The sequence below is a fragment of the Aedes albopictus genome, chromosome 1, assembly GCF_035046485.1.
Source record: "Aedes albopictus strain Foshan chromosome 1, AalbF5, whole genome shotgun sequence".
In the NCBI taxonomy this organism is placed as follows: domain Eukaryota; kingdom Metazoa; phylum Arthropoda; class Insecta; order Diptera; family Culicidae; genus Aedes; species Aedes albopictus.
In genome coordinates, this window is record NC_085136.1 from 144,037,774 (window position 1) to 144,153,011 (window position 115,238).

The 115,238-nt window shown below is 39.0% G+C and overlaps 1 protein-coding gene across 5 annotated transcripts; it reads left to right on the top strand.

Moving 5' to 3' along the window:
- The first annotated feature begins 21,724 nt into the window (after positions 1 to 21,724).
- On the top strand, positions 21,725 to 84,220 carry LOC115260624 (RING finger protein unkempt). 5 transcript variants are annotated; one of them, XM_062845531.1, is made up of 12 exons: positions 21,725 to 21,882; positions 21,978 to 22,187; positions 59,214 to 59,633; positions 59,700 to 59,902; positions 66,507 to 66,667; positions 66,755 to 67,051; positions 67,385 to 67,499; positions 71,858 to 71,992; positions 72,063 to 72,330; positions 72,392 to 72,749; positions 82,217 to 82,372; positions 82,461 to 84,220. In XM_062845531.1, the coding sequence occupies exons 1-12, from the start codon at positions 21,818 to 21,820 to the stop codon at positions 82,653 to 82,655; spliced, it is 2,583 nt and encodes an 860-aa protein (XP_062701515.1). In that variant the 5' UTR covers positions 21,725 to 21,817; the 3' UTR covers positions 82,656 to 84,220. The 5 variants fall into 5 exon arrangements, with proteins under 5 accessions (XP_062701515.1, XP_062701513.1, XP_062701514.1 ...); XM_062845529.1 differs by having other exon boundaries at positions 66,507 to 67,051; XM_062845530.1 differs by having other exon boundaries at positions 66,507 to 67,051; positions 71,909 to 71,992.
- The last annotated feature ends 31,018 nt before the right edge of the window (positions 84,221 to 115,238 follow it).

Sequence of the window (115,238 nt, forward strand, 5' to 3'; positions counted from 1 at the left end):
AAAGTACGTTGGAGTCATTCTTGATTTCAAGCTTTCCTCACAGAGAACAGACATCCAAGTCCAGTTCCGAAACTGTGTAAGGAATTTAACGGCCATTTGAAATCGGCAACACAAGTGGCAATACCGTGGCGCTGCAATCGGTTAATTTCTCATACTAATTAAATTCACCACTTGAAATGTTTCAATTCACCACTGACTGTGGCAATATGGTGTTTGGCGGCGTTAGTGTTGTCATCGTATATTGGTTTGCAACCTTACTCAAGTGAAGATTCAAATCCTTACACAACTTTCTGATTGAAATTTGTTCTAGCCTGGATGTCTGTTCTCTGTGCTTTCCTTTCCCTTTTACCTCATATTGAGTTCAGAATCAAGAAAGCTTATATGGCCTACGGGCAATGCCGGTGTACCTTTGGTATAACTTGGGGTCTAAAACCCAAGTATATAAAATGGATTTACACAACTGTTGTTCGGCCAATATTGGCCTATGCATGTCTTTTATGGTGGCAAAAAGGCGAAATGAGAATTCAGTCAAAGTTAGGCCATCTCCAAAGGATGTGCTTAATGGTGATGTCTGGAGCGTTCTCTTCAACTCCCACAGCAGCGCTCGAAGTTCTCTTTGACGTTGCCCCACTTCACATTCATCTCAAACAAGATGCACTTTCTTGCACTTACCGGTTACGGGTATTCGGTCTACTAGAGGAAACTCCTGGTGAACCGCATATCAACACATACACCTCGTTGTTTCCACTTTTGGTGAATTGGGACAAAATTGTCCTTGCTCCGTGATCTTACAATTGCTTTAATTTTTCATATAGGACATTTTCAACGAAATTCCCTTCCCAGGAAGAGTGGACAACTGGATATATGGAAAGAAGTACATATTGCAGACGGCATCGTATGTTACACTGATGGTTCCCTTCTCGTCGAGCAGGTGTTGGTGTTTATTCTCATGAGCTAAGGCTGCATCAGTCTTATTCACTTGGTAGACACTGCACCGTTTTTCAGGTCGAAATCTTTGCTCTTATGTGCGGAGTGCAATCGACACTTCAGCAGCACGTAATGGGCAAAGTAATATACTTCAATTCAGATAGTCAGGCTACTATTAAAGCACGTGCTTCGGCCAGCTCTAGGTCGAAGATAGTTATCGCTTGTCGAACTCAAACTGAGGAGCTGAATTCATCAAACGCTGTTCACATTATATGGGTACCTGGCCATTCTTCCATCGCTAATGGAAATGAAATGGCTGATGAGTTAGCTCGTACTGGAGCATCACATGTTTCATTGATCCTGAGCCAGCTATTCCGATATCGAAGTGTTGGGTGAAGCTTCAGATTCACGCCTGGGGCTGCCACTCAACACAGACAATACTGTAATAGCTTGGAGTCATGCCGTCAAACCAAATTGTATTGTACTGAGTCATCTCCAAGCATTGACTGGCCACTTCCGACTCAGCTATCACATGGCGAATATTCAGCAAGCTGATTCATTTGTATGTGATAGCTGTGAATCCGATTATAGAACTTCGTATCATTTGATATGTAACTGTCCGGTTTTTGCGCAACTGCGTTCCCGAGTATTCGGTGAACACTTCAGGCCGAACATTTATATAGGTCCTAAGTGCAGATGAGAGGCTCTCTTTAAGTATCCTCTCTTCCGATTACAATGTGCTTGTATTTAAAAACTTTTGATTTACTTCTTGCGTCGGAAGGTAGATTAAAATGTCCACTGTGCCATCGTAAAAGTTTAAAGAGAATCGGAACAAAGAGAGCCTCTTTTTTACAGATTGGACCTTTAGATAATGTTTGTCCCCACTTATTATTATGTTTCCAGTTCAAAACCGAATTAGCGACATTTTTTCTTTGACTTCCGCTGCTTTTGCCTTGCGTTAAACACAATGTCGGAAGTGGGGCGCTGTATTGTACACCTGGTGCTCTATACAGCGCCCCACTTCCGACATTGTGTTTAACGCAAGGCAAAAGCAGCGGAAGTCAAAGAAAAAATGTCGCTAATTCGGTTTTGAACTGGAAACATAATAATTGAAACGTGAAACCACAGAGAACAGACATCCAGGCTAGAACAAATTTCAATCAGAAAGTTGTGTAAGGATTTGAATCTTCACTTGAGTAAGGTTGCAAACCAATATACGATGACAACACTAACGCCGCCAAACACCATATTGCCACAGTCAGTGGTGAATTGAAACATTTCAAGTGGTGAATTTAATTAGTATGAGAAATTAACCGATTGCAGCGCCACGGTATTGCCACTTGTGTTGCCGATTTCAAATGGCCGTTAAATTCCTTACACAGTTTCGGAACTGGACTTGGATGTCTGTTCTCTGTGGTGAAACTGACTTAAGAAACCTGAATCTTCAGGATATTCTGTTGTTCTTAACCCGCTGTGGTAAAGAGCTATAGGCTCTCTTTCGCTTTATTACAGTGCCCTTTTCAGGGCGCTGCTTGAACCCATCGTGGTACGATTTTGCGTTAGTAGGGTAAAAATATAATTTGGACATGTATATAAATTGGACATACACGGCGATGTATGTCTTGTTCACACCACAGAGAACAGACATCCAGGCTAGAACAAATTTCATTCGGAAAGTTGTGTAAGGATTTGAATCTTTACTTGAGTAAGGTTGCAAACCAATACACGATGACAACACTAACGCCACCAAACACCATATTGCCACAGTCAGTGGTGAATTGAAACATTTCAAGTGGTGAATTCAATTAGTATGGGAAATTAACCGATTGCAGCGCCACGCTATTGCCACTTGTGTTGCCGATTTCAAATGGCCGTTAAATTCCTTACACAGCTTCAAAACTGGACTTGGATGTCTGTTCTCTGTGTTCACACTAAGATCAGCTCGGTATTTTCCCCATCTTTTTACTGAGTTCTCAACAGCAGATTTAACTCGGTACGCTCGGTTATTTATTTTGCGGATATTCTGCAAATGAGTTACCGAGCTCAGCTCACAAACTGTCAAAAGTTACTGAAACACAGTAAATATCGTTACTGGTGAACGGTAAATACGATTACCGAGTGTACCGAAATAAATCTGCTGTTGAAAACTCAGTAAAAAGATGGAAAAAATACTGAACTCAGTGAAAAAATTACTGAGCTGGAACATCTGAATCTTAGAGTGTTCCGGAGAGCTAGTAAAAGTAGATACTTCTCAATATCGATCATTGGATCAAATAGACCCTATTCTGATGACTTACGTTGAAAATACGCTTAGCAATTACGAATTTACTTCAAAATTATCGAAAATGTAAATTATTTCCCTAAAACCCCTCAAATGCACAGGTATGCAAGACGACATACACTTCACAGTCACATACAATATTCACCCCAAAATCGTTGAAATAATAATTGTAAGAAATTTAAATGCCTTATTGCAATGACAAATGTTCAATAAAGAAGCATTAGGCACCCAATTTCCTAACATTCATCTAGAACGTATAAAATAGGAGGTGTCCAAAATACATTGCATGTTTTCTACTGTATATATATTTTGGTCATCTGACGAACTATAGGGGGTGCTGTGCGATTGCATACTTGGAGGCGTATTCTGTTGGTCTGGCGATATTTCCTCGATTTTAACAAAAAATTGTAATAGTTATCAAAATAGATGGCTGTTAAGCGGCAAAATTTGATTATTTGCAAGAACATATTTGTTAATATTTATGCTACTTCCATTATTCAGCAGTATTCATGGCTAAACATTGAGATAATTGCCCTGTCCAAATTATACAGGGTGTTTGGTTCCGGGTTTTGGATATTTTCAGCGCTGATAGGTCTTGATGAGAGATGAAAAAGTTCCCATGGAACATAGGGTCGGAAATCACTGCTAAGTGAGTTAATCACATTTTAAGTTTTTAATTTTTGGTTATCTTTGAAGTCCTATATCTACTAAACTATCAATCGTACAAACTTTATCAGCGCACGAATTGAAAGCTAATTACTTCTACTTTCTTAGTCTCTTGGACGTAAACTTTGTAAAAATAGTTTAAAAGGCCTTAAATTGAAAAATAGTGCAAAATTGGTCGAAAAAATCGACTCTTTTTTGGACATTTTTGATGATTTAAATATGAAAATAAAGCTTTTGTTAAAAAAGTTCTTCTACAAAACATGCACGAACTTGTTCCCTAAAAATGTTTCTTTGACACCAAAACTCTATCTTTTGTAGTTAAGCCAAAAAATGTTTTTGAAAATAACGTTCCAAATTGCATTAACTTCATGCCAAAACAATGGTCATCACCCTATCCGTCGTGCGTTCGTGTGCTGTTGCTCCATGGCATGAGGACGACTACTGCTGCTGGCTTGGCTGCTGGTGATGTCATTGTATACAAAAAACGAGCTCGCTCTTTGTCGCGTCACATCTCCGCCTGTGGAATCATTCGAGGCGGAGTTTGGATTTGCGCATACTAAGTGTGACGTGCAGTTAACTTGTTTTTCGACGGAGCGAAAGGAAAGCGCCGACGAAAGTGAAAGAGCAACCATTTAAATCCTTCGCACTCGTAGCTCTGCTGCGGTGCTGTTCAGATGGGGGGTCTGTGCGTGCGGCAATTTAGAGCATGCACTTATTTGATGCATTTCATTTTTTTTTGTATGATGTGCAAGGATAATGATTCTTCTTATTTCTTGCATAACATTCCCACTGGGACAGAGCCTGTTTCTCAGCTCAGTTGTAAAACATACAGCAATAAATTCCTTTGGAACCAATCATGGGGGATCCTTGGGAAATGATACCTTTGAGGAATCTAATCAATAAGTTGGACATTTTAGGAGATATTGGGGATTTTTAAGGAACATTGGGGATTTTTAGGAGATATAGGGGCGGGTAAAGGGAACTTAGGAATCATGGGTGTCTTTGGAAAATGATACCTTTGGGGAATCTAATCAACAAGTTGGACATTTTAGGAGATATTGGGGATTTTTAAGGAACATTGGGGATTTTTAGGAGATATAGGGGCGGGTAAAGGGAACTTAGGAATCATGGGTGTCCTTGGGAAATGATACCTTTGGGGAATCTAATCAACAAGTTGGACATTTTAGGAGATATTGGGGATCTTTAAGGAACATTGGGGATTTTTAGGAGATATTGGGAAGGGAAAAAGGGAACTTAGGAATCATGGCGGTCCTTGAGAAATGATACCTTTGGGGAATCTAATCAACAAGTTGGACATTTTAGGAGATATAGGGGATTTTTAAGGAACATTGGGGATTTTTAGGAGATATAGGGGCGGGTAAAAGGAACTTAGGAATCATGGCGGTCCTTGAGAAATGATACCTTTGGGGAATCTAATCAACAAGTTGGACATTTTAGGAGATATTGGGGATTTTTAAAGGACATTGGGGATTTTTAGGAGATATTGGGGAGGGTAAAGGGAACTTAGAAACCATGGGGGTCCTTGAGAAATGATACCTTTGGGGAATCTAATCAACAAGTTGGACATTTTAGGAGATATTGGGGATTTTTAAGGAACATTGGGGATTTTTAGGAGATATTGGGAAGGGGAAAAGGGAACTTAGGAATCATGGCGGTCCTTGAGAAATGATACCATTGGGGAATCTAATCAACAAGTTGGACATTTTAGGAGATATTGGGGATTTTTAAGGAACATTGGGGATTTTTAGGAGATATTGGGAAGGGGAAAAGGGAACTTAGGAATCATGGCGGTCCTTGAGAAATGATACCATTGGGGAATCTAATCAACAAGTTGGACATTTTAGGAGATATTGGGGATTTTTAAGGAACATTGGGGATTTTTAGGAGATATTGGGAAGGGGAAAAGGGAACTTAGGAATCATGGCGGTCCTTGAGAAATGATACCATTGGGGAATCTAATCAACAAGTTGGACATTTTAGGAGATATTGGGGATTTTTAAGGAACATTGGGGATTTTTAGGAGATATTGGGAAGGGGAAAAGGGAACTTAGGAATCATGGGTGTCCTTGGGAAATGATACCTTTGGGGAATCTAATCAACAAGTTGGACATTTTAGGAGATATTGGGGATTTTTAAGGAACATTGGGGATTTTAAGGAGATATTGGGAAGGGGAAAAGGGAACTTAGGAATCATGGGTGTCCTTGGGAAATGATACCTTTGGGGAATCTAATCAACAAGTTGGACATTTTAGGAGATATTGGGGATTTTTAAGGAACATTGGGGATTTTTAGGAGATATTGGGAAGGGGAAAAGGGAACTTAGGAATCATGGCGGTCCTTGAGAAATGATACCTTTGGGGAATCTAATCAACAAGTTGGACATTTTAGGAGATATTGGGGATTTTTAAGGAACATTGGGGATTTTTAGGAGATATTGGGAAGGGGAAAAGGGAACTTAGGAATCATGGCGGTCCTTGAGAAATGATACCTTTGGGGAATCTAATCAACAAGTTGGACATTTTAGGAGATATTGGGGATTTTTAAGGAACATTGGGGATTTTTAGGAGATATAGGGGCGGGTAAAGGGAACTTAGGAATCATGGGTGTCCTTGGGAAATGATACCTTTGGGGAATCTAATCAACAAGTTGGACATTTTAGGAGATATTGGGGATTTTTAAGGAACATTGGGGATTTTTAGGAGATATAGGGGCGGGTAAAGGGAACTTAGGAATCATGGCGGTCCTTGAGAAATGATACCTTTGGGGAATCTAATCAACAAGTTGGACATTTTAGGAGATATTGGGGATTTTTAAGGGACATTGGGGATTTTTAGGAGATATTGGGAAGGGGAAAAGGGAACTTAGGAATCATGGCGGTCCTTGAGAAATGATACCTTTGGGGAATCTAATCAACAAGTTGGACATTTTAGGAGATATAGGGGATTTTTAAGGAACATTGGGGATTTTTAGGAGATATTGGGAAGGGAAAAAGGGAACTTAGGAATCATGGCGGTCCTTGAGAAATGATACCTTTGGGGAATCTAATCAACAAGTTGGACATTTTAGGAGATATAGGGGATTTTTAAGGAACATTGGGGATTTTTAGGAGATATAGGGGCGGGTAAAGGGAACTTAGGAATCATGGCGGTCCTTGAGAAATGATACCTTTGGGGAATCTAATCAACAAGTTGGACATTTTAGGAGATATTGGGGATTTTTAAGGAACATTGGGGATTTTTAGGAGATATTGGGAAGGGGAAAAGGGAACTTAGGAATCATGGCGGTCCTTGAGAAATGATACCTTTGGGGAATCTAATCAACAAGTTGGACATTTTAGGAGATATTGGGGATTTTTAAGGAACATTGGGGATTTTTAGGAGATATAGGGGCGGGTAAAGGGAACTTAGGAATCATGGGTGTCCTTGGGAAATGATACCTTTGGGGAATCTAATCAACAAGTTGGACATTTTAGGAGATATTGGGGATTTTTAAGGAACATTGGGGATTTTAAGGAGATATTGGGAAGGGGAAAAGGGAACTTAGGAATCATGGCGGTCCTTGAGAAATGATACCTTTGGGGAATCTAATCAACAAGTTGGACATTTTAGGAGATATTGGGGATTTTTAAGGAACATTGGGGATTTTTAGGAGATATTGGGAAGGGGAAAAGGGAACTTAGGAATCATGGCGGTCCTTGAGAAATGATACCTTTGGGGAATCTAATCAACAAGTTGGACATTTTAGGAGATATTGGGGATTTTTAGGAGATATAGGGGCGGGTAAAGGGAACTTAGGAATCATGGGTGTCCTTGGGAAATGATACCTTTGGGGAATCTAATCAACAAGTTGGACATTTTAGGAGATATTGGGGATTTTTAAGGAACATTGGGGATTTTAAGGAGATATTGGGAAGGGGAAAAGGGAACTTAGGAATCATAGCGGTCCTTGAGAAATGATACCATTGGGGAATCTAATCAACAAGTTGGACATTTTAGGAGATATTGGGGATTTTTAGGAGATATAGGGGCGGGTAAAGGGAACTTAGGAATCATGGCGGTCCTTGAGAAATGATACCATTGGGGAATCTAATCAACAAGTTGGACTATTTAGGAGATATTGGGGATTTTTAAGGAACATTGGGGATTTTTAGGAGATATTGGGAAGGGGAAAAGGGAACTTAGGAATCATGGCGGTCCTTGAGAAATGATACCATTGGGGAATCTAATCAACAAGTTGGACATTTTAGGAGATATTGGGGATTTTTAAGGAACATTGGGGATTTTTAGGAGATATTGGGAAGGGGAAAAGGGAACTTAGGAATCATGGGTGTCCTTGGGAAATGATACCTTTGGGGAATCTAATCAACAAGTTGGACATTTTAGGAGATATTGGGGATTTTTAAGGAACATTGGGGATTTTAAGGAGATATTGGGAAGGGGAAAAGGGAACTTAGGAATCATGGGTGTCCTTGGGAAATGATACCTTTGGGGAATCTAATCAACAAGTTGGACATTTTAGGAGATATTGGGGATTTTTAAGGAACATTGGGGATTTTTAGGAGATATTGGGAAGGGAAAAAGGGAACTTAGGAATCATGGCGGTCCTTGAGAAATGATACCTTTGGGGAATCTAATCAACAAGTTGGACATTTTAGGAGATATTGGGGATTTTTAAGGAACATTGGGGATTTTTAGGAGATATTGGGAAGGGGAAAAGGGAACTTAGGAATCATGGCGGTCCTTGAGAAATGATACCTTTGGGGAATCTAATCAACAAGTTGGACATTTTAGGAGATATTGGGGATTTTTAAGGAACATTGGGGATTTTTAGGAGATATAGGGGCGGGTAAAGGGAACTTAGGAATCATGGGTGTCCTTGGGAAATGATACCTTTGGGGAATCTAATCAACAAGTTGGACATTTTAGGAGATATTGGGGATTTTTAAGGAACATTGGGGATTTTTAGGAGATTTAGGGGCGGGTAAAGGGAACTTAGGAATCATGGCGGTCCTTGAGAAATGATACCTTTGGGGAATCTAATCAACAAGTTGGACATTTTAGGAGATATTGGGGATTTTTAAGGGACATTGGGGATTTTTAGGAGATATTGGGAAGGGGAAAAGGGAACTTAGGAATCATGGCGGTCCTTGAGAAATGATACCTTTGGGGAATCTAATCAACAAGTTGGACATTTTAGGAGATATAGGGGATTTTTAAGGAACATTGGGGATTTTTAGGAGATATTGGGAAGGGAAAAAGGGAACTTAGGAATCATGGCGGTCCTTGAGAAATGATACCTTTGGGGAATCTAATCAACAAGTTGGACATTTTAGGAGATATAGGGGATTTTTAAGGAACATTGGGGATTTTTAGGAGATATAGGGGCGGGTAAAGGGAACTTAGGAATCATGGCGGTCCTTGAGAAATGATACCTTTGGGGAATCTAATCAACAAGTTGGACATTTTAGGAGATATTGGGGATTTTTAAGGAACATTGGGGATTTTTAGGAGATATTGGGAAGGGGAAAAGGGAACTTAGGAATCATGGCGGTCCTTGAGAAATGATACCTTTGGGGAATCTAATCAACAAGTTGGACATTTTAGGAGATATTGGGGATTTTTAAGGAACATTGGGGATTTTTAGGAGATATAGGGGCGGGTAAAGGGAACTTAGGAATCATGGGTGTCCTTGGGAAATGATACCTTTGGGGAATCTAATCAACAAGTTGGACATTTTAGGAGATATTGGGGATTTTTAAGGAACATTGGGGATTTTAAGGAGATATTGGGAAGGGGAAAAGGGAACTTAGGAATCATGGCGGTCCTTGAGAAATGATACCTTTGGGGAATCTAATCAACAAGTTGGACATTTTAGGAGATATTGGGGATTTTTAAGGAACATTGGGGATTTTTAGGAGATATTGGGAAGGGGAAAAGGGAACTTAGGAATCATGGCGGTCCTTGAGAAATGATACCTTTGGGGAATCTAATCAACAAGTTGGACATTTTAGGAGATATTGGGGATTTTTAGGAGATATAGGGGCGGGTAAAGGGAACTTAGGAATCATGGGTGTCCTTGGGAAATGATACCTTTGGGGAATCTAATCAACAAGTTGGACATTTTAGGAGATATTGGGGATTTTTAAGGAACATTGGGGATTTTAAGGAGATATTGGGAAGGGGAAAAGGGAACTTAGGAATCATAGCGGTCCTTGAGAAATGATACCTTTGGGGAATCTAATCAACAAGTTGGACATTTTAGGAGATATTGGGGATTTTTAAGGAACATTGGGGATTTTAAGGAGATATTGGGAAGGGGAAAAGGGAACTTAGGAATCATGGCGGTCCTTGAGAAATGATACCATTGGGGAATCTAATCAACAAGTTGGACATTTTAGGAGATATTGGGGATTTTTAAGGAACATTGGGGATTTTTAGGAGATATTGGGAAGGGGAAAAGGGAACTTAGGAATCATGGCGGTCCTTGAGAAATGATACCTTTGGGGAATCTAATCAACAAGTTGGACATTTTAGGAGATATTGGGGATTTTTAAGGAACATTGGGGATTTTAAGGAGATATTGGGAAGGGGAAAAGGGAACTTGGGAATCATGGCGGTCCTTGAGAAATGATACCTTTGGGGAATCTAATCAACAAGTTGGACATTTTAGGAGATATTGGGGATTTTTAAGGAACATTGGGGATTTTTAGGAGATATAGGGGCGGGTAAAGGGAACTTAGGAATCATGGGGGTCCTTGGGAAATGATACCTTTGGGGAATCTAATCAACAAGTTGGATATTTTAGGTGAAGTTCTGGATTCTTAAGGAACATTGGGGATTTTTAAGGAACATTGGGGATTTTTAGGAGATATTGGGAAGGGGAAAAGGGAACTTAGGAATCATGGCGGTCCTTGAGAAATGATATCTTTGGGGAATCTAATCAACAAGTTGGATATTTTAGGAGATATTGGGGATTTTTAGGGAACATTGGGGATTTTTAGGAGATATTGGGGAGAGTAAAGGGAACTTAGGAATCATGGGGGTCCTTGAGAAATGATACCTTTGGGGAATCTAATCAACAAGTTGGACATTATAGGAGATATTGGGGATTCTTAAGGAACATTGGGGATTTTTAGGAGATATAGGGGCGGGTAAAGGGAACTTAGGTATCATGGCGGTCCTTGAGAAATGATATCTTTGGGGAATCTAATCAACAAGTTGGATATTTTAGGAGATATTGGGGATTTTTAAGGAACATTGGGGATTTTTAGGAGATATTGGGGAGAGTAAAGGGAACTTAGGAATCATGGGGGTCCTTGAGAAATGATACCTTTGGGGAATCTAATCAACAAGTTGGACATTTTAGGAGATATTGGGAATTTTTAAGGAACATTGGGGATTTTTAGGAGATATAGGGGCGGGTAAAGGGAACTTAGGAATCATGGGGGTCCTTGGGAAATGATACCTTTGGGGAATCTAATCAACAAGTTGGATATTTTAGGAGAAGTTGGTGATTCTTAAGGAACATTGAGGATTTTTAGGAAATATTGGGCATTTTTAAGGAACCTTGGGGATTTTTAAGGAACATTGGGGATTTTTAGGAGATATAGGGGCGGGTAAAGGGAACTTAGGAATCATGGGGGTCCTTGGGAAATGATACCTTTGGGGAATCTAATCAACAAGTTGGACATTTTAGGAGATATTGGGGATTTTTAAGGAACATTGGGGATTTTTAAGGAACATTGAGGATTTTTAGGAGATATTGGGAAGGGGAAAAGGGAACTAAGGAATCATGGCGGTCCTTGAGAAATGATATCTTTGGGGAATCTAATCAACAAGTTGGATATTTTAGGAGAAATTGGGGATTCTTAAGGAACATTGGGGATTTTTAGGAGATATAGGGGCGGGTAAAGGGAACTTATGAATCATGGCGGTCCTTGAGAAATGATATCTTTGGGGAATCTAATCAACAAGTTGGATATTTTAGGAGATATTGGGGATTTTTAAGGAACATTGGGGATTTTTAGGAAATATTGGGCATTTTTAAGGAACCTTGGGGATTTTAAGGAACATTGGGGATTTTTAGGAGATATTGGGAAGGGGAAAAGGGAACTTAGGAATCATGGCTGTCCTTGAGAAATGATATCTTTGGGGAATCTAATCAACAAGTTTGATATTTTAGGAGATATTGGGGATTTTTAAGGATCATTATGGATTTTTAGGAGATATTGGGGAGAGTAAAGGGAACTTAGGAATTATGGGGGTCCTTGAGAAATGATACCTTTGGGGAATCTAATCAACAAGTTGGACATTTTAGGAGATATTGGGGATTCTTAAGGGACATTGGGGATGATGATTCCTATGTTTTCTTTACCCTCTCCAATATCTCCTGAAAATTACCAATGTTTCTTAAAAAATCCCCTACTTCTGCTAAACTGATCAACTTGTTGCTTGGGTTCCCCAAAGGTATCATTTCCCATGCAGACCCACATAATTCCTAAGTTCGCCTTACCCTCCCCAATATCTCCTTAAATCCCAATCGTTCCTTATAAAATCTCCAATATCTTCTCAAAAGCCCAAAAATTCCTTAAAAAATCCCCTATATCTTCTAAAAATCCCCAACATTCCTTAAAAATCTCCAATATCTCCTCAAAATTTCCAATGTTCTTGAAGCATCCCCAGCTTCTCCTAAAATGTCCAACTAAATCTAACGAATCCCAAAGGTATCATTTCCCAAGGACCCCCATGATTCCTAAGTTCCGATTACCCTCCCAAATATCTCCTACAATTCCCAACGCTCCTTATAAAGTTCCCAATATCTCCTAAAAATCCCCAACGTCATGAATAATCTCCAATATCTCCTGAAAATCCCCAAAGTTTCTTAAAAATCTCCAATATCTCCTAAAAATCCCCAATGTTCCTTTAAAATCCCCAATATCTCGTAAAAATCCCCAATGTTCCTTAAAAATCCCCAATATCTCCTAAAATGACCAACTTGTTGATTAGATTCCCCAAAGGTATCATTTCTCAAGGACCGCCATGATTCCTAAGTTCCCTTTTCCCCTTCTCAATATCTCCTAAAAATCCCCAATGTTCCTTAGAAATCGCCAAGGTTCCTTAAAAATGCCCAATATCTCCTAAAAATCCCCAATGTTCCTTAAGAATCCCCAACTTCTCCTAAAATGTCCAACTTGTTGATTAGATTCCCCAAAGGTATCATTTCCCAAGGACCCCCATGATTTCTAAGTTCCCTTTACCCTCCCCAATATCTCCCAAAAATCCCCAATGTCCCTTAAGAATCCCCAATTTCTCCTAAAATGTCCAACTTGTTGATTAGATTCCCCAAAGGTATTATTTCTCAAGGACCGCCATGATTCCTAAGTTCCCTTTTCCCCTTCCCAATATCTCCTAAAAATCCCCAATGTTCCTTAAAAATCCCCAAGGTTCCTTAAAAATGCCCAATATTTCCTAAAAATCCCCAATGTTCCTTAAGAATCCCCAACTTCTCCTAAAATATCCAACTTGTTGATTAGATTCCCTAAAGGTATCATTTCCCAAGGACCCCCATGATTCCTAAGTTCCCTTTACTCTCCCCAATATCGCCTAAAAATCCCCAATGTCCCTTAAGAATCCCCAACTTCTCCTAAAATATCCAAATTGTTGATTAGATTCCCCAAAGGTATCATTTCCCAAGGACCCCCATGATTTCTAAGTTCCCTTTACCCTCTCCAATATCTCCTAAAAATCCCCAATGTCCCTTAAGAATCCCCAACTTCTCCTAAAATGTCCAACTTGTTGATTAGATTCCCCAAAGGTATCATTTCTCAAGGACCGCCATGATTCCTAAGTTCCCTTTTCCCCTTCCCAATATCTCCTAAAAATCCCCAATGTTCCTTAAAAATCCCCAAGGTTCCTTAAAAATGCCCAATATTTCCTAAAAACCCCCAATGTTCCTTAAGAATCCCCAACTTCTGCTAAAATATCCAAATTGTTGATTAGATTCCCCAAAGGTATCATTTCCCAAGAACCCCATGATTTCTAAGTTCCCTTTACCCTCCCCAATATCTCCCAAAAATCCCCAATGTACCTTAAGAATCCCCAATTTCTCCTAAAATGTCCAACTTGTTGATTAGATTCTTCAAAGGTATCATTTCTCAAGGACCGCCATGATTCCTAAGTTCCCTTTTCCCCTTCCCAATATCTCCTAAAAATCCCCAATGTTCCTTAAAAATCCCCAATATCTCCCAAAATGTCCAACTTGTTGATTAGATTCCCCAAAGGTATCATTTTCCAAGGACCCCCATGATTCCTAAGTTCCCTTTACCCGCCCCTATATCTCCTAAAAATCCCCAATGTTCCTTAAAAATCCCCAATATCTCCTAAAATGTCCAACTTGTTGATTAGATTCCCCAAAGGTATCATTAATCAAGGACCGCCATGATTCCTAAGTTCCCTTTTCCCCTTCCCAATATCTCCTAAAAATCCCCAATGTTCCTTAAAAATCCCCAATATCTCCTAAAATGTCCAACTTGTTGATTAGATTCCCCAAAGGTATCATTTCCCAAGGACACCCATGATTCCTAAGTTCCCTTTACCCGCCCCTATATCTCCTAAAAATCCACAATGTTCCTTAAAAATCCCCAATATCTCCTAAAATGTCCAACTTGTTGATTAGATTCCCCAAAGGTATCATTTCCCAAGGACCCCCATGATTCCTAAGTTCCCTTTACCCGCCCCTATATCTCCTAAAAATCCCCAATGTTCCTTAAAAATCCCCAAGGTTCCTTAAAAATGCCCACTATTTCCTAAAAATCCTCAATGTTCCTTAAGAATCACCAACTTCTCCTAAAATATCCAACTTGTTGATTAGATTCCCCAAAGGTATCATTTCCCAAGGCCCCCATGATTCCTAAGTTCCCTTTACTCGCTCCTATATCTCCTAAAAATCCCCAATGTCCCTTAAGAATCCCCAACTTCTCCTTAAATGTCCAACTTGTTGATAAGATTCCCCAAAGGTATCATTTCTCAAGGACCGCCATGATTCCTAAGTTCCCTTTACCCGCCCCTATATCTCCTAAAAATCCCCAATGTTCCTTAAAAATCCCCAATATCTCCTAAAATGTCCAACTTGTTGATTAGATTCCCCAAAGGTATCATTTCCCAAGGACCCCCATGATTCCTAAGTTCCCTTTACCCGCCCCTATATCTCCTAAAAATCCCCAATGTTCCTTAAAAATCCCCAATATCTCCTAAAATGTCCAACTTGTTGATTAGATTCCCCAAAGGTATCATTTCTCAAGGACCGCCATGATTCCTAAGTTCCCTTTTCCCCTTCCCAATATCTCCTAAAAATCCCCAATGTTCCTTAAAAATCCCCAATATCTCCTAAAATGTCCAACTTGTTGATTAGATTCCCCAAAGGTATCATTTCCCAAGGACACCCATGATTCCTAAGTTCCCTTTACCCGCCCCTATATCTCCTAAAAATCCACAATGTTCCTTAAAAATCCCCAAGGTTCCTTAAAAATGCCCAATATTTCCTAAAAATCCCCAATGTTCCTTAAGAATCCCCAACTTCTCCTAAAATATCCAAATTGTTGATTAGATTCCCCAAAGGTATCATTTCCCAAGGCCCCCATGATTCCTAAGTTCCCTTTACTCGCCCCTATATCTCCTAAAAATCCCCAATGTCCCTTAAGAATCCCCAACTTCTCCTTAAATGTCCAACTTGTTGATAAGATTCCCCAAAGGTATCATTTCTCAAGGACCGCCATGATTCCTAAGTTCCCTTTTCCCCTTCCCAATATCTCCTAAAAATCCCCAATGTTCCTTAAAAATCCCCAAGGTTCTTTAAAAATGCCCAATATTTCCTAAAAATCCCCAATGTTCCTTAAGAATCCCCAACTTCTCCTAAAATGTCCAACTTGTTGATTAGATTCCCCAAAGGTATCATTTCTCAAGGACCGCCATGATTCCTAAGTTCCCTTTTTCCCTTCCCAATATCTCCTAAAAATCCCCAATGTTCCTTAAAAATCCCCAATATCTCCTAAAATGTCCAACTTGTTGATTAGATTCCCCAAAGGTATCATTTCCCAAGGACACCCATGATTCCTAAGTTCCCTTTACCCGCCCCTATATCTCCTAAAAATCCCCAATGTTCCTTAAAAATCCCCAATATCTCCTAAAATGTCCAACTTGTTGATTAAGTCTAGTATGCACCTGGTAAGAAAAGCACTCAAGAAAAAATCCCTCTAATTACCAAAGGAATTTTGACAACTGATTAGTATGGGAAAAAATGTCACTATTCCTTGAGGAATAATTGAACGGAATATTTTTCCGCAAGGAAAAGTGACAGCTCCATTTGATTTGCCCGGCAGGCGTTACGAGCGTTACACAATTTTCATTTCTTTTCAGCTGCGGACCGCTCAAGAAATTTTGACAACGAAATCATTTCTTGACCGTTTCTTGTCCTATCCTTTTCCACAGTACTTTTAAGGTGCGTACCACACTTTAGATTCCCCAAAGGTATCATTTCCCAAGGACACCCATGATTCCTAAGTTCCCTTTACCCGCCCCTATATCTCCTAAAAATCCCCAATGTTCCTTAAAAATCCCCAATATCTCCTAAAATGTCCAACTTGTTGATTAGATTCCCCAAAGGTATCATTTCTCAAGGACCGCCATGATTCCTAAGTTCCCTTTTTCCCTTCCCAATATCTCCTAAAAATCCCCAATGTTCCTTAAAAATCCCCAATATCTCCTAAAATGTCCAACTTGTTGATTAGATTCCCCAAAGGTATCATTTCCCAAGGACACCCATGATTCCTAAGTTCCCTTTACCCGCCCCTATATCTCCTAAAAATCCCCAATGTTCCTTAAAAATCCCCAATATCTCCTAAAATGTCCAACTTGTTGATTAGATTCCCCAAAGGTATCATTTCTCAAGGACCGCCATGATTCCTAAGTTCCCTTTTTCCCTTCCCAATATCTCCTAAAAATCCCCAATGTTCCTTAAAAATCCCCAATATCTCCTAAAATGTCCAACTTGTTGATTAGATTCCCCAAAGGTATCATTTCCCAAGGACACCCATGATTCCTAAGTTCCCTTTACCCGCCCCTATATCTCCTAAAAATCCCCAATGTTCCTTAAAAATCCCCAATATCTCCTAAAATGTCCAACTTGTTGATTAAGTCTAGTATGCACCTGGTAAGAAAAGCACTCAAGAAAAAATCCCTCTAATTACCAAAGGAATTTTGACAACTGATTAGTATGGGAAAAAATGTCACTATTCCTTGAGGAATAATTGAACGGAATATTTTTCCGCAAGGAAAAGTGACAGCTCCATTTGATTTGCCCGGCAGGCGTTACGAGCGTTACACAATTTTCATTTCTTTTCAGCTGCGGACCGCTCAAGAAATTTTGACAACGAAATCATTTCTTGACCGTTTCTTGTCCTATCCTTTTCCACAGTACTTTTAAGGTGCGTACCACACTTTAGATTCCCCAAAGGTATCATTTCCCAAGGACACCCATGATTCCTAAGTTCCCTTTACCCGCCCCTATATCTCCTAAAAATCCCCAATGTTCCTTAAAAATCCCCAATATCTCCTAAAATGTCCAACTTGTTGATTAGATTCCCCAAAGGTATCATTTCCCAAGGACACCCATGATTCCTAAGTTCCCTTTACCCGCCCCTATATCTCCTAAAAATCCACAATGTTCCTTAAAAATCCCCAAGGTTCCTTAAAAATGCCCAATATTTCCTAAAAATCCCCAATGTTCCTTAAGAATCCCCAACTTCTCCTAAAATATCCAAATTGTTGATTAGATTCCCCAAAGGTATCATTTCCCAAGGCCCCCATGATTCCTAAGTTCCCTTTACTCGCCCCTATATCTCCTAAAAATCCCCAATGTCCCTTAAGAATCCCCAACTTCTCCTTAAATGTCCAACTTGTTGATAAGATTCCCCAAAGGTATCATTTCTCAAGGACCGCCATGATTCCTAAGTTCCCTTTTCCCCTTCCCAATATCTCCTAAAAATCCCCAATGTTCCTTAAAAATCCCCAAGGTTCTTTAAAAATGCCCAATATTTCCTAAAAATCCCCAATGTTCCTTAAGAATCCCCAACTTCTCCTAAAATGTCCAACTTGTTGATTAGATTCCCCAAAGGTATCATTTCTCAAGGACCGCCATGATTCCTAAGTTCCCTTTTTCCCTTCCCAATATCTCCTAAAAATCCCCAATGTTCCTTAAAAATCCCCAATATCTCCTAAAATGTCCAACTTGTTGATTAGATTCCCCAAAGGTATCATTTCCCAAGGACACCCATGATTCCTAAGTTCCCTTTACCCGCCCCTATATCTCCTAAAAATCCCCAATGTTCCTTAAAAATCCCCAATATCTCCTAAAATGTCCAACTTGTTGATTAGATTCCCCAAAGGTATCATTTCTCAAGGACCGCCATGATTCCTAAGTTCCCTTTTTCCCTTCCCAATATCTCCTAAAAATCCCCAATGTTCCTTAAAAATCCCCAATATCTCCTAAAATGTCCAACTTGTTGATTAGATTCCCCAAAGGTATCATTTCCCAAGGACACCCATGATTCCTAAGTTCCCTTTACCCGCCCCTATATCTCCTAAAAATCCCCAATGTTCCTTAAAAATCCCCAATATCTCCTAAAATATCCAACTTGTTGATTAAGTCTAGTATGCACCTGGTAAGAAAAGCACTCAAGAAAAAATCCCTCTAATTACCAAAGGAATTTTGACAACTGATTAGTATGGGAAAAAATGTCACTATTCCTTGAGGAATAATTGAACGGAATATTTTTCCGCAAGGAAAAGTGACAGCTCCATTTGATTTGCCCGGCAGGCGTTACGAGCGTTACACAATTTTCATTTCTTTTCAGCTGCGGACCGCTCAAGAAATTTTGACAACGAAATCATTTCTTGACCGTTTCTTGTCCTATCCTTTTCCACAGTACTTTTAAGGTGCGTACCACACTTTAGATTCCCCAAAGGTATCATTTCCCAAGGACACCCATGATTCCTAAGTTCCCTTTACCCGCCCCTATATCTCCTAAAAATCCCCAATGTTCCTTAAAAATCCCCAATATCTCCTAAAATGTCCAACTTGTTGATTAGATTCCCCAAAGGTATCATTTCTCAAGGACCGCCATGATTCCTAAGTTCCCTTTTTCCCTTCCCAATATCTCCTAAAAATCCCCAATGTTCCTTAAAAATCCCCAATATCTCCTAAAATGTCCAACTTGTTGATTAGATTCCCCAAAGGTATCATTTCCCAAGGACACCCATGATTCCTAAGTTCCCTTTACCCGCCCCTATATCTCCTAAAAATCCCCAATGTTCCTTAAAAATCCCCAATATCTCCTAAAATGTCCAACTTATTGATTAGATTCCTCAAAGGTATCATTTCCCAAGGATCCCCCATGATTGGTTCCAAAGGAATTTATTGCTGTATGTTTTACAACTGAGCTGAGAAACAGGCTCTGTCCCAGTGGGAATGTTATGCAAGAAATAAGAAGAATCATTATCCTTGCACATCATACAAAAAAAAATGAAATGCATCAAATAAGTGCATGCTCTAAATTGCCGCACGCACAGACCCCCCATCTGAACAGCACCGCAGCAGAGCTACGAGTGCGAAGGATTTAAATGGTTGCTCTTTCACTTTCGTCGGCGCTTTCCTTTCGCTCCGTCGAAAAACAAGTTAACTGCACGTCACACTTAGTATGCGCAAATCCAAACTCCGCCTCGAATGATTCCACAGGCGGAGATGTGACGCGACAAAGAGCGAGCTCGTTTTTTGTATACAATGACATCACCAGCAGCCAAGCCAGCAGCAGTAGTCGTCCTCATGCCATGGAGCAACAGCACACGAACGCACGACGGATAGGGTGATGACCATTGTTTTGGCATGAAGTTAATGCAATTTGGAACGTTATTTTCAAAAACATTTTTTGGCTTAACTACAAAAGATAGAGTTTTGGTGTCAAAGAAACATTTTTAGGGAACAAGTTCGTGCATGTTTTGTAGAAGAACTTTTTTAACAAAAGCTTTATTTTCATATTTAAATCATCAAAAATGTCCAAAAAAGAGTCGATTTTTTCGACCAATTTTGCACTATTTTTCAATTTAAGGCCTTTTAAACTATTTTTACAAAGTTTACGTCCAAGAGACTAAGAAAGTAGAAGTAATTAGCTTTCAATTCGTGCGCTGATAAAGTTTGTACGATTGATAGTTTAGTAGATATAGGACTTCAAAGATAACCAAAAATTAAAAACTTAAAATGTGATTAACTCACTTAGCAGTGATTTCCGACCCTATGTTCCATGGGAACTTTTTCATCTCTCATCAAGACCTATCAGCCCTGAAAATATCCAAAACCCGGAACCAAACACCCTGTATATACCTAAGGGTGTCCAAAACATATATTCGGTGTCCAAAATGCAATTCTAACAGGCGATTGAAAAATGTGATTTTCTCAGCTTAAAATGCTTTCGTTAAGGTTTTTGTCACCAGGAACGCAAAATACAATCATATTATAAGCGTATTGGCAACTTTGCAAAATAATCAATTGCTTTCTAAGAAAGCAAGGGGACGATTTTTCCAACGTTGTCCTCAGCCTGTCCAAAATACATGAATTACCCTACCAGTGCTGAAAATTTCATTTCGTCATATCTAAATCACAGAGAACAGACATCCAGGCTAGAACAAATTTCAATCAGAAAGTTGTGTAAGGATTTGAATCTTCACTTGAGTAGGGTTGCAAACCAATATACGATGACAACACTAACGCCGCCAAACACCATATTGCCACAGTCAGTGGTGAATTGAAACATTTCAAGTGGTGAATTTAATTAGTATGAGAAATTAACCGATTGCAGCGCCACGGTATTGCCACTTGTGTTGCCGATTTCAAATGGCCGTTAAATTCCTTACACAGTTTCGGAACTGGACTTGGATGTCTGTTCTCTGTGTCTAAATTCAACCACCTACACCGCATTTTGGAAGCTGAACCTATGTATATCATGGTTTATGAAAAACTTGTGCGGCTAGACCAGTTTTGCAAGAAAGTCACGGTAAAACCGTTATTTTTCGAATATTTAATGTAAATGTCACGGACTACCTTTGAAAAATGCCAAATGATATTCACCGTGACATTTACATTAAATATTCGCGCTTTTTCCGTGACTTTTTTGCAGAACTGGTCTAGCCGCACAAGACGATGGCTGATGTTCCTAGAATAAAATTTATTCTTGGGGTTCATTCAAATATTACGTAACGCAAAATTTGACAGTTTAAGACCCCCTCCCTCCCCCACGTAACAAATTTTGTATGGGAAATTTTCAAAATTTGTATGAAGCGTAACACAGCGCTAGACCCCCTACCTCCCCCCTTAGCGTTACATAATATTTGAACAAGCCATGGCAACAAGTTGCATTTTGTTACTAAAATCGGGTTAGCACTATGTATTTTGAAACCATTGTCTGCAGATGAGTAGAATTTTTTAGTGTGGATTAAAAACATGCTGGTTTAACATTTAAAAAGAATCTATAGATAGTTATAACTCATTTTTGCAAATATATTCTTTGCTGTTGCTATATGGTTTATCACAATTCGCCTATGCGCTTTAACACCGTTTTTAGAAAGATTGATTTTTATCCTAATTTTCGCCAACAGTATCGATATGATATGCGTGGGGGTATCGATTATGCCAGCAAAAGAGACTTATAAAAATAGTCAGACCCTTTTGACATGTCGAACCCAAATGTGTCTCAGCTTCAGAAACCTCCTGTGACATAAGACGCTATCAGACGTTTGATTTGCGTCATTTGCACAACAACGCACCGAGGCGTCATCTTGCGGCTTTGCATCGAAGCTGAAATAAACAAACCATAAAATGGCGTCGTCAGACCCGAAAGCAGCTTTGTTGAATACCCAGACAGAAAAGCCAAATCATTACACGTAAGTAGCCGTTTTTGCAGTCAAATTGTGTTTCACCTTGTAGCGCAAATTGCGCCGCGTTCGCCGATATACAACAAGTGCACTTTTCGTTGCAGATACTTGAAAGAATTCCGAGTGGAACAGTGCCCATCGTTTCTGCAGCACAAATGCAATCAGCATCGACCATTCGTGTGCTTCAATTGGCACTTTATGAATCAGAGACGCCGTCGGCCAGTGCGTCGACGGGATGGTTCATTTAACTACAGTGCCGATAACTACTGCACCAAGTACGACGAAACTACCGGAATATGCCCAGATGGAGACGAGTAAGTGCCGTAAAATTGCAATTTTCCAACCCCCGAAATGGTGTAGCCATTGAAAAGTGACGAAGAAAAGGTTCTTTTTTCTTGACTTCGTACATCTCCCGCCTGGAGTAGCTCGAAACGGAGCCCCAAAATGCCATCACCGCTTTACTTTGTTTGCGTGGACCAGAGCGAGCCGAAGCAATCAAAATATTTTTATTTTTATATAGTGCGTGCTCGTTCTATCACCCTTGCATAATACCATGTGCAGCGCGTTGTGTTGTGTGGCTGGCTGATGGCGAAGACGGTAGTGGTTGTTGCGATGGTGTTCGAACTGGAGATAATCGGTTTTATATGAGTGGTGGTGGTACAAGTGTGGGAGATAGTGTCTAACTGTATTGGTGAACACAGTGGGTCTGCAAACAAACGTTCCGGTGGACAATATTTTGTTTTGATTGTGCAATATACGTGCATTGCAATTCTAATGATGCAATACGATCGGTGTTTTTGTTGTGAGGCCGGGTTGTGGCCACGAGCCGAAATGATTTGCAAAAAAAGTATGTTGGAGGTAATCAACATTAACAACCTGAGCACTGATTCGGTTATCCTTGATCTGAAACAATGTGAATAAAATGATCCACATTTTTATCATCAGTACACTAAGCTAAATAAAGTTTAACTTAAAATTTGCATAAGGCCCAACTTATGAAACGATCTTTAAATAATTCATAATGGTTCAAATGAATTTCGTAAGGTCGCTCTATGACGTAGAATCGTCCACTCAGCGATAAAAACTAACGAAATTCATCAAAATACCTTATGATTTTTTGATATAACTAAATCATATGGATGCCATGTGAGGTGCTTGAAAATTAATCGTGCTTGTTATGATAAATTTAATAAGATAGACTTATGAAAAGAGCAAAAAAAAAATCTTGAAGTGATGCTCTGCACACTCAGCGAAGTAAACTACTGAAATGCATCAAAATACCTTATGATAGTTAGCCATAACTGTAAAGTGTGGATGCCATAAGAATACCTTATGAAAATTGAACATGCTTATTATGACCTAATTACATCAGATAAAGTTATGAAAAAAGCAGAAAAATCACAAAATGATGCAGACTGGAATCGATCCATGAACGTCGAGATCACTGAGCTCGTGCTCAACCCACGCGGCTATCGACGCTTGAGAATATCGTGTTGCTAAATGTGTATAAAAGCCAAACTGTGAATCGATTATGCGTCATAGACAGACCTTATGAAAATCGTTCTAGCCGTTATGAATTGTTTAAAGGCCATTTCATAAGTGAAACCTTATGATAATCTTAGGTTTATTTGCCTGAGTGCAGACTGGATTCGATCCATGAACGTTGGGATCACTGAGCCGAGCTCGTGTTTTATCCACACGGCTACCGATGCTTAAGAATACCATGTTGTTAAACATATATAAAAGCCAATTTTTTCAACATATTTTAGTGGAGAAGTTCCGAATTTTCTAGAGATAAGGGAAATTACCTATTCTCGGCCGTTTTGTTCTCTTCGTCTTTGGGGTTTTTTTGAATCCTTTAGAACTCAGAGTTGGTCTCAAATCCTTCCCAACTAAGTTGAATTATATGGCCAAGTTTCAGACAATTTGGCTGACAAAAACCCCCCATGACGAAGAGAACAAACCTGCTGATAATACCCATTGTCACCCTATGTCAAACATGCTTTTTGCACAGCGTGTAATTTTTTCTGAAGCAAATTTTCTGCCATTTTTATTTCTTATTTTTTACCTCAATTTTTTTTGCCATTTAACCCTCTAATACCCAAATTTTTGATTTTGATCTAAATATCATTTTTTGTCATCTAAAATCGATTTAAACATGTTTTGGAAGATGATTCTTTTTAATTCTCCATTTCGTGAATTTCAGTTTCTGATTTTACTAAATTTTTTTTTTGATCATCCCCACACTTTTATATTTTTCCTGGAAGCCAATTTGGGGAACGGATTTTTTGAGATGAAAACATTTTGAGATTTTATGATCATTGTTAAAATATTATTATTTTAAATTTTTTTCACAGAAAATTTTATTTTCCGTGTAATTTTAAGGAAAATAATTTTTGAGTGTATTCGATTCCCTTAAATTATTAAACAAGGATAGAATGATTTGGGAAAAATTTAAAATATGTTAATAGGAAGCAATCAATGAAGTACTAGATTGAAAGTAGTGAGCTGGATTTTTGTATGGTGAGATGATCAATTCTCCGTTTCTGCAAAGAAATGCTGCAAACAGCTTGGGTTATATGATTTCTTGCCTAATTTGATGCTGGTTGAGCAAAACTTTGGGTAACTGTGTTGTTGAAGTTGCAAGAAATAAATAATACAACAACACAGTTACCCAAACTTTTGCTCAAACAGCATCAAATTAGGCAAGAAATCAAATAACCCAAGCTGTTTGCACAATTTCATTGCAGAAACGGAGAATTGATCATCTCACCATACAAAAATCCAGCTCACTACTTTCAATCTAGTACTTCACTGATTGCTTCCTATTGTAGCGATTCAATACAAAATAAACAATGACTTCTAAAAGGTGACTAAAACATCAATTTTTCAATGATTTGAAAAAAATGTAAATACGCTTTAAAATATACCAAAACCATTTTGAGATATACATAACAGTCCTAAACTGCCCCCACTCGCATAACAGTCCCATTTGCAAAAAGTAGGAATTGAGAAAACAGCATTTGAAGTTTGAAAACTTGTTTCCATATAAAACTTTGAAAACCGCCAAAATTCGAAGAATATTTCGATCATCTCGAGACTTTCACAGATTGCTTTGCACATGAATATATAACTGTAAAAAATATTACAATCACTACAAAGTTGTTCAGTTTTGTGTTACGTGACACAAAAATCCATGATGGGACTGTTATGCGGGTACTTTTGATATGGGACGCTCATGACATGGTATTTTTTTCACATATTGACATAAAAAATCATAATTTTTATTATTGTTTTTGGAAGTACATCGAAAATAATGACTATTCATAACCTTAACTCAAAAGTGATGAAAAGTCAAATGGGACAGTTATGCGAGTGGGGGCAGTAAATATCAGCCAAAAATATAAAAAAAAAATAATTTCCCACGAAACAAAAATTACAAAAATGCTCAAACTATACCCCGTCTAAAGGCGGGATTGGGTATTTGAGGGTTAATGCTAGCAAGAGATTCAAAATCCGTTAGGTATCCGCCCACATATGGCGAATGTCAGTTCCCCGAATGGGACTTTTCCTCGAATGTCCCATTTCCCCGAATTGCTTGATGCACTGATGCATTCTCCTTTATTTTATGGGGAGTTCTTTCAAGTTTTATTACTCCCTAGATCGTTGGCCAGTCATAAATGATCAAAATTTTATTGCATTTATTGCATTCGGTTCATTGAATCCGGGGATATAACAGCTCAAAGTTGGCTATCGAATAACTCTACCTTTTTCTAGAATCTTTCTAACTTCGTGTAGAATAGCCCGATCTTATTCAAAATCGGACCACTGATATACAATGAAGTTGATGAACTTATAGTAAAATTTTGAGAATATTAAATGCTCTTTTCGAAAAAAGTTACAGCTAGTTGAACATTTTTTGAAAAGTAAAAATTTTACCTGTCCCAGTTATTTTGAGTATCCCCTGTATATTGTCCCTACACTGAAAAGCGGCTTGCAGTAATGACAAGCATAAAAATGTTTTTAAATTTACCATGGCAAAATATGATCTCACATCAACCGGTTCGATAGCCGAGGGGTAGCGTGCGAGCCTGGTGATGTCAAAAGGTTCTTGGTTCGAATCCGGTTGCCAACAGAAACTTTTTTTAATTGAAAATCGAGTCCATGGTAAAATTGAAAACATAATTCTGTTGAATTGAAACGAAACTCAGTCTGCACAAATTTAGTGGCGTTGTGTATTTAAATTGACCCTCAGAATAGTAATTTTCACTGCAACCCACCGTTCAGTGTAATGACTTCCTAGCTTAAGGTCGGATAACTCTATGACTTGCTCTATGAACAACCTAGTTCCTAAAATCATGATCATTTGTGGTAAAGTATCAGTTCGAACAAGAATGTTATGTATGCTTTTCGGGGAAACGGGCTATTCGGGGTGTTGAGAATCATTGGATTGGCTCTCATGCTCTCGCCGATCTGCGTCCTCGCCGATAGCATTTCGTTATGCCTTCGGTCGATGCTCAATCGCAGAGATTATATTGAGCAGTAATGTAGCCTCCATGTAGGGGAGACTGGGGAGACTTGATCCCTTTTTCTTAATTTACCTAAAACTTCAAGAAAAGCACAAAACTAGATCCGATTTCCGTACAAAATGGCAGGTAAACATCTATTGCAAGTTAATACATAACAGAAGGCCTTTAAATTATTGTTAAAGTTTTCAAAACTGTGTTTTTATGAAGGCATGTCTTATGATGCATTTTTCAAAAATGGGTGACACTTGATCCCCCTTTGAACACATGGTTTATTTAAAGGGAAAATAATCCCAGAGTCTTCCTATGCATTTTCTTTTCGAGTTTTCTTGTATTTCCGATGAATATGGAGTGTTTGAAATTGTAAGATTTCTTTAAATTTTTAAGGATATACCGTATTTTCAAAATGGGGAGACTTGATCCCCCTTTTCTTGGTTTGTACTTAACTGTCTAGCACATTTTATCGTTGAATAGACTAGAATTCCAAGTAAATAGAGGCTTCCGAATAGAATTTTATTTTTCACTTGTATAATGTGTGTGTAATCGTCGAGGGATCAAGTCTCCCCATGTTACTGTTGTGTATACTGAGCTGAATCAATTAAAATGTGTTAACAACAGCCTTATTTGGATAAATAAGTTTGAAAGTATTTTATTCAAACTATGTACTGTGAAATTTTGACACGATTTGGTTCAATTTTCACAAAGTTATTGAGATTTTTCGGAATCGCCTAAAAGATTTCTGAAGGACTGAAAACAAACCATCTGCCGTTAAAAAATAATGCAATGTACAATCGAAATCACTTATAGCCAAAACATAGTCGTTTGTCCAGGAGTAGTTTTGTAAAAATTATGCTAGAAGAAAAATGTTTTTGATTCCGAGCAAATATGGGGGGAACAAGTCTCCCCAGGGATCAAGTCTCCTCAGTCTCCCCTAGTGTCCCGTGTCGTCTTTCCAATGTAATTTTAAATGTAAATAAAGTTATGTTTTTAATGCGTTATTTTGCTACACTTGAGAGTTTGAATAGACTGCCATGTCTCCCGGTCACCCTGAACTCTCGGCCGTAACAGTGGCGACGAGAAATCCGTGCGTGCAGTGGGGACCCGCGATACGTTAAGTTCCCACCGCATGGATTTAGCACAGACAAACAGACGTAACACTTCGAACATTTTTCGATTTAAATCATAGTCACGGAAACATATTCGCCCAATGTTAAAAGGCCCATGTTCGGCCGACCACTAACTAGGTGGCGGTAGTGAGCAAACGTCAAACTCGAACAAAAACAATGCGAGCGTCACGGTTGGGCAGTTGGTCAACTATCAAATTTTGAAAAAGACCGTTAAATCGGTGTACGATATGAATTATCGGAGTGTTACGTCTGTTTTTTTTGTTTTATTACCGACACTTTACACTAACATTGCATTCGTGTCAATGTTACGTCTGTTTGTCTGTGGATTTAGCATGTGGACGGCTTTCAGTATGCAGCGATGTCTTTGAATGGATGATAAACCAAGGTGGAATCAGGATCAAGCTCCAGTCTGCCGTACATCAATGTCTGTCAACTTGATCACCGGTAACGCTTCCATCACTGCACAATGGTCCGAATCCACGTTTTAGCAGAAAAAAAATCCGTATCTCTGTTTTAGTTAATTTTAGGCATTTGTTGTCTTCAGAGAAGTTGTTTGCATTTGTTTGCTGCATCTTTTCCAAAAAATTTTGATTAGGGTGGTCCTCGTCCTAACTCAAATCTGGAAAAGAATTTTTTAATTTTGAGTCATACGCGATCGAGTTCTTCAGAAAAGTTGTAGACAATGCTATTGCGAGCAACTTTGCTGAATACGCCGTTTATCTAGCTCTTAATTTGAACAAAGTAGGTCAATTCTAAGTTTTGACTTAGGGTGAGCCCCCCCAAAAACGGTTTTTTCGCAATAACTTTTTTATTTGATTTTTTTTCGAAGATGTGAGTTTCGGAGCATTTGAAGAGCAAGTAATGACGCATATTTGTTCTGAACATTGCATGTTGCTATGTCTTGTCATTCAAATGTTATGGGCAATTTTGACTTAAAAACAACGATGTCTTCAAATGCTTATATCTCATGGAGCTGGTAAAATAAAAAAAGTTCTTTAAGTGGCATTTAGAAGGTCACATATAAAGCCAAATGTGGAGCAAATATTACAAGAACGTTATTTTTTAAATTGGAATAAATCGACTCCAAAAATCCCCTTAAAAATCGAAAAACTACTTATAACTCATACAATTTCAAAGATAGAGTCAAACTGTCTTCGGAAAAAATGTGGGTTTTCACCATACCTAAAAGTTTCCCATACACGACTTTTTTGTAAAACGTGAAACAAAAGCTTGAAATTGATAATTTGTTTTTAAAGAATATAATCGTTCTGATTACCTAGAAAAACATAGCATGTACCCCTAAGAATCAAATTATCAATTTCAAGCTTTTGTTTCACGTTTTGCAAAAAAAACCGTGTATGGAAAACTTGTAGGCATGGTAAAAACCTACATTTTTTCCGAAGACAGTTTGACTCTATCTTTGAAATTGTATGAGTTATAAGTAGTTTTTTTCAATTTTTAAGGGGATTTTTGGAGTCGATTTATTCCAATTTAAAAAATAACGTTCTTGTAATATTTGCTCCAAATTTGGCTTTATATGTGACCTTCTAAATGCCGCTTAAAGAACTTTTTTTATTTTACCAGCTCCTAAAGATATAAGCATTTGAAGACATCGTTGATTTTAAGTCAAAATTGCCCATAACATTTGAATGACAAGACCTAGCAACGTGCAATATTCGGAACAAATATGCGTCATTACTTGCTCTTCAAATTCTCCGAAGCTCACATCTTCGAAAAAAATCAAATAAAAAAGTTATTGCGAAAAACCCGTTTTTAGGGGGCTCACCCTAAGTCAAAACTTAAAATTGAACTACTATGTTCAAATTAAGAGCTAGATAAACGGCGTATTCGGCAAAGTTGCTCAAAATAGCATTGCCTACAACTTTGCTGAAGAACTCGATCGCATATGACTTGAAATTTGAAAGTTCTATTTAAGATTTGAGTTAAGACGCGGACCACCGTAATCAAAAATTTTTGGAAAAGATGCAGCAAACAAATTCAAACAACTTCTCTGAAGACACCAAATGCCTAAAATTAACGAAAACAGAGATACGGATTTTTTTCCTGCTAAAACGTGGATTCGGACCATTGTGCACTGTCCACCATCATCGCTCTTCCTGCGCCAGAAGACCGCTGTAATGGTTTATCGCCAAACGAGGGGGAGATGTTGAGAACCACTGGATTGACTCTCATGCTCTTGCCGATCTGCGTGCTCGTCGATAGCATTTGATTATGCCTTCGGTCGATGCACAATCGCAGAGATTAATAAGTAACGTGTCGTCTTTGTAATGTAATTTTAAATGTAAATAAAGTTATGTTTTTAATGTGTTACTTCGCTACACCTGAGGGTTTGATCATTCATTTGCAATCATTTACATTCACTTGCTGTTAACTTGCATCAGAAACATCGCAGTCAAAATCAATGTATGGAACACTTTTTCATTTTTGTTTTACCTGAAACTTTGTAGAAGAATATATTAACGTAGAATCAATAGTTAAGTCAACAGAAGGCAGCAAACGCAACTCTTCACGGCGTGAATGTAATTTACATTCACCGCGTGGAGAATTGCCTTCACAGCTCGCTCACGACTTTGGTATACGTGTGCGACCCCAATGTTATTCGGCAAACTTACAGATAAAACTACAAGGTTAAATTCCATCCATACATTGTTTTTCAATAGCATGCTTCTGAACTGAGATAATAGCAAGTGAATGTAAGTCTTTGCAAATGAATGGTCCCATCCCTGATAACGACACACAGAACCTTACAAATGCACAAATTAGAGACATAACAAATGGACACAGCACAACAGATAACACAAATTTTCCCTGCTATCCAGATGGATAACACCTTCCGATCACAGGATGACGAAGTTTCATTTATTGGTTTGGGTCCATAAGTTATCCTGGAATCGTATTTTAATTTGTAGTTCGAATTTTAGTTCGCAGCATCTGTTACTGCTTTCATTGCTTATTTTTGTCTAGGAAAATTAATCCTAATCGGGCATCCCGATTCGGATTGCATCACTAGAGCTCTATAACTCGAGTCCGTGCCAGGGAAAGGTTTACATCTCTAGTACTTAATCGCGGCCCAAAATGGCCTGAATGTTGGCAATCGAAATAGGATTGCATTTCATGGGCCTCTATTTTGTCAGAACCCTATAAATGTGCATTAACCGTAGTGTGGCCAGCAAAAAAAACACCCGTAGAAGGCCGGCAGGGTACCCGGGTACCCACGAAATGGAAATGATCATATCTCAGCGATTTTTCCACCGATTTTAAAAGTTTTTGCCTCATTTAACTCAGAAGCTCATTATCTATCGAGATCGTATTTACACGGTGCCCCCACAGACCGTTATTATAAAATAAAAATGTCCATCAAAACTAAGTTCAGGGATCGAATCCTGGTACCATTCTGCAACTCTGGGCAAATTTTTAAAATAATCCCTAGGAGGAATCTCGAGAAATCTCGATTTGATGTTTTATACTAAGAAATTTCAAAGAAATCCATGTTCAGATTCAACAATATCACTTAAATACCTACAAAAAAAAGTGCCCAAAGTATTCAAAGTTTTTTCAAACCAGTATATATTTACCAACGCAACTTTTATTATACATATTTACTACTCACCCAACTCAATTAACTGACTAAACTGACATAAGTATGTTTTTCCAAGCCATGCATCGGTTTTAACGTAAGCATTAAGAAGCGATTTTTCCCTATCGTTTTATGAACATATTACACATCCCAGTGTTATACATTAAAATTTTCGCTAAATCTACAACATGTTTACTATATTACGAGGAACCAACCCTCCGAAGACCACAAAGGGATATGTGGAAAAAGTTATTGACTGAAAACCGAATAGCATGGAAACGCTGTTTAACATGTAAGGAATAACAATAAATAATCAAATCTCGTCATTTTATCGATCGGGTAAGACTTCATAACTTTTTTTCATGAACTTCGCATCGCTTTACGGTCTTCGGAGGTCTAATTCATCGTGAAGTTTGCTACAGAAATCATTCATCGAATTATTTTTAGGGACCAAGGGGAGACCCCAAGCGATTTTTCATTGAAGAAGTAAATTTTCTCATAAAATCGTCTGAAAAACTAAGAATAACGGGCGCAAAAAAATAGTTCTCCCGATCGACCTGATATTTTGCACAGTTTATATGGGACCAAAATGGAACTCAAAAAGTATACAAGAACTAGAGTTTTTGTGTTTTTTATATTTTCCCATATAAACCGTGTCCCATGTTATTACATATACGTCGAAGTTTCCTGTTCTTCCAAAATTGGTGTACTATTCGATCTTTATCTAAAACATATTTCTCAGTAATTTTCTAGTGTTCATGTGCAAGAATATGTAGCACTTTTCATTCAAAAAAAAAATGTACAAAATTCTAGGCAAATCAAATTAAAGATAATCGTACACACCGTAGTTGCTACTCCGCGATTGACCAGAGTTGCAGAGAGAACCAATAAAAGCAAGGCTTGGGACTAGCTAACCATTCTCAATGTGCACAATTCGAGAGTTCAACATTTGAAAGCCAATAACGGCGCTGGCCACGTCCTTACGGTCATCGGATCGATTATGTGTCATACTCGCCCTATATAGGAGCGATACATTTACAGCAAGGAACAATACAATTACTAAACATTGAACGCCCCTGTTCAAAACGCTAAGCAATATCGAAAAAAAAGTATAAATTTGTTTTCGACTATTGTGACTGAAAACGCCGAGTCCAATGGCCGAAACGTCGGAATTAAACAAGTAGCACTTGTCTTGATTTTACGCTAGACTGAAAAGCCACCCGAAAACAGTTCATTCTACAGTCGAACCTAATTCAAAAAGTTATTCATTTTAAGAAAACTGTCTTCAAAGACCTACTCCAGTTTTTCTAACCCTAACGTTGGTATGTAATCAAAAGCACACATGACAAGCAACGTTTTTTGCATCTTTTTTTTCTGATTTTTGTACACTGTCAAATGTTTGGAAAGTCAGTTTAATCAGTTAATTGATTTAGATGAGTAGTAAATATGTATAATTTAAGTAACGTTATTAAATAAATACGGGTTTGAAACAACTTTGAACACTTTAGGGAAAGTTTGTGTAGGTATTTAAGCGATATTGTCCAATTTGAACATGGATTTCTTTGAAATTTCTTAGTATAAAACATCAAATCGAGATTTCTCAAGATTCCTCCTAGGGATTATTTTTAAAATTTGCCCAGAGGTGCAGAATGGCACCAGGATTCGATCCCTGAACTTAGTTTTGATGGACATTGTTATTTTATAATAACGGTCTCTGGGGGCACCGTGTATTTGGTTGGACCGGTCCGATCACCATAGGTACTGGAAAATCCGGATTTCCGGATCCATGTTTTTATACAATACAATATACGGGATTTTCGGTAGGTTAATAGCCATTTCGGTACCAAGCATCGTATAATTGCTTTGGCATATTGTATCTGACCGGCCTGGAATCATAATACGTGTTGACTTTGAAACTGTGATTTCGGAACACGCTTCCCGTGGGGCCATGGTTGACCATAAACACTTTAAGGTATCCTAGCCTTAACAATGTGGGTTTCAATATGGTATAAGGACATGCTCCCAAAAATATGGATTTTCCGAAACCAACGGTGATTAGATCGGTCTAACCAAATATGTTCCCGATAGATGATGAGTTTCTGAGTTGAATGAGCTAAAAATTTCCAAAATCGATGAAAAATTGACGGAGATATGATCATTTCAATTTCGTGGGTACCCGGGTACCCTGCCGGCCTTCCACGTAATAAAAAAAATGCAGATGCCCCTCCCCCTGCACCTCCTCACTTTAAAATTCGGTCAACCCCATTAATAGATGTATATTCACGAGTTCTAAGATCTAACAGAGTTTCAACATCCTAGTCTCAATAACCATTAAAATATCGAGATTTGAAATTGAAAAAGGTACCCGGGTACCCTGCCGGCCACATAAGTGTTAATACTAGGGGAATATTTACAAGTTAAAATACAACATGTAATACAAAGAACGCACGAATATTAAACTTCAAACACATTAAACAACTGTTCTGTCTTATTAATGTAATAAATACTTATACCCGTAACAAACATTTGTGAAACTACCTAACTTTCAGTCGGAAGGGTTTTATCAAATGAAAAATAAATTCGAGTTTGCCGCTATTTTGCAAATATTTTTTTTTATAAATACATCATGTATGTGGCTATATTTTTCATATGTGTTTACGCGTAAGGTATAATCACAAAATTGATCATTGAAACGTTTTCTTCTGGCTGGTCTGAAATTTCTAGCTGCACTACTGTTTCTTCCATTGAGATAATTTATATTATAGATAAATGTTATTTGCTAAATCTAATATAAGCGGTCCTGTTTAGCAAAACGAACAATAGTCCTACGTTCATTAATTTTCATTCTATGCAACACATACAATATTTTGCCTCATTCAAAAATAAAACTTAAAAGAGCTGAACATGTGCTTCAAACCACTTGTAAATCTCTACGATGAAGCTACTTAATCGCAAATCGTCCGTTAGTTCAATACAGTGGGGACCCGATTTTGTCAGCCCCCGATTTTGTCTACCCCCGATTTTGTCTACCCCCGATTTTGTCAGCTTTTTGACCCGATTTTGTCAGCCTTTTTTGAAGTAAAAAAATAAAGTTGTATTTCATTTAGAATTTCTATTTTATAATCATTACGAAAAATTACGAAATATACAAAACTCGTGTAATTTTTGAAAACGGCCAAACTTGTTTTGCAAATCAACACATTGGGGCAATTTTAGCACCCAACCCTCGCCAATGCTTTAAACCAATATTGTTTTAAATTGCTAAAAGATTCCAGCTCTCTCTTTTCTTGGCGTAACGTTCCAACTGGGACACAGCCTGCTCCTCAGCTTAGTATTTTATGAGAACTTTTACAATTTTTAGCTGAGATCCCTCACAGCCAAAGTTTATTTTGCATTTGTACATATATCGTGTGGTAGTCATGAAGATATTTTATACACAAGGTAGTTAAGTAAATGTCGATTGTGGAATGGATTCTGAGCTAATCGGGAATAAAACTCCTCGCCCTCAGCATGGTTTTGGTGATTGCACGTGCGCTTACCACATCGGCTATGTGGGCATAAAGACTATTCTTCTGAATTTCTTCAGGAACAGAACAAACATTAAACGCTTGTGATTACAAGTCAATCCATTTACTTCTTTCCGGCATCTCTGGGATTCCTCTAGGTTCACTTGTTTGGATTGGTCCAGATAGACTAACATTTGGCGCAACTACATACATACATACATACATTTATTTGTTCCACATCATTAAGACAAGACATAATCAACAATAGTACGCCACAATACTCGGTTTGTGGCTGCCGCTCTCCATCCTCGGTCACGCCCAATGCTCGCCAAGTCACGCTCCACCTGGTCCGCCCATCGTGCTCTCTGCGCTCCACGCCTTCTTGTGCCAACCGGATCCGTTGCAAACACCAGCTTTGCAGGGTTGTTGTCCGGCATTCTTGCAACATGCCCTGCCCACCGTATCCTTCCGGCTTTGGCCACCTTCTGGATGCTGGGTTCGCCGTAGAGTGCAGCGAGCTCGTGGTTCATCCTTCTCCGCCACACACCGTTCTCCTGCACACCGCCGAAGATCGTTCTTAGCACGCGTCGCTCGAAAACTCCGAGTGCTTGTAGGTCCTCCTCGAGCATGGTCCATGTCTCGTGCCCGTAGAGGATTACCGGTCTTATTAACGTTTTGTACATGGTGCATTTGGTGCGTGGGTGAATCTTTTTCGACCGCAGTTTCTTCTGGAGCCCGTAGTAGGCCCGACTTCCGCTGATGATGCGCCTCCGAATTTCACGGCTCACGTTGTTGTCAGCCGTCAGTAAGGATCCGAGGTAGACGAATTCCTCCACCACCTCGAAAGTATCCCCGTCTATCGTAACATTACTACCCAGACGGATCCGGTCGTGTTCGGTTCCGCCTACCAGCATGTACTTTGTTTTTGAGGCATTCACCACCAGTCCGACCTTTGCTGCTTCGCGTTTCAGGCGGGTGTACAGTTCTGCCACCGTTCCAAATGTTCTAGCGATAATGTCCATGTCGTCCGCAAAGCACACAAATTGACCGGATTTTATGAAAATCGTTCCCCGGCTGTTGAGCCCGGCTCGTCGCATCACACCTTCCAGCGCGATGTTGAAGAGTAGACATGAGAGTCCGTCACCTTGTCGCAGTCCCCGGCGAGATACGAATGAACTGGATAGTTCACCCCAAACCCTTACGCAGTTTTGCACACCGTCCATTGTTGCTTTAATCAGTCTAGTCAGCTTCCCAGGAAAGCCGTTTTCGTCCATGATTCTCCATAGCTCTGCGCGGTCGATACTATCGTATGCCGCTTTGAAGTCGATGAACAGGTGGTGCGTTGGGACCTGGTATTCACGGCATTTCTGGAGGATTTGCCGTACGGTAAAGATCTGGTCCGTTGTCGACCGGCCGTCGATGAAGCCGGCTTGATAACTTCCCACGAACTCATTTGTTTTAGGTGACAGACGACGGAAGATGATCTGGGATAGCACTTTGTAGGCAGCATTCAAAATAGTGATCGCCCTGAAGTTCCCACATTCCAAATGGTCGCCTTTCTTGTGAATGGGGCAGATTACCCCTTCCTTCCACTCCTCCGGTAGCTGTTCGGTTTCCCAGATCCTGACTATCAGCCGATGCAGACAGGTGGCCAACTTTTCTGGGCCCATCTTGATGAGTTCAGCTGCGATACCATCCTTACCAGCTGCTTTGTTGGTTTTGAGCTGGTGAATGGCATCCTTAACTTCCCTCAGCGTGGGAGTTGGTTCATTTCCGTCCTCCGCTGCACTGGCGTCGTCGTTCCTTCCGTTGCCGTGGGCTCCCGTGCCTACGTTCTCCACGCCGTTCAGGTGCTGATCGAAGTGCTGCTTCCACCTTTCGATCACCTCACGTCCGTCCGTCAAGAGGCCTCCGTCTTTATCCCTGCATATTTCGGCTCGCGGCACGAAGCCGTTGCGGGATGCGTTGAGTTTCTGATAGAACTTCCGTGTTTCTTGGGAACGGCACAGCAGTTCCATTTCTTCACACTCCGCTTCTTCCAGGCGGCGCTTTTTCTCCCGAAAGAGGCGGGTCTGCTGTTTCCGCTTCTGTTTGTAACGTTCCACGTTCTGTCGAGTCCCTTGCTGCAGCATTACCGCCCTCGCTGCGTTATTCTCCTCTAAAACCGTTCTGCACTCTTCGTCGAACCATTCGTTTTGTCGATTCCGTTCCACGTACCCGATGGTGCTCTCGGCTGCGTCGTTGATGGCTGCTTTCACTGTACTCCATCAGTCCTCTAGAGGGGCCTCATCGAGCTCGCCCTCGTCTGGCAACGCGGCTTCGAGGTTCTGCGCGTATGCTGAGGCGGCATCCGGTTGCTTCAGTCGCTCTAGGTTGTACCGTGGCGGTCGCCGGTACCGTACATTGTTGATGACGGAGAGTTTTGGGCGCAGTTTGACCATCACCAGATAGTGGTCGGAGTCGATATTGGCGCCACGATAGGTCCTGACGTCGATAATGTCGGAGAAGTGCCGTCCGTCAATCAGAACGTGGTCGATTTGAGATTCCGTCTGCTGTGGTGATCTCCAGGTGTAACGATAAGGGAGGCTATGTTGGAAAAAGGTGCTACGTATGGCCATATTTTTGGAGGCGGCGAAATCAATGAGTCGTAGGCCGTTTTCGTTCGTTTGCTGGTGGGCGCTAAACTTACCAATCGTCAGTCTGAATTCCTCCTCCTGGCCTACCTGAGCGTTCAAATCTCCTATGATGATCTTGACGTCGTGGCTTGGGCAGCGGTCGTACTCGCGTTCGAGCTGCGCGTAAAATGCGTCCTTGTCATCATCAGTACTTCCGGAGTGTGGGCTGTGCACGTTTATTATGCTGAAGTTGAAGAATCGGTCCTTGATCCTCAACCTGCACATTCTTTCGTCGATCGGCCACCAACCGATCACGCGCCTCTGCATATCACCCATCACGATGAAAGCTGTTCCCAGCTCGCGTGTGTTGCCGCAGCTCTGGTAGATGGTATGACAGGGTGTCTACTACCTGGAAAAACCTGGAAAACCGGGAATCCTCAGGGAATTTTATTTATCAGGGAAAAACCTGGAATACTCAGGGAATTTCTTGAGTACTCAGGGAAATTTTACTCCGATAAAAAAAAAAACATTGGGTCGTATGAACTTAGTAGTAAAAATCCATATAGAAATTTCGCTACAAGGATTTTTTTTTCCAGAAATTCCGTCAGAATTTCTTTCTAGAACTTCTTTAAAAATACCTCCTGGGATGTCTCCCAGGATTTATTATTAAATTCCTTCCGCATTTTTGACGCTAATTTTCTTGGTATTCCTTTTTAATTTTTTCCGGAAAGGTATACTTCGGGATTCCTTCCAGGGTCCCTGAATTCCAACCGATTTCTCATGGAGTTTTTCACGGGGATACTATTTCTTCCCAAAGTTCCTCCAGTGTTTTGCTCAAAAAAATCTTCGTAGGATTTCTACCAGAGTTTATGCCGAATACTCTATAAGAATATCTGGCGGGATAAATCGTGGAATTTCTTTCGGCACTCCTCACGGAAATTTTACCCGATTCCTTCCGGTGTTCTTCTTGGGACTTCCCCAGAAGATCTTCACAGAATGTCTTTCAGAGTTGCTAAAGGAGTTATTCCTGGGGTTTCTACTAAAGTTCCTCCAAGGGTTTCTGAAAGAGTTTTCACGAATTTATTGCAAGAGTTCCTCAAGAGTTTTCTTTCATTTTTTTCCTGTGTTATTTTCAAACCATTGCTTTGAACTTTCTTCGAGATGTTCTTCCTGGTCTCCATCAGAAATTTGTTAAAAGTTTTCGCGAGGTTTATTTTGAAGTTTTACCTGAGATTTTTCTCTCAGATGATTCCTTTCGATGTTGGTCATGAGATGTCTCTCAGAGTTTTACTTAATTTACCCTGGATTTTCTCCTAAGATTTTTTTTCCAGGGTGCCTTCTGGGATTTCCACAGGAGTTATTGCTGATATTTCTCATTGAATTCTTCTCTTGCATTCTTTCAGAGCCATGCTGTTTCTCGTAATTGTACCGGATTTCTTGCAGTGATCCACCTGAGAGTTTTTACAGATATTCTGTGCATTATTCCCAAAATTCTTCCCGAAATCTTTACCAGAAATTGTCCCGAGATTCTGGATACTCCTTTAGGGATTTCTTCCAAAGTAATTGCAGGGATTCTTCTACGGGTTTTCCTCAGAATGTCTCCTGAGATAACTTACGAAATACCTTATAGGAAATTAATGGAGAAATATTCGAGGGAATTCAAATAAAATCTTGCGAGAAACTCCTCAAAGTGTTATTGAAGAAATCTTGACAGGAACTTCAGGAAAAACCTGAGAAAAAATGAGACATCTCGAAAAAAGTTCTAGGTAATAGTAATCCCGAAAAGAAAAAATATGGGAAAATTCAAGGAGGAATTCTAAAAACCTCATGGAATCCTGAAAGCAGCTGCGTACGAAGTTCCGCGAGGAAAACAAGAGGAATATCGGAAAACGGAAAACCACAGACAAACAGACGTAACACTCTGACATTTCCCATCGTACACCGAATTAACGGTCTATTTAAAGATTTGATAGTTGGCCAACTGCCCACCTGTGGTGCTCGCATCGTTTTTGTTCGAGTTTGACGTTTGCCCACTACCGCCACCTAGTTCATGGTCGGCCAAACTCAGTCCTTTTAGCATTGGGCGAACATGTTTTTGGGACTATGATTTGAATCGAAAAATGTTCGTAGTGTTACGTCTGTTTGTCTGTGGGAAAACTATCGGTAAAAATACAATAGTTTATTGATAGCTGTTCCGGAAAACCACTAAAAAAGACATGGACACTGCCTGTACCGATTGAACGAAACTTAACACGGAGTGGCTACGGATTCTCGTGAAAAAAAGCATCACTCGGAGCGGGAATCGAACTCTCATTCATCCGGACTCTAACCGCATGGCTACGAGGTTCAACCAATGACATTCTTGAAGAAACTTTGAATAGTTTTGGATGGATTTTCGGGAGGAATCCAGCGAGAATCTCTAGAAGTATATCGGAAAAGCTTTGCAAGAAATATCGGGACGTACTCAAACAGATATCACATGTGAAAGAATCCTGCGGAAAGCCAGGAAGAAACTTTGGAAGAAATTCCAGGATTTAGGCTCTGAAATCTTGAAAGATTTTTTTAAGAGTAGGGGAACTTACGTATTTTCGGCAGTTTTGTTCTCTTCGTCATGGGGAGTTTAATGAAACCTGTTGAACTCAGAGTTGGCATCAAATCCTTCCTAACCAAGCTGAATATGATCAAGTTTCAGGCAATTTAGCCGGCATAAATCCCTCATGACGAAGAGAACAAACCTGCCGATGATACCCCAAGTCACCCTTTATAATTAAAAAAAAAATGGGTTATTCTTTTAATTATAAATTTTCAAAATTTCATCTGGAAAAACCTGGAAAACTCAGGGAATTTATTTTTGAGTTATGAGTAGACACCCTGTATGATTACCTCTAAACGTTCGCACCATGGATCCTGTCCAACACACCTCCTGCAGCGCTACGATGCCGAACCCGCGGTCCTTCAGTAGATCGGCGAGTATGCGGGTGCTCCCAATGAAGTTGAGAGATCGGCAGTTCCACGTACCGAGTTTCCAATCGCAAGTCCTTTTTGTTCGCTGGGGTCGTTGCCGTTGGTCTCGGTTCGTATTATTCTGTTGCTGATTTTCCGTTACAATGGGTTTTTACGGCTGGCTCGTAGGGCCTGACACCAACCCCCTACTTTCCGAAGGACCATAGTGCACAGTTGAGCTTAGAGTCCTTCCCTGGCACTCGGACGTAGATCAGCCGCCCCTAACATAGGGATCAGACGCTGTTGTGAGCCGCTCCTCCTGGAGAACAGACGCTCAGGTTTGCCGAAGCAAACCCCCCCTTCCCTGTCAGCCTACGACCAAAGGTCCCACCGGGGTTGGTTACCCGATCTTCCCTAAGGTTGCTCATAGTTTCCGGCCGGTACCGCGTGGAGGTAGGGATAGGAGTTGCTGGGCAGAGGCTAGTGGATCACAATGGGATCTGAATTGCGCAGCATACCCAGCCTTTACCGTGCCGTGGCGCAACTACCATTTCGAATTTTTGCTTCTCCCTTCCTTCTGAGCACATGGCCCATTTTTCATGTAATTTCTGACCAGTAACAGATAGAGCAGACTCCCCTCTATCTGATAACGGGATAAGTTTGCATAAATAAATTGAAATACCCCTGGCCAAGTTCGCAGGGGTTGACGGTATTAAAGTGAAGGAGTTTCATTTTGATTATTGTAATGTAGTGTTCTTTAGTGAAACATATCACCTTTTTAACACTTTAATGCGCCTCCAACGGTTCATCACGAACCGGCTGCTGCAGATGGAGTATGGCTGATCATATGCATCAGACATGCTCGATAAACAGGAGGAACCGCCGGGGCTCAGTAGAGTCTATTCCCAAGCAATAGTTCCAAGTCGGTTTTGAGAAGGTTTTGATGATCGTTACAAATCCTAATAAAAGTTTTATAGGATTTGTGACTGGTTTTGGAACCTTTTACAGCCAGCTGACTTCGAAATGTTGTTTGGGCTCTATTTCCCACGTTTCTCGGTTGATTTTGATTAGTAATTTATTAATGTCATAGTCGCTTTTTAGAATTGTTATACTTTATTATATTTTATTTAAATAAAGCAATTGAAATCAACCAAAAAATTAATAGTGGGAAGGAGATTTGCAGCACTTAATTGTGCTGATAGATTCGAAGCTAACGTGCGAACACTTGACGTGACAGTTTGGACTGGACAAAAAACTGACTGCTTTTTATTAACTGAACAACGTTACTTTTGTATGTCTAGGCTGACATTTCTAGGCCACGCATGAGAAAATGACATGGTTTATCTTGATAGGACCGATATGACAGAACGAATTTGAATATTTTTCATAGTATTTGTAGGGGGATGAATACATAATAGTTGACAAGCAATTTTTGTTTATCTCTTAGATGATGTTATGACACCAACAGAAAAAATATTAGAAGTTCAGTTACATGTTTCTGTAGGTTTTGGACCGATAACATTTTAAGGACATAAGAGATGAACACAGCGAAGTAAATATCAAAAAAACAATTGGACACAGAATCGACTATATTTTAACATACGGGTTCGACTGATTCGATGAATCTGTCTAGAAGTAACTAGAAGACAATTGACGCTAAGATTGAAAAAAAGCTTGCAGTTGGGACTATACTACAATAATGGCCGATAGGAAACAATGCGCTAGACAGCATAATATTCATTTTTTAATATGTAGTATGTGCATGACGGAACAACTAGCAGGACACAGTTCCAGACGTCTCTTTTTAATAACGATATTCAGCATATTTCCAATAAAACTACACTTCAATAAAGCAAAGACTAAAGCTGCTATGATAGAACAGATCAGAATGACTTAATTGACTTATTGACTATTGGAGATCTACTTCGAATAACTGACAAATTGACAAGAACCTTACTAAATACGTGGACCATACTACAAAAAAACCAATTTACAAAAAGAAAAAAGGGGAAACTTTTATTAAAACTATTTTTGTTCAACGCAGGCCAAAACAGTGTCGACTTGGGCCACGCACGCCTACGTACTTCTGTGTGTTGAAACAAAAATAGAGGCTCCTAGAAGCAAATGTAGGGAAAGGGTGCGGTGTAGAACATAAGCACAGTGTTGCTACCGCCGTAATCACTTTGAAAAAAAAAAAAAAATTGAAATACACCTAGACGGAGTTGAAGAAGTTGAGACATGCAATGGTTGTTCCGCCCTTTTTTTACATGTTGGTCTAGATTTATTATGAGATTTGTATTTAGACTCCCTTCAAAAATTGCTGTCAGAATTGTATTCACTGGAAATTCTTAAGGAATTCGAGATGGGATTCCCCAAAAAATTCTTGCTGTGATTCCTTCAAGAACTTTTGCGTAGCTTCTTGTAACAATTTTTGCTGGTATTTCTCCAAGAATTCCGCCGGAAGTTTTTAAAGGAATTCTTCCGGGATTTTTTTTAACGATTCATTAAGGTGTGTCTCTTTAAGATTTTTTCAGGCACTCCTCCTGTGATTTCTCCAGAAGCTTTTCTTGAGACTTGTTCTGGAACTCCTGCTAAGATTCCTCCAAAAGTTTTGCTGATATTCTTACAGCATTTTTTTTCAAAAATTTTCTACATGAACTCCTCATACAGCTATGTATCTAGGGGTTTCTCCAAGGATTTCTCCAAGAATTCCTCCTACATTTGCTTCGTGGATTTATCCAGGGATTTTCCTAGCGATTCTTTCAAGACATCCTGCTGGCATTTCTTCATTCATATCTGTTTGGATAGTCCAGGAACTTCTGCTGGAGTTCCTCCAAGAAATTTTCTGGAAATATCTATAAGAACCTTTTCAGATATTTCCCTAAGAATTGTTCATGCATTCTTCTTATGATACCCCCAGGTTGACGAACTCCTGTTGAGATTCCTACAGAAATTCTTCACTAGTGATGTATTGTATTCAGAGTATTCTATAGATACTTCTGAAATAATTCGTATATGAATTACTGCGTGCATTAGTCCATGAATAAATCTACGGAAGGCACAAATTTTCCAAATGGAAGAGAACGTGCCCCTGGAGCCAACCTAGTGATGAATAAATCTAGCGAATTTCCTAAGTATTTTTTCAAGAATTCCTCTTAGGGTTCCTTCAGGGATCCTTCTAAGAATTTGGTAAAATGTTCCTTTCAGTTATTACTCTTACAAGAAATGCTCTAGAGTTTTCACTATGATTCCTCTATTAGATTTCCCAATTGGGTAATTGGCCCTCTATGGATTTCCCGGAGGTCCCGCTTGAGATTTTTCCTGGGTTACCTCTTAGTATTTCTTTACAAGAATCCCTTGGAATTGCTTCTGAAATTCCTTTTGAAAATTATGTTGGAAATTCTTCTGCAATTAATTTCTGATATGGTTTCTCCTTAAACTGCTCCTGATAATTCCCCAGTACTTTTTGACAGGAATTCCTCCATGGATTTCTCAAGGAGATTTCTTCAAAGATTGCAATGATTTTTCAGAAAATGCTAACGAAATACCTCTACAGATTTCTACGGAGATTGCAGTATGGATTCTTTCAGAAATTACTTAAGGGATTTATCCGGAGCTCCTGTAAAGGTTTTTGCAGAAACTACTGACGGAATCCCTTCCGGAATGTCTTGAGGGTTACGTTCCGTATATCCTCGGGTAGTTTCTCTAAAAATTTCCCCGAACATTTCTTCAAAGATTTCAAAAAGCCTAATCTTTGGAAATTAAAGTGGAAAGGCAGCGGAAACGTAGCCATTTCGGACAGTTTGAATGTCCATACTTGTCAATCAGATGTTGGTTCATTTTCATTCGTTGACAGCTAAAGTTAGATGTTATGATTTAAACTGCGCTAACCAGTGTCAACTGTCTTCTATAGACCACAATTGCTATAAGCTAGGAGAAGGCTGTGTTCCAGTAGGAATGTTATGACAAGAAGGAGAAGAAACTAAAGATTTAATAGTTCTGCTGTAGAAAAGCACTGAATGTTAACTTTGCCAAATACCATTTTTTCTGTGCTTTTAACAACCTTTCGATTTTTGTTTACCACAAAAGGTTTGTTCAAATATTATGTAACGCAAAGTTTGGCAATTTTAGACCCTATCCGCTATCCCTCCAACGCGTAACTATTTTTGGAAGAGAAATTTTAAAATTTAGTATGCAGCGTAACACAGTGCTGGAACCCCCCCCCCCTCATTGGCGTTACGTAATACTTGAACGAACCCAAAGCAGACCCTCCACACCTATCTCTGACGTGCTCAGAACAACTTTTCATGAATAAAAAAATGATTTTAAAAAATGTCCCGATTTTGTCAGGTACCCGATTTTGTCAGCCCAAAATGCTACCAGGGGCTGACAAAATCGGGTCCTTACTGTATTTACACGGTTGATATCTAATTAAACATTTCTATAATTAACGAAATCAAATATCTAATGTGACCTTAGTTTTTTCATGTCATGTTTTGTATTTTTCTCACTGTCGGAAGTAAGCGCAGACACCGACAATGCGTACTGGGTAGTCCAACGGGGGGAAAACAGTTTTATGTTTTTGTTTATGATTCTTTGTCTGAACGAACGAAGCTATTCTATCGGTGATGTGCGCAAGTGTGGCCTTTTTCTTGGAGTGTTTGTGCCATAGCATGTTTATGATACTGATAACCCCACAACGATGTTCGTGTGTATGATGCTGGCCACAAGCCGGACAAGCATACCCAAATTTGTTGTTTGTAAAGTAACTCTAGAATGGAAAGTGAGAGTGAGCGTAACTGTTTGATTCCATTCACTTTCGTAGATGTGTATGGCATCTACATGCCCTGATACAAGTGTATATCGCATAAAACATATACTCCAAGCATTGGATAGTGTGTGCAGTGCATCCAAGCCCTGGTCACATTTACGTATCCCGCTGACACGCTCCAGTTGTTTGCCTCTGTATGGGTAAATGCGTGAGTGTATAAAAGATTGTTTATGGGATTTATTGAGTCACGAAAAAAAAGCTTTTCGGCAGCTACGCAATAAGATGACAAAAACAAAGAAAAGCAGATAGCTTCCAAAAATATGTAGTGTTTTCTTTTTGCTTGTTGCTGTATTGCTTTTCTCTGCTCGAAATTGCGACTTATTTTCAGGTACCAACACGATAGAGTACCTACCTATAACTGACGTATGCGTGTGCAAAATTTGTTATTAGATTTCTTGCTCTTCCAAATATTGGACTTGTAGCAACTTTCTATCCCAACCCAGTTAAATTATTTTCTCTGCTTGAGCCCTAGGCACTATGTCATTTGAATAAATTAATTCTAATTAAAATATTAAGCACCTTAGCTAGTTCCTTTTAATATTACAATAATTAACCGAATAATATATTTTTTTCTTTAATTAAAAATCATACACACATATTGTTCGTCTCGTTCTCACGATAGTCAGTGGTGTGTGATGCAGTTTTGCAGCTGTGCTGAGATTATTTCTTCTGCCTGCACTTTATGTGTTTCATTGAGCGCATCGGTTGTGTTGAATGAATCGGTATTACGCATGTAGGCCGGCGTTATCAAATCGTGTATTTTCAAGTTCAAGTTCAAATCTAGAACGAGTTGTGAAAATGGCACAAACAAAATTGAAGGTTGAACAATACACACTTTAAAAATTAGAACTAAAATAAATGAACGAAATTAGAAAATCAAAATCATAATTTTCATGGAACAGTCTAGCTAGGGGTCTCCGAAAAACGACAATTGCGCAACCTTGATATACGACCTCCGCTGACTATTTCAACTTGCCCATTTTGAACTCCGAGACGCAAGACCTCCAAACAGCTTGGTCTTGTCAATGTGCTAAAATTCTTTATCATTGGAATGTACATGTAATGCAATGCAGAATCCCCATAGTAGTGATAACTGCCGATCAAAATTTCAGTTACCAATGACTCGTGCCTGGCTCGCCATATTAAAATTGGATTTTAGTTGACCGAATATATTGATTGGGGAAAATATACTGGGGTCTCCAGTTAGACTAGTGGTTAAGGCTATGAATCGCCAATCCGGAGACGGTGGGTTCGATTCCCGTTCTGGTCGGGAAAATTTTCTCGACTCCCTGGGTATAATGTATCATTGTGCTTGCCTCACAATATACTAATTCATACAATGGCAGGCAAAGAAAGCCCTCCAATTAATAACTGTGGAAGTGCTCAAAGAACACTAAATTGGAGAGAGGCAGGCCAAGTTCCAGTGGGAACGTAGAGCCATACAGAAAAAGAAGAAGATGCTGTGGGTTGGAATCAGCGTAGTGTAGACCGTTTCTGGGAACTTCGATACGGCGACGACTTCCCACACTAGAGTGCCGAAGCCTATATCTGACAAAAACATTTGCAGTTTCAACGACAATTGATTTCTTCATGGTGAAAGTAGAAGGAATAGCCTATGATTAAAAGAAAGAAAATATACCTAGCAGATATATTGGCAGCTAGAATGTCTCCCAGAGTATGTCCTCCTCTGAACTCATTTGATCATAATTCGGCCAAACGACCCTTTCGGCCAGATGGCATTCGCGCAAATGGCGTTCGGCCAAATAGGCGGACGCCGACGCGCAGTCTACGGAAGAACTACAAGCAATATTCTTGCTAACAGGGTGGCCACTCAACCGGGAATTCCGGGAAAACCGGGAATTACCCGGGAATCGCAAACAACCGGGAAAAACCGGGAATTTGCTTAGAACATAAACTGCCGTGAATCGCATATCAGTCCCATCTTTGCTGGATTTCCTATGCAAATGGATAATAATTTCTATTGCATCTACATAAGAATCATATTTTTTCCTAAACATGATCTATATTTTTGTAATCTAAAGATACTATATCGCAGATACTAGATTTAGAGTTCAAAACTTAATCATAAGATTTATTTTAGATTTTTCTTAAATTTTGATTTAAATCCTGGACTTTTTTAATAGAACTGTTGTAGAGAATTACAATTGTTTTTGTAAAAGCTAAGGTATAAATGGAAAACTTTAAATAATTTGTCTTGGGTAGGACAGTCAGTGTATTGTATCATTACAGAAAAAAATATTGCCATATTAAAAAAAAATACCTTATTTTACCGCAGTGTTCCTTTACAATTACAAATGTGTATGATTTTAGAAATTCTGTTAAATCGATCGTCTTCAAGAATTTCATAACATTTTTTCCAGTATTCCATGTTGGACATGTTCTTTAGATAGTATACAATCGATTCTTCCAGGTTGGCTAACATTTCTCTTGATGATAAACCAAGAGTTTCTTCGCAGATTCTCCTAGAGATTTCTCCAAACATTCATTAAGAGATTTAACAAGATATTTTCCCAGGGATTTCTTGAAACGTCTTACAAGTAACTTTTCCAAAACAATTCAACCATATCAAGCAGTTTTGCCAATAATTTCATTTTTTTCAAGAAAATTATTGATAAAATTATAAATAATTTCTAAAGACGTTCTTAAAGATTTTACATGCTTTTTGTCAAATACTTTTGGAGTAATTTATTTGAGAATTCCAACTATATTTTACCTATTTGAATCCTCCCATGGATTTCTTCAGGAGTTCCTCTTTCATTAGTATACTGTCAAGCATCTCAACAGTGAACATTAGCAAGGAATCCTTTAATAATTATTCCAGAGATTGAGCATGAGCATAGCATGAGCATAGATGACCGTACTATTCGTAGTTGCTACTCCGTGATTGACCAGAACAATCGAAGTTGCACAAGGAACCAACAGACGGAGCTTGGGAGTAGCTTACCGTCCTCAATGTGCATCTTCGAGAATTCCAAACTTTATTAGGTCAATAACGGCGCCGGCCACGTCCTTACGGTCATCGAGGAAGGAAAGGAATGTTATTATGACGTGCGTTGCTTACTAAAGACCGAGATCACCTCTGCGTCTCCACGTCTGTCATGGGAAGGACTTTTTGTTAGTGGGGAGGGGAAAAGGGCGCATGATCTGAGTTCACTTTGGTAAGTGGAGTGAATCATGCAACCCTATTAATATCAAACCACTTATTTTCATTTGGACTAAAACAAAACACATGCCGACATCGAAGATGACGAACCATTCAGATAGTTTTCCAAGTGCGAAAATTAACGAAAGAGAAAATAAAGTGATTTGAACCAACGTGGCTTTGGAACTTGGGCCGACACTTGACGTGACGAACATTTCAATGTCTGTTGACTAAAATCGCAAAAAATGTTGTTTGTTGCATTTATCATATCAAAATTGGGTCCAAATAAGAGCGAGAGCAGCACGAGCGAGCCCCCCCCCCCCCCTACCGACTCTCTCCTCCTAAACCAAAGCGACAATTCAAACCAAAAAAACTACGAACACACGTGCGCGCGGCCCAACTATCGCCCTCTCCGGCTTCCCATCCACCACACACTATTGAATGCTAGGCCTCTGTTCGGCACAGCAAATCTAAGCCGAAAATTCAAACTAAAAAATTACGAACACACGTGCGCGCGGCCCAACTATCGCCCTCTCCGGCTTCCCATCCACCACACACTATTGAATGCTAGGCCTCTGCTCGACACAGCAAATCTAAGCCGAAAATTCAAACCAAAAAAACTACGAACACACGTGCGCGCGGCCCAACTATCGCCCTCTCCGGCTTCCCATCCACCACACACTATTGAATGCTAGGCTTCTGTTCGGCACAGCAAATCTAAGCCGAAAATTCAAACCAAAAAAAAATACGAACACACGTGCGCGCGGCCCAACTATCGCCCTCTCCGGCTTCCCCTCCACCACACACTATTGAATGCTAGGCCTCTGCTCGACACAGCAAATCTAAGCCGAAAATTCAAACCAAAAAAACTACGAACACACGTGCGCGCGGCCCAACTATCGCCCTCTCCGGCTTCCCATCCACCACACACTATTGAATGCTAGGCCTCTGTTCGGCACAGCAAATCTAAGCCGAAAATTCAAACCAAAAAAACTACGAACACACGTGCGCGCGGCCCAACTATCGCCCTCTCCGGCTTCCCATCCACCACACACTATTGAATGCTAGGCCTCTGCTCGACACAGCAAATCTAAGCCGAAAATTCAAACCAAAAAAACTACGAACACACGTGCGCGCGGCCCAACTATCGCCCTCTCCGGCTTCCCATCCACCATACACTATTGAATGCTAGGCCTCTGTTCGGCACAGCAAATCTAAGCCGAAAATTCAAACTAAAAAATTACGAACACACGTGCGCGCTGCCCAACTATCGCCCTCTCCGGCTTCCCATCCACCACACACTATTGAATGCTAGGCCTCTGCTCAACACAGCAAATCTAAGCCGAAAATTCAAACTAAAAAATTACGAACACACGTGCGCGCTGCCCAACTATCGCCCTCTCCGGCTTCCCCTCCACCACACACTATTGAATGCTAGGCCTCTGTTCGGCACAGCAAATCTAAGCCGAAAATTCAAACTAAAAAATTACGAACACACGTGCGCGCTGCCCAACTATCGCCCTCTCCGGCTTCCCATCCACCACACACTATTGAATGCTAGGCCTCTGCTCGACACAGCAAATCTAAGCCGAAAATTCAAACCAAAAAAACTACGAACACACGTGCGCGCGGCCCAACTATCGCCCTCTCCGGCTTCCCATCCACCACACACTATTGAATGCTAGGCCTCTGTTCGGCACAGCAAATCTAAGCCGAAAATTCAAACTAAAAAATTACGAACACACGTGCGCGCTGCCCAACTATCGCCCTCTCCGGCTTCCCATCCACCACACACTATTGAATGCTAGGCCTCTGTTCGGCACAGCAAATCTAAGCCGAAAATTCAAACTAAAAAATTACGAACACACGTGCGCGCTGCCCAACTATCGCCCTCTCCGGCTTCCCATCCACCACACACTATTGAATGCTAGGCCTCTGCTCGACACAGCAAATCTAAGCCGAAAATTCAAACCAAAAAAACTACGAACACACGTGCGCGCGGCCCAACTATCGCCCTCTCCGGCTTCCCATCCACCACACACTATTGAATGCTAGGCCTCTGCTCGACACAGCAAATCTAAGCCAAAAATTCAAACCAAAAAAACTACGAACACACGTGCGCGCGGCCCAACTATCGCCCTCTCCGGCTTCCCCTCCACCATACACTATTGAATGCTAGGCCTCTGTTCGGCACAGCAAATCTAAGCCGAAAATTCAAACTAAAAAATTACGAACACACGTGCGCGCTGCCCAACTATCGCCCTCTCCGGCTTCCCCTCCACCACACACTATTGAATGCTAGGCCTCTGTTCGGCACAGCAAATCTAAGCCGAAAATTCAAACTAAAAAATTACGAACACACGTGCGCGCTGCCCAACTATCGCCCTCTCCGGCTTCCCCTCCACCATACACTATTGAATGCTAGGCCTCTGTTCGGCACAGCAAATCTAAGCCGAAAATTCAAACTAAAAAATTACGAACACACGTGCGCGCTGCCCAACTATCGCCCTCTCCGGCTTCCCCTCCACCACACACTATTGAATGCTAGGCCTCTGTTCGGCACAGCAAATCTAAGCCGAAAATTCAAACTAAAAAATTACGAACACACGTGCGCGCTGCCCAACTATCGCCCTCTCCGGCTTCCCATCCACCACACACTTTAATAATTATTCCAGAGATTCCACAAATAGTTTTTACATTCCAGATTACCTTTACAAGTTTCTTCAAGAGATTTTTCGAATAATCTCCCAGGGATTGCTCCAGTAGATTCTCGAGAAATTGATTTGAGTTTTTTTTTTCAAAAATTTCATTTGGCATTTCTATTAGAAATCTCTACCCTAACTTTGAATAGAGCATATCTAATATGTATAAAATTCCGAAAATACTTTCTTGAGAAATATTTTAAGTTTTTAGGACTAGAGAAAATATGGGCTTTTTACTAAATGTGGCCTATATTGGATTTTGTTTTTCCACCAAAGATACTCTAATAGCAGGGCTCATTCGCTTCTAACTGTTAGGCATGATTTAGTTTTCGCTTTGTTCGAGATTTTACTAACGTTTTCTGAATTTTGAATGTTGATAACTTGCACATAACAAAAATCGCATTCAAGTATTTTTATGTCATTTTGAGCATTAAACAGTTCAAGCCATAAGCATAAAATTGAACAGTTATGGTGTTATATTGTTGGGGAATTCAAAAAATATATAAATGTAAAATTTATTAAAGCCGCCATAAATTGTCAACCTCCTAGAACGCGGTCAATTGAGCCAAAAGTCTACTTCACTTGGGCTGTTTATGATGAATGATATTTTTTGACATTGTTAGACCTTTGACAATGGTGCGCTTCCAGTAAAGTTAACTGTTTACAAAATCAGAAAAGTGAGAAAATAGAAAATAGCAATATCAGTGTTCCGATTTAACCATATAAATCAATTACTAGAAAACCGGGAAAAAATTTTTAGGTACCGGGAAAAACCGGGAATTTATTTTACCGAGTTGAGTGGCCACCCTGTGCTAAGTTCAAGAAACTAGTGAAGGCAAAGAAACATGATTATTGGGGACATTTCATGCAGAGTCTGTGGACTGTCGAAAGGATAATGTGCATTGTGGTAGGGTGCGGGCACCGGTTTTGGCCAGTCTAAGAGAAATCATTTTTATAAAAATAACCAATAACACTAGTTTACAAAATAAAACGAAAGTCGTGAACTTCTGTCAACGACCAAAATTTTTGAAGCATAATTTAGCGCTGATTTCGAAACCGTGCTTCAAAAAATTTAAAGTAGAACAGTTTTTGAGTTTTAGCTCAATATCGAGTTTTACAACTTTTTAAAATATGGAATTTAATAAAATTCAAATATCTTGCGTTTTGTTCAACCAATTTTAAATCTTTTTCCATTAATTAAAAGCTGAATGTAATACCATTCGATCATCTGAATGCAGGTTTTGCGTCAGATTGATAAAAATCAAGATATTGGCGAGTTTTGGGGACGATCTTTAAGGAGCAAAATTTCCAAAAATTTATGAAGAAATGTATTTTTTTCAATAAGAAAAAAACAGTTTAAAAATTCTTTCTCAACGTTTATTTGACATATCATATGTAGGTGAGTTACAGTAAAAAAATCAGCTCAATCGGAGCATTGATTACGGAGAATGAGATGTGTGAAGTGAGCGACTTTGCTTAAAAATAGAACAAAAATCGATTTCAAATCATCAACCTTGTATGGAAAGTCGAAAAAAATTCTGCTCTACTGTAATTTTTTTCCTTCGCGTTTTCGAACTCAGGGCATGATTCTACACCAAAAACAATCATCAGCTTACCGAGTTCAAAAATGCTGTAAACTAGTGTAATTCTATGGAAACAACCAATGCGTCAAATGAAAGGTTTATGCCTATACTTTATAAGAAAAATGCAAAAATCAAGTTAATACTTGATTTTTGTATTAAAAATGACACTGGCCAAAATAGAAGCATTGCCGCAGTTTTGATCATATTCTCAACTTTGGTTTCTATTTTGGCCAATCACGTGTATTTCTTATGGGAGTGGCCAAATTAGAAGCACCCTGGCCAAAATAGACATATGGGAGCTGATTTTTTAAGGAAAAATTTTTCTTTCTTCTAGTTTTTAATCAAAATGTATGGTTTTCACAGCTTTAATTATCATATTACATTAGAATCTACTAATAAAAATTAAATTTATGCCGATATAGATCGTAACAGGCCGAATACCGCATTATGGCCAAAACTCCGGGCTGGCCAAAACTGAAGCTTCTACCCTTCTAACCCAATATCGCCCGAATTTTGCAGTCATTTTAACGGAAATCTACGCTGAAAGTTTCGTTTAAATACACCGTGGGGCATATGCACTGGAAACATAAAAAAACTAATATCATTTTTTACGCAGCTGTCTACTTTATATCATCTCTGTGAATCATTTGCAGATGACATGACAGATATGACGGAATAAATAGTTGATATCGGTACAGCGTAAAATATTAGAGAAAGGTATTACATTGCAAAATTTTGAATCACGAGGAAAGATGCATTCAGCTCCTCCGAATGATTCCGAATGACAAATACGATCTCTTACAAAGTTGAGTCCCTCTTTCTAATCGATCAAAAAAAAAAACGATCAAATCTGACTATACATGTCAATGGTTGCTCCTCCGTGATTGATCTCAGCTGGTACCAATTGCACTGAGATCCAAATGAATAAGGGCTGGGACACTCCACTTATTCTCAAAGTGCAATTTAAGCAGCTCATTTATTTTGGATCAATAACGGCGCCGGTCACGTCCTTATAGTCAGTTGGGAAGGGAAAGGAATGTGCTGGTTGTTGTTACTAAAGACCGAGATCACCTCTGCATATCCCCACAACCAGCACGGACTGGGGTATTTGACATTTGTTAGACGGAAAGGATGGGAGATCTGGGAGTCACCGTTGGGTCGGTGATGCGATCCATGGATTGGGGGCTATTTATAGTGTTCGTAAGGTGATAGATTGTTTGTTGAATAAGGTCAAGCGACACAGCACGCTTTGGTTGCATAACTCGAGGCGTTATATACACTGTGCTGTGAGTGGAAGTTGGAAGGGAGGGAAACGACTTTTTTTCCAATTCGTTTCTGGTTCTAGCGATGGCTATGAACATACATGTATATGTAGGTAGAGAAGAGGGAGAGAGAGAGAGAAAGCGGATAGAAAGATACAAAGTAGAATGAAAGGGGCGGGCCAGGGATTGAACCCATGACCGTCTGCATACGAATCAGAAGCGGTAGCCACTAGACCACCAAGCCCGTTTCAAGCTGAGTCCCTCTTTCTAATGTACATGAAGATTAGGGTCATCCATGTTATAGAAGATATTGCACAATGTGTCCAGAATCGTATTTACAAAGACAAAAATGTTTGTGCCTAACCCTTAAGTTTTAGATACATGGTGCCTTTGGGAAAGTTTCTTCATATTTTTTTTGTACCTTTTTTCTCATTATTAAGAAATTCCCTCTAGTCCCTCTAGTTTGGCTAATTCAAACATCTACTTTTTATTATATACATTTACAAAATGTTTTACAAAGTTGTAAAAGAACTTATTTGGAGCAAGTTTGCCGAAGAAACCAGTAGCTCGCTTTATATGATTTATAAAATACACCGGCGTTGAAACGGGTGGGGCAAGATGAAACAGCGAACTAATATTATGTTATCCAATGATCATGAACAGCTTGAATGCTATAATACATAGTTTTTGAATCAGAAAATTTTTCGGCGAAAAATAATCTAAAATATATTGAACATTATTTCAAAACATCGCGTTTCATCTTGCCCCACCTGTTTCAACTTGCTCCGATGTACCTTATTCGAATCATATCAAATGAGCGATGAATGGCGATATCATGGTACCGTCAGTGTACCAGTAGCCGCTCATGACCCAATAGCCGCTCACTGTTGCAAAAATCAAGTTTACACGCATAAATACACTCTTTTCGGTGCTGATATTCTTGGATAATATAAATTAGACGAAAGCAAATCCATTTTATGGAATATTTACCGGATAACATAAATTTTAAAAACAAAATGAAATTTTTTGAGCGGCTATTGGGCCCAAAAAAGCTGTAGCTAATTTCATGTGTTCCAATAACCGCTCACGCAAAAAAATACGTTAAAATCGTAAAAGTCTATTCAAAAGATGGCATAAATTTGTTCGTGAGCGGAATTAGGACCACTTTGGTCTCACACCAAATGTAATAAAATCACACTTTTATGAAAAGTTTTACATAAGTCTTGATTTGTATCTGTATGTATTTGTACTTAGATTGAACTAACATAAAAAGGAAAACATTACATATTGGCTTAACAGTCATTAAACAGATGATGTTTTTTCTGCGAAACTGGCCTTAGATGAGCGGAATCTGGTACCCTGATGGTAGTTTACTATGGGATAGCTCTTGATGCCCTGATCAACTTAGCCGAAGACGAAATTATTCTATATGGTCGAATCTTGAGAACCAGAAGTTTAGTATTTCTTAGTAGACTAACTACCCAACTAACATTTATTGCGAATGTAAACGTCAACAAAGCGTCCTTAATACGGCCTGATGCTGAGTTACTGTGTTGTACATATGGAAGGAAGCTTCTATGCAAGCCCTATCCACTTATCCGCGATCGGTAATGGCGGCGGCGGGCATATCAAACCGGTTCGGAATTTGACGTTTCTTGGAGGAAAGTCAAAACAGTTTCATTCTCCTCCTCACCCCTTTACTCACCGTTTAGTGGCGCCAACCGATTGTGATCCCCAAGAAACGTCAAAATTCGAATCGGTTAATTGTGCCCGCCGCCGCCATTACCGATCGCGGATAAGTGGATACCAATGAATCTGGCGAACTTAATCAGCTTGTACATGCTGTGCGATCAGCTTCTATGCCACCTAGCCATAGCTCTTTTCTCGGCTCCTATGTAACCACTAACTGAATAACATCTTGAGAAGGCGATTTTTCAGCCTTTTCGCAGTTGTTAAATAATAGTTTTTTGCAATTTCTCATCGTAATAGGCTATTTTACCTCACATAAATCTGCCAGGAAAAGGCCTACTTTCCCACACCAAATCAACAGTGCTGTAATGGTTCATTACAGCACTGATTTGCGTTACGTAATGAACCATTACAGCACTGTTTTCAGTTTTGATCAAATTCTTGATGGTTTCTGGACGCAGGTTTGAAAAATTGTGACAACTGCACAGTATAACCTGCTATGATCAGATTTTCTTAAACATGACTATGAACATCAATGTGCAGTTTGATGGACAATTTTTGTTAAAAATTATCCTCAAGTGGTAATTTATGAAATTGCAAAAAACGTTGTACGCAACTCGGTGCAGAACTCGATTTTTACAGCACTCGTCGTAATTAACCAACTCGGCAAGCCTCGTTGGTTAAATGTACGACTCGTGCTGTAAAAATCTTCATTCTGCACCTTGTTGCGTAAACTACTATTACGGCATCCCCAAATTAAACGATTAAATATAATTAGGTTATGGATACCGTGATGCAATACATGTGGAACTGGAATTATCATTTTTAAAATTGAATAATTAAAGTACTTGCCGCTACTTGGAATCGAACTCCCGATCTCCGTATCCACTGGTCCCGATGATGTCCTCGCTGCCACACTACTATATATCAATAACATAGAAAATAGCCCGTTTTGTTTTACTCCAGACAAGGCTTCATAATTGTGCCACAAGAAACCTTACCTAACTTCATCTTGCTGTAAAAGCTTGTGAAACGTCAAACGCAATATTGTTTACATTGAACAAGCTGTGTGGTTGCGCCAACAGATTCTTCTTCACAGCTTCTTAGCTGAAAGAGTGTTCTTTAAACGGCTACGAAGCGCTGCTGTTTTGTGTTTTGGCAACATTACAAAACGTACTGTATAAAAGCAGCTGTTGTAGTGGCTGGGACTCTTACTCGATTTGCACATCTTCCGGCAAATCTTCCGGCATGGAATTAAAGTGCAATAAAAGCAACCCAAATAATTTCACAGCACATACATGGATAGCTGTAAAGAATTTGTGTAGTAGCTATGTATCCCGCTTAAAGTTTGTTTTGACAATAATGTTTATATCCGACAAGCCGTGTTTGTAAACCAACAGTTTCTTTATTACAGCTTCTAGCCGTAATGAAATCGCATAACGGCCTTTAAAGCGCTGCTGGTTTGGGGATTTGTCAGTATAATGAATTGTACTGTATAGTAGCAGCTGTTTTGTTAGTGGGAACTCCTATTCGATGTGTTCAAGTTTTCAAATCTTCCGGGAAATCTCCCGGAGTTGGAATAGGGTGGAGTAAAGGCAGCCCCAGTGACAAGTAATGGATTTCTGAAAACCGAGTTTGGTAGCTGTATGGTGCTTGTTTTGCAGTCGTGTATTAGCTTATGATTTATATTTGACTAGCTTTCCTTTTATTCAGCGTTGACTGCTTTTACTCGATGGTTACACAACAGAAAGCAAATGACTGAAGCTTATAGCGCTGAAAATGTTAGTTGGATAGCGTCACCTAGAGCATAAACCAAGGCATAAACCTAGAGCATAAACCAAGGCATAAACCTAGAATGATTACCGATCCGGAGCGGTGGGTTCGATTCGCTGAGTATACTCCAATGCACGGTGACGTCAAAAAATCGATCTCTTTCTCTCCTACGGAAAATTAGAAAACAACAGGACCAACACCTGTTAAATTTCACAGGTATTGGTCCTGTTGTTGTCAAACTCTGTGAAATAGCGAAAGAGATAGAATTTTGCCGTGAGGTGGTCTATAGTGTATCATTAGGTTGTTTTGAAAATTTTCTGCGGGATATGATTTCCCAAGTGGAAAGTGATGGTCGAAATAAGTGAGCATAGCAAAAATGAGCGATTTCGGATGATATTTAGGGGTGGCCAAAAAGCTTGTAGAATTTATGATAGAGCCAATATTTAAAAAAAATCAAATTATTTTCAAACATAACTTTTTTAAACTGAATCGGTGATTCTAGAACGCTATATGGCTAAACTTGACCTCAAAATTACCGTATCTCTACAGGTTTTCGAGATATCAAGAACAATGCTCTATTTTATTATCCAACAAAAAAAAAATACGATTCTATAACATTCCCCAGAAAACCATACCCCAGAAAACCAATCCCCAGAATATGATGAATATGGGAGCTTGAGATTACTGATGGCACTCGAACCCTACTATCGGAAAATCGCTGTCCAACTTTGCTGAAGACACTAGTTTTCCAACATGCCTCATTTGTCCACGATAATCGCAAAATTTATTTATCTATAAATAAATCATTAGGTGTTTGGTTGTGGAGCGGACCTGGTGTGATGGTTAGAACACTTGACTATCACGCCGAGGACCTGGGATCGAATCCCACTCCCGACAAACTCGCAAAATGTGAGTTCTTCCTTCGGAAGGGAAGTAAAGCGTGGGTCCCGAGATGAACTAGCCTAGGGCTAAAAATCTCGTTAATACAGATAAAAAAAATAGGTGTTTGAGGTATCTGAACTTTAAATAGATCGCTGGGCTAATGGGTTAGTGAGGCATGCAGTCATTGGCTGTTGATAGAGTAGCCACACACTAACACACGTCTCACTCTACCCACTTTCCATCGTTTCCCTTCTAAACGGACTATTTCAATATTCTGTAGTTTGCAAATCTGTCGCTCATGGCGCTCGCATAATTTTTGCTCCTGTTTGACGTTTGCTCACTATTGCCACAGACAAACAGACGTAACACTTCGAACATTTTTCGATTCAAATCATAGTCACGGAAACATATTCGCCCAATGTTAAAAGGCCCATGTTTGGCCGACCACTAACTAAGTGGCGGTAGTGAGCAAACGTCAAACTCGAACAAAAACAATGCGAGCGCCACGGTTGGGCAGTTGGCCAACTATCAAATTTTGAAAAAGACCGTTAAATCGGTGTACGATATGAATTATCAGAGTGTTACGTCTGTTTGTCTGTGCTATTGCCATCTACTCAGTGAGTTTGCGAAACACAGCGTAATTAGCATTGGGCGATAATACTTTTGTGACGATGATTTTAATCGGACTTTGTTCCAAGTGATACGTCTGTTTGTCTGTGGAGTAGCCCTTAGGCTACCAGAAGTAGAAATTGGAATACCAAAGGTCATATCCTCTAGGGCTTTGTTTTCCCATAGTAAGTTCTCAATCAAATCAACTTAAATTTTGGACGAAGGCATAGAAACTGGTTACGAAGCGAATGAGCGGTATGGAGCAAAAACGATTGTTTGAACCAAGCTAGGAAAATGCTACAGTACATATATTAAACATTAATAAATTTGGTTGAGCATTGAGATTTCACTGAAAACAGATTATTCCGCTTTTGCAAAATGAAAACACATTTTTAATAACATCTGCTAAAATCGCACATGGAAAATAATCAAAATATGGGAACTAAATGAATACCATTTTCAATAACAAATGCAAAACTACAGCACCATGGTACGTCGATTTATCGTTTGCCTTTTCTAATCTATTTCCAGTTGTCCGTTTTTACATCGCACGGCAGGCGACACTGAGAGGCGATACCACCTACGCTACTACAAAACATGCATGTGCGTTCACGATACCGATGCACGTGGGTATTGCGTCAAAAATGGTCATCACTGTGCATTCGCCCACGGCATCCACGATCAGCGGCCGCCAGTGTACGACATCAAAGAGCTGGAGGCCATGCAAGCGGCCGAAGCTAGCGGTGAATCCATGAACGGACCCAATGTATTGGATAAGGAACGCAATCTGATGAATGAAGATCCAAAGTGGCAAGACACAAACTATGTCCTGGCCAACTACAAGACAGAGCCATGCAAAAGGCCCCCGAGGCTCTGCAGACAGGGCTACGCATGTCCACAGTACCACAACAGTAAGGACAAAAGACGCAGTCCCAGAAAATATAAGTACAGGTAATTTAAATTTGAATAAACATAACAAATTTCGCGAATTTAACAATTTACTACGACACATTGTAGATCTACACCATGCCCTAGCGTAAAACATGGTGAGGAATGGGGTGAACCGGCTAACTGCGAAGCCGGTGACAATTGTCAGTACTGCCACACTCGTACTGAGCAACAATTTCACCCGGAGATATACAAATCCACTAAATGTAACGACGTTCAGCAAGCTGGATACTGTCCTCGGTCCGTTTTCTGCGCATTCGCTCACGTTGAACGTAAGTTGATAGGATAAGAACCCGACCATATTTTTCGCGTCAAAAAGTTTAGCATCTTCCTAGAATGCAATGGAACTAGTTTTTTTTAATCAGCGTTTTATACCAAAGCAAATGTTTTATGCGTTAGCAAATTACTTGACATTAGCTGGTTACGCAATCCGTAATAGACACTGCAATTACAATATCATTTTCATTACAACTTACAAAACTGCATGTCACAATGGCAGGCCTGGTAGCGAGTCACTATTTAGTGACTTGGTCACTATTTTCGTGTAAGTCACTATTAAGTCACTATTTTCAGGACTTTTCAACTAAAGTCACTTTTTCTGTTAAAAAGTCACTATTTTCAACTATTTTCAATGTCCTGAAATCTAGCTAGTAAGTAAAACAAGAGTTGATATTGAAAATAGTTAAAAATCAAGCTGGAGACGATAAAATGTCTAGTATGTAGTAGGTCTGTTGACAAATTCATCAATCACCTTTGTACATAGACTGACTTTGATTATTAGTGTTGTCTTTTTTCATATATGTGACTCCACTTTAAACAGAAATGTGTGATGGCATTCTTAACAAAAATTCATAGGTTTTTTTAACTGCTGGTAAAATTACTTAAGTATTTTTTAGAAATCTTGCTGAAATTCTTGGCAAAGTTCATGTTAAAATTTTCAGTCAGCAGGACACAAGATTTTTAGTGTTGCTGCATTATAAATATATGTACTAATTTCTGAATTTCTTGCAAGATCTTCCGTATGATATTCTGAAAGTTCCTGGAAGGAATTCTGGCAACATTCTTTGAGGAATGTCTGACAAATGCAATCCTGAATAACAGTGGTTTAATTCTTTTAGAATACCTGGAATATTTTTTTTTGCAATTTCTCATCGTAATAGGCTGTTTTACCTCACGCAAATCCGTCAGGAAAAGGCTTGCTTTCCCACATCAAATTAGCAGTGCTGTAATGGTTCATTACAGCACTGATTTGCGTTGCGTAATGAACCATTACAGCACTGTTTTATGTTTGGATCAATTTAGTGATCTTTTGTGGATGCATTTTTGAAAAATTGTGACAACTGCACAGTATAACCTGCTATGATCAGACTTTCTTAAACTTGAATATGAACATCAGTGTGCAGTTTAATGAATAAGTTTTGTTGTACACTACACTTAAGCAGTAATTTATGAAATTGCAAAAAACGTTGTACGCAACTCGGTGCAGAACTCGATTTTTACAGCACTCGTCGTAATTATCCAACTCGGCAAGCCTCGTTGGATAAGTGTACGACTCGTACTGTAAAAATCTTCATTCTGCACCTTGTTGCGTAAACTACTATTACAATATTTCTGAAATGTTTTCATTAAAAATACTCAAACAAGAATAACTCGGCTTTCGGAATATATTCGTTGGTCTTCCAGTATGGTTTTGTAGAAGTCCTGAATGATTTATAACAAAACTCCTTGAGAAATATCCGAGTTAATTTTTCCCAAAATTCTTGACTGTTTGTTTTTCACAGACAAATTTAAACAACAGAAACTGTTTCTGATGTTTTAATTTCATTCTGACAGATCATACATTTATAAAGGTTATCGAAAACGATAGCTAATCACACTGGTTCCCTGAAAAGGAAGAAGGTAAATATGTACATTGAATAGCCTGATGAAGGAAAAAATATAACTATTCGATTGAACCTGAGACTACCCAACCTTAACTTTCCAGATTTGCAGATAATCTAGTCATCAAAAAGCCCAATTACTTCTCTCGTAATGCCACGAAGAATCCGCCAGGAAGTGAATGGACAAGCCTGTAAATATTTTGAGAATTTCATCATAGACTCTTTAAATGTGAGATATGTAAAAGAAATTTAAAATTCTGTTACAAGTTCATCTAACATTGCTTTGAATATTCAGAATGGTAGTTGATTTTTTCTCTGGAATTTTTCAGATTTTTTCGAAGGAGGTACGCCGAGAAATACTTCAAGAATTTCATCAAAATTGCCTTATTCCTTACTATTATTGGTTTCCACATTTTTTTTTGTTTTGAAGGGATTCTTGCAAAATTATTCAAAAAATCATACCTGAGAAATTCGTACTCAAATTTAGTCATTCATTTTCTTTGCATATGTTTTCGTCATGAATTACGTCAAAACATCATCCAACAAGTTTTCATAAGAAATTCCACATTCGAAGCATTTCCCTTGGGTGCACTGCCACTAACTACGAAAGTTGTAATATTTTTATTTTCTTTCTTGGAAAATTTAGCAAATATATCTCCAAGATGTTCCTCTGAAATCAGTCCACAAGTACGAAAAAAATACCAGCAATAAATATGTTCATAGAAATCTATTCAGAAACTTGTTCAATAAACCTCTGAGCGTTTCTTCTTCAATTCCTTAGATAAAATCGCCAAGAATGTATGTACCAATCAGGGTTTGGTCGAAAAATCACTCAATGACATCCGTTTTAACTTTTTCTAATGACTTCATCAAGAATTTTTTAAGTAATTCAATTACACTAAATTCTGTTTTTACGCGATGGATGCGTTCGCGCAAAAAAAGATCGTGTAAAAAAAGTTCGCGTAACTTCGAGAATTCGCGCAAAAAAAAATCCAAAGGAAATTTTTTTTACGCGATTTGCCCTCCGCAAATGACCAAAATCGCGTAAAAAAAAGTCGCGTAACTTCGAGAAAATCGCGTAAAAAAAGTCGTGCAAAATAAAATCGCGTAAAAAAAAGTCGTGTAAAAAAAGAATTCAATGTAATGGTTTCCAAAAGGGTTTCTGCCGTTACCGACTTAAGAGTTAACGTGGTCAACACATCTACTTACGTTCGTCAGCCTCTTGCCTATCTGGATCAATTTAGTGTTGCATAATATATGCAGAAAATTGAATATACGTGCGATTTTGTACATTATTTGGAATAGGCGTGAAAGTTTTCTTAAAAAAATATTCATTTTGCGATACTCCAAGATTTTCTAAATAAAGTACGTCCAATAATTCCTAGTCACTAATATTTTGTTGTGTGCTAAAAGTCACTATTTAGTCACTTTTTTGCTATCTGTAAGTCACTATTTGGTCACTATTTTCGAGAAATTGGTCACTAAATAAACTATTTTGAGCATCATGTTTTGCTACCAGCCCTGAATGGTCCCAAGATACACACCATTTTCAACAACTTCAAACACACTTCTATTGATCATCATCATTGGCAAACATCAGTCTGTTTCAATTCATCCAAGGCAACGCCACGCCCACCCCCAAAAAGTCTACGCGGTTTAAACTTTGGCGTGTCTTGGCCTTGTTGTTTACGATTCGGACTTAGACGAAGCTTTTCATGGTTAGTTTGTTGAGGTTCAAAATGTGCGGTTTCTCCAGTTTTTTTTTTTTCAGGATTCCTCCAGCAGTTCCTTCTGGGATTCTCAGGGAGTTCCTTATGAGATTCTTCTGGGGGATTATTAAGGATTCTGTTACAACCTGGAGTTCGGGGTGGCCGGGGTCATGTCTCCCGGGAGTCTATTTAAACTACCAGGTATAGCGAAATAACACATTAAAACGTAGATTTTATTCACACTAAAATACTACATTGCAAAGACGACACATTACTACACGACGGTTACAATTCTTCTAACTAATCTCTGCGATTGTGCATCGACCGAAAGCGTAACGTAATGCTATCGGCGATCACGCAGATCGGCGAGAGCATGAGAGCCAATCCAGTGGTTCTCAACAGATTCCTTCAGAAGCTCCCTCTGGGAATTTGCCCAGGATTTTCTTCTGAGATTTTTAAACAGGTTCCATTTAAGATTCCTCCAGGAAGTCCTCCCAGGATTTCTCCAGAGATTCCCTCCGGGATTTCTTATAGATTTCGTTCTGCAATTCTTCCAAAAGTTCCTCCTAAGATTTCCCCAGGTGTTCCCTGACGGATTTTTTTCATTTTTCTTTATGGAATTCCTCAAGGATTTTCTTCTGAGATTACACCAGGAGCTGCTTCTGATATCCTTCTAGGAATTTTACCAGATATTTCTTGCTGGATTCCAAAAGTTCGTTCATAGACTGCGTCAGGAATTATATTCGGGACTCCTTCAAGAATACCATGAGAGATTACTCCAGGAGTTCCTTTTGAGATTTATTCAAAAAATTATTAAGGTTTTCTGACATTCATCTAGGAAATCCTTCCGAGAATCCTCCAAGTATGTTTTTCGGGGATCCTCCAAGATTTTTTTTTAGGATTTTTTCGACAACTCCTTCCGGGATTCCTTTGGAAAATCCTTCCGAGATTCCTCCAAGAACCTTTTTCCGGAAAGTTCCTGAACTTCCTTCGAGATTCTTTCGGAAACTTCTTCAGAAATTCTTTTAGGATCTGCTTCCTGGATTTCTCCAGGAATTCTTTCCGTGCTTTTTTTGGGAACTCCTTTCGGGATTCATTTGAGAACTCCTTCCGAGAATCCTTCAAAAACTTCTCCCGGTATTTTTTTTTCTAGAATTCTTTCAGGAATTTCTCCTTGAATTCTTTCAGAAACAACTTCCGAGATGATTTCATGATATCTATCCAGGATTCCTCCTGTAATACCTTCAGGGATTCCTTCGAGAACTTCTTCCAATATTCCGCCAAGAACATCTTCCGGGACTCCTCCCGGAACTTTTCCCAGGATTCTTTCAGGAACTCCTTCCGGAATTTCTCCACAATCTTCTTCCAAGAATCTTTCAGGGAATTCTTACATGATTCTTCCGGGAACTTCTTCTGAGATTTCTCATAGAACTACTTCCGAGATTCTTTCAAAAACTGCTTTTGGATTTTTTGATGAGCTTCATCAAGGATTCTTCTAGAAACTCTATTCTGGATTCCTCTCAGGAGTTCCTTCTGGAATTTCTGCAAAACCTCCAAACGTTTTTTCCAGGATATCTTTCTGAACATTTAATGAAATTCACCCTGGAATACCTTCTGAGATTCCTTCGGGAACTTCTTCCAATATTCCGCCAAGAACTTTTGCCTAGATTCTTTTAGGAACTCCTTCCGAAATTTCTCCAAAATCTTCTTCCGAGAATCCTTCAGGGAATTTTTACATGATTCTTCCGGGAACTTTTTCTGAGATTCCTCATAGAACTCCTTCCGGGATTCTTTTAGAAATTGCTTTTGGATTTTTTGAAGAGCTCCAACAAGGATTCTTCTAGAAACTCTTTTCTGGAAAACTCCAAACTTTTTTCCAGGACATCTTTCTGAACATTTCATAAAACAAGGAAGAAAGGAATCCGAAAATAATTTTCTGGAGAAACTACGGGAGAAATGTCTGAAGACATCATTGGAGAAATTTCCGGGGCAATGAAGGAATCCCAGAGGAATTTCGGAACGAATTACTAGAGACATTTCCACGAGCAAGTCATAAATTAGCACACTTTCCCACTCACGCGAATCCCACATTTTGAACTCACTTAAGGACAGACTTGTTAGAATCCCAAAATGGCCGCCACAATGGCCGACTTTGGCACCAACCCACCATTTCGAGGGCACAAATCTCCTCGTAAACAAAACCAGCACACTTGAGTTTCTCATTTTAAGCTTATTACAAGTGAGAAAAAACAGAATAATAAAACGCTCTGTTGTTGAAGCTTGCTTCTTCAGATTTGTGCGTCTGAAGTTCTGATGCACTGTTGAAGCGGGGTGTCAAGACGTTTGTCCTTAACCTAATCACCCATGGGTCCATGGTAAGTACGTAATCGTAAACAAGGGTACGAAACGTCAAAGACATTTTTTTAGCATCCGTGGCATGCAGAGCCCTATAAATAGGACGGAAACGAGGGGTCTGTGTCATTTTAGTATAAGGTCGTTTGACATAAGGCCACTTGACATAAATAAGGTTGCATTTTGATTATGCCAAATGTCCATTATGTCAAATGACCATGTCCCGCTCCTAGGTCTACCCCGTTTGGCATAATGCTGTTCGACATAGTCGTTTAGCATAAAGTTATTTGGCGTAAAGATTGTTTGAGGTATTGGCATAATTCTTAATCTTCTTCGTTCTCTTTTCTCACTTGCTGATGGCACAGTGGAGCGGGAATGGATTAAATTCTTAATGAAAGACGAATATGATCAACTCAACAATTTACACTCATTCTACTGTCAAAGCCAAAGGTTCCATATTTGCCATCTTCATAAAAGGTATTCTCGCGTCAAAAATTACTTTTCGCACATTTATTGTTGTTAGCATTAGAAGAATAAATGCTCCTTCACTTATGGTAATGAATGCCAAATGATCATTATGCCAAACGACTATAATGAAAAACAACCATTATGCCAAATGGTGGATCATGGATGACCAAACTGAGTAGATAATTTTATGATTGCCTTTCTTGCCCTTGTAACGCTTTTTGTATGAGAACCCATCATTTTTTTGTTTGTTTGGATTGTAGTAACACTACACTAAAATCGGTTTATTTTAGGTTCCCAAATTCAATACCGTGAGGTCGCCATTCACTGCTTGTTTCATACGATTAATAGGTCCACTGCATTTCTAGGATGTTGCTGCCAAATACATGAACTATTCAATGCGAAAAACGTTTTGTTTGAATAATTGTTTTAATCCTGATTTTTTTTTCTCTCTTTTTTTCCCCCAACAGCTTATGTCCTTACCGAAGAAATATCGTCTCGCGATCTAGATAGCCAAGCACTTGCCCTTAGCGATATGATATCTTCGGTTTTGCCTCCCGACAGTGGTGGGGGAGGCGGAGGAGGTGGACTCGGTTGTTCCCTCAGTAAGAAGGACAAACACGAGCTAGCGGTGAGTGTACTAAGCTATCTAGACGGAGGACGGCAGGAGAATCTACCATTTGAACTTGAACCGCAGAATTTTCAATCGTTCTTCCAGCTGCTGCAGAATGGTAGCGCAGAAAGTAGCGAATCGGCAAGCACCAGCAGTATCGGCTCTAATCATAGTTCCCACAACAAAGCACCTGGTTCACAGCTACAACAAAAGCATAATAATAGTAGTCTCCTAGGCGTCGTAACATCCACCAACTGCAATGGCGGTGGTAGCGTCAGCAATCAAGCCAACAACAGTCTCGGTAGCTTACAATCAACGCTGTTCAGCAATGGCGGTGGTACCGCTGCTAGCTCACTGCTGTCGAACAGCTTTCCGGACTTTACACCGGAGATTCGGGCACAGGTGGGAGAACAACTGAAACTAGTGGACAACTTTGTTGCATATCTTCGAATTAGAAGTCGTTCTTTCTGTTGTGAATTCAAACTAAATTCTCAAATTCCTAGAATGAAACAAAGTCCTTTTTGTCATCCTCATTAATGCATGCCCAGAGCAGCGCGCTGTTAGCAAATAGGTTTACCCCTTCTCGCAAGGCAGTTCTATGCGCAAGTAACTAGACTGCTCTGGTAGTTTCAACCCAAGATAAAATCCGCGCTGGTTAAATCTCTTGCCAAATGTCGATGTACTAAAACACGTGTGAGTGGAATCAGTTTTTCAAATAACTTCATATACTTCCAGATGCTTGCGATTGACAACGATCTCACAATGAGCCCACTAGAGAAAGAACAACGGAAACGTATGTGTTTAACATTCAACATTAGGAATATAGCATCTTCATTAGACGGAGGAGTTTGTAAGTATTGTCATCATTTTTTTCAAATTGTGTGATTCATGTTGTTCGATATTATTTAAAATCCTTCAGTAGTGTAATCCAAAATTAAATTTCTTCGGGTCAATTGGAAGTCTTCCGATTTTCCTGGACATACTGCGTTATGGGTGTTCAGTTCAGTTACTCCACCGGCTTTCACTGATAAAAGGTTTGATGATAACCGATGAGATACTCATCTCCGCACATGTACTCATCTCCGCACATGGTCGGGGTTCTGCTAAACCGAACCAAAGACCATTTTTTGAAAAATTGAATTTTTTTAACCATTGGATGAAGAAATTGATGATCCTCCTTTCATGTAAAAATGCAGTAATTCTGACAGCTCTTCGTGGAGTAAATTCAAAATTTCAGTTTGGCAGAACATACAAAAAATAAAATTGCATGCAGCCAGAGTGAACTGTAAACCATTCCATAGAATCAGCGAACAACATTTCAAGTTCTGCTTATCGCTGTCAAATTTCTAACTTCTATCCGACTCATAGTAACAATCTGAGAGAGAATTGAACACGTTATTAGAAATACGGATGTTGGAGGATACAATTATGTTTCGATGGTGCTGATCGCCATTTTTCCAAATCACATTCAGCCAAACTGAACCAAATCCACTGCATTTTAGAATCTATTTATTCTCAACAATACAAAAAATATCTGGCTTTAAATACCTGCGTTATGTCGACACAACTCATACTGATAATTTAACACAGAAGCCGTCATTGAACAACAAGGCTAATAAGAATAATAAAGCTTGAAAAAATCAAACACGTGGTTCGCTTTGGTTGATCGAAAAATGGCGTTTTCACGAAAACCATGCTAGAGAAGAATGTTTAAAACATGATTCAGACTTATCGACTGACCTTCAGCTAGGTAAAATTACCTAGTGGTAATGTGCTTGGTTATCACTTAAGTGATCCAAGTTCGAATCTCTTTAATATTTTCGATTTTTTTTTGTCTTAGTTCACTTTGGCAGATCATTTTCATGGTTTTCTTCGACCAGCACAAATTCAAAGTACACAAATTGCTCCACTTTCACATCTTAGGACCTCAGGACATGCAAGGACATCATTTTACATAGTCACTCTTGCTCTTTGCCTGCACAATGCACATGCACCGCCTATAAAAAAATAGGTGGGAAGGGCTGAGCTGGGAGGAATTCTGCCGTTCATATTTCAAACTATTTTGAGACCTCTGCTGTACCATACTATAAGCGCCCTCTCTGACTCATGTAAAGGATTGTGAGTGATATCGATTTCAACTTTATAGACGATGAAAAATCGAGATTTTTTTCACAATTTGAGTGGTTTTCTATGAAACAAAGAAACACAGTCAGCCACACAGAACTATAAACCATATTTCAATGTTTTTGTTCAGCCAGAGTGAACTAAGTGCGAAGTACTGAAAAATGAAATGTAATTATATCTATCATTTCAAATAATTTACATGTATTCTTCGTCTCTGATGATTAATGAGGGCTTGTAAGTTACATGTGTGTGGAAATGTTTCAAATAATCTTAGCTGTTGTTTATTTGTGAGTGGTTGAACTTTAAGCTTAGTTATCTCGGAATAAAGTTTTTGGCGCTTAGTTCGGTTTAGCAGAACCCCGGCCATTTGATGTTAGGAAATCGGCATAGCTTAACTTCTTCCCGCGCATGACTTTGTAACGTTCCGTTCCGTTTCAAATGTAACGTTCCGTTCCGTTTCGTTAAAGCCAACGGCTTAAGCGCCACCTTTCGAAAAAGGACCGTTAACTCTGTCAAAATACCCCGGCTAGAGACTGCCTCCTCAGGGCAGGCCAACAGTTATATTCGCGAACCGAAACTCCACCTGGACCCAATCGAAATGCCAACAGCCAAATTCTAATCAGAAAGGGAAACCAAATCGCTATTTGAAATGTAAAAAAAAAATACAGTAAAAAGTGTCTCAGCTAGAAATCCAAACAACTCCGACAAAATTATTCAAATTTTCGACCGAAATCTGGCAAAGTCAAGTACCAAACTCGAAGTAAAATAAAAATATCAACAACTTTATTCGATTTAACAAAGAGAGCAACTGTTAAATTTAAAGAGTTGCACCAAGCCTAATTTCATAATTTATTAAAAATGTTCGATTATATTTCATTAGCCAAGGCAAACCTAGCTGTGTGACGTCACGTCTAATTGGAGCAAATTAAAACAAAGGTGCCTAAATTTATTACACAGGCCCTAATAGTGTCTGACCTGAACTCTAGGCGTTGCTCCAACGGCGGTAGTTCTCAGGCGTCTTTCCAGCGTCGGAAGATGTTCCTCGACGAACGGTGGCTTTGCGCTACGCAGATGGTCCGATCCGATCAATCAACTCGCGCGTGAGCATCGATCTTCGGGGTAAAGGCGTCCCCGGCTTCGGTGGAGTGAGAGCGTTTGGTAGCGTCGCTCTTTGCTTCACGGCTTGACGTAGCGAGTCGTCACGTGGTGCATCCAGGACAGGCACCACCGGATTTCGTCGGACTTTCTCCTGATGTTGTTGTCGGAGTCACTTAGGCGCAAGCACTTGGGTGGAAAATGCCACCCACAAATGACCGTTACTGGCCGAGAACCAGATTAGCCGCCCACGTTGTTGGGCTTCACTTGCCTAGACAACGCAGTAGAACTGTAATTTCACCAATTTCCACCGAATAGTTCACTATAGCTTACCTGACTAATCTGTCCTTCCTAGTTAAATTCACTTTTATTTCAAATTATATTTAAATTGATGAACTCGATAAATTCAACTAAAAACACACAAATAAAATTATTTAAGAGAATTCTAGTTAAAATCGCGGAGGCTTACTTCGAATTTAGTTTACTTTGATTCACAATTTGATATCAAAGCTCAATAGTAGCTCAAAACTTCCACTGCAAAATGCACTTGCTTGCACTAGCACGTACTCCACCAGAATAACCAAACGAACGCGATTCGAAGTAGGTTGAACTTAAATCCTGAGACGCAATTACTGCACAAAGTTGTACGGATTTGTTAAAATCTTATTTTTCATTGGTCAGTTTTGGAGAGCGAGAATTTACCAGGTAGTTTTCCATTTCCAATTAGTATGGCTGTTTAAATTCGCTGATGATAATAGACCAGTGGAAAATAACTACGACGCAATTAGCTTATTTTTTTGGTTGCGCCTGTGCTTATGCACCCCACGAATTTTTATGCGTTTTCTCTTGCCGAAATATTTCAAGACAGCTTAAGTCACAAACAGATGGCAGCACACATCAAAAGGGAAATAAAACTATACATAAATGTAGCTGTATTAGAATTTGGCTACACGGGAGGAAATGTGCTGTCATTTCAACACATACAAGAACATTAAAAGTTTTATTGACGGAACTGATGACTATATTACAACTTCTTTCAAACTTTTGAATGCTAAAAAATGCTATGAACAAAAAGCGCTCTAACAAAAGTTGTTAGTGATCACTTAAATTTATCGAAATCGTAAAAAAAATTGTTTATCAATAGTTATTGATTGTTTATCAATAGTTTCACTATTGAACCAATATTTAGAGTGTACAAGTACTCTAATAAGCTTATAACCTCTTCCCAAACGCTTTTATAACATATTGATGTGAACTGGTTTAGGTCGGATCCGCCAAAAAAGTGATGGTGCTCTACAGACACCATGAGTGTTAAAGGGTCAATTGAGTTTCTACAATAGATTCAAAAGAAAGATTACGAATGTCGCTGCTGTCTCTTTGTTCTTGTTCACAAACATGACGGATACCTTTCTATTTGCCAAATTGTACACTTTTCGCTCACCAGCAAAAGATGTTGCGACAGCCACGCCCGCGACATTTTTTCTCTAGTTTTAAACTAGATAAGTAATAAATTTTTACTCTATTGTTTCTACCGACACTCCAGTGAAAATCTGAAGTTATGGTGTATTTGTCAAACATTGCAAAGGAAAAATTTCCTTAGATTAAATTAAATCGTATAAAAATATATGTATAGTCATTTATAACATTACGCATGTTTTCTTGAACAATTTCCAGACTGTTTGACTATTCGCACTGTTCATCTGGTATAATAATTAGATAAATAAAAATACTTTAGCTCCACATAAAAAAATGAAACTCTACGAAATGTAAAAAAATCTGTAATAAACATTACACGTTTGTAAAACAAATATGTTATACAGGAAATATAGGAGACTTCTGTTGACCAAAGTTATGTTATAAACTAGATTAAACTAATCGTCCCGAAAAAAAACATCGGACCTTATTTCATTATGCATTTCCTTTTTTGTTTACGTCCATAAATTCACGTTCGCCACATCTTATTACCAACACAAAAATCCACACGCAAAGATGATATGACGCGACGTGATACCATTCATGGACTAGACAATTCAATTTCAGCTGGGATAGCATCCTCTGGTTTGCTGGCAAGCAGTTCAGCGCCGGTAAACATTCCCGGCTCTCCCATGGGAAATTCCATATCCGGTGAGTATGTTCCCTGTGCTGTAAGTTCGCCTTAGTTACATTTTCTTACATACTTCTTGCATTTTGATAGGTCTTCTCCAAGGTACATCGGCACCGGTTAACATTCCTGGTAGTTCATTGGGTAACAACTTCAGCCCCTCGTCGCATTCTAATCTTTTCGGCATGAACGATAACATGTTCGGCAATAGCGCAACACATCACATTGGCAGTAGTTCGGCGCCAAAACTAGCCACTTCCTTCGGTCACAGCAACGCCGATAGTCTCTTCTTTCAGTCACACATTATCTCGCCAGTGCTGACCGGCGGCGACGGTGGTCTTTCAGCTAGTCCGGAACTTAGGTAATTTTCAAGCGACAAAATCCTGCCCCACATACGATACTAACTCAACCTATCCTTCTAGTCGAATATCGGAGCTCAATTCGCTCAATAACGAACTGAGCAACAACAACACCAGCCTGTTGTTCGATAACCACATGCAGCAGGCTGCTGTCGCGGCGGCTCAACAGCAGCAGCAGCAACAGCAACAGGTCCAACAGCAGCAACAGGCAGCGGCAGTTGCTGCGATTGCCGCAGCGGCTAAGAGTTCCAATGCTAACCATCCGTATTCAATGTCTCCGCTGGTGGCTTCCGGTATGGAACGATTACGGGACGAACTGGCCAACAAGAATGCACAAATGATCAACTGGGAGGAGCAGGTCATGCAGGCATCCAATGCCTGCGAAGCATGGAAAGCGCAGATGGAGGAAAGCAATAGGAAGGTGAGTTTCTCGTTTAGGTCATTTTTACACGAAATGTTTGACAATGGTAAACTTTAGTTCCCACTCTCGACAACATGCTCTTGTTTAGACAGTCCATGTATTGCCAGAAGTCCATTTTACGAGCCGATTTTATAAATGAAAATTTGACAGGAGGAGGCGTCCTAACCCGTAAAATGGCTCATTGTTAGGATAGTGAGCGTTGCATTTTCATTCATTTATTTTAGTATTGCATCAAATTCAAGATAAAACAGAATCAACAATATTTCTCCATAATACACGGTTCGTGGCTGCCGTTCTCCATTATCGGTCACGCCCCGCCGATGCTTGCCGAATCACGCTCCACGCCTTCTTGTGTCAACCGGATCTGACGCGAACACCAACTTTGCAGGGTTGTTGTTCTGCACTCTGAAAAAAAATCACGTCCGATTTACGTGAAAAGATAGGTAGCTTTCGTCCACCATATTTTTCACGTAGCCTTCGCCGGAATTTCAGGTAGCTGGACTCATTTGAGATTGGGTAATCGACGTGAAGATTCAGGTAAATTTGACATGAATTTTATGCATCGTTTACGTGAAATGTGGGTGAGAGCTACTGGAATCTTAGGTAAATTTTACGTGAAATCATGATTAGTTCTACATGAACTTCACGTAATTTATTCATGTTTTTGAATGAAAATAAAGCAGCTGCACCAACCTGCAACATATTTGAAGAGGCAAGATATTTTAAACCCTTCCAAAATGCAATTAAAAAGCCGAGGAAAAAGCATTAAAAGCAAAAGCCTCCCGGTTAATAAATTTGTCGTTTCATTTTGTAGGGATTTAAAAACTCTTGCCTCCTCAAATACGCTACAAGCTGGTAGCTGGTACCAATATATAACTAAGAAAAATCTTAATTAGGTTTTTTTTTTAAATTTTGGAGTAATTAATAAATGTACACCTACATACAAAGTAATGCATCTACATTAGTTTCTAATCGTCTGTGATCAGATAACACAAACCAAATCTCGGGGTTCTAACGCAGAATTTTCGAAGCCCAGCCCAAGGTCCAGCCGTTTCAAACACCGTTAAACTGGATCTCCGATACCGTCAGACACCTATTCCAGCTCCTGAAATCAGGGATAGGGTGCGACTCAAAACTCTTTGCGTGCTGCACACTCTGCTACGAGACAGCACAACAAACTAGAAGGAGACGAGTACGCGCAATCGGTTGTGTGTTGCTCGCTTGTTTTGCCGCGCGCTGGAGCTCTCCTGTCTCTCACGCTGCACTCTCTCGGTGCTTGTCTCCGTACTTTGCACTTGGCTTGATACTACGCATGATTGCAAAAATTTCGAATCAAACGACCCATCACTTGTCAACCCTTGACAAGCTTAACAACTTTGCCGAAAACACAAACTCTTCAATTAATTTATTAATTGATTTTTTCTGTTTGGAGACAAGCGCAGTCCCAAGCACCGTGCATTACTCCCTGCGCCGTAGAGCTAGTGCTGCGATTGTCTCTCGCACAATTACGAAAGCTCTCACTCATACGTCTCTTGTCTCTCGGCAAAACGGGAGACGAGCACTTGCGATTGTGTGAAGCACACCCTTTTTTCGCACCGCACGGTGCATGCCGCCAATCCCTGCCTGAAATGATTGAAAATAGAAATACACAACTGCTTATAATAAATAACTATTAAACTAACTCAATACTTGCAGCAACTTGCACAGAAACTCAGCATGCAGTTCTTTCGCCAACCTATACTTCTCGACGCCATATTGAACTGTTTTTTCACACCTGAAAATTCACGTAACTTTCGTTTCGCGGAAACTTCCAAGTCGGAAGTACACCAACACAAACACATTGAAACGATTTACGTGAAAATAAGGTGGATTTAACCAAATAGGGCGGTGCACACGACGTGGTTTTCGAGTGACAGTTACTGACATCACGTAGCTTTTGAAATTTTGAGAATAAGGATGAGCTAGGGGACCCCGGGGCAAAAAGGACACCGGGGCAAAAAGGACACCGGGGCAAGAAGGGCACCCTTTGATTTCCCTATGAAATGTAATGAAATAGGCATAATTGATGGGTCCTGAACCTTCTCCACAGTCTTATAATGTAATATTCATCATATTTTGTATTAAAAGTTCTGAATTGAGCTAAAAAATTCTAAAAAGATTGCTGCATCTAGGATCTGGTCAAAAATTATAACAGTGACATCGCACAAAATAAGGATTTTCAAAGGCTATTTCATATTTGTTAAGGTTTATTCGAATTTGATAGCAAGTTTACAATAATTACAACTATTTGTAATAGAATACTACTGGCTGTGCCGTCATTTAAAATTTAAAATTTATTTTATGCAAAAATATGCATTAAAATGCACTATTGACAATCCGGGGCAAAAAGGACACCTCTGCCCGGGGCAAAAGGGGCACTCTTTGAATCGCACTTTGCTTGAACATAACCTTGAATCCAAACGTCAAACAGTTGTTGTTGTTGTGATTTCGAGTGGCCGACCGAGGATGATTCGCAGGTAAAAGTGGCGACCCGGAAACAACGACATTCCGCCAGCAGGATCGCGAAAATCAAAGCGGTGACCGATTCCGGCATGCCGGTAAAGCGAGTAGCCACCCAGCAGGGAGTTCACAGAAGAAAGCAAATTTATTAGGTAGGTGTCCTTTTTGCCCCGGTAGAGTGGCCTTCTTGCCCCGGCCCATTTTGAGAAAACAACCGAAAGAAATTTTAATATTTTGTGCACTTTTATAATATATTTGATATCAATATCGATTTAATTTTGTAGATAATAATCTACATTACACTTTGCGTTCGATAAACGTTCGATTTACTGGTGTTTTACCGTGTAATAGTTCGAAATGCTTAACCTTCCGTTAATCGCGCTGTTGTACTTTTTCCAAACATGAGAATTATCGATTATTACTTTGAAACCATCTTTTCTATCGATGTCAACCCCAAATGTATTCTACAGGAATCTTATTTGGAATATTATAAGACCTTTTTTGAAAACAGTATAACTCCTTATAATGCGAAAAATTTAAAATCGCAATATGAAGAACGTACTATATTTAAGATAAAATAGACAGTTGAATGTGAATTAGTGTATTTCAAAATCTAAATGATCTAGAAATACGGTGTCTTCGGCAAAGTTACTTGGGATATCAAGGGCCTTCGCGAGGTGATCTGAGAAATTCAGATTTCAACCGATAGGCGGCGCTAGTGAGCATGTAATTTTTCTATCCCATATAACTCAGGATCCTGAGTAGAGTAGTGTGCGGTAGTTCGGCAGCAGCAAAGCTTCGCGCGCAGGTTTTGCTAGATTTTTGCGATTTATTTTTCTCTCGGCGGGGCTTCGACGACGACGACGGGACGCCAAGCAGTCAGTAGTGTGCGGTAGTTCGGCAGCTGCAAAGTTTCGCGCGCTCGCTTTGCTAGATTTTTGCGATTTGTTTTTCCTCTTCTCTCTGCGGGGCTCCGACGGCGGGACGAAGCGTACGGTGGACGCGTGGTGGCTCGAGTCGGTTCCGAATTTTTCGCTTCCCGTCGGCGCTAGTTCCCAATACACTTTTAGTTGATAATAATTTTTTTTTTTTACATTAACACAAAAGAGTGAAAAATGTTAGTTCGGGCTCGCCGGTCGTGGAAAAAATCCGGGCGCCGACAAGTGAGTCGCGTTCAGTGTATTTCTGTGTGGAATAGACTAAAGGTTTCTGCTCCCTAGTGGAGTGGAGACGCGCGATAGAATTTTCTTTTTGGCTAGTTTTTGCGTCGAAAAGTGATCGGTTGTTAACGGCGGTTTGTGTATATCGATCCATTGTCAAATCATATCACCAACCATAGGTGACTCCCGGACTGACAATGTACCTTACCCTACTAACAAAAAATTCCTTCCTGAGACAAACGTGGAGATGCAGCGATTCGCGGTCTTTTTAACAACGTTTGTCTTACTAACATTCCCTTCCATCCTCGATGACCGTAAGGACGTGGCCGGCGCCGTTATTGACCTTATTAAAGTTGAGAGCTCTCGACCTGTGTACATTGAGAATAGTAAGCTAGTCCCAAGCCCTATTCATTGGTTCCTTGTGCAATTTCGATTGCTCTGGTCAATCACGGAGTAGCAACTACGAATTGTGCGGTCATCTATGCTCATGCTCATGCTCATGCTCATATAACTCAGGATCCTGAGTACTCAGAAAGATGGTGTCTTCGGCAAAGTTTTTTGGTTGGTTAAACACTAACTGATGGAGAGCCGTTTGGTTTGAAACTCCACATCTAGGTGGCGCTAGTGGGCATTGAAATTTTATAACTCATACATCTCAGGACCCTGATTACTTAGAAAGATGGTGTCTTTTGCAAAGTTGTTTAGTAGATCAAACACTAACTGATGAAGACAAGTATGATGTGGATTTACACATCCAGGTGGCGCAAGTGAGTACTCAAATATTATAACTCATATATCTCGAGATCCTGATTACTTAGAAAGATGATGTCTTCAGCAAAGTTGTTTAGTAGATCGAACACTAACTGATGGAGAGCCGTATGGTTTGAAACCCCACATCTAGGTGGCGCTAGTGGGTATTCAAATTTTATAACTCATGTATCTCAGGACCCTGATTACTTAGAAAGATGGTGTTTTCTGAAAAGTTGTTTAGTAGATCAAACATTAACTGATGAAGACAATATGACGTGCAATTTCACATCCAGGTGGCACTAGTGAGCATTACCATTTTGTACCTCATATATCTCAAGATCCTGATTACTTAGAAAGATGATGTCTTCGACATTGTTGTTTGATGGATAAAGGATGGATGTACTTATCCCGTGACATTGACAACCTTTAGATAGAGTATATTGAAATACGACGGTCAGATATTGAATATTTTACTAAGCGCTTTAACTTCATGTAAAATTAATCAATCAAGTGCAAATTTAAACAAATTATAATCAACTAGTTGTGTAATTTTCAAATTTTGAAAACTTTCGGAAGTATAAAAATTTACAGCTCGTCTAGCAGCTCGTTGATTTTTTTCTAGATGAATAATAACACGTTCATGCTTTAGCAAATTTACAACTAGCGTCTTCTGGTGACAGAAGCTTCGTGGCCGTGCGGTTAGCGGCGTCAGTCGTCTAGGCGTTTCGTAAGCCTCGGAGTGCGGGTTCGATTCCTGCTCCAGTCGGGGGAAACTTTTCGTCAAACGGAAAATTCTCCATTGGGCCACTGGGTGTTACGTGTCTTGTCCGTTGTCTCGTGTATGTAATGTTCAGTCTGTGCAGTAGGCCTGTCCAGCTTTTCAAAAATGTTCTCTGATTCTCAAGTCCACCCCCATATTTTGAATGGCATCCTAAAAGAAGCAACTGGTCAAAATTTCAGCCAAATCCATTAAAATTAAGAGGTGCATCAAATCAATTTTGTGTTTTTCGACTATTTTTGAACTTCAAAAAATCATAACTACACTAAAACATGTCAAAACTTAATTCTTTCGGCAGAAATTGAAAGCTATACTTGTTTGCTACAACTTCTCCGAACAACGTGTGCCAATAAAATTGAAGGAAACATGTGTAATTATCACATTTGTAATCAGAAAAACCTTAAAAAGTTGTTTTTTTGATAGATTTTGTTCTGGAATACCCTAATATACGTAATAAGTTGGATTTTTCAAAACGGCATCATATTCTCCAATGCTTTTTGGTTATTTGCTTTTTTGGCACCAATGCTGTAGGAGTTGAGCAAAAATTACTAAAATTCGTGAAAGCCAAATGTGGCCTAAAAACTAGCTTTTCGGGTGCAATCACGCTTTGGCGCGCAAAAAGTGGCATCGCATCAGCACTGATATGATAGCCAACACCTGTCATCGCGCTTGTTTGTTATCACCCGTGGTAGGGGGTAGCCAAGGCAAACTACTAGGAAGCAAAGCTACTACGTTCAGTACAATTTCGCGCCACAACGTGATTGCCTCCAAAGAGCTAGTTTTTAGGCCACATTTGACTTTCACGAATTTTAGTAATTTTTGCTCAACTCCTACAGCATTGGTGTCAAAGAAGCAAATAACCAAAAAACATTGGAGAATATGATGCCGTTTTGAAAAATCCAACTTATTAAGTATATTAGGGTGTCCCAGAACAAAATCTATCAAAAAATCAACTTTTTAAGGTTTTTCTGATTACAAATGTGATAATTACACATGTTTCCTTCAATTTTATTGGTACACGTTGTTCGAAGAAGTTGTAGCAGACAAGTATAGCTTTCAATTTCTGCCGAAAGAATTAAGTTTTGACATGCTTTAGAGTAGTTATGATTTTTTGAAGTTCAAAAATAGTCGAAAAACACAAAATTGATTTGATGCACCTCTTAGTTTCAAAGGATTTGGCTGAAATTTTGACCAGTTACTTCTTTTAGGATGCCAATCAAAATATGGGGGTGGACTTGAGAATCAGAGAACATTTTTGAAAATCTGGACAGGCCTACTGTGCAGCCTCTGGCTGAAGACGGTGTAGTGTCTTTTACAAATGGTCAATCAACTGAAAGCCCTTGATCTACCAACCAACCTTGCCAAAGATATCAACTTTCCAGGTAATCAGACTCGGAGATATATAAGATATAAAATTTGCATACTCATTAGCACCACTTACTAGCGAAATATTGATTTCAACGACCCATCAACCAAATGCTCTTAACCTATTTGACAACTTTGCCGAAACCACCATCTCTCTTCTAGTAACCAGGATCCTGAGAACTATTGCATATATATTTTTTATGTTCACTAGCGTCATCTAGTGGTGAAATTACGATTCAAACGGACAACTATCTGTAAGTTTTCGATCTTTTAGAAGGTCGGCACGAGAGGTAACTTTTCCTCCATTTGGTATTTGATCTACCAAACAACATTGCCGAAGACACCATCTTTCTGAGTAAAGTGGAGCTTCGTGGCCGTTCGGTTAGCGTTACCAAGCATGTAACCGCACCATGCTATCCACAGGTGCATGTAATGTATGTCGTGTCCATGGTCTAGTGTTAAGTTCTGTTCAGTCTGTACAGCCTCTGGCTGAAGACGGCGTCCCGTGCCTTTTTAATCGGGATCCTGAGCTACATGAGATTAAAAATTTACATGCTCACTAGCGCAACTGTCACTCATCTATAAGCCCTTGATATACCAAACATCTTTGCCGAAGACAATATCTTTCTAAGTAATAAGGGTCCAGAGATACATAATATATAATATTTACGTGCTCACTAGCGCCGCCAAGTGATGAAATTTCAAATTAAACTGCGAATCATCCGTAAGTACTTGACCTACCAAAATACTTTGTCGAAGACACCATCTTTCTAAGTCATCAGGTTCCCGAGATACATAGGATATAAAGTTTATTTGTTCACTAGCGCCGCCTAGTGGTGGAATTTCCAATTAAACGGCCAATAATCTGTAAGTCGTTCACCTACCAAACAACTTTGCCGAAGACACCATCTTTCTAAGACATCAGGATCCTGAGATATAAGATATAACATGAAATTGCTCACTAGCGCCGCCTAGTGGACGTATTACAAATCAACTTTGTCAGCATCAAGTAGCCCATGAAATTTACAACAACTTTGCCAAAGACAGTCCTCCTCTAAACAATCAGGATCTCTAGATATTTCAGAATGTATGGGTGTTGTACAAAGTACAACGCGCGACTGCTCGCGTTACAAAAATTGGCGCGAGTACTGAAAGGTTAAGCATCGATATTATCCATTCAATAATGCATTTATCCAAGCCCCTTGCTTCCATTGCTGAACGCATTGAGCTGTAGAATGCGTTATCGAATGCTCCTTCAATGTCGAGAAAAGCAACCACGGATATTTCCTTGGCTTGAAAAGATTTCTCAATTTTGCTGTCAAGCGCTATTATGGAAGATTTGCCTGTTTGCAGGGATGGGATCATTCATTTGCAAAGAGTTACATTCACTTGCTATTATCTCAGTTCAGAAGCATGCTATCGAAAAACAATGTATGGATGAATTTAACGTTGTAGTTTTATCTGAAAGTTTGTCGAATACCATTGGGGTCGCACACGCATACCAAAGTCGTGAGCGAGCTGTGAAGGCAACTCTCCACGCGGTGAATGTAAATTACATTCACGCCGTGGAGAGTTGCGTTTGCTGCTTTCTGTTGACTTAACTATTGATTCTACGCTAATATATTTTTCTACAAAGTTTCAGGTAAAACAAAAACGAAAAAGTGTTCCATACATTGATTTTCGCTGCGATGTTTCTAAAGCGAGTTAACAGCAAGTGAATGTAAATGATTGCAAATGAATGATCCCATCCTTGTTGATAGGTAAGCAAATTGAAATTTGCTTAGAGGCATTTCTACTAAGCTGGTAGACTTGACAAAGTCGTCCACTATTTTCTTCATTGCCTTTATCAGAACACAAGAAAGGCTTATGGGTCTGAAGGCTTTTGGAGTTGTTTACGCCTTAGGTCTGTAAGCTAAAGTAATACTGACTCTGAATATTTCGGTTAAGAGCGGACAAATCGCCTCTTTTCCATGTTGAAATAAAGCTGGAAAAATTCCATCTTTTGAAAGGTTGAAAAGAACTCAATGCCCATTCGACCCTCGACGGTGTGAAGATTTCATAATCTTTTTGTGGAGCTTATAGTAGGCCCGACTTTCACTGATGATGTGCCTTCGTATTTCGCGGCTAACGTTGTTGTCTGTCGACCCGAGGTAGACGAAGTCCTCCATCACCTCGAAAGAGTCCCCGTCTATCGTAACACTGCTGCCTAGGCTTGCCCTGTCTTTCGTGGTTCCGCCTGACAGCATGTACATCGTTTTCGACGCGTTCACCGTGAGTCCGACCTTTGCCTGCTTAACAGTTAAGGGAAGTGTACAATTCTGCCACTGTTCCAACAAATGTTCTACCAATAATATCCATGTCATCCGCAAAACAGACAAATTGGCCGGATTTCGTGAAAATCGTGCTTCGGCTGCTAAGGCTGGCTCGTCGCATAACACCGTCCAGGGTGATGTTGAACAGCAGGCATGAGAGTCCATCACCTTGTCGTAATCCCCGGCGAGTTTCAAACAAAACCCTTATGCAGGTTTTTACATCGATATACTGTCGTAACGCTTTGAAGTCGATGAACAGGTGGTATGTTGTGATCTGGTATTGGCGACATTTTCGGAGGATTAGTCGCACGCTGAAGATTTGGTCCGTTGTTGAGCGGCCGTCAACGAAGCCGGCTTGACGACCTCCCACAAACTCATTAACTTTGGATGAAAGACGAAGGAAGATGATTTGGGATATCGCTTTGTAGGCAGTAAATTACGGGTCACCTGTCTGATGGACTTTAACCACCGGAACAAGCAGTTATTAGCCAGTTGTGGAAAGTGAGAATCTCGGTCAATGTCGGTCTACTATGGCGAATGTTAGTGCTGAGGCATGCTTAAATTATTATTGATGTATTAAAATTTGTGTTTTTTTTTTTTCAGACCGTGTTGGCTGAACAACAACGAGACGAAGCTCTATCGCACGTCAAAGCCCTCAAAGAAAAGCTAGAACAGGTGAACATTAGTAGCAACAGTACAAGCAACTACCGGGCAAGTGATCTTCGCGGACTGCCCTTGCCGAAGTTGAAAAACATACAGGTAAGTGTTGCGAAAACATTGTTGCCATGCTGCTGCAAATATGTACTTAACTGTGTAAATAACTAATTGATTTCATTCCGATCCTTAGGCAAAACTGCGCGCCGAAATCGAAGAGGTTGAAAAGGTTCTCTACCTTGAAACCGCAACCAAGTGCATGAAGTGTGAGGAAAACAATCGATCGGTGACGCTAGTGCCGTGCAATCACTACGTGTTGTGCGATGCCTGCGCGGCGACACAGCGCGAGTGTCCCTACTGTCAAACGCCGGTCACGTCGCAAGCGTAAGCAAGCAGTGTTTCTCAACCACCCAAGTGAGAGCACCCAATCTGTGTCAATCAACACACTCTAGCATGAACACAATCGCACCTCGATATAGTTACAAATATGAAATGTGAAAAGCTGCTACTACCCCGTGGCCCTTACATTTACCATGTGGTCATAAGCTACTACTACTTCTAACAACAACAAAAACCTGCATCGCGCATCATAGAAACCGGCAAGTAGTCTAGCGTTACTCATCATGGGCAAAGTCAGTTTGTCCAGAGTCTACCTAGAGGTCATACACAAACAACCCAATGTATTTATGTTTTGTTTTGTTTTTTAATAATGCCGACAGTTTCGTCTAAATCCAGTTAAAACACAGTGATATTTTATGACCACATTAAACAACAGCCTACTACGATTTAGGACAGATTAAAATAAAATAGTGACGTGAGGCTCACTTTAAACAGCGCATGGTCTGCAAAATGTGGCAGCAGCAAAACGAAACGGGAAGATCAGTTTTAGTAGTATCTCTATCCTAATTATAGGGTAATCATATACACATCTTTTACATTTTTATACGTTTGAACCTGTTAAACCTTCAAACTCAACAATCAACAACCGTTGAAACGAATGCAAAAAATAGTGGCACATCGCCACCCGGCACAGGGATTTATTTTCCTTATCCCCACGGAGATGAAAGGAATTCAGATTATATATCGTTTATATTGATTAGTAGTTTTTTTTACTTAGATAACAATCTATTATGTACAATAGAGAGAAAAAGCAACATTCGATTTATTTGCTTAAATACTAGGACGCGAATGGTATTTCGCTACATTATGTAAAGATTGCATTTTTTACTTTCAAAAAATTAGACAAACAAATAAACAATGGACTACGCGCAGAAACAGTGAGACCCAGGTAGGTACCGAGAGAACTTTATATTATTATTATAAAAACAAAAAACAAAAGTGAGGATATGTATTTATAATTTATTTTCGCGATATAATTTAACTGCTAGGATAACCCAATTTGTTTTTGTTTAATTGCCTCTAGCAACTTTATTACTAGTTTTTGGCTAGCGCGATCGAAGGAAGATGGAAGGAATTGAGCGTGAGCAGGGCAAACAAATCAGTGAGCGTCGGTCGGATACGCTAGGCAAAAACGTGTTAGAATCAATTCACGTATTCCTTATTATTCTCTTAACACGAAGAAAACAAGAACTATTATTATGTATGGCTGAAACAAATGAACTAAACAAATATTATTATTCTCATATAATTATATTTTGATAGGTAGAAAACTAAATGACTAAATGATGAAAGCTGATTTGTAGGAGGCAATCTTAGGCGAGGAGAGAGCATATACGTGTAGAAGCGAGATTTATACAAAATTCTTTTTTACACATTGAAATTTTTTGTCTGCACCTTCAGTATACACATGTACCAGTTCAAAAATAGTTATCTAAAAAACCGAATCGAAGAGAACCATGTTTTGGGTTATCTTTCCTCTCTAACGAATCAAGCTATATGTTGAAATTGAAAACTAGATTGATTTTATAATTATAACCATCACAGAAACATAAATCCATGCGTTCGTTTTGTTTTATTTATTTTCACATCTGTTCCCTCTTTTGTTTCACTGTTTGCTTTTATGAGCGTCGCCTAATAATATTCGGAAATTCTACATAGCTTTATTATTTGAATCAGTCGTTGAACAAATTTTCAATGCGTGTGTTATATTAAATCAACTATTTGAATGCTCTGTCCACCGAATCGAAAGATCTCCAGGCCGGGCGACCTTCTGTTCCTTCATTTCGGAAATGGTGCGTCACCATGAGACTATGGGTCTGCCTCTGCTGCGATGTCCTGCTGGGTTCCAATCTAACGCTTGCTTGCAGATTTCGTTCCCGTCCCTGCGTAGAGTATGGCCGACCCACCTCCGCTTTCGCTCCCGAATTTCTATTGCTATCGGCTTTTTTTAATTCTTCAATCGCTTAACCTAATTTACAGCTCCATTGTCCATTAGGGCACTGCGTGAGCGATTCCAATTGGAAGCTGTACTTACACTTTGTACAGCGCCTAAATGTATTCTATTCTAATTGTACTATATCGAACTGATTGCCGTTGCGCTGCTTTCACTTTCTACCCTATCATGGTAGAATGATGACCACGAGGATGTTGATGTGTGGCTGTTGGCTGTTCCTGTTTCCAGTCCGATTGGGGGTTCATTATGCTTTGCCGTTCGCCGATGTCCAAGTATCCGGGTTAGGGTGTCCCAAAATAGAAAAAGTGTCAAAAAGTTAACTTGCTCACCCTTAGAATGATAGATTAGGGTCCTAGCAACAATAGTTCCATACATGACAACTCAATCAAAAAATATTTAGAGGTTGCACGCATCGATTTTATGAAAAATGGACGATTTTTGATATTTTTACCAAAAAAATGCTAATATGAGTTGAAAAATAAAATAAATAAAAGTCATCAATCAAAGTAAATCATAAGGACTGTTCAATTTATAAAACGGACAACTTTATAAGGCTATAAAAAGAAGACGCGTAGCTCAAATTTAACCACCCTTGTTTCGTTGTTCAGTACATCATCTGTCATTATAGTGATCATTTTTGAATCGAATAAAAATAGTTTTATTTTATAGAAAATAGGACAGGTGTTAAATGAGGTGACTTTTTCGATTGCTGAAAATTGAAAATATATATTAAATTACTGTTCACATATGGTATATCGTTTTTAATACCAGAAAAGTATGTGCCATGCTGCAGCAGCATGAGTAATAAACATTCTGGCAAAATTTCAACTCAATCGGAAAATTAAGTGTTGAGATATTAAAGTCTCAAGTAAGATTCGATTTTTTCAATAAAATTCAATTGTAAAGCAAAAAGGGCATGAGAATATTAAATAATCAATTTTTTATGCATCCAGTCGAAAGTGGGAATAATGTGGTTTTAAATGCAGAAAACTGCTTCTTTATAGCATTGCTGGTTTGGCTACTGTGCGCTATTGCAGACACAGTAATCAAAACGGTTTCGTTCTTTGAAGGTTCTTACAAATAACAATGCAACCTAATGGAAATTTTGCATAATAATAATGTTGGAAATGAAAACTTTGCATCCGATTATTTTTAAATAACGTGTACAATAACATAGGACCAACTTTGCCGAAAAAAAATAAGAACAAGATTCACTAGAATCGAAAATCTGCATGAATGGAGCAAAGAGTATGATTTTTTTTTAATAGGGCCATATTTATGGATTAAATTTTCGATGAAAAATGCAATTATAAGTAAATTTTTCTTCTGTATCATTCAGAGAGCAATATTCTACTATTCTGGACAATTTTTTAGCCGAATCCGTGATGTTATTGCAGCACAGGACTTAAATGAACATTTTATCATAATTTCTATGAAAATAAGGCAACTCACCAGATCAAGCCCGAGACTGCTTGGTGCATTATTACTGACTAACTATTAAGCTTTACCTTTAGTATAATAGTATAAGATTCCAGTACATTGAAAACATCATGTAAATGTGCATATTAAGTATGTGGAAAGTAATGTCGAATTTTGAGAAATGGGTTTTTATTGATGTTTTACGAAAACCACTTCAGTTACACAATAAAGAACATTTTGCTTAATGTTATATTTCTCCTACATTTGAGAATAGCTATAGAAAGTTATGCAAAAAACTGATAATTATTTTATTGAAAAATAAAAAAATATCGCACAAGCAAGTTGTCCGTTTTATAAATTGAACAGTCCTTAGTTCTAGGTCCCGCAAACAAAGTTTGGAGGGAGTTTAGGTCATCAAAGCTGATTTTATATATTTGGCAAAGGTTAAAATATCAAAAAATCGCGATTTTTTTCACCAAATTTTTCAAAAATGCGCAATTTATAAGGATTTTAAAATTTTTCCTGTGATTCACAATTCCTTTATTTTATAGAAAATTTTGTGTAGATTATTTCAGCTGAAGACAGTTTTGAGCTATCTCCTTCATGAGTTGAGATATCGGCATAATAATGATAACACAATCAATAAAAAAATCAGATTTTCTTATGTTATTTGTTTTTGTTCATTGGTTTCTATGACTACCATGCAAAAAAAAAAGCAAATAACAAGTTTTCGACATGTTATGTTATGCAAGTATACATTTTTGAAGATTTTCAGAAACAATTGGGTTACTTTGATAATTGTACATTAGACCTCTTCATAAAAAATGAAATTTCTCGAATTCAGCCAGTCACCCCCACATCTGAATTCTAATGCTGAAACAAACTTCTGGTCAAATTTTCAGCTAAATCGGTGAAGATTTCGAGGTGCCTCAAGTCAAAATTGTGTTTTTTGGTCATTTTTCGCCTTTAAAAAATGCCCGTGGAGGCTAGAAGCCATATAAAATATTGTGGTAACCCTTAAATGAAAGATATGTATGTTCCTTACAACTTTTGTGAACATTATGTACTGATAGGAGGATGTTTTGATCACATTTATTCGTTTTCCAGACATGCAAGTATGCTAAAAAGTTACATTTTACAACAGTTTTTGTTCTACGAAATTCAAACACTCAATTTTTATCAAAAGTTTCAAACCATTATATGATTACCCACAATATTCTGAACAATATTGCCATACATCATTTTCTTACCCGATCTACGGAAAAAATCACAAAAATCGAAAAGTAGAAGCTATCCTGAGTTTTTTGATACCTGGGGTTGACGCAACTGCTGGCAGGCAGAAAAGTCAAACATAGTAGCTTTCCTTTTTTTGATGATTGCAATGATTGATCATTGATTCAAGTGACAGGTTGGCACAAGTACACATTGCCTTAACAAAAGTGGCATATAATGTACCTCAGTAGAATATGAGAAATGGTTCAGATGGTAAGGCTTTGAACTGGCAAACCAAAGGTTCAAAGTTTGAATATAAGACCATTTGCTTAGTTTTTTTTTTTTGTTATCAAGCTGGTAATATCAACGATCGTTCTAAACTTTGCATACATGATGCCTAGCGTAGGGGAAACCGCATGAACTAGCGCATGCATATACACATCATTCTGACAGAATGATAAAACCTTCATTGGGTGCGTAGTTGAAAATCGGACACGCTAAATAACTTATTTATTGCTTTATCCGTACTTACGTCGGACTGGTTGGCTGAGTAGCGGATCGCATCCGCTCATAAAGATCAAATCACATCGTCGGATGACATCTTCCGACGCGAGCTTCGACGTTAGGTTTAACGCTTAGATTTGTAGGAAAACCATTGCAAAAAAAAATGGAAAGCACATTTGACATAAATTCAAACCCTGAACCTTTGGTTTGCCTGTCCAAAGCCTTAACATCTGAACCATTTCACATATTCTACTGAGGTACATTATATGCCACTTTTGTTAAGGCAGTGTGTACTTGTGCCAACCTGTCACTTGAATCAATGATCAATCATTGCAATCATCAAGAAAAAGCAAAGCTACTATGTTTGACTTTTCTGCCTGCCAGCAGTTGCGTCAACCCCAGGTATCAAAAAACTCAGGATAGCTTCTACTTTTCGATTTTTGTGATTTTTTCCGTAGATCGGGTAAGAAAATGATGTATGGCAATATTGTTCAGAATATTGTGGGTAATCATATAATGGCTTGAAACTTTTGATAAAAATTGAGTGTTTGAATTTCGTAGAACAAAAACTGTTGTAAAATGTATCTTTTTAGCATACTTGCATGTCTGAAAAACGAATAAATAAAATCAAAACATTCTCCTATCAGTGCATAATGTTCACAAAAGTTGTAAGGAACATACATATCTTTCATTTAAGGGTTACCACGATATTTTATATGGCTTCTAGCCTCCACGGGCATTTTTTAAAGGCGAAAAATGACCAAAAAACACAATTTTGACTTGAGGCACCTCGAAATCTTCACCAATTTAGCTGAAAATTTGACCAGAAGTTTGTTTCAGCATTAGAATTAAGATATGGGGGTGACTGGCTGAATTCGAGAAATTTCATTTTTTATGAAGAGGTCTATTGTACATTGATTGTGCTTAGCGGTTCAAAGGAAGACTCAAAAAGTGGCTCGCTGCGATATTTTAATAATATAAGTGATCGCAAGTCAGACAATCAAATTCCATGTGTGAAGTTCTATGATATATTTGGAGTGATGTGTAGATCACTCAACAATGTTTACCTTTTTCAAGTAGATTTTTGTGCTCTTGTTAAGCAAACATATAGGTTCTTCCTAGTTATACCAGAACTAATGCTCTAACATTGAAAACAACTAAAATGAAAATAAAATAGCTTACAAAAACTGTAAGAAAGAAAATATAGTTTTATAGTTTCAGCCAATCGACATAAAAAATTAAATATGTGCATGGAAATGCAGGTATTTTCACGAATATAAGGATATTTTTTCTTCTTTTTATTCGCGAATTTTAACTAAAACTAATTCTTTACACAATATTGATTTCTATTATATAATTTGATTTTTAAAGCAAACCATTAGCGCTCATATTTGCAGCTAGAGTTGGATTTCAGAAAGCATCAGGATGTTTAGATTCTATTATTTAAAAAAAATAAAACTTAGTGACTGGCCTAATATGTTACAAGAGGTGTCAAGAAATGTCAATGTTGAAATCTTTCTGCTGCGCTGCTTACTCGTTAAAACATAATTTTCAATCAAAATTACAAGTTTTGAATCGGTGGCTTGCTACTGTTATCTGATCAACAGATGAAATCTTAGAAAAAAAATCTTTTCGTATTCACAAAGCGGGTGTGAAAAGTTATGTTCAGCATATGTAGATATGTATCGATGATTAACTCTCAAAACATTTACATATTGTTACTGTCATGCAGTATGAATCAGTAATGATCAAAGCAACCCAATAATTCCTTAAATTCTTCAAAAATGTACATTTGCACGTACTTTAATATCTAAAATTTGTCGTGTGTTGTTTTAATTGCATGGTAGTCATGGAAACTAGTGAACAAAATCGACTAACATAAGAAAACATGATTTTTTCATTGATTGTGTTATCATTATTATACCGATATCTCAGCTCATGAAGGAGATAGCTCAAAACTGTCTTTAGCCGAAATAATCTACACAAAATTTGCTATAAAATAAGGGAATTGTGAATCGCAGGAAAAATTTTAAAATCCTTATAAATTGAGCATTTTTGAAAAAAATTGTAAAAAAATCGCGTTTTTTGATATTTTACCCTTTGCCAAATATATAAAATCAGCTTTGATGACCTAAACTACCTCCAAACTTTGTTTGCGGGACCCAGAACTATGATTTACTTTGATTGATGACTTCTATTTCATTAATTTTTAACTCATATTAGCATTTTTTTGCAAAAATACCAAAAATCGTCCATTTTTCATAAAACCGATGCGTGCAACCTCTAAATATTTTTTGATTGAGTTTTCATGTATGGAACTATTGTTGCTAGGACCCTAAACTATCATTCTAAGGGTGAGCAAGTTAACTTTTTGACACTTTCTATTTTGAGACACTCTAATCCGGGTCTATTTGAGCCATAGGCTCAGAAGAGGGTCAGTGTCAGTTGCTGTCAGGGAGAAAGAGCAACTGACGAAAGTGCCGGGGCTGGGATCGAACCCATGACCATCTGCTTATGAAGCAAACGTGTGACCAACTGTGCCACGGGCCCCGGCATTCTATCGGCTTTTGATGACATCGGTGATATAGCTAAACGTTGGAGCTTTAATAGTGATTCCACCATTGGTGCCGCCATGTGCCTACCATGGTATTGGAAACTTTCAACATTCTCCATTGCTGCGCAGCTACCGTAAAACTGGAAGAGTTGATCGTGTTTACACCCAACGACTTGGTCTTGTTGACGTTGATGGTAAGTCCTGCCGCCGAGGACCGATCGGCAAGATCATGGATGAAATTCTGGCGATTTGTCGGGCACCTTTTGCACTCAACATCCTCGGCCAGCACTAGTGCTATGGGCATCATGCCCGCTAACACGCATACCGCGTCTTTCGAGAAGGTCCGGTATGCACTGGCCTGTGCGTGCTTTCTATTTAGTCGCTCCACATTCCGCTTCACTTTGAGCGCATTCGACCATGCAGCAGCGCCATACCGTAGTATGGACACCGCTACTTACTCGAGAAAACTGTTGAACTGTTTGACATCATCCTAGATAATGCCGTGACCACCACGCTCGCCCTCTTAGAGGCATATTCGACATGACTACTGAAATTCAACTTGTCGTCAACCATGACTCCAAGAAGCTTCAGTGAGCGACTCGACTCGATCGAGCACCCGCCCGTGGTGACCACTGCCTGTTGTGCAGACTTGCGGTTGTTCACCACCACCACCTCCGTCTTGTGGTGTGCGAGTGTCAGTTGCCTCGAACTCATCCATCTTGTTCCATCCTACCCTATTGACGATCCTTCCGTCCACTTCTCCGATAGCTGTTCGGTTTCTCAGATTCTGACTATCAATCGGTACAGACATGGAAAATTGACACAAATGGTCGTTGGTATTATTATTCTTGATTACTTCAAAGGAACAAGCTCGTCGAATTTCTATAATACTTGGTAAAAATTCTAAAGGCACCCAAAGAAGTCTAATTTAACCCTTCAGTAGTCGAGCTGATGTATTTTGTACAACACGTTGAAAAAAGCTCGCTCGTTGTTATACAGCAGCATCGCGATGGTTACGGTGCTAAGAGCAGTAGTTATTTTCTGTATCTTGTGGTAAGTATCTTTATCTTATAGCGATGCTCATGTTGCAATTACTGTTATATTAGTTTATAAATACTTTTGTTTCGATCTTATCCATATATTTTAAGCATTCTCGTACCTATCGAAACTTCCTGAACAATAGGTAGACCATGTATGAAAATGGAACAAAATAACAGAATCCCATCAATATATTCTTATCAACTATATACTGAATTGAGCTACAATGTGAAAAAAAAACAACTCGGAATAGAATAGCGTTTCTAATTAAATTACAATACTAGACCATAGTTATGCAACCTAACAAATTCCTACAAGAAGGCAGAATAAATACTTTTTGAGAAAAACAAAATTTACAGGTTTAACTCTCAAACAGTGCATTTATGGAAAAACACCTATCCAAATGGTTCCGAAAGATCGACTACTCTGTAAAGTTGAGATTTACAACCACACCGAACCCTAACCAAAACCAACCATATATTTTCGATATGCATTTACCAAAACAAAAACCCACTATCCTCAATGTTCGTTTGTCACCTTCAACAGTTACAACAAAATAAAAGCTTTCTTAGTGTTGTATAATGGCAATTGTAACTGATAAACTTTCCAGCAGCAACAAACAAACAACCTACAACATCAGAGGAAAAAACCGCATGATTCGGGATCAAGAATAAAATAGGAAATATTCCAACCCACCGTATGTGTCAAAGGCAGCGATGCGATACACGGTGTGTCTGGTGGAGAACATTAATTTAAAAAAATCGGTATCGCTAAGACACGCACCAAACGAAAGCTAAGGGTCCCCCCTTTCATTTGAGACTTAAAGGAGAAAGTTCTATCGGCGGGTCTAGAACATTTTTTTTTTTGAAAAAATATGATATTGTTTCATTTTTTCGAAGAACACATTTATGACAAAACTCTGTTTCTCCATTGCAAGCATGATTTTCCGACGATATATTTTTTATATTATGTTTATTATTCTTCACATAAAAGCACAATAGTCCCATGTGAATGGGAAATCCAGCAGATGACAGTTTTGTGTTTATGGACAGTGTGATGAGTATAAAATCGAGTTACATGCTGTTCCTTTGAGTTCCAATCTAGATTCCAATAATGTGTTTGTATCCTATGACAGATGCGTATACATCTTTAGGGTCTCGTATTTGACTAGCACCAGCAGGTCACCAATCGACCATCTTTACAGCATATACCGTCATTTGGTTCTTCAAATTTGTGCTCTTGAAATTTCGGGGTGTGACTTCGTCATATATTCTCCTCGAACAGCTTCTCAACTTCAATGCGCGTCTGGTACTCAAGACACATGTTTTCTTTCGTCTTCTTCTTCTTCTTGGCGAAACGTCCCTACAGGGACAAAGCATGCTTCTTAGCTTGTTCTATGAGCACTGTAGGAGATGTAATAAGAATAAATAAAATTATTTAATTTGTTTGAAATTTTCTTATTTTATCTCCTGCAAGCTCTTTCACAGTTTTTATCTAAAAACTTATTTTGCCAATTACTATTTTGCATGTGTATAGCGTGTGACTTGCACGAAAATACTGCATGCTCATTTAAGTCGAGGAAATTTCCTTCACGAAAAGGTTCTGGACTGACCGGGAATCGAACCCGTCATCCTCAGCATGGTTGTGCTGGGTATTCATGCCTTTGCAGCTGTGGCTTTATGGGCACTTTTCGTTATCAAAAACTAATCATCTATGAACAAAATCGGTTTACTGTTCTGGTCACTCGTTGACGCCGGTTTCCATCTGGATGGTGGTAGTTCATGAATATTTAAAAGCTTCATCTGATCAGCCTGACCTCTGGGTTTTGCCCGTAAATATTCAGCAACCTCAGCAACTTTATGAGAAGTCTGAATGATGTTCAACAAGTTTCAATGTACTTCAGATTTAGTGCAAACAAGCTTCTCGCCTTTGATCATCTTCCTGTAGCATCTAGAACACAACTGCAACGAGCAATTTCTTTCTGCGTCATCGTTAGTAGCGCTAGATATGCCACGTTTGCCCTTTATGAGAAGTTGTAGTACTTGCAGAACTACATATTTCACAAACAAGGGCCGCAACTCCATAGAAGGTTTCAAATAATATTTATGTAAGCTCATAGAGAGTAAATCTAATGGGTATATTCGCCACCATTGAATGAGATAAAGTTAAATGAGCAAGTCAGAACTTTTTTGTGGGGTAGTACTAACTGTTATCTCTGATATCTTTCAGAAAAAAAGTTTTCATAATATCAACAACCTGCCAGTAGAAACAAGGACAAGTTAAGACATTTTCAATCCGTTCTGATTAATTTGTATGTGCTCAGACATACGTACTTTAATGTAAAACATGTGTATATGTCAATAAAGCTGTAGAATTGAATGAAAAGTTGCTAACTCGTCTATAATGCCATGATGCTAGCAGAAGATGTGGAGCGGACCTAGTGTGATGGTTAGAACACTTGACTATCACGCCGAGAACCTGAGATCGAGTCCCACTCCCGACAAACTCGCAAAATGTGAGTTCCCTTCGGAAGGGAAGTGAAGCGTGGGTCCCAAGATGAACTAGCCAAGGGCTAAAAATCTCGTTAATACAGATTAAAAACATAGCAAAAGATCAAGCTATTGATAATTGACAGATTAGCACATTATTCTTACTACATATACCGTTAGACATGTAGCATTGATTATTCTGTTTTTGTCAGTTGAGTAAGACTACCTGTTCACAAAGATATACTGTTACTCATATTTTTTATGTCTAATTACCCGTTATTAGACAATTTTACTAAACAAATCTAAAACAGTGAATATTAACTACTTTCGATGATAATTGTGGCGGAAAAACACTTCTTCAAACACAAAACGTACTCTTTGGTTTGGTTTTCCTCGTCACTTAGGGGGTTCTTGTCGTAGTTGTTTCTTTAAAAGTAAGGAGCTATACCTAACTGCAATAGTCTAAATTAACTAAAAATGTTTAAGTCTTAGGTACCATAAAGCTGCACAAATTGAACAAATACTGGCATGTGATAATTCTATCCGAGCCACGGCATACAAGGATATAAGACAGACCATGACATTGATAAAATTTGTGTGGAGTTCTAAATCGTTTTATTCATGCTTTTGAACGATTTAAATTGCATCATCAAAAAACTTTCAGTTTTCCGAAATGGATTACCTTCCAAATGTTGTGCCCCGTTATCCGAGCTACTTTGATGTATGTTCTATTTTTGTTGATATTACTCGGCCTACTTTAATCGTAAAACTGTTACATCATAAGACACTGTCAATAAAAAACAAGAAAATTGCAACCGCAATAACTACTTCCACTTAAAAGGCGAAGTTTATTTGTATCTGGGCATATACTGCTGAAATTCTATTCAACTGCCTTAAATATTTTTTTTAACTTTATGTCTAAGGAATATTTTGTAAGGAAAATTTTTAATTTTTGATTTGACCCGTTTACTCTTTTAAAAGGACACGTTACTAATGGGCGACCTCATACAAGCCCATTTGGCTATATTCAAGGTTGAAAAAAGAAAAAAACACAAGCCTCAAAGATAGTAATATTTGAAAAAAAAAATTGTTCTAGCCCCTCCTATAGAACTTTCTCCTTTTAGTCTCAAATGAAAGAGGGGACCTTCAGCTTTCGTTTGGTGGGTGTTTTAGCGATACCGATTTTTTTAAATTAATTTTGTTCTACCAGACACACCGTGCGATAGTTCACACAGTTTCATGCCATCAAGCAGGGTTCTCATTCAAACCCATCTAGAGAGACCTTCCGAGATAAAACAGTCCGTGACACAACCCAAAAGCTTTAAGCTGCAGTTGCCGTAAAACAAATCGATCGTTCCCCATGTTATTCCTTTTTCTGACGCGGATGCGAATGCGTTTACTAAAAACTATCATGTTGTCGTCCTCTGGAGAATCGGGAAGGTTAGATAGTTTTTCAGCAGTTTTTCTCGTTTTTTTTTCATCCAAAAGTATTGACATTGACATTGTGGTCGCCTGCGAAGAGTTTTAACGACTCTTTAATAACTCTGGTGATGTGATCATTGAATGTCAAGCACTGATCCAACCCAGGTAACCATTAAGCACTGTTGTAAGCGTTATATAGGTCATTTAACAGCATTTCAGTGCCAAGAAGCTCTGTAAAAGATTTGAAAATGCAGCACTGAAATAAGCCGTATAGTGGTATAAAACGCTATTCTATAGTGCTAATTAGTCCTGTGCCTATAGGCCGAATAAGACGGTTGTCAGTGCTTCTGAACGGCTTGGTGTAAATGACATTTATATTAGTCAAAATAAATTTCTACCAAAAAAAAAAACTCAAACAAAACTAAAACCGATTAACGTTAATAAATATCCGGAAAAAACAGGCTCAGGATCAAAAGGCTCGATAAAATGTTAATTTATGAGCAGGTGGCACAGATTCTTATCGGTCAAAAACTTTGCCAACATGGACAAAATAGCCTTCCGAATTCTTGGATTCGCGTTGGTCCCCAGAATAGCATCCAACCCGGACAGTGCGCAAATACAAACTAGCAGCCGTGCCGTAGCCGTTCGCACCAGTGGATTATTGTGGCTAGTGTTAAAACTTCCGTTAACTTACCTCCGTCTAAATACACAACACCGAGATGACCATTTAATGGACAATGGAAAGGGCGATTTCTTTCCCGAAATACTCTTAAGTCGAGCCCCTTAAGCTTCCTCTATCTACTTTAAAAACAAATCCCAGCTCAGTAACCTGTTTCTTGGGTATCGTTTTGCGCTTTCCCAATCTCCTACTCCGTATAGGCTTTTCCTGTTCATCAGATCCATCGAATTTTGACCTTTTTTCATATGAAACTATTTCTGCTGGATGAAATCTCGGAAGAAAACTAATTCAAGCAGCATCTGTTTTAACCCTTTGGAGACGGCATTTTCACCTCTCTGGATGCAACCTCGCCAGTCTAGAACACGTTTGTGATGGCCGATTTTCTCGGCTGGGCACATACGACCCATCCGTCCCCAAAGGGTTAAATAGGGGTCTAAGCAAGCTCAATCTATGATATGTTGATGGTGCAGCGGAGAAGCGTGATGAAAATCTTCTTGAGTTAATCCAAGTCTCAGAATCTCAAGGACATCATCCGGAATTTGGTTCTAGCGACAAAAAATCGGTATGGTAGCATCTAGGGCACTATCTCGGGTAACATAAGGTGTGAGAAAGGAACAACAGAAACACAAACTTTTTTTTTCTTTTTTTTTGTCATTTTTCTGACAGCTCTCTCACCAGAGACTTGGTACGGAAGGTTAAAGTTGGCCGTATATCAGCCGAATAATGCGCCAAAAGTAGCTTTGAAGCAGCTCTATTAGATGATATAGAACCTAGAAGAAGCTCTATTATCCATGCTCTATATTCGACTATAGAGCCGACTTGAAGCCATTTTTACGGCTTAATGGTTACTTGGGTAGGTTCATCCGAAGATGTAATATCGACACATCCGGGAAAGTGTGTACTGAATAAACATTCCGAAACTTCCTCATCAGAGGAATTGAAGTCGCCACGCCATTTGGCGAACGAAGTTCGTTCACTTGGAAATCCTTAGATTTTGCAAGGATTTCGTTCAACTGACTGACATCACTCAAACTAGAAACATTTGTACAAAGGTTTTTCCAGCCGGATCGTTCAGCACACCGGAGAGCTTTTTGGTAGGCCTTCCGAGCCGACCTGAAAGCCTCCGATCCAGTCAAACGTTGTTTGTTCCACCTCTTTCTACATTGTTTCCTGAGCTTCGCCAGATCAGAGTTACACCAAGGGGTTCCCCTTGTGGTCTTCACAGATCGTAGACAGACGGCATGTGATAGCACATACATCTCTGGTGGTTAGTTCAGAGATGAGTGTAGCAACAATTACGTTGTTGACAAGCATACAGGCTCGAGGCATGACACGCGAGTTTGCCATTTAATGTTTGCTGAAAGTAGCCAACACCGGGTTCACAAGGTTTCCTAGATAGAAATTACCCTTACGAAAGTAAGGTTCTTGGACCAAGGCCACTTGGACTGTACCATTTTGCATAAGTCTGCAAATATTAATTGTTGCTATTCTTTTATGCTAAAGATTGATCAAAGCCATTCTAACCGCAGCCTCTACCCAAACTAGGTAACATTAAACTCTTTACAATCATAGCACAACAAAGAACAGTAGCAATAAAACCAGATCGTTATCGTTTGGGAAACGCCAAACGTGAAGATACACAGAATACACTGTGTAAATCGCATATTGCGAACCCATATAGGTGAAAATTTAAACTTATTAACCCGTATCGGCCTGAGTCAGCGCATATGAACTAAAAATGTCGCCGTTCAGCGAATACACAACGGATTTGAATAATTTTTTGACAGTGCACTCGTACATATGTCTAGTTTGTAAAAGTGGACAGAGAACCTCGGAATGGTCCCTATGGCCGGAGTTATTCCGGTGGGTCACTGGGTCAGATTCGTATAAAAAGGGCTGTTTTACGGTACACAGAGTGTTCTCCATTATGATTCGCTATTAAACTCACTCTATTTTCACTAAAAATTATACCTCTGCAACCAAACATTGTTTCCACACAGTTTTTGACCGTTTAGGAACTACCGGATGTGGCCACCGGACATAATCTCCGGAGGAACCTGCCACATACTGTATACTGGGGTACAAAACCATAACCCATTTTTTGCAGCTCTATGTATTGACTTTAGCGGTATAGTGTCTTAGAAGATTTTGTTCTATATACTGAACTCTTTATTTTGGGATTTTCACTTTTGTGATTAATCCACCTAAAAGTGCGACAGAAATTCACTTTTTTCAAAAATGAAGATAGAGTGTTGGAGTCTTCTGCAAAGTTGTAGAAAAATGTATTGTTGGAAAGTTTGCCGAACAAACTATTACCTTATTTGCTTAGTTATAAGAGATATGTGTCATTTTTTGTGAACGACCCCTCAAAATAGTTTTTTCGTTATATCTTTTTCTGGGGATTGTTGGTGTTCTACAAAGTTGTTCTTTGTTATGAAATACACCTCTTTCTGCTTTTTTATCATTGGAATAACGCTCCAGGTGGAACAGCGCCTGCATCTCAACGTAAATAGATTTTCTTAATGAGTCCTTGTAGAAATCATGAAACGAATATTATAGAAATACCTGGATTGATAATAGGGGTCCTCCAGAATTTATTGAAGGAATTCCCCTTGCAATAACAGCCAATGGCGTAGGCAGCCTTTTCTTTTTTGCTTAATTATTTTTGATAAATACTAAGAAAAGCGGGATAAAGGAGAGCCCTGATAAAAAATATCATAAAAATACAATAAATTTTATTGTTACAACACCATTTTTTCGAAAAATATTCACCATTAAACATATTGTAATTTGCACAGCACACTCACCATCACCCCTATTGTTCTATACCATTCGGCGAATGGTAAATGGCAGTTTTACAATAAAAAATGGTGGTCGTTATGTATCTTAACCATAAAATTTTGAGAAATTTTTCATACATTTTTTCGCGAAAAACAGTAGAATGTATTGTGTTTTTATGAGACATTTTTAGGGCATTTTTCAAAAGAAAACAATATATCCTAATGTTTTTTTATTGTTCTTACAATACAAATACAATAAATTGAATAACGTCAAATGAATCGTTGTTACAATAAAAATACAATAATATTTGGTGTTATTTGTAAGCAGTTTTCGCTCAAGTTTTCGCTTATGAAAACCTATAGAATTTATATTTCCCGCATTAACGAGCACTAAAGGCCGCCAGAATGATATGCACGTTTTATGATAAGAATCAAACACTTTGATGTCTGGTATGTATTGCTTGGCAGCTGTTGATAAGATCTATCATCAATCTTTTCAAATAACTGCAAAATATCACAAGTCAGACCTCAGGTCATATGATCCATACCGTAAATCGTATATGTATAAGGCCATACGCCATGCGGGAGAAAAATGTTACCGAGAAATATGAAATCTATGGTTTTTCAAAGGCGAAATCTGTTAACAAAACAACAAATATTATTGCATGTTTATTTTAACATCGGTTCAATCGAACCCATTAAACTAGTTGTTTTTGTATTGTTATCAATGGTAGTTTCTATTTACTAGATTCGTTTAATTTATTGGAAAACAACAGAAAAATCATTGTTCATCTTTTTCTTGTCGTAACGTCCTCACTTGGATAAACCTGCTTTTCAGCAAATGTTCTATAAGTACTTCCTCAGGTTTTAATAGACAGCTTCCCTTGCCAATATCTACTGTACTCAAATTTAAAACGAAAACTAAAAAAATATGACAAGAGATTTTGTATTTGATTATACAGAGTAGAATAACATGATCCAAACAACAATAATATGTATTGTTATTAATTTGTGACGGATTGTTCTTAAGTGTTATTGAGAAATAAACTCTTTTTTAATAAAAAGTCCATGAGAACTTTGCAGGCACTTTTCCAAATGTTTAAAGACATTTCAATATTTTTTTACTAATAGTAACTTTAAATTATTAAAGAACGATTGAAAAACAATCGAATCAATTAGTCACTAATAAAGCTAATGTTCACTTATTGTACGAACTATATCGGACTGATTTCTATTGTAAAAAGTAACCATATATCTACTGTGTGTTTTATTGTGAACAATAAAAGCAGTCATATATTAATAATATTTACCATGTAATGAATGGTCATTTTTTATCCGGGAGGGCAAGTCCCTTGTCTGGTGATTTTATAAATGAGATTCCTACAAAAGTGCTGCTGTGAATCCTTCAGATATTTCTTCAAAATTTCTTTAAAATTTCTTGCTGTGATTCCTTCAGGGATTTCCAGTAGTATTTCAAGCAAAACTCCTAAAGAGAGAAATTTGGAAAAATCATTGAAAATATCTATAGAAATCCTTGGAGAAATCACAGAATGGATTTGTATGTGATAACGTGGACATACTTCTGGAGCAATCTCAGCAAGAATTTCAGCATTTCAGCAGAAATTCCTTGAGACGTTATCCAAAAACTTATTCATTTTCCCAAGAGTTCCTCTTGAAATTTTCGGTGGATTTCTCCAAGAGTTCCTTCAGGAATTCCTCTAGAAAATCTTCCAGAATACCTATTGAGTGATTTCTGCATTGATCCATTGTGTGTTGTGTTGTTCTCAAAGTTCTGTGTCAAAGTTATCCTGATCGGATACAGGAGAAAATAGACGCGGCTCTCCGGCAGCATCAAGAGGGTTCCGTGCCGGAAGATCTTGTGTTAACTATATTGTCACGCTCCGTATTATACTGGAGCAGGATAACGAATTACAAGAGTCTCTCTTTTTTGTGTTCATTGAGTGCAAAAAAGCTTTCGATCGTCTGAGCCACGAAAATCTGTGGGCGCCCTGAGACGCAAAGGAGTTTCGAATAAAATCATCAACCTCATGGAAGAGCGCAGTACGAGGCTTTTACATGCAGAGTCCTGCATAACGGAGCTTTGTCGGACCCCATCCGGGTAGTTTGGTACTATCACCGCTACTGTTTCTCATCGTAATCGACAAGATCATGGTGCGGGCAATTGACCGTGTACCTCATCGTAGGCTAATTCTCAGTCCATTGCAATGGAGCATACTAGACCAACGACGCTCTAACATGCAGAATAAGCTCGACGACCAGACCGAACGCTCCTCTGCGGCGGGTCCACCATCATCGTCAGCAAGACCAAATCATTGCCTATCAACACGGATCAAGACGGCTAGGACTGCTTTTCCGAATCTACGAAATATATGGAGATCCAATCAGATCAGTCAACGTATCAAAACTTGAATTTTCAATTCCAACGTGAAATCTATGTTGCTGTACGCCAGCGAAACGTGGTGCGTGTCAGCAGAGACCATACAAAAGATACAGATTTTCATCAACCGATGTCTGCGGTTTATATAACTCGGGCCTGGTGACCTCACAACTTTGAAACCGATATCAACAGAAATTCGAGAACGTAAATGGTCGGATGTGATGGCCCTGGTGGGCGGCGCCAAGAAGGACGATATGAGTGATGGTGAGTAGCGTGGATGCATTTAACATTATTTGTATTATATTGACGAGCAAACACAAAGCTAGATTGCACAGGTGGCACTTTCCTAAAACAGTAAATCAGGAAGTCGACCACACACCACGAAAGAACGGAGACGAAATCAGCAAGCAAGCGCTGGATTGGAATCCGGCAGGACATCCAGCAGAGACAGACCCAGGGGCCCGTGGCGACGAAGCCTCAACAAGGAAATCAAAGAAGGCGAACCTGACCTGGGTCCAGGTCAAGCCTGAAACCAGCAGCAGCACAGGATGGAGATCTTTTACGTTGGCCCTATGTACCCCCAGAGGTGCTCAGGATACATGAGTGAGTGAGTGATTCCTGCAGAAGTTCCTTCTGTGATTGCTAGGGATGTTTAAAAGGTACCTCCAAAAATTCACCATGGAGATTACTCAAGAATGCGGGCTGAGTTTCCGCCAAGATTACTTCATATGATTCCTACAGGAATTTCTTTCGAAATTATCAAATAATTTCTTCACAAACTCACCCAGGGGTTTTTTTTTTGCAAAATTCCTCTAGTGATTTTTCTCTGAATTCCTCTTCGTATTCTGGAAATCCTCTTCAAATTTCTTTGAGAATTCCTGTTGAAATTGGTCATGAATTTCAAGACATTTCTAGAGGAATTCCAAGAGGATTTCTCAAAAGATTTGAGAAGCCTGCTGGGGTGTCTCTGAAAACTCTTCCTGGGATTCCTCAAGGGAATTTCTTGTAATTCTTCCAGAAATTTCTGCTCTGAATTCTTCAGAGAATTTGTGAAAGATTACTCTAGGAATTTCTTATTGTATTCCAGTCATTACTGCTGAGATTCCTTCAGGAATTCCTACTGATTTTTTTCGAATTCTTGAGAAATTTCATGCATTTTCAGCATCTCCAGTTATTTACCGTTGAGAATCTTCCAGGAATTCCTGGATGATTTCCTGCAGGTGGGAAACTCAGACAAAAATCCTGGAGGATTCCAGTCTGAAATTTATTGAAGTATCCCAGCAGCAGCCCAGTAGCAATCCCAGCAGTAGTTCCAAAAGTAATCTGAAGAGGATTCCTAGTAGGAGTACTTAGTTTCTAAGGAAATCCACGCTGGTATCGATGGAGGAATCCCAGCAAGATTTTTTAGTGAAAATGCCAGAAGAGTTTTTGGAAGTATCCTTGCGAAAATTGCAATAAATTATAAAGGAATCATTGGAACTACAGGCGGAATTTATAAAGGAACTTCGAGAGCAATGAAAGTATCTATAGAGAAATCACTGGAAGAACTATTGCAGGATTTATTAGAAAAATCGTGGAGGAATTCATGAAAAAATACTTGGAGTAATCACTTGACAAATCACAGGAAGAATTCCTGGAGGAACTTCAAGTGGACTCCCTGGAAGAATCCTGGATAGCAATTCTTAGAGGAACCCAACAGGCATTCCGGACACAATTCAAGAGAAATTTAAGAAAACATTATCTTGGAATTCTTCAACAAATGCCTGATGGGATTAATCTAAATATTCTTGTTGGGATTGCTTCAAAGGTGTCTGCAATAGTTCCTTTACCTTCCTTATCCTTACAAGGATTCCTCCAGAGATTTATCTAAGGGGTCCTATAGAAAATCCTCTTGCTATGTCTCCAGAGATTTCTTCAAGAATTCCTTCATGACTATGTCTTAGAATAGCAACAGATATTACTATTAGGACTTCTCCAGAAATTGCTGCTGGGGTTTCTCGAGCATTTTCAGCTGAAAGAACTCCAGGATGATCTGTAGCGAGAGATATCTGCGTAATCCCAGCAAAAGTTCCTTATGGTTTCTACCAGAAATTTATAAATAAATCCCAGCAATATTCCTGAAGTAATACCAGTACGAATTTGTAAAAGAATGCCAAGGTGATTTCCAATAGGAATTACTGAGAACATTCTAAGAACATTTTTGTAGTAATCCTCGTAGAAATCCTTGAAGGAATCACAGAAGTAAATTTTGAAGGAATCTCAGCTGTAAATACTGGCGTTGGCATGCTTCTCACTCTCCTAAATAAGTACAAGGCAGAGTCAGATGGAAGAGGGGGATTAGCCTTCTCCTTCATCCGGCTTTTCTAAGTATTTATCAAAATGAATTAATAAAAAAAAGGAAAGGCTGCCTACGCTAGTGGTTGTTATTGCAAGGGGAATTATTTCAATAAATTCAGGAGGAGACCTATAATCATTCCACGTATTTCTATAATATTCGTTCCATGATTCCACCAGGGATTTCTCCAAGGACTCATTAAGAAAATCTATTTACGAAGTTGAGATGCAGGCTCTGTTCCACCTGGAGCATTATTCCAATAATAAAAAAGCAGAAGGAGGTGTATTTCATAACAAAGAACAACTTTGTAGAACACACGAAAATTACCAACAATCCCCAGAAAAAGATATAACGAAAAAACTATTTTGAGGGGTCGTTCACAAAAAATGACACATATCTCTTATAACTAAGCAAATAAGGTAATAGTTTGTTCGGCAAACTTTCCAACAATACATTTTTCTACAACTTTGCAGAAGACTCCAACACTCTATCTTCATTTTTGAAAAAAGTGAATTCCTGTCGCACTTTTAGGTGGATTAATCACAAAAGTGAAAATCCCAAAATAAAGAGTTCAGTATATAGAACAAAATCTTCTAAGACACTATACCGCTAAAGTAGATACATAGAGCTGCAAAAAATGGGTTATGGTTTTGTACCCCAGTATACAGTATGTGGCAGGTTCCTCCGGAGATTATGTCCGGTGGCCACATCCGGTAGTTCCTAAACGGTCAAAAACTGTGTGGAAACAATGTTTGGTTGCAGAGGTATAATTTTTAGTGAAAATAGAGTGAGTTTAATAGCGAATCATAATGGAGAACACTCTGTGTACCGTAAAACAGCCCTTTTTATACGAATCTGACCCAGTGACCCACCGGAATAACTCCGGCCATAGGGACCATTCCGAGGTTCTCTGTCCACTTTTACAAACTAGACATATGTACGAGTGCACTGTCAAAAAATTATTCAAATCCGTTGTGTATTCGCTGAACGGCGACATTTTTAGTTCATATGTGCTGACTCAGGCCGATACGGGTTAACAACATCTGCATAATCTCGCCCTTATTTAGCCTCAAGTTTGAGACTAAAAAAGGGCAGCTTATTGGCTCGAAGAAACACACCATTGTTCCGGTTAGCGCGTAAGGGCAACATACTGTAGAGGGAGCCCTGGTACTGCACAGACTCCGTTAGCGGCTTGGTTTTTATTAGACCACCCTAGCCATAGGCACGCATATAGGATATAGCCGTATCACACCATGAATTAGGGGTCAACTGTTCCACCAAAACAGGCGGTCCGTAGTGTTATTTTTGAGACAATCGCTACAGACACCACACAGCTATCTAGGCTGATCGAGAAAAGAAGTAAATATTGATGATCAACTTCATACGGGCCCGAACAGCCGGTTGCTAACTCTCCTAAACAAACACGAGCAAAACTGGAATGAAAGATGGAGCTTGTTCCATCCTTCTCTTTCTCGTGTTTTTTAGAAGAACAAGCAAGAAAAAAAGAATACGCTGGCTACATGTTTTTCGAAGTACTGCTTCCACCTTTCAATTACACCACGTCCATAGAATTGGTAGAACTTTCGTGTTTTTTTTTGTTAACAATAAAGTAGCACTACAAGGCAACATTCAGAATTTTAAAAAGCTCTTATATCTTCCTTGGAATGCTTATTTGGTAGATATTAACTAACCTCGCGTTAAAAATCTCTTGAAGATCTTAAAAAATCATTTGATTCTTAGCTGGACTCTTTTACCCAAACCCCAGACGACGACAATACAGTATTGTTAACAATAGAAAAAAAAAATCACTACTGTTCAGGTCAGGGATGGGAAATGTCATGAGATTGTAATTTTGTTATTTGCTATTTTTTCATAACTAATTGGCATTATAGATTGGTGATGCTGTTTAGTTTCCTACAACGTAAAACAATGTTCTCTTCTGGAACTATGTTTATTGAATGACGTCCTGGTAGCTTGCAGTTCAAAATTCGCGAATTTTCCAAGTCGCGTCATTTCCAAGTTGAACAATACTTTGACAAAAGGAACAACATTTAAATTGTGTCTCAACAGAAAACGACAAGCATTGCTCTTTTTTGTATTGATCTTAGGCGCTGTCCATAAACTACGTAGACTCATTTTGGGCAATCTCAGACCCCCCCTCCCCCTCCGTACACTTTTGTTCATACAAAATTTTCGAAATTTGTATGGAGCGTAGACTTTGACCAGACCTCCCCCGTCCCCCCCCTAAGAATCTACGTAGTTTATGGACAGGCCCTTAGCCGTTTGATAGTAAAACATTCACCCTGATGTACTAATACATATGCTCAAGTGTGTTCGCCTACGCCACATCCTGGAAATTTAAGGCGAAACTGGAAGCATTTTCTCATTTTTTCGGTTTTCGATTTTTTATTAAATAACGAAGCAATATTTTCAAAATCGGTTTTCGTGCACATGTAGAGTATGGATCAAGGTATCTACTGAGTTTTTTTGAGGTGGAAAATGTTTTCCATTTTTACAAAAACCATTTTTTTGTGAAATTTTGTTCAAAAATGGTTTCTGCAAAAACGAAAAACATTTTCCACTACATAAAAAAATCAGAAGATACCTTGATCCATACTCTACATGTGCACGAAAACCGATTTTGAAAATATTGCTTCGTTATTTAATAAAAAATCAAAAACTAAAAAGTGAGGAAATGCTTCCAGTTTCGCCAAGGAAAAAGGTTAAACATGGATTTCGCAGCGGATCAATCATTTGGTTTTCAGGTTTTGAAGAAACCAGCACGCTAAAGCTGGTCATTCGAGTTCCACTCGACATAGTGCTATTCTATAAAACAGAATATGTCTATCAATATATAATTTGAAATGCATAACAATTCACTTTTGAGCAGTTTGAAAACACACGGAAACGTTTCGAAAATGTTAACTCGGATTCAAAACATATTTCTTTGAAATAGGTAGGTAGCACAACAAATTATTTTGAAATCTTTAAAATGAACACAAGATTTATGAAATACAATGCAAATAATATTTATAGAGCTGCAAACAAGAGTAAATTAAATAATGGATAAAATGGCAAGAGCTATGCCGATGGGAAAGAAGACATGTGAACATGAAAGCTATATTTATTATATGTGTACAAAAACGGTAAAAAGCAAAACAAATTAATAGGAACCTAATCAATTGAAAAAAATGATGAGAAAATGAATTCACAATGCAAAATAGGTGTGAACTTATATACTAACAATGACTTTATAAAATTTCAATAAGCAGTATAGGCAACCAAATAAATCCCCTAGTAGAGCGATGAGGGCAAAATGAAGCGTAGGTTATTTAGAAGGGATTTTGTGAGAGCAATAGCATTTTACCCCAGAGAAGAATCAAATCAATTCCTCAATGTCAAAATGGATGAAAAACATGTGAATCCAATTGACGACTTTGATATGACGAACAGAAGTAAAATTGCAAAGGAAACACAATTAGATGCAGCATTGAATGAAACAACCGAATATAAGATGAAAATAAAATGCTAGTTTATGATAACAAATTGAAAAAAAAAACATGGTACTTCACACCCATTTTCATGACGATAAAAGAAAAAAAAAAACGGCACGTTAGGCCGAAGCAAACCGGTGATCAATGAAAGAACAAAGATGAAAAAGAAACATTATTGCAGAAGAAATATATTATATATGTGACAAAGGAGAAGAAAAATAGAATATATAGTTATAATTAATAGTATATAATTGAAGTATAAAACACTATTAGGATTTTCAAATTTAAAACAATGAAAACGATGTTTAGAATAACGAAACACATGGGACAGCTCGAAGGAGGAGAATAAGCAAATTCAAAGATAAACAATTTCTACATCATCTCTATGTGCATAAACAATTAAGCAAATAATCGTGGAAGTTAAATCTAGCATCTAGGTTATGTCTTGATTTGGGCAGTTTTTATTTTCTTTTGTTTGGAGTATTTTGGTACGAGGGACGCAAAATGAATGTTAAACAAAGTAAATCGGCTAGCTGCTATTTTATTATAAAAGGTTTCATCACGTTTTTTAGCAATATGAAAGTCTGGGGTGTATGTCACTGAAACATGTTTACATTTAAATGTGTAAGAATGAAGGAGAATGTCAGATTTCTTGGAGAAAGTTTGTTTTCTCAACCCAGCAACTAAATCCCAACTGATTCATGTAATCTCAGTAACCTTTCTGATTATTCTGAAAGACTTCCATAAAACTTCAAAAACCCAACAAGTGGCTACGGATTGTCAATATTTCACTTGATTTTGCTAAGAATATCGACAAGAAGCATTTAACGAGTTTCTCAGGAGTTATCATAGTGACTTTGATAAAAGTAGGTCAAAAATTTCTCCAAAAATTACTTTGCGAATACTTCCATCAACAGTTTACCTATGCTTTTTCAAGAATTTCACTTAAAAATCCTAGGTATTCTTCAAGGATTTTCACATTCTTCTCGTGATCTCTCTCTTCTTGGCGTAATGTCCCACTGGGACAAAGCCTGCTTCTCAGCTAGTGTTCTATGAGCACTTCCACAGTTATTAACTGAGAGCTTCCTCTGCCAATGACCATTTTGCAAGTGTATATCGTGTGGCAGGCACGAAGATACTCTATGCCCAAGGAAGTCAAGGAAATTTCCTTTACGAAAAGATCCTGGACCGACCGGGAATCGAACCCGTCACCCTCAGCATGGTCATGCTGAATACCCGTGCGTTTACCGCCTCGGCTATATGGGCCCTCTCTTCTTCTCGTGATGTTTGTCCTTAATGAAAATAATGTTGTCATTTAGGAGCCGTTCATAAACCACGTAGACTTTTTGGCGGGAGAGGGGGGGGGGGTCTGACCAAAGTCTACGCTCCATACAAATTTCAAAATTTTTGTATGGACAAAAGTCTAAGATGGCCAAATTTTGGTCTACGTGGTTTATGAACAGCCCCTAATGAAATAGTCTTTAGGAATATTTGTTAAAGTTTGCTTTAGAGGGTTTCTTGAAAGTTTTTATTTAACCAGAAACTTTTCACTGATAATATATTTATTTTAATATTTGATCGAAGAACTTTGTCAGAACTTCTTTCAAACACTCATCTAGTATATACAGAAATTCTTCGTAGAATCCCTGAAAATATTTCTTCATTATCTTAGTTCGACATATTGCCAGATATTCTCCAAGGGAATCTCCAGAAATTTGTCCAGCTATTCATCAGTTCATTTGAAGATGTCACAAGCGGTTTGACTTATTACTTAACTATCAAGTGATGGTGCTGTTGTATTTTGTACAAAACGTGGAAAAAAATCACACTTTTTGAACTCAGCATTAGTGTGGCGCTTGCTGCAGTTCAGTTCCGATGACGCAAACGCGGGAATGCCAAAAATTATCACCAATTTCGCGTTTTCTGCGTGGGGCCACCGATTGCAAGAGAGTTCGTGGGGCAATATCAGGCTGGATTCAAGGGTGAACGCGCTTCAACGGACCAGATGTGCGCCATCCGCCAGGTGTTGCAGAAATGCCGCGAATACAACGTGCCCACACATCACTTGTCCATCGATTTTAAATCGGCGATGATGAACACGAGTGGAACGATTTTCACGAAGTCCGTGCAGCTGCCTGATTTCGCTGATGTTTCGATATTAGGTATAGCTCGCAAATTTGAGACGATGGCGGAAACGTACATCCGACTGAAGAATGAAGCTACACTCTTAGAAAAAAAATCATGTACATTTATGTTCTGCTGGATGCACATAAAAGGAGCGGCCCGTCGAATAAAGTCGAGCTAGCAATCGCTAGAACCGATTCGACAGATAAAACATATGAAAGTAAAATACATTGTAAAATGCTGACCTGGATTCGAACACTGATGGTCTTCTGATTGAAAGGCATCCACTTTACCTCTCGGCCGTATGACCGAGTTGGAAGATGGACGATAAATGTGAAACTGTTTCAGCGCACCTGGTCAGATAGGTTTGTTGACATTTTGTGCAACAAACTCGAGCCTACATGGTAGAAAAATGAGTCAAATGTGCCATTCAGTCATAGAAGTGTGTCTTTTAGGGCTGGCAGGAAAGGTACGGGACAAAATGGACACCAATCGGGGCATGATGGACACCCCTGCATATTTTATGCTAATCCTTTGATTACAACGACCAGTTAAGTAATTTTGCTACGGAGATCAATACCACAGATATAATACTCCATCTTAGACGAGTTTGCATAGCATCAAAGTTAATTAAATGAACTTTAGGCTAAATTAATCGGATTGATTTTTCCCACTCTCTAAAACGCCTAACAGTATGCAATGCGCCTACATTCATTCGTAATTGCCAGGGTTCATTTCGCCCCGAATCAACTACTACATACATTTATTGGTTCAACATCACATTTAAGACAAGACATAATCAACAATGGTCAACTGCACGAATTTATTCTGGCCTGCTCAAACGTCAAATTTTCGGTGAGAGTAAGCAGGCCAGAATATATTCGTGCAGTGGACCATAGTACGCCACAATACTCGATTTGTGGCTGCCGCTCTCCATCCTCGGTCGCGCCCAATGCTCGCCAGGTCACGCTCCACCTGGTCCACCCATCGTGCTCTCTGCGCTCCACGCCTTCTTGTACCAACCGGATCAGTTGCAAACACCAGCTTTGCAGGGTTATTGTCCGGCATTCTTGCAACATGCCCTGCCCATCGTATCCTTTCGGCTTTGGCCACCTTCTGGATGCTGGGTTCACCGTAAAGTGCAGCGAGCTCGAGGATCATCCATCCCCGCCACACACCGTTCTCCTGCACACCGCCGAAGATCGTCCTTAGCACGCGTCGCTCGAAAACTCCGAGTGCTTGCAGGTCCTCATCGAGCATGGTCCAAGTCTCGTGCCCGTAGAGGACCACCGGTGGTCTTATTAGCGTTTTGTACATGATGCATTTGATGCGTGGGTGAATCTTTTTCGACCGCTGTTTCTTCTGGAGCCCGTAGTAGGCCCGACTTCCGCTGATGATGCACCTCCGTTGTTGTCAGCCGTCAGTAAGGATCCGAGGTAGACGAATTCCTCCACCACCTCGAAAGTATCCCCGTCTATCGTAACATTACTACCCAGACGGACCCGGTCGTTTTTGGTTCCGCCTAACAGCATGTACTTTGTTTTTGAGGCATTCACTTCCAGTCCGACCTTTGCTGCTTCGCGTTTCAGGCGGGTGTACAGCTCTGTCACCGTTCCAAATGTTCTAGCGATAATGTCCATGTCGTTCGCAAAGCACACAAATAGACCGGATTTTGTGACAATCGTTCCCCGGATGTTGAGCCCGGCTCGTCGCATCACACCTTCCAGAGCGATGTTGAAGAGTAGGCATGAGAGTCCGTCACCTTGTCGCAGTCCCCGGCGAGATTCGAATGAACTGGATAGTTCACCCGAAACCCTTATGCAGTTTTGCACACCGTCCATCGTTGCTTTAATCAGTCTAGTCAGCTTCCCAGGAAAGCCGTTTTCGTCCATGATTCTCCATAGCTCTGCGCGGTCGATACTGTCGTATGCCGCTTTGAAGTCGATGAACAGGTGATGCGTTGGGACCTGGTATTCAAGGCATTTCTGGAGGATTTGCCGTACAGTAGAGATCTGGTCCGTTGTCGACCGGCCGTCGATGAAGCGGCTTGATAACTTCCCTAAAACTCATTCGTTTTAGGTGACAGACGACGGAAAATGATCTGGGATAGCACTTTGTAGGCAGCATTCAAAATAGTAATCGCCCTGAAGTTCTCACATTCCAAATGGTCGCCTTTCTTGTGAATGGGGCAGATTACCCCTTCCTTCCACTCTTCCGGTAGCTGTTCGGTTTCCCAGATACTGACTATCAGCCGATGCAGACAGGTGGCCAACTTTTCTGGGCCCATCTTGATGAGTTCAGCTGCGATACCATCCTGACCAGCTGCTTTGTTGGTTTTGAGCTGGTGAATGGCATCCTTAACTTCCCTCAGCGTGGGAGTTAGTTCATTTCCGTCCTCCGATGCACTGGCGTCGTCGTTTCTTCCGGTGCCGTGGGCTCACCTACGAACCGACGTGACAGCTATAACAAACAAATTCAAATTTCTTGTCCGCGACGCCATGATGAAAAATAGCCGAACACTACCAATGAGAGTCTAATGAAGGTGTGGAAGAGAGACTTCGTGTGCGTGAGATCCGTGTTTGGTGCAAAACATATCACTACTACAAGCAAAGCGAGCTCCCATAAGAACGCGTGTCAAATAGTGACGTCATTATTTGTGTTTACATTTTTCTTTGCTTACTAATACATAGCCATCTCTTCTTCTTCCCCACCTGTAATATACTCTCATTGGAACACTACCGCCACCTATATAACGGTTCGCGTTGGTTTGCTAGCTTGATCTCAAACCCCCGTGTGTTCATATAGGATGAGGTTCGCGTCTGCGCTGATTTGACAGAAGGGTTCGCTCGCTTTGCTGGTCGACCGTTAAATTGAGGGGGGACAGTTTTGAAACCCCACTGTCACGTCGGTTCGTCGGTGGTGGGCTCCCGTGCCTACGTTCTCCACGCCGTTTGCACAAAGGTGTTTTTTTTAACAATTTCAACGTTCTTCACTAAATACCAAAAATTATCTATCTTTTTATCATATACGCTCTCTCAACAAGATCTCTAAGAAATGCCTCCATCAAAACCTGAGCAAAATAGGTAAAGGCATTTCCACATCATTTTTTTCTGAGAATAAGTTTATTATTTTTTAAGGTTTTATACGAAACAGAATAACCACCACAGTTTCTGAGCTTTTCTGAACGCATTTAATTTCAAATAATTCATTTTTGGCGAAGCTTGTCATACCATAAACACAAATGCAGAAAGCAGTAATTAAGACATTCTTTTGCTTAAGTTTGTTGCTACTGGTGTTGTTGAGAAATTCAAACCCGAAATGTTTGCATTCAGAAGGCCCGAGAAAATATATTTCTCGATTTGTAAAACTAATTTTCACTGAAAAATTTGATCAAGAACCATCAATATGGTTTGAAATTAGTTGGGTAACAGATGAGTTGGAAATAGTAGATCATAATCACACTGGAACGACTTCTCTAACAGAGGGATTACGATTGGATTGCATTAATATATAAATCATACTAATAGCAGGTGTGCTTTGTAAAACATTCATGTTCTTTCGAACCGCTAAAACAGTTTTTATATGTTCATTTGGTTCATGCTATTAATATGTGTGAATTAACAATTTTCTTACACATTTTGTTTTTAAATATGTGGACCATTTGTTGAGTAGAACTTTGATATTTATTTTATTTATTTTTATTCTCTACATAGGTTATGCAGAAAAATAATACACTGAAGCGCAAACTACCATAAAAAGTAGGTATGATCAATAACGAAAAATAAATCAGAATATTTAACAAATATGACAACAAATTGTGATTAGTTTTCTAGTTAGTAGTCAACAAATACAAAAAAAGAGAACAACCAAGAATATAAGAAAACAATTGTTTAGCTATTGTTTCAATCGTATCGTGCATCAATTAGCAACAAGAACATTCTAATTGATTAGCTTTTCTTTATTAACTATATTTGGAATCAGAAAAAAAAATCAAATAGAGCGCAATTTTTAAATAAATAAATACTAGTTGCTTGGACGAAAAACCAAAATCGATGCTGATACGAAAATGGGTATGATCTACGATACAAAAGAATGGCAAGTAATGAAAACGGAAAATTTACGGTACAAAGTATTGCAAAAAGAGCATGAAATTAGATAATATGGCAAAAAAAATGCAGAAGTTATATTACATACACTTACTTATATGCGAATGGGTTACAATCATGTACACGTCGACGTCGTGTTAGGGAAGCGCAGTAATAAAACTCAGTGAAAAAGCTAAAAGTGACAAAAGAAATGCAACAACGTAATAATCTGTATTTGCTTATTACATTAATTTATAATTACTGTAACTCTTGGATAATAAAAAAGCAAAAACAAATCGTATATATTAATACAAACGTAAACTAATAAACAAAACCAGAACTTCGTTTTGTTTTCGCCTGTATCACAGCCCGATTGGGCGTTGCTAAGCAACGCTGAATTCAGAACATCTGCCATGTGAGCGATCGTTTTCAAACAACCCGAGCGAGCACATGTTTCTATTCCCGAAGAACAAATCGCGATCGACGAACGCGCAAGTTCGGCTACGAATGCAACATGTGTGAATTTGCGACGTATGAGTTCAGCTTGGCATAACGTCGATTGGAATAACGTTCATATCATTCTGAGGTATACATAAAATGTGTGAAATTTCGCTCAGAATAGGTACCGTAAAATGGGATAACTTTGATAGTTTTTCCGCGAATTTTCTCAATATTTTTACATGTAACAGTATTTCCCCGAGTTTTATATTTTTAAAACAAGTACTGGGGTATCAGTTATCAATTGCAATTAAAAGATTCGACAATCTGAAATATTTTGGATAACTTTTAGTTTTTCATAAAACCGAAAATCAGATTTTCATTTTGGGGTAACTTTGATAATGCCCTAAAAACACATCAAATCTAAAAAAATAATCACAGATTTAAATCTTAGGAGTATGAACATGATGAGAGAAGGCTTGTGGAATATATTACATAGATTTTTTATATCAAAACATTGATTTTTTACTAAATTCTACATATAAAGATGAGTTTGTGGAGTATTGAGTGCAAAACACAATAAATTTAGCTATCAAAAATCATTATCTTTGTAATAATAAATGCTTAACGGTACATTAACATATGATAACATGCTATTCATGGTTAGTTTTCTTCTTTTGGGTAGTTTTTTAATGTTTTATTAACAAATTTTGAACAACACAGATATATCTACATGAAATTACAAGGGCATTGCATACTTTTAGGCGTTTATCAATGTATGGAGATTAATATCCCAATTTACAAAATTGCTTCCAATTCGTAAAAACACACTTCGTTAAGAGATTCAAGGCCAGATTTGAAATCTACTATGATGAATCTATCGAGAATAAGAGTCCATTCATTGAAAACATAGTTGTAACTAAGTCGTATAGCAGATTGTTTGAAGGGGTTGATAAATGACAAAAATATCAACAATTTTTGTTTTTTGTCCAAAAAGTTGTATATAAACTAGATTTTAATGAAAATACGTCTAAGATGAACTTTCATATGTATAGAATTGATTTTCATTTAACTTTTTCTTAACTGGTTGAAGGAATCATAGTTATAAGATAAATTACACAATGCCAGCCGAACTATCAAAGTTACCCGCATTATCAAAGATACCCCGTTTTACGGTATATAAGAATACTACACTCAGCCAAATAACCTTAAGATTTCCATGAGGCCCAACTTATGAAATGGCCTTTAAATAATTCATAATGATTCGGATGAATTTCATAAGGTCACTCTATGACGTAGAATCGTCTCACAGCTTGGCTTTTATTCATGTTTAGCAACATGGAGTTCTCAAGCGTCGGTAGCCGTGTGGATAAAACACGGGCTCGGTGATCCTGACGTTCATGGATCGAATCCATTCTGCATCATTTTAAGATCTTTTTTGTTCTTTTCATAAGTCTATTTTATGAAATTTGTCATAGCAAGCACGATCAATTTTCATAAGGTATTCTTATGTCATCCATAAGAATTAGTTAAAGCAAATTTTCATAAGGTATTTCAATGAATTTCGCTAGTTTTTTTCGCTGAGTGTAGCATTGCTTTACCATAAATATACCTATATCAAATAAATTCATGCTATGATAATTGACC

Bases quoted from the DNA above. Each gene is read 5' to 3' on its own strand.
- LOC115260624 (XM_062845529.1), top strand. From the start codon at position 21,818: ATGGCGTCGTCAGACCCGAAAGCAGCTTTGTTGAATACCCAGACAGAA. The intron at 67,500-71,857 runs GTAAGTATTGTC...CCACACGCAAAG, and splicing joins TTCATTAGACGGAGGAGTTT to ATGATATGACGCGACGTGAT. The intron at 82,373-82,460 runs GTAAGTGTTGCG...TCCGATCCTTAG, and splicing joins CGAAGTTGAAAAACATACAG to GCAAAACTGCGCGCCGAAAT.